Here is a 144,179-nt window from a genome sequence, read left to right as displayed (position 1 = left end):
TTCAGAAAAACATGGTCGCATCATTTCCACACGAACTAATATTGAAAGGTTTTATTCCGAACTTTCTGGCTGTTTTAGAGGGCCGCCTAGATGACAGCACTTGTTTGTGGTCCCTTTCAGGGAGGTCGTGTGTGGTGTTCAATTAATTTTCATAGCTCACTGTAACTGGAACATAGTTAACTGTGCCCTTGTCGGATCTGAGGTCAGTGCGTGAGCTAAGGAGGGAGACTAGGGTTTAACGTTCCGTCGACGACAATCCCATTAGAGTTGAAGCGCAAGCTAGGATTAAGGAATCTGCAACCAAGTCATCGATGTGGCAAGCGATGTTCATTACAAAAGTTCATGGTGGAGCCCCAATTGGTTGGTTGTTGGAAGATAAACCCCAGTTTCGTCTCCACGCTGTGAATTTTGACAGTCGCCGATATTCCAGCAGGTTCATGTTCACTCATCCTAAGACATTTCGCTCATGGAAAAGAAAATAGCCAACATAAAAGCCATTTGCAAACGACAGACATCACATTTATTTTAGGTTGTCCTGCATCGTTCCAGGTATTGCTATAAGGAAAAGAAATCCACTACTGTACAGTTACACTATTGATGACAAACTGCTGGAGACAGCGTCTGCCATAAAATATCCGGGCGTAACTATCCAGAGCGACCTTAAGTGGAATGAGCATATAAAACAGATAGTGGAAAAATTAGGCACAAGACTGAGATTCATAGGAAGACTCTTAAGGAAATGTAAATCATCTTATAAGGCGCTTGTTCGCCCTATTCTTTATTATTGTTCATCTGTCTGGGATCCCTATCAGTTAGGACTGATAGAGGAGATAGAGAAGATCCAACGAAGATCGGCGTGTTTCGTCACGGGATCGTTTAGCTGGCGACAGAGCGTTACGGAGATGCCAAACGAACTGCACTGGCAAACGTTACAAGAGAGACGTTGTGCATCACGGTGAGTTTTACTACTGAAATTTCGGGACAGCACTTTTCAGGAGGAGTCAGACTACAAATTACTTCCCCCACATACATCTCACGTATTGACCATGAGGAGAAAATTTGAGAAATTAGAGCCAATACAGAGGCTTACCGACAATCATTCGTCCCACGCACTATTCGCAAGTTGAACAGGGTTGGAGGCATCAGATGGTGGTACCGAAAGTACCTTCCCACACACACCAATAGGTGGATTGCGGAGTATGATGTAGATAACCGTGTATTATCCTTATAGGCTTTCACAGGTAACTGAAATCTAGTGAGCTCACTCGTTTCTGCAAACCTACATACTCTAAGTAGTGGCTATAAAAGTCTCACAAAACGAGTTTCTCTTCGCGGGAACATTACATTTAGGGTCACGGCTACATTTCATAGGTGTACAGTGTGACCCCTTCCACAAAATGTCCCCCTTTGTTAAGGTGCGATACTCCAGTTATTAGCTGGCTCTCTATACATATTCTTGCACTACAACAGCCGTGGTTATGTATAATATGGATCAGTGACCATATTCTTACATTATTCGTATTATACGTTTAACTGTTAAGCTAATTTCCTGTTTTATTCCATAAGGTCACTGTGTAATGGTCACAGGAATCTTAAGATGGATCTATTCGGACAAAACAGATCTTAAAAGATACAATAAATACTAGATTATGGTTGGTTTTTGCATATAATAATAATAATAATAATAACCGTCACTAATATCATCTTCATTTGTAAAGCTTCCTGCCGCTGGCAGTGTCTTTTTGCAGTACTAGCCACCTCTTTGTCGTTAATCTTCTACTGCTTTCAGCCACTTGTTCGTTGGCCCTTTGGTCTACTGCCGGACAGTTTCATTTCGTATCTTTCTGGACACAATCTTGTCATTCATTCTTTTATATGCCCATACCATTGCGCTCTTGTTTCTTTAATCTTCTTTCATAAGTGCCCCTCAAGTGCCACCCCCATAACACACCAATCTCTCATGTTTTCCGTATAAGGTATACATTTTAATTACAATAATGTTTTGGTGATCTGCTATTAAGAATCGCTTTACACCTCGCTTTCGCATAACGTTGATGCTTTGCCAGTCAACTAAATAAGGAGAAAATGAATGTTTAGAAAGACAAAATGCTCACTATAGCGATAATTTAGCTTTGGGTAAGGAAAGAAGGCTGTTACTTTTAGTGCGCTTTTCCTTTGTTAAAATAAGTTAATTTTTTGTATGAGACATTCTCAAACTAATGCCTCCAGTTTTTTTTTGTATTGCCTTTGCGTACCCAACCAGATTATGTAGTAGTACTAATTTTTTCAACCTCTTGCAGATGTCCTGTTGGTTTTGTTGTCCTATGACAAATAGCAGCAGCAGGTGGAGAGCTTTCCAAAATGGTTCGTATGAAACAGGAATTTAATATCTTACTGATAATTTGGGAGAGTCTGGGTGTGGGTGTTTTGGACGTCTTGAATTCTAAAGCGAGTGTCAGTTCAGAACGCTACACGACGACACTAGCTAGAGCTGAGAGTTCAAATTTTGATATAGGCCACAGTAGAAAAGTAACTTCCATAACATCTCGGAGATTTAAAATGTGTGCCGGACAGAGACTAGAAACCAGGAACTTTTCCTTTCGCGAGCTAGTGCTCTATTAACTTTCTGTTTTCTTTTTCTTTTTTTTTTTTTTTTTAAATCGAACCCTGATCGCAAACTGAGCTACCTCAGCACGACTCACGACCCGTCCCTCTGGTTTCAGGCTTCTCTCCTACAAGTAACTCGTATCGGGCCTTCCAAACTTCACGAGTCTGAGTCGTGTTGGTAGAGCACTTGCCACTGAAATGCAAAAGTCCTGAGTTCGGGTCTCAGTTTGGAACACAGTGTTAATCTGCCAGGAAGTTTCATATCAGCTGCAGAGTGAAAATTTTATTCTGAAGAACTAATTCCCGTTTACAACCTCGTAACGCCAACGCGCACAGGTTTGTGACCGTGGAACTTACCGCCACCGTCAGATATCTTCAACTCTTTGGACTTATGAAAGTTGGAGCATTTTATAGACTCAGTAGCTAAGTGAATTCCGTTATACAGCGGCTAGTCTCATGTGGATCAAAGTTTTACAAGCATGCCATGTAAGCTCGTCTTCATCGTCGGGAAAGGTGGATAACGAATAGTAATGACATGTAGAAGAATAACAGTATGTGGCTGAAATTTTTCTCTATTTATATATGTTACTGTGGATTCTGTGTTTGTTATAATTTCCACGAAAAGAAATGAGATACATTGGTTTCTGGATGACCCTCGGAGGTGTCTGCTTCCCTTCACTTCCCTTTACTCGCTGTCTCCCACTCTGTCTCCCTCTCTCTCACCCCCTCTCTCTCTTTCTTCCCGTGTAGGTGTCCCTCTCCCACATACGCAGTTTACTAAGTACAGTTTCATTAGCAGTGACTTCCCCTCGCGTCAAATCTCCTCCTGCCACGTTCCTAAGCCTGCACTAGCTTACGGCAATCATACCCCTATCTCGTCCGGCTTAGGACTCCCGAACCGCAGACGGCTCAGTAGACTAATTGTCTGCCTGCATTAGCGAGGGTGCAGTTCGTCGCGTAGGAATCTATCACGGGGGTGTACGTTAGAGGTTAGGGGAATGGGGAAGCCCCCTCAGAGGCTCATTTTAAAATGCGAGCGCCCATGGACCGAGCGTAGCCGCCTCCCACCCCTCCCCCGCCAATCCAGCCTCACAGGCGATGCACCCCACTGTAATCCCGCAAACCGCGAAGAGTCGTGCAGGGCTCCCGGCAACGTTAGGCAGGGCTCAGGCAACAGACTCCGGGAACGTAATCCACGGCCTGCGACCGCTCACTCTCTGCAGCCCAAGGCCGGAAGCCCGCCCCCTAAACGTACCACCGAAAACAGGCAAGTGGCCCATCACACGCCAGTTCGGCTTTTGAAAAATCTCATGATTACTGCCTCCAGATATTGATAAAATTCTTTATTTAATAACTAGTTTCGATCAACAGACAGTCACTTGGATCATCAAAGAGTTTACAGCATCATACTGGACGAATACACACTGAGATGGTACAAGTCATGGGATAGCGATATGCACATATACAGATGGCGGTAGTATCGCGTACACAACGTATAAAAGCACAAAGCATTGACGGAGCGGTCATTTGTACTCATGTGAGTAGTTTTCCTACGTGATTATGGCCGCACAACGGGCGTGATCAGGCTGTGAGCGCGGAATGATAGAGCTAGACGCATTGGACATTCCAGTTCGTAAATCTTTGGGGAGTTCAATATTCCGCGATCCGCAGTGTCAAGAGTGTTCCGAAATTACCAAATGAAACGTCCCCTTTGAACATTCATACAGGACTGTGCTTAAACTGACACACAATATTTTTAGCGCAACGCAATCTGACTTTCAGAAATCCCTTGATTGTTCCTGTTTTTTGAGTAAAAACTGTGGAATGTGCTTGTAAAATCTCAAAAAGATCCTGCCTATCAGTGTCATTACAATTTTCAGTTGTTTGAATTTTATTCTGAATTAACTCATTAGTTTCAAATATGCCGTCGATATCATACCTGTCAGTACTTGCAGAGTGATTGTTAGTGTCTAGTTACGTAGAAAATTCCAAACTGTTGTCTAACAGAAGGTAAAGCCGATTAATTTCCTCATCATGGTTTGAGAGCCAGTCTTCAAATTTCAAAGCTATTGACTTAACTTCTTTCTCTAAACTTATTTCAGCAGCGTGAACGCTCAAGATTGCGTTGTATTCATTCAAAAAGTCTACTCCCAGTATAATTTCCGTCGACAATAATGGAACAATAAGAAAGTTCATAGAGAAGCTGAGACTTTGGCAAAAGAATTCTAAATTGGTTTGTCGGCGTACATCTAACTTTTTCCAAAGATTGCACCTTGTAATTTAATCTTACGTAACGGAAGTGTGGGGCAATCGTTCGCTTTGTTGCATTTGCTAAAAGCTGTTTCACTAATTACTATGTAAGTAGGCTGTTTAGGTTCTTATATTGGTAACGCCGCCGCCACGTAGCGCTCTCTCTATGAAAATCACTGGCTGTGCTGTGTGCAGTCTGTGGCTAGTTTGCATTGTTGTCTGCCATTGTAGTGTTAGGCAGCGGCAGCTGGATGTGAACAGCGCGTAGCGTTACGCAGTTGGAGGTGAGTCGCCAGCAGTGGTGGATGTGGGGAGAGAGATGGCGGAGTTCTGAAATTTGTAACACTGGTTGTCATGAACTGCTGTATATATTATGACCTTTGAACACTAGTAAGGTAAATACACTCCTGGAAATTGAAATAAGAACACCGTGAATTCATTGTCCCAGGAAGGGGAATCTTTATTGACACATTCCTGGGGTCAGATACATCACATGATCACACTGACAGAACCACAGGCACATAGACACAGGCAACAGAGCATGCACAATGTCGGCACTAGTACAGTGTATATCCACCTTTCGCAGCAATGCAGGCTGCTATTCTCCCATGGAGACGATCGTGGAGATGCTGGATGTAGTCCTGTGGAACGGCTTGCCATGCCATTTCCACCTGGCGCCTCAGTTGGACCAGCGTTCGTGCTGGACGTGCAGACCGCGTGAGACGACGCTTCTTCATCCAGTCCCAAACATGCTCAATGGGGGACAGATCCGGAGATCTTGCTGGCCAGGGTAGTTGACTTACACCTTCTAGAGCACGTTGGGTGGCACGGGATACATGCAGACGTGCATTGTCCTGTTGGAACAGCAAGTTCCCTTGCCGGTCTAGGAATGGTAGAACGATGGGTTCGATGACGGTTTGGATGTACCGTGCACTATTCAGTGTCCCCTCGACGATCACCAGTGGTGTACGGCCAGTGTAGGAGCTCGCTCCCCACACCATGATGCCGGGTGTTGGCCCTGTGTGCCTCGGTCGTATGCAGTCCTGATTGTGGCGCTCACCTGCACGGCGCCAAACACGCATACGACCATCATTGGCACCAAGGCAGAAGCGACTCTCATCGCTGAAGACGACACGTCTCCATTCGTCCCTCCATTCACGCCTGTAGCGACACCACTGGAGGCGGGCTGCACGATGTTGGGGCGTGAGCGGAAGACGGCCTAACGGTGTGCGGGACCGTAGCCCAGCTTCATGGAGACGGTTGCGAATGGTCCTCGCCGATACCCCAGGAGCAATAGTGTCCCTAATTTGCTGGGAAGTGGCGGTGCGGTCCCCTACGGCACTGCATAGGATCCTACGGTCTTGGCGTGCATCCGTGCGTCGCTGCGGTCCGGTCCCAGGTCGACGGACACGTGCACCTTCCGCCGACCACTGGCGACAACATCGATGTACTGTGGAGACCTCACGCCCCACGTGTTGAGCAATTCGGCGGTACGTCCACCCGGCCTCCCGCATGCCCACTATCCGCCCTCGCTCAAAGTCCGTCAACTGCACATACGGTTCACGTCCACGCTGTCGCGGCATGCTACCAGTGTTAAAGACTGCGATGGAGCTCCGTATGCCACGGCAAACTGGCTGACACTGACGGCGGCGGTGCACAAATGCTGCGCAGCTAGCGCCATTCGACGGCCAACACCGCGGTTCCTGGTGTGTCCGCTGTGCCGTGCGTGTGATCATTGCTTGTACAGCCCTCTCGCAGTGTCCGGAGCAAGTATGGTGGGTCTGACACACCGGTGTCATTGTGTTCTTTTTTCCATTTCCAGGAGTGTACATTGTTTGTTCTCTATCAAAATCTTTCATTTGCTAACTATGCCTATCAGTAGTTAGTACCTTCCGTACTTTGAATCTTTTATTTACCTGGCAGTAGTGGCGCTCGCTGTATTGCAGTAGTTCGAGTAATGAAGATTTTTGTGAGGTAAGTGATTTGTGAAAGGTATAGGTTAATGTTTGTCAGGGCCATTCTTTTGTAGGGATTTTTGAAAGTCAGATTGCGTTGCGCTGAAAATATTGTGTGTTAGTTTAAGCACAGTCTTGTATAACTTTTCAGAGGGGACGTTTCACAAATTTCAGGCATCACCTCTCACCACGGATCCGCGTGGTCTGGGGCGCCTTGTCACGGTTCGCGCGGCTCCCTCGTCCGAGGTTCGAGTTCTTCCTCCGGCATGGGCGTGTGTGTTGTCCTTAGCGTAGGTTAGTTTAAGTTATATTTAGCAGTGTGTAAGCTTAGGGACCGATCACCTCAGTAGTTTGGTCCAATAGGATCTTACCACAAATATCCCAGTTTTCCTCACTATGGACAACGCATTTGCCGAGGATCTTTACTTAACGACCGAGAGCAGAGGCGTTTACGTAGAGTTGTAATTATGCGTTGTCACTGAGTGAAATAACGGCACAAATCAATGTGGGACGTACGTCGAACGTATCTGTTAGGACAGTGTGGCGAAATGTTGATTTAAGGGGCTATGACAGAGGTCGTCCGACGCGACTGCCTTTGCTGACAGCACTACATCGCCTACAGCGCCTCTGCTGGCTTTGTGACCATATCGGTTGGACGACTGGAAAGCTATGGCTTGGTCAGATGAGTTCCGTTTTCAGCTGGTAGGACCCCACGAAGCCATGAACAAAGTCCAGTTGTCGACAAGGCACTGTGCAAGCTGGTGGTGGCTACGTAATGGCGTGGGCTGGTCTCACAGAACCTATCATTGACTGGAAATCGTTATGTTCAGCTACTTGGACACAATTTGCAGGTATTCATGGACTTCATGTTTCGAAACAACGATGGATGACAATGCGGATGTCAGCAGGCCACAATTGTTCGCTGTTGGTTTACAGAACATTCTGGACAATTCGAGGGAACGATTTGGCCAACCCTCGAACATCTATGGCACTCAATCGAGAGGTCTGCTCGAGCACAAAATCCTGGAGTGGCAATACTTTCGCAGTTATGGAAGGCCATAGAGGCAGCATGAGTCAATATTTCTGCAGGGGACATACAGTGACTTGTTGAGTCCATACTACGTCGGAGTTGCTGCATTACACCAGGCAAAGAGAGACCCGTCACGGTATTATGAGGTATCCCATGAATCTAAGTGTAAAATCATTGACGATAGGAAATGGTGAAGATCTGCCGAGACGTAAACTGGTTGTAAAATAAGAAGTTCGTCAGCAGCTCGAGGTGCTAATAATGAGATTTTTCATATATTCGCGGGCTTTGAGGTACAACCTGCTGAAAACATATTTGTCGCCTTCTGTCACATAACAGCCCCATAGTTCTCCAACTAAACTTATCATCGTGTTATAAAAGCTATTTTATTTAAAATGAACAAACTGTGTGGCGTATTTTCCAGTTAGGCCCAAGGGACAAAATATTGGTCACACTCTTCAGAACAACAGACTGCTCTCTTTGGAGCTCTACAAATGCTGTACAGCTGACATCAGGCTGTCGTGTTACCCTGTACAGTTGCCGTAAATTATGTCAAAGAAGGGGTGTGAATGTGTCAGTCGGCTGTCTGAAGAGACGTAGCAACTTGACAGAGAGCAGTTACCGTCTTTTGACGTCCCTGTTACCACACCGTGACCGAAATAGACTGATTTTCCGATGTACACTCCTGGAAATTGAAATAAGAACACCGTGAATTCATTGTCCCAGGAAGGGGAAACTTTATTGACACATTCCTGGGGTCAGATACATCACATGATCACACTGACAGAACCACAGGCACATAGACACAGGCAACAGAGCATGCACAATGTCGGCACTAGTACAGTGTATATCCACCTTTCGCAGCAATGCAGGCTGCTATTCTCCCATGGAGACGATCGTAGAGATGCTGGATGTAGTCCTGTGGAACGGCTTGCCATGCCATTTCCACCTGGCGCCTCAGTTGGACCAGCGTTCGTGCTGGACGTGCAGACCGCGTGAGACGACGCTTCATCCAGTCCCAAACATGCTCAATGGGGGACAGATCCGGAGATCTTGCTGGCCAGGGTAGTTGACTTACACCTTCTAGAGCACGTTGGGTGGCACGGGATACATGCGGACGTGCATTGTCCTGTTGGAACAGCAAGTTCCCTTGCCGGTCTAGGAATGGTAGAACGATGGGTTCGATGACGGTTTGGATGTACCGTGCACTATTCAGTGTCCCCTCGACGATCACCAGTGGTGTATGGCCAGTGTAGGAGATCGCTCCCCACACCATGATGCCGGGTGTTGGCCCTGTGTGCCTCGGTCGTATGCAGTCCTGATTGTGGCGCTCACCTGCACGGCGCCAAACACGCATACGACCATCATTGGCACCAAGGCAGAAGCGACTCTCATCGCTGAAGACGACACGTCTCCATTCGTCCCTCCATTCACGCCTGTCGCGACACCACTGGAGGCGGGCTGCACGATGTTGGGGCGTGAGCGGAAGACGGCCTAACGGTGTGCGGGACCGTAGCCCAGCTTCATGGAGACGGTTGCGAATGGTCCTCGCCGATACCCCAGGAGCAACAGTGTCCCTAATTTGCTGGGAAGTGGCGGTGCGGTCCCCTACGGCACTGCGTAGGATTCTACGGTCTTGGCGTGCATCCGTGCGTCGCTGCGGTCCGGTCCCAGGTCGACGGGCACGTGCACCTTCCGCCGACCACTGGCGACAACATCGATGTACTGTGGAGACCTCACGCCCCACGTGTTGAGCAATTCGGCGGTACGTCCACCCGGCTTCCCGCATGCCCACTATACGTCCTCGCTCAAAGTCCGTCAACTGCACATACGGTTCACGTCCACGCTGTCGCGGCATGCTACCAGTGTTAAAGACTGCGATGGAGCACGTGCACCTTCCGCCGACCACTGGCGACAACATCGATGTACTGTGGAGACCTCACGCCTTACGTGTTGAGCAATTCGGCGGTACGTCCACCCGGCTTCCCGCATGCCCACTATACGTCCTCGCTCAAAGTCCGTCAACTGCACATACGGTTCACGTCCACGCTGTCGCGGCATGCTACCAGTGTTAAAGACTGCGATGGAGCTCCGTATGCCACGGCAAACTGGCTGACACTGACGGCGGCGGTGCACAAATGCTGCGCAGCTAGCGCCATTCGACGGCCAACACCGCGGTTCCTGGTGTGTCCGCTGTGCCGTGCGTGTGATCATTGCTTGTACAGCCCTCTCGCAGTGTCCGGAGCAAGTATGATGGGTCTGACACACCGGTGTCAATGTGTTCTTTTTTTCATTTCCAGGAGTGTATTAACGCGTACTCTCCAACCTGTCTACAAAGGATAGTGTGCCATTCGCAGCTAGGTAACAAGGCACAAGAAAACTTCTAAAAGACAATAACCGACAGAGACCGGAGACAAGAGTGTAAGATATGAGCCAAATTAAACGTATACATATATGCAAGAGCAGTACGTTTGGTCATGGATTTGTCGGAAATTAGGGAAAGCGTCACTGAGACACTAAAAACCCGGACTACAAGAACATTCAAAATAGCGCCAACTACTCTGAAAATTTCCCGAAGGAGTCCTAAGTGAGCAGTCTAGAAATATTCTATGATCCCATACGTTTTGCTCCCTTTACCATGCATTTAGTTGTTGTTTGAGGGTTATCTCTAATAGAAAATATTAACAATAGGAATATTTTGGATACGATGTTTTTTCCTCCGTCTATTGAACTGCATTTCCAATGGCTGTGTAAAATATAAAAACATACATATTGAGAGTTATCACAATACAGGGTATTCTACAATTCGTGTTACACACTTCTGTAGGCCCCGTGGGGAGTGGGGAGGGGGGGGAGGGGAGGCTTGGTAGATCAAATTTTACATAGCAACCCACGTCTGAAAACACCGTCCAACGACGCTACAGAGCGTCAATGTTATAAGCGCCGGTGCGTATACGAGGGTCATTGGGAACGTAGGGAACGATCGGTCGCGAAATGGAAACCACAGTGAAAATCCAATGAGGTTTTGCGCAGGTGTGTTGGGCAGAGTCTCTATTATTCTCGTCGACCGCGTTACGTCATTCTTTCTAGTTCTGAGCACACAGGGAGCACATAAAGACACCTAGAACAATAGTATCTCCAGCCAAGTACGTGGGCCTGGTGAGACATTTCGCCTGAAGCTATGCAGCCAACATTACACAGCTGTAGTGCGTTTTCTTCTTCAAGACAATTCTCAGCCGCATTCTGCAGGGGCAATGAAGATGCTCCTGCATCGTTTTCAATTGGAAATGTTTGATTACCCACAAAATAGGCCGTAATTGTCTCCCTCAGAGTTTCAACTCTGCTCAAATGAACCACTGGCTATGAAGACAACATTTTGGCACAGACAACGAACTATAGGCCAGCATTAAGAATTGGCGGAAAGCACTGGCGGCTGCCTTCTATACAACGCTACGACAAACGTCTAAGTCGGATCGGCGACTCTTGAGGTAAGTAGCTGGAAGTTGTAGATAACTGTTGCAAATAAAACAGTTTTGATTTTAAACAGGGTTGTCCTGTGATGATGTTACATATTTTGTACGTTGATAGGGAAGGATAAATGTATCAGCTTGAGGTAAGATTCCTTGTACCGTAAATAATCGAGTCGAATGTTATAAACGTAAACCGTTCCGATACGTCTGACAGCGGAATACATCTACTGGTATTGTTATTGCTAAGACTAATGGGTAGGAAACTTTCAGAGGTGGTAGTATGGATCAAAACAAGAAAGGAATGTCAAGTAAAATGGGCTCTAAAGTGTATACCTAAACTATTATGAGCAATTGTTCAAGGGAGGAGGTTTGTTTCACAGTAGCGTAGACGAACTAGAGCTCATAGCTCCTCTGGTGTGCGTTTTAGAGCACTTATTTACTGGATATTTTTTCCTTCTTTTCCTATCCCACAATCTCAGTAACAACAGTACCAGTACATGTATTCCACTATCAGATGTCTGAGAACTCTTTTTGCTTATAACTTTCGATTCTTTCGTTTCCGTTACAGGGACTCTTATCTCGAATTGATACATTTATATTCTCTATCATCTAAGAAAATTTGTAACATCATCACGGAGTCATCCTGTATACATCCATAAACTCATTTACAGGCGTCGGTTCCTATACCTTTGACGCTCTGTAGCATCGTTGGATGACCCTTTCGGATATGGGTTCCTATGTAAAACATGATCTGCTAAGTCTCCTCAACAACCTCTTGAAGTGATTATGTATTCTGAAATACCAGTATAAAGAGTTTCAGCAATTATTTAAGATTGTTTTACGGTAAGTATATACGCTCAATACTCATAGCTAAGGAAGCTCGATACGATGCCAGACGTAGATAAAATGAAAGAGAAAAAGGTTTTTCTTCGTTACTGCCATTTTTCAGAAACTGAGGTATATATTCGTGTATGTTCGCATCTCATTAGCTCAATTTCTAAAGTGTTCATAGTAATCAGTTTTGCTGGGCTTAGAAGGAACTGCAGGAAAATAGCAAGATGTTTAGAACTCCTCCTTTCTTCTTCAAGCAGTCACAGAAGCTTTTATCCTTCACGGTTACCCTATGTGTGTGGGAAGGTGTTTGAACCATGATTGATCTGCATCAGTACCAGGGCTGTTGTCAGCTACCCGCTCGCCCGAATCCATGAGAGTTCCTAATTACTGGCTGGATTGCAGCGCTGGTTGGACGTTTACGGCGGTTTGAAAAGCACCATACCTCTGCCAGTTCTTCTTTTCCCAGTTTCCCTATCCATAATAACTGTGATTATCATACTGCTTCCAGTATTTGGATGTTGATTTTACTGTCTCACTTCGGGTTTACTATAGATTGCAATACGATTTTAGTCTGATACTTCAGCAGGTTTTGTAGCTGCAAATGAGAACAAAATACCCACAGTAAAAGCTGAACAATGGGACGCAAATGAAATTACGTGTATTATTTCTGGTTGGTGACAAAAAACTCACATTCTCTTGCTGAAATCTTTTGATATCGAGAGCCATCAGCACGCATGTGAACAAAGTTCGGCCAATAATATCGACTTAAGCACTGAAACTTGAACTGCTCCGGTCTAACATAATTGAAGTAGTGAGCATTGAGGTTTTCCAATCAATATCTGAATGGATTCTTAATGAGACTACTGAACTCTCCGACTGAATCTAAAAATCTGAGTCTAATGCTGCTGCTACTAGAGGACAAAGATTTCACCTTTCCTTGTAGACCTTATGAGCGGGCGATTGTCCCTAATTTGTCGTAGCATGACGATTAATCTACTATTCAGAGTGATGAATCTTGTGGCAAATATACAAGGTGAATCGTGATGCTGTTACAAACTTTCAGGAATGGTGGAGACGGGTAAATGTATGAATTTTGAGGTCAAAGACCATGGCCCGAAAACATGTATATCGAAAGTCGAAAGCTATAACCGAAAATCTTCCTGATACCTCTGACAGTTGACTTCTTCTACTGCATTTTGAGATGAGATAAAGAGATAGTAACAACGGAAACAAGAAAAAGTTCAGTAAACTTGATTTCAAAGATGTGTATCTTAAGAGCTAGAAGCACTCGTTCATCTTTCCTATTGTGAAACACATTTCTTCTAATGAACAAGTACTCAAAGCTTTTAAGGTATGTATTTTAGAGACTATGTTTACTAGACATTTTTCTTGTGTATGTCCATACTTCCTCTTCCCGAAATATGGAAAGCAAACGGCTTGCAGGAGAAGAGATCCACTGTACGACTTTCGCTTAGAAATCTAGACTCGGTTGTTTCCGGACCATGGTCCCTTATCTCAGATTGACCCATTTACCTTATCCATTATCACTCCATAACGCTCGTAACGTCATCACGGAATCAACCTGCATGTTTTCGCCTTGTATCGACGTTCAACGTACAGTGGAACTTCATCCTCTTATACTTGTAAGACATACGTCTGAGTCTGTCACGTTGCTCCAAGGCATATCCGTGGGCATCGGCATTGTACCGTGTCAAGTTAATCAACTGCATGTTCAGCAGTGCTGTGATTTAAGAGGCATGCCTACTCTGTGATTCTCAGGACAAGGCCCTTGTACACGGTAAGGAGAATGTAAGGATCTTCACCTCACCAAATTTCAGCAACACTTCTGTTTTCATTAATACTGCCATTGGCCATTTGAAAACTTACAAAAACGCCAGGACTGCGTGGCCCTAAGTAAGGAGCAATGTTCAACGGTCCATTATTTCATTCCGATCTAGAGTATAAGATTAACAATCACAAAGAAAGATAAATAATCTTAAACGATTACTAATGGGAAAAAGGTCATGTGTGGGAAAAGTACTTTTTATGAATAGTTTGGGAAAAGTCTGTAGCATTATATTCTTTCTGGAGTGACATGTTTGTTGTTGTTTCTGGTCGGGGCTATTGAAGCTATCACCGATATTTTTAAAAACTATTAGGGAAAGTAATACTATGAGGCGATTCGCCTGTATTTCTGTTGGGAGAATACATTATGTTTCTAAATCATTGCCCGATTATTGGGGAAATGTACTCAAGTTAATTCCAAATAATTACATTGCACTTTTTAATCTGTGCGCTTGGGTACGTTTATTTATTTTGTTGATTAACGTTTTATGCTCATTTTTTAATTTTTAGTGGCGGCCGTCGCGGCGGAATCTTTCATTGCAGTCATATGCTAAATCTAGGGCCCCAGTTATGACTTTAAAACTGGTGATTCTCCCAAGCTATTTCTATTCGGACTCCTTGTTGCGGTGGTTCATCGGACCAAAATTGTAAAAACGAACATACGTTTAGGCTGGACTGCAGCTTAAATGTTCGGATAATAAGTTGCCGTCTCTTTATATAAGAATAGATGATGAATGCAGCTAGCCGCTATCTCTGTGTAATGTCTGTATAGACGCGTATCTGTTGCCTTTAAGATCCCTTCACGTTCACACATAAATCTATACAGTAAAGTAAGGCCCCCCCCCCCCCCCGTTCTTGGCTGATCCGTGATAAGACAGGCGAAAAATTAGACAAATGGAGGATTATTAGTATTATCTCTGTTTTCATTCGCTCCCTCTCTTTCTCTCCTTTATCTATGTACAGTTTTTAATATAATATCTCATTATGTGAAATCAGCCAAATAGGATCTTTGGCGGAGTCCTTCGTCTTGGTAATCAGCGGCTGGCTTGCTCTAAGAGATCTTTACATTTATTATTACTGTTAAACACTGCAGTCAGTCGGGAGAATCAATCGTTTGGACAATTTGTTCCTTTTACGAAAGATTGCGAATTCCAGATGTGTACGAAGCCTTTTTGGACGATTTAACACAGACTCAGTGATTGCAGGATCTCTTCGACACAGCTGAAACTTCCCCACTAATTACAGGGCCAACGTGATCATCAAATGATTCGGAAAAAACTCATTCGTTCATTCACTCCAGAACAAAAAAGTCACAAACCTTATTTATGGAGGAAATTGTGTATTAAATCCATCTCCATTACATATCCAGATCTCCGGAGATTCCACGCCTTAATTATTTTCCTTTTACAGTCTCTTTCTCCTCAAACAAACCGCTAGCGGCACAAATGTTAATTGGCTCGCTTTAGCGAGAAGAAAAGCAGAATATGTATCTCTCAGAAACACGTCAATCCCTCAACAGATACTCCAGAAGATGTCCTCGTTACCACTCTAACAACCATGGAGAATGCATATATGCATCTTTGTTATTTCAAAGAATAAACACACTAGAAAATATTTTGGCGTCGTCGAGTTGTCGCCGCATATATTACGAGAAAATCAGATCAGATAACTTTTCCAAACTGAATGAATGTGGATGGTTTGATTGAAAATGATTAATTGGTGCGTGGTAGAGGATATTTTCTGTGGGGACATTACAAGCTCTCGCGTCCACCTGCTTGGCTGAGCGTTTGCGGGCGAGGGTTCGATTCCCGGCAGGGGTGGAGATTTTCTCCTATCGTGAGCTTAATGTTATGCTGTCCTCGTCAGCATCTCATCATCACCGACATGCAAGTCGTCCAATGTAGTAAGACTTGCAACCCGGCGGTCGAACATTTCCAGATGGGGCTTTCCAGCCATCAATACCACACTTTCATTTCATTTTTAGCTCTAGGACCTTGAGACTATCAATTAGCCTACAAGCAATTTTTTTCCTTATTGTTATTTCATTTCCCACGGAGGGGTAGCCTGTTAGCAGACAGAACAGCGCTTCAGCAAAAGGTTTTACGCATCTAAGAAAAGTTTAAAAATACAGAGTTGTAGGAAATACTAGTTACAAACTTCTAGGATTTGTAGAGAGGAGTGGAAACGTAATGTTTTGAATACGAACCCATGTCCGGAAGCGTACCGTTGCTGTTCTACGACGATTTCAATTCAGGTGTATTACTTATCCACTTCTGCTTGAGGAATACAATAGGCGTGGCGGAGTCCAATTATTCGGTAACGATTCCAAAGGAAACACAATAAAACATTCGTTTATCACTTAAGCGTCTTTGTTTGTATTAACACTTAAACATTATGTTTCTTTAAAGTCAGTACAGTCATTAGACTGTTGTTTATTTACAGGGTTACATTTCCACTTACGCAATCATGATTTCGGCTTCAAAGTGCCATTATCAAGTGACAATAACAGTGAAATACATAAAAAGTGATATAACCTTATAATACGGTGATGTTGTTGTTGTGGTCTTCAGTCCTGAGACTGGTTTGATGCAGCTCTCCATGCTACTCTATCCTGTGCAAGCTTCTTCATTTCACAGCACCTACTGCAGGCTACATCCTTCTGAATCTGCTTAGTGTATTCATCTCTTGGTCTCCCTCTACGATTTTTACCCTCCACGCTGCCCTCCAGTACTAAATTGGTGATCCCTTGATGCCTCAGAACATGTCCTACCAACCGATCCCTTCTTCTAGTCAAGTTGAGCCACAAACTCCTCTTCTCCCCAATTCTATTCAATACCTCCTCATTAGTTATGTGATCTACCCATCTAATCTTCAGCATTCTTCTGTAGCACCACATTTCGAAAGCTTCTATTCTCTTCTTGTCCAAACTATTTATTGTCCATGTTTCACTTCCATACATGGCTACACTCCCTACAAATTCTTTCAGAAACGACTTCCTGACACTTAAATCTATACTCGATGTTAACAAATTTCTCTTCCTCAGAAACGCTTTCCTTGCCATTGTCAGTCTACATTTTATATCCTCTCTACTTCGACCATCATCAGTTACTTTGCTCCCCAAACAGCAAACCTCCTTTGCTACTTTAAGTGTCTCATTTCCTAATCTAATTCCCTCAGCATCACACGACTTAATTAGACTACATTCCATTATCGTCGGTTTGATTTTGTTGATGTTCATCTTATATCCTTTCCAGACACTATCCATTCCGTTCAACTGTTCTTCCAAGTCCTTTGCTGTCTCTGACAGAATTACAATGTCATCCGCGATCCGCAAAGTATTTATTTGTTCTACATGGACTTTAATACCTACTCCAAATTTTTCTTTTGTTTCCTTTACTGCTTGCTCAATATACAGATTGAATAACACCGGGGAGAGGCTACAACCCTGTCTCACTCCCTTCCCAACCACTGCTTCCCTTTCATGCCCGTCGACTCTTATAACTGCCTTATGGTTTCTGTACAAATTCTAAATAGCCTTTCGCTCCCTGTATTTTACCCTGCCACCTTCAGAATTTGAAAGAGTGTACGCCAGTTAACGTTGTCAAAAGCTTTCTCTAAGTCTACAAATGCTAGAAACGTAGGTTTGCCTTTCCTTAATCTAGCTTCTAAGATAAGTCGTAGGGTCAGTATTGCCTCACGTGTTCCAATATTTCTACGGAATCCAAACTGATCTTCCCCGAGGTCAGTTTCTACTAGTATTTCCATTCGTCTGTAAAGAATTCGCGTTAGTATTTTGCAGCCGTGACTTATTAAACTGATAGTTAGGTAATTTTCGCATCTGTCAACACCTGCTTTCTTTGGGATTGGGATTATTATATTCTTCTTGAAGTCTGAGGGTATTTCGCCTGTCTCATATATCTTGCTCACTAGATGGTAGAGTTTTGTCAGGATTGGTCCTCCCAAGGCTGTCAATAGTTCCAATGGAATGTTATCTACTCCCGGGGCCTTGTTTCGACCCAGGTCTTTCAGTGCCCTGTCAAACTCTTCACGCAGTATCATATCTCCCATTTCATCTTCATCTACATCCTCTTCCATTTCCATAATATTGTCCTCAAGTACATCGCCCTTGTATAGACCCTCTATACAGGGTGTTACAAAAAGGTATGGCCAAACTTTCAGGTAACATTCCTCACACACAAATAAAGAAAAGATGTTATGTGAACATGAGTCCGGAAACGCTTGATTTCCATGTTAGGGCTCATTTTAGTTTCGTCAGTATGTACCGTACTTCCTCGATTCACCGCCAGTTGGCCCAACTGAAGGAGGGTAATGTTGACTTCGGTGCTTGTGTAAACATGCGACTCATTGCTCTAAGTACTAGCATCAAGCACGTCAGTACGTAGCATCAACAGGTTGGTGCTCATGCAGTCAGTGCAGTGTTTACAAATGCTGAGTTGGCAGATGCCCATTTCATGTATGGATTAGCACGGGGCAATAGCCGTGGGAGCGGTACGTTTTTATCGAGACAGATTTTCTGAACGAAGGTGTCCCGACAGGAAGACGTTCGAAGCAATTGATCGGCGTCTTAGGGAGTACGGAACATTAGAGTCTATGACTCGCGACTGGGGAAGACCTAGAACGACGAGGACACCTGCAGTGGACGAGACAATTCTTCGTGCAGTTGACGATAACCCTAACGTCAGCGTCAGAGAAGTTGCTGCTGTACAAGGTAACGTTGACCACGTCACTGTATGGAGAGTGCTACGGGAGAACCAGTTTTTTCCGTACCATGTACAGCGTGTGCAGGCACTATCAGCAGCTGATTGGCCTCCACGGGTACACTTCTGCGAATGGTTCATCCAACAATGTGTCAATCCTTATTTCAGTGCAAATGTTCTCTTTACGGATGAGGCTTCATTCCGTGATCAAATTGTAAATTTTCACAATCAACATGTGTGGGCTGACGAGAATCCGCAAGCAATTGTGCAATCACGTCATCAACACAGATTTTCTGTGAACGTTTGGGCAGGCATTGTTGGTGATGTCTTGATTGGGCCCCATGTTCTTCCACCTACGCTCAATGGAGTACGTTATCATGATTTCATACGGGATACTCTATCTGTCGTGCTAGAACATGTGCCTTTGCAAGTACGACACAACATGTGGTTCATGCACGATGGAGCTCCTGCATATTTCAGTCGAAGTGTTTGTACGCTTCTCAACAACAGATTCGGTGACCGATGGATTGGTAGAGGCGGACCAATTCCATGGCCTCCACGCGCTCCTGACCTCAACCCTCTTGACTTCCATTTATGGGGGCATTTGAAAGCTCTTGTCTACGCAACCCCGGTACCAAATGTAGAGCCTCTTCGTGCTCTTATTGTGGACGGCTGTGATACAATACGCCATTCTCCAGGGCTGCATCAGCGCATGAGAGATTCCATGCGACGGAGGGTGGATGCATGTATGCTCGCAAACGGAGGACATTTTGAACATTTCCTGTAACAAAGTGTTTGAAGTCACGCTGGTACGTTCTGTTGCTGTGTGTTTCCATTTAATGATTAATGTGATTTGAAGAGAAGTAATAAAATGAACTCTAACATGGAAAGTAGGCGTTTTCGGACACATGTCCACATAACATATTTTCTTTCTTTTCCTGAAAGTTTGGCCGTACCTTTTTGTAACACCCTGTATACTCCTTCCAACTTTCTGCTTTCCCTTCTTTGCTTAGAACTGGGTTTCCATCTGAGCTCTTGATATTTATACAAGTGGTTCTCTTTTATCCAAAGGTCTCTTTAATTTTCCTGTAGGCAGTATCTATCTTATCCCTGGTGAGATAAGCCTCTACATCCTTACATTTGTCCTCTAGCCATCCCTTCTTAGCCATTTTGCATCTCCTGTCGATCTCATTTTTGAGACGTTTGTATTCCTTTTTGCCTGCTTCATTTACTGCATTTTTGTATTTTCTCCTTTCATGAATTAAGTTCAATATTTCTTCTGTTAACCAAGGATTTCCAGTAGCCCTCGTATTTTTACCTACTTTATCCTCTGCTGCCTTCACTACTTCATCCCTCAAAGCTACCCATTCTTCTTCTACTGTATTTCTTTCCCCCATTCCCGTCGATTGTTCCCTTATACTCTCCCTGAAACTCTGTACCTCTGGACTCATATGAATTGGAAAATATTACAAGACGCCGTTTTCTCTTTATTGAGATTTTTTGAACAGTTTTAGAATTAAATGACTATTAAAAGAATATCATTTTTATCATTAATGACATCGCCACAACAATGAGCCTACAATGGCCAGGGCAACATTTAATTATAAATCATAATCAGGAAAGGTACTGGCTACCCGCAAAAACACATTTCATAACAAAAATTATTTCATATTTATTCAAACAAATTCTAATATTGCTACAGACAACTACAGATAATTGTATGAATTACAGACCGTGAACAATAAGCGTCCGTCAGCTAGAACATCAGAGTCGACAAGACAATGAAACAAGAAACGCTCATTCTTTTTATACAAATGGACAAAGATCTTAATTATTTCTATTCGGAGAGCGCAGATCACGCTTCTTTATCGTTGCGTATCGATAACGTATTTATTCTCCTTTTTCATCGGAGGCTATGCTATACGTGAAGAGATGGTATGAGGTTGGACGGTTAGGTTTAGGTTTCGAAAGAAAGGTATATCTCGCGGCAAGTTTCATCATTGGGTAATGAGATTCGGTTGAAGTTTCGACAGGAGAAAATGTACAAAGCGTGAACGTGCATGGAAGAGGGGGGGGGGGGGGGGGGTATGATCGTTGTGGTGCAGTAGGGTATTTAGATTCGTGATTAGTGAGTAGGAGTAGGGTCTGGGGTTGGGTTTTGTGGTTGATATATTGGATCTGACCGGCTCCAACAACAGTAAAAAGTGTGGGATATGGATGAGTTGGTATACGATGAGAGCTGGTACAGGTAGGCGAATTTTAAACACCCTCAGTAATAAGAAATGGGGCAGCCAATAAATTCGTAGAAGAATAGGACGTATACAGCCACAGAGGATGTCCAATGAACGTTTCTAAGTACCTTTCACAGTCCAAAATTACTTTAAGAAAATAATATATTGATGTTACTGGTTTTGTTCGGCCAAGCCTCCGTGCGTGTTGGGCTAATACTGAGCGTTCCGCTCCTTTGGCAGCCCACGCAGAACGCGCTTTGGCGCCGACAGAGTTTTATGACGGACGGGAGGCCGGTTGGCCTTTCCTTTGCCGCGCCTTAATCCTGAAAATGCACGCGCCGCGCCGCAATGCGGCCGTAGGCTCTCTCGCTGATTGCGCGCGCGGACGCCGTTGCCCCTGAGAAAGCGGCAACCGGCAGTGCCAGCCCGAACAGAGCTCGCGCGCGTAATCTTGGTTGCGGAGCGCCGTCGCTAGCGGCTGTACTGCTGTAGCGGAACCAGAGAGCCAGCAACGGGGCGCTGCGTGCTGCCGGACGGCGTATCACGCCCCCTCCCACCCTCTGCAGGGATTATGCTAAAGCGCGGGCCGGGGCACACGCCTGCCTCCGCCCAGATAAGTCTGCCAGCCAACTCCTCCCTGGGGCGTCCCTTTTATAAACTGTTAGTGCGCGGCGGTAACAGATTCCGCGCTGCAAGTGCCGGGCTTGCGTTACTGCGCGGCGGAGTTCGTCTCTCAAGATGGCCCCGCCCATCACACAGGCGCAACGCCCAGCGCGACCCTGCAAAATGCGGCGAAGCGGGAGGTCGGAACTCAAGTTCCACCGCACTGTGGACTGCTGAGACGCTAGTGCGGTGCTGGAAATATTATTTCTAATACAGGACGGGTAATCTTTACTTAACAGTTTTATACGGAGTGAACCCGAGCACTACCGACGAAAGCTCGGATGTTGTTTAGGGATATTAAAATATGAATGTTTTTACTGGATTAAGCAGTTGAGTACTGTGAAGCGTATATAATAGTATTCAGCTTAAATTTTTGATTTTATTCTGGTGCTTATAGTCACGCGTAAATGATCTGCACTATAGTTGGGTATTACTGTACAAGGGTAGTCGAATGAAAACAAAAGGAAACATTTGATCAGGTACTATTAGGGTTCATGCTCTGAGGGTTACGTGAAAATTTAATTAAGTATATAGACAGCGTATACATTTCGGAAATAGAGAATCTCGGCCATTTTTGTCTTTTAGGGAGATTTATACTGTCGACATATCGGACCCAGCGTTTCCAAGACTTTCGAGAATGTATTAATTTCAAGCTTGAAGTGGGATAACACACTTAAAGAACAACATTTATTCGTATAATACAATTATAAATTAACAATTTTCTGATTTGTAACCTTACAGATACAGTGAAAGTTTGCTTCTAGCTAAATTTTATGATTGTAGGTCAACGCGAACTACCCTATGGATTTCAATGAATGAGTTCACGAGTAACAAAATAAATTACGTAAATAGCCGTATCTCATGATTACATGGACTTAGAAGCTTCTATTTTTTTACATCGTCAACGAACTTTAGACCGTAGTAAGTTACACGAATTTCAACGTAATACGTTTATCCGCTCCTGAGAAAAAGAGATTTTAGCAGCTGGACAGACAGACAGTGACATGGTCAACCAAGTGATCCTACAAGATATAGAACCCTAAAACGTAAGTAAATTGTTCATTACTTCAAGTGTAATTCACCGTAGCTATTAACACATTTATCCCACTGTGCGATAAGATGATCAGTGCTTCCACTGAACAGTATGTACAATCGCCTACGGAACCACGAATGTACCCAGATGTGCACCTCTTCATCTAACCGAAACCGACGGCCACGAATGTGTTTCTTCAGGGCTCCAAAAATATGGAAATCACATGGGAATTTCTGTAAAATGTGTGGGAGAGCCCCCACATCCGAAGGTTGTCTCAACTACAGTTCAGAACTTCCGCTGAGAAGCCCTTATACGTTCTCCATACAGTCCCGATCTCTCCCCCCATGCTATTTCCATGGTTTTGGAGCCTTGAAGAAAAGAATTTCTGGCTCTTAATTTGCTTTGGATGAAGAGGTGAACATTTGCGTTCAATAATTTTTCCATAAGCAACCTCCAACATTTGTTATGGCGACATTGGATGCTTTGTCTCCCAGTGCGATAAATGTTTTAACAGTTACGTCGATTACTTTTGAAATAATAATCAGTTTACAGCATTTTTTTCCGGCCTTCTCGTTTTCATTTAACCGCCCCATATATGTCTGGAGTACAAAACTGTCTTTTTTACTGTTCGTAGCCAAGTAATTGTCATTTAATCACACAAGTTTGGCGCCGGTGATGACACCTACAACGTGCTGACAAGAAGAAAGTTTCCAACCGATTTCTCATACACAAGCAGTAGCTGACTGGCATTGCCTGGCGAAACGGTGTTGTGATGCCTCGTGAAAGGAGGAGAAATGCGTACCATCACGTTTCCGACTTCGATAAATGTCAGATTGTAGCCTATCGCGATTGCGATTTATCGTATCGCGACACTGCTGCTCGCGTTGGTCGAGATCCAATGACTGTTAGCTGAATATGGAATCGGTAGGTTTAGGAGGGTAATACGGAACGCCGTGCTGGATCCCAACGGTCTCGTATCACTAGCAGTCGAGATGACAGGCATCTTATCCACATGGCTGTAACGGATTGTGCAGCCAAGTCTCGATCCCTAAGTCAACAGATGGGGACGTTTGCAAGACAGCAACCATCTGCACGAACAGTTCGACGACGTTTCCAGCAGCATGCACTATCAGCTCCGAGACCATGGCTGCGGTTACCCTTGACGCTGCATCACAGACAAGAACGCCTGCGATGGTGTACTCAACGAAGAACCTGCGTGCACGAATGACAAAAGGTCATTTTTTCGGACGAATCCAGGTTCTGTTTACAGCATCATGATGGTCGTATCCGTGTTTGGCGACATCGCGGTGAACGCACATTGGAAGCGAGTATTCGTCATTGCCATAGTGATGTAACACCCGGTGTGATCGTATGGGGTGCCATTGGTTACAAGTCTCGGTCACCTCTAGTTCTTATTGACGGCACTTTGAACAGTGGACGCTACATTTCAGATATGTTACGACCCGTGGCTCTACCCTTCATTCCATCCCTGCGAAACCCTACATTTCAGCAGGATAATGCACGACCGCATGTTGCAGGTCCTGTACGGGCCTTTCTGGAGACAGAAAATGTTCGACTGCTGCCCTGGCCAGCACATTCTCCAGATCTCTTACCAACTGAAAACTCTGGCCAATGGTGGCCGAGCAACTGGCTCGTCACAATACGCCAGTCACTACTCTTGATGAACTGTGGTATCGTGTTGAAACTACATGGGCAGCTGTACCTCTACACGCCATACAAGCTCTGTTTGACTCAATGCCTAGGCGTATCAAGGCCGTTATTGCGGCCAGAGGTGGTTGTTCTGGGTATTGATTTCTCCGGATCTATGCACCCAAATTGCGTGAAAATGTAATCACATGTCAGTTCTCGTATAATATATTTGTCCAATGAATACCCGATTATCATCTGCATTTTTTCTTGGTGTAGCAATTTTAATGGCCAGTAGTGTAAATGTGACATTCCGATTTACATTGCTGAAACCACAGAGGAAGTCCAATCTATGGATCCCATATAAGATTTGCATTCCATTTACCAACAGAACAGCAAGATTTGATGTTACTGACTTGCATATGTTGAAAGAATCGTTGTTTCAAGTGACATTGTTTGAAAGTACTTTCATGAAATAAAATAAGTATTGATCTCGTAAAATTAAAATTATGATGAACACACACAGGCGAAACAGAAGCGACCTATTGAATGAGTTGCGTAAGCATCACTGTGAATGAAGAAGCGGCGGCTGCAGGATTATGGCATGACGTCAAGATGAAACCCTTCTGCTCGCTGTCCTGGAAGTTATTACGTGCCGATGAAGGCACTATGCTGCGCAGGCGAAAATTCGTCTCTAAGGGAGAAGATAAAAAAAACAACTTTCAAAGATTTTTAATCAAGCTTCTTTGAGGAGCCTTAAAGAAGCCGCGGTGCTTCGGAGATTTCCGAAGAGAGGTGCCGCGGCAGAGAGCCTTGACCGGCAAAGTTGAAATATGTTCCCTAACAAGTTTTAAAACAGCACTTAGATTGCCTTATTATAATTTCAGGAGCTCAGACACAGTGTAGCAAGACGTCCTCTGCCTGCGGTGCTACTGGTCGTCCACTATGAGGGAAATTGCTTGATGAAGGCACTGACAATGTCTCACGAAAAGGGATTCATGGTAGTGACGTAATGACATAGCATTCTTTTTTTTTTTTCTTTGTGGTATCAGATATTCAATACTCGATTTCTTAAACATTAGTACTAGAGTTGCGCTATTTTGAAATTAAGGTTCGCTAGTTTTGATACACTATAGAAATGACATAGTAAATGGTAGGACTACAAGTAGAATTGATAGAATTCGCAGCAAAAGAAACTTAAATGTATGTCTAAGAGAGAAAATTGGGGCCGACGAGTTCCTTTTTACGTTTGTTTGGTTGTTTGATTTGCACATAATTACAGCCGCACATCATTCAGTGTTAGTCCATTGTGTGTTTATATCCCTACAGAATGTAAACTGAATTTTAGAAGTAATAAAAATTAGTTCATCGCGTAGCTTCTGCGCCCTTTTGTAAACAAATCGAACGTTCTTTATATGATCAAAGGCAAGAGTTTCCATTTATTACTGGTAAATCCGAAGGCTGTTTACGAATAACGAAGTGTTGAAGCGATTTTTGAGATATTTTTATTCTGCGTTTTTTTATTTTACCCTTTTGTTGAGGGAATTGCATTTTCTAGCGCTGTATGATAAATCTGTATTATCTTCTTTATGTTAACTACACATCCCTCTGTTCCACTTTACAAATCAATAATTTTCGAACTAAGCTTGAATCAAACATAAACAATTTCAGATTTCCCATTAACAATTTTTATTCTTATAACTGGAGGCTAAGAGTGTATAACAAAAGTATTTCGTAGCTTACCTGCGCCTTTTACTTTCTCACTGTTTCTAGAGAGTAACCTCAGAGTTGTCTCTGATGTTCTGGGTGTCCCAGGTCAACATTATAAAATGCTTTGTGGTGGCCTGCAAGTCATTTGACACCCTTCTGCTAAAATGTTCCTAGTATGGTGGCCATCTTTACTTCCTTGACAGCCCTGGTGCTTCTCTGCAACCCCAAATCTGCTTTCAACGTCCTCTCATTTCTATACGGCATGCAAATCGGAATGAAAGAGTAAATGAAGAGTAATACTAATTTACTCTACTACCGACAATCACTAGTACTGTTATCCGTCTCATTCCTTGCCGTCAATTACAGATTCTGATAAGATGGGTCATTCACTATGATTTTACATAAATTATTGGACTGGTATAAAAAAAGGCCGGTTTCATAACTGTTCCTTCAAAATAGACCTCAAAGTTATAATGGGATATTCCGCACATGATTATGTCGTACGCTACCATTTATTTCTCATTTCTTGCCTTCAGCTGTGATCTGTCCACTCAATACTTGTGCCGCGTCATCTTCTTGTCTTTCACCGATATCTTACTTACTAATATCATGATTTATTATGAAAATTATTCTTTGACTATGAACATTCTAGTACTGCTTATTATTTTAAAACAGTTTATGTGATACAGTCATACATAACAAAGATGGAGGTTCTTCGGATGATTGCTTAAACTGCTACCTTATTTACGTATGCTGGCAAGATGTGATGGGAAAACTTCTTGTACTGCCTGAATATGTTCACTACAGACTGAAACCTGATGTAAGATATTGTGATTCATAGCTGGAATAAACGCAAAATAATAGCTTACGGGTTATATAAGGGCCCATTCACGAAGCGACAGGTAATGCGCCCAACGCCTATGCAATCTTCGACAGTGAACGCGAGGTTGGGGTATTCAACACCCGTAGCCTGCGAGCCTACAGTACCCCATAGCTTAATTCACGATAGCGTGGATGTTGTTAGGAATGAGTATTTAGTACCTTCTGTTTATGTCACTAATTCGACTGCTTTTAGTGTTTTTACGTTTTCGTTTTGCTATAAGATGTTTCGTTGCAATGATAACAGTAATTACTTCGCAAGAGTCAGCATTGAGTGAGTGATCTACGTAACATTAATATCTATGTGATGTAAATGCTTGCATGCAAGCCATTCCAAGCTACCGTCTTTCGCAGCTCTCTCCTCGTTGCCGTGCATCTAAGCCTGTACTGCACTGAGGCATTGCTGTTGCCTATTTTTGTTTTGGTTTTTTTATTTGCAAGTCATAGAAATGCACTGTTTCGTTTGTCAGCATTGCGACCAAATGTTAATGTATCGGCGTATGTTTGCCTCTACTGGCGTGGGTGATGAGTGCCACCCGCAGGCAACGCTCCTGTAAGCTTATTGCAGCATCCAGAGACACATGATCCCACGCGAGCGAGAAAGGTAAGAACGAAACAAGAGGTACTGCGTTAAGTTCTTTAGGAAGCTGTGATCCTAGTATCTAAACTAGTGCTTGGAATTCTCACGAGATCCCCTAACTGTAATTCGCTCACACCAAGTAACCCATTGCTGTAAGTCGCTCATACCTATCCACTCCCATTTTCTAATTCTCACTCACTCATCCAGCCCAACTCATTGTTGTTATCCCTTTGTGTCTCTCCGTCGCTGTCTCCCGTCTCACAATCACACTGTCCTTCGTTCTGTCCAACTAGTATTGTCCCCTCTCACTGTCACTGTCTCTATCTTGATCTCTTTTACTGTTAATAGCTCATTCCTTCCTTTCTACTGCTGCTGTCTCTTCTCACTATTACGACATCTGTCTTCCCCGTTGTCATTATAACACAGTCTGTCTCTATCACTGGCTCTTACCGACTTCCAGTTTCTCCTTGTCTTTATTCCTCTCCCACTTTCACTATGTCCTTCACTGTTTTTCTAGCACAGGTCTGACACTGACATTTGTGTTACTCTACCACTGTGTCCCTCTATTTGTCTCACACTAGCATTGTATTCTTCTATCTTACTACACAACAACCTCTGTCGACTATCTTCCAATAATTATTGCTTTAGCGCCTATTCCCCATTGCTAGCGCCACCTTCTCCCTAAGCATAAAAAAGCGCAAATGCGTTTGAATGCCAAAATTTTTGGGAAATGTTTTAAAGGTGCTGAGGAAGATACACACATCCAAAAAAAGTTTTGCATCACCCTGGTTCCCAGACCTCCTGAAGATAGACTTTGACTGTTGATAGTGTATCACAGACACAATCCCTTTTACTGTTCAGAGATGTCACTAAACCCGTCCAAAGATGTAAACAACCATGCACGAGCAGCGCCTATTAGATGGAGGGTTTCCGACAGCCGATCAGTTCCAGTCATTCCACCGGGAAGGAGGTATGCAGCTCATGTTGTCTGTAGTTCAACCATGCCTAGACGGTCAATACCGCAGTTCGATGGCGTCCGCAGCGTTACTTTGGTCCAGGAAAGGCTCTCAACAAGGAAGGTGTCCAGGCGTCTCGGAGTGAACCAAAGTGATGTTGTTCTGACATGGAGGAGATACAGATAGACAGCCGGCCGGAGTGGCCTTGCGGTTCTAGGCGCTACAGTCTGGAACCGTGCGTCCCCTACGGTCGCGGTTCGAATCCTGCCTCGGGCATGGATGTGTGTGATGTCCTTAGGTTAGTTAGGTTTAATTAGTTCTAAGTTCGAGGCGACTGATGACCGCAGAAAGTTAAGTCGCATAGTGCTCAGAGCCATTTGAATCCACACAGAGAGACAGGAACTGTGGATGACATGCATCGATCAGGCCACCCAAAGGCTATTACTGCAGTGGATGACTGCTACCTACGGATTATGGCTCGGAGGAACCCTGACTGCAACGCCACCATGTTGAATAAGGCTTTTCGTGAACACATGACGTCGTGTTCAGACTCAAACTGTGTGCAGTAGGCTACATGATGCGCAACTTCACTCCCGACGTCCATGACAGCCACGACACCATGCAGCGCGATACAGATGGGCCCACCAACATGCCGAATGGACCGCTCAAGATTGGCATCACGTTCTCGTCGCCGATGAGTGTCGCATATACCTTCAACCAGACAATCGTCGGAGACGTGTTATGAGGCAACCCGGTCAGGCTGAATGCTTTAGACACTGTCCAGCGAATGCAGCAAGGTGAAGGTTCCCTGATGTTTTGGAGTGGCATTATGGGGGGGGGGGGGGTCATGGAAGGCACCATAACGGCTGTACGATACGTGAATGCCATCCTCCGACAAATAGTGCAACCATATCGGAAGTATATTGATGAAGCATTTCGACTTCACGGACGACAATTCGCGCCCCTATCGTGCACATCTTGTGAACGACTTTCTTCATGATAACATCGCTAGACTAGAGTGGCCAACATGTTCTTCAGACATGAACCCTATCGAACATGCCTGGGATAGACTGAAAAGGGCTGTTTATGGAAGACGTGACCCACCAACCACTCTGAGGGATCTACGCCGAATCGCCGTTGAGGAGTGGGAGACCAACAGTTCCTTGATGCATAATTTTTTTTTTGTGTCTGTAGATTGATGAAACATATTCGCTTCTTTTGTGCTCCGATAAAAGCATTTTTTCCGCTGTTTCTTTCTTTTCCCTGCCACACCACAGCGTTTCAATTATATTTAAAAAAAAGCTTTATGGGGCAGTAAAATTTTGATCATTTACTTAAGTGAATCTGAAATAACGCAAAAGTTTTCCACGTTCTTCACCATTACAGCATGGGGTTCCCAGAACTCCTCTTGATGATACCTCTGACACTTTGCAGCATAATTCAGTACTACGTCACTTTATGAATTACGTTTTTGCCTACGCCCGAATTTTACGTACGTATTTTACTTGTACAAATAGGGTAACTTGTATCTCTGGAACGGATAAAGATATCAAGAAAATTATCGGGGTTATTCGAGATCGGAATCTTAGGAACAAATCGTATGACTTACAGCGATTTGCTATGTTTAGCCTTCTTGAACCTGCGACTCAGTTTTGGTGCGAAGAAAAGGTAAGAAACTTTTTTGGGATTTTGTAATGAACCGCAGAAGAATTAATGGTGCCTCCGTAAACCCCTTAACGCTCACCTTATACCACATCAGATTACAAATAAAGCAACCGAATGTCTCCATTTGCCTAAGCAAATGTAATATTCATACATTGATCCTGTACTGTAGGATGGTGACAATAAGACGATCCTTCTGCTGCGTATAGAAAGGTCCCTAGCTCAAACGTTACACAAAACCACTTCACCCTACCTTTCTATTACCAACATAACCTGATAAATGAGCCACAGAAGAATCTGTTTGTATGCACGGCGTTTTGCAAGGTATTATGTAGAGCATCCTGCCTCATGCGTACCAGCTCTTCAAATCAAATGGTTCAAATGGCTCTGAGCACTATGGGACTTAACTTCTGAGGTCATCAGTTCCCTAGAACTAAGAACTACTTAAACCTAACAAACCTAAGGACATCACACACATCCATTCCCGTGGCAGGGTTCGAACCTGCGACCGTAGCGGTCGCGCGGTTCCAGACTGTAGCGCCTAGAACCGCTCGGCCACTCTGGCCGGCACCAGCTCTTCCCCACATGGTTGTTGTTAAAGCACTAATGATACGGAATAGATCTCGTGCTTTTCTGGAAACTCATTCAAGTGTGAAGTGTCACATATGTTAGGTTTTTATTGTCATTAATCTTTTTTCATAATTATATCATACGACCATTTCATTATTTATGGTTTAATGTTGACATTTGTCTTTAAACGTAGCTTAATATCATGCGTTACATTTTTGTGCCTGTTTATTTTCATGGTCACTATATTAGTATCTGTGTTTTATCCAGCCAATGAGGTGTTAAAGAATTTATTGAATCACTACTTTATTGGTTTTCCTTTTTATATACATCATTCATGTCTGTTTATGATGCTTTATCCAAATATGCACACAGTCTTGGTACCATTTGTTTTGAAATGTGTGGATTCTATTATTTAGATTTTCAAGTAATGGGCGTGACACAGTTTTGCGCACTAAACTGCTTGAATACACAATACACCTCCCAGTCCCTGTTATGCATACAAGACAGAGGGGCTTCGCCACCTTTCTGGGTTGGAAAAACCCCTTGTTTCATTGAATATGCACCTCCGTGGGGGGGGGCGACCAATATTCAAGCACGTGTGCGACAAATCCGAAACAGCTGAAGATCGCTTGAGAAGGTAAGCGACACATACCGGCCGTCACTCTGGTAGAGGAGACCGTTCATACGAAGGGTCATTCACAACAACTGGTCACAACTGAAATATTTTAGTGGGTTTTGGAGAAGAGGTTGGCACCACTGAACAAAGACTCGAGAGGAAAACTGCCCAGTAGTATTCGTCTGTTGTCTGGTACTGATATTTCGTCATGCAGTGTACTTGGTGGCCGCCTCTATAATTTGCTGCATGCAAAAACTCAATCCATTAGGAGAGCTGATCCCTGAACGGTGAACACACGCGCTCTATCTCCCGCGCCAGTGGTCACCGGCGCTTTCTTCTTGAACAATGTGGACAGACCATTCAGCTTCCAACAACTGTCAATCATCCGCAACGTAGTGCCTGTTCGCAAAGGTAAAGGACGAGACAAAAGCATCAGGCACACTCCGCCGCAGATTAACGCTCAGCGATGCCAACTCTGCGCTGCCAACTGACCCAGTGAACAGAGACAAAACAAGGTGGAATATGGGGAAAAATCGTGTAGTCGCAAATTTTTACACAGGGGTATGAGGTAGGGCCATGAGCAAAATGCTTAAACCCTCACTGACGGGGTGTGAGCATTGGGTCGGCAGGGGAGGGGTTCAAAGGTCCCTTCTTTAAGTCTGTCTTGATTAAGTCTGTCTTGAATAACTCACAAATTGTGTCTTCTAGTGAAAATATTTCTCAGTGTAAAAATAAACTACAATAAATCTCTTACAAAAAAGATCCCATCTATTCTTATGTTGGACTAATAGTTTTTGTGCTTCAGGAGATAAAAAAATCGCAATTATTAAAAATATTGTTTCAACGGTAAAAATTAACGTTTATCTTTAAATGAGGAGGATTAAGAACAAAAATATAGTATGTGTCTCTTATGTAAATGCAGTAGAGCAGTATTAAGGGATAAAATGTCTTCCGAGCAAGTAACACGGTGGAGGTGGCAAGTGATGTGTGGGGTAGAATCGCGAATAAAGACGGCTCGATACACCGTAGTCATGCACTTTCCTCGCTCATAGGTCTACAAATTCATGATCGCGAAGGTGATTCGCTACTCTCTCTACTTCACTACATCATGCGAAGAAACTACATACTGTGTGACAGAATTGTGCAAACCTTTCATTGCGTGCCTTATGAATCACTGGTGACACAGCGCGACATGCACGAGGGAATGAGTCGGTAAGGGAGGGGGGGGGGCGTGTTTATTTTCCACAATATGCCTTAACACAACATGCAGTGCAGCTATAGCGCTGACACAAGATACGGATAAGGACAGAATCTACGCAAATATCTGCACTCACTTCGACACTGCTAGAAGGGAAACTGATTCTTGGTCATCCTGTACGGCAGCTGTGCTATTCTTCCGGGACAAAATTAAACTACATTAAAAAGGGTCTAGTTAATTTCTTTCTTGGGACTAATAGCTCTTGCGTTGCAGGGATAGAAAAATCGCAGTTTGTTAGAAAGATTGACTGTATTTCCTCGAAAACAGACATTTTGAGAACCGTGGCAATTACACTGTAAGGTTAAAAGCTGAAACGGCAAAAGGCCACAAATGTTTTGTTATTTCTTATTACAAATCGCGCTTCAACGGCATAGTATTAATTTTTATCTTTAAACGAAGTGAGTTAAAAACAAATGCTGAAGTTGAGAACCACATATAAAGACGGCTGAGCTATGTTACGCGACAAACTGTGCTCCGTGGGTGAAACAAGGTGGAGTGGGGAGTGGGGGGGGGGGGGGGGGAGCGAGGGAAAGAAGTAGGTTTGTGTTTATGCTCTTCCCCCTTCATAGGTCAGTAAATTCAACACGTGATTCCCATTCTATCTACTCCACTACGCCACAAGAAGCACTAAAGGGTGTTTCACAAAGTTATAACAAGCTTCCACAACACGTCTCTGCACGTGTTATGAACCACTGGCGAGGCAGTGGGCTGACGTGCCTCTGAGTAACGTGGGGAAGGGGCGGGCTTATTTTCCACTAAGTGTGTTAAATAGGCATTTCAGCTATGAGATGTTAATAATACTGACACAAGTAACGCAGATGGGCGGAATATATGTATCCTGAGGCGACAAACGTCATGGGATACCTCTCAATATAGTACGAGACCTTCTTTTGCATTCTGATGTCGCGTAGACTCAACGAGTAGCTGGAAGTCTTTTGCAGAAATATTAACCTATGCTGCCTCTATAACCGTCCATACTCGTGACAGTGTTGCTAGTGCCGGATTTAGAGCATGGACCGACCTGTCTATTATGTCCCATAAATGTTCGATGACATTCATGTTGTTTGACCTGGGTGCCCCAATCATTCTCTCAAATTGTCTAGAATGTTCTTCAAACCAATAGCGAACAACTGTGGCCGTCTGACATACTGCGAAGTCACCCATAAAAAATTCCATCGTTATTTGGGTAGATGAAGTCCACGAATGACTGAAAATTGTTCCATATAGCCGAACATAACCATGTCCAGTAAATGTTGAATTCAATTTGAAGTGTTGGCAGAAGAGCCAACACCTTGTAGCTAGAGGAGGCCGAAAGGCACGCGTTAAAGCTCACGCTGACTGGTCTGAGGTCTGGAACAGTAAAGTAGTTGAGTCTAGTAAGAAAAGAACGTAGTTGCTGGAATACTTAACTTTAATCCATTATTGTTGTACATCTCTCGTTACTGTACAGACTTCACAATATTAATTATCAAATGCTATGGCGCCTTGCTAGGTCGTAGCAAATGACGTAGCTGAAGGCTATGCTAACTATCGTCTCGGCAAATGAGAGCGTATTTGTCAATGTAGCTTCGCTAGCAAGTCGGCTGTACAACTGGGGCGAGTGCTAGTACGTCTCTCTAGACCTGCCGTGTGGCGGCGCTCGGTCGGCAATCACTGACAGAGGCGACACGCGGGTCCGACGTATACTAACGGACCGCGGCCGATTTAAAAGCTACCACCTAGCAAGTGTGGTGTCTGGCGGTGACACCACACAATTTGTCTAGAGGATCTCGTCCATTCCATGTAAACACAGCCTAAATCATTATGGAGCCACCAACACGTAGCATAGTACCTTGCTGACAATTTGGGCCCATGTCTTCGTGGGGTCTGCGCCACAGTCGAAACCTACTAACATCTTTTACCAACCGAAATCAGGACTCATATGACCAGGCCGGGTCTTTCAAACGTCATGAGTCTCATCGAAAATTTATGGGACATAATACAGACGTTAGTCCATTCTTGATAACCTGCACTGGAAACTCTGTCACGATTATGGACAGCTGTAGAGGCAGCTTGGGTCAATATATCTGCAAGAGACTTTCAGCGACTCGTTGAGTCTATGCGACATCGAGTCGCAAAAGATCTGATTGGATATTGAGAGGTATACCATGACCTTTTTTCACCTCAGTGTACAAGCATCCTGTAGATATGTTGTACTTGTGTCAGTATTATTAACATCTCATACCTGAAATGCCTGTTTCTACATCTACATCTACATCTATACTCCGCGAGCCACCTTACGGTGTGTGGCGGAGGGTACTTATTGTACCACTATCTGATCCCCCCTTCCCTGTTCCATTCACGAATTGTGCGTGGGAAGAACGACTGCTTGTAAGTCTCCGTATTTGCTCTAATTTCTCGGATCTTTTCGTTGTGATCATTACGCGAGATATATGTGGGCGGTAGTAATATGTTGCCCATCTCTTCCCGGAATGTGCTCTCTCGTAATTTCGATAATAAACCTCTCCGTATTGCGTAACGCCTTTCTTGAAGTGTCCGCCACTGGAGCTTGTTCAGCATCTCCGTAACGCTCTCGCGCTGACTAAATGTCCCCATGACGAATCGCGCTGCTTTTCGCTGGATCATGTCTATCTCTTCTATTAATCCAACCTGGTAAGGGTCCCATACTGATGAGCAATACTCAAGAATCGGACGAACAAGCGTTTTGTAAGCTACTTCTTTCGTCGATGAGTCACATTTTCTTAGAATTCTTCCTATGAATCTCAACCTGGCGCCTGCTTTTCCCACTATTTGTTTTATGTGATCATTCCACTTCAGATCGCTCCGGATAGTAACTCCTAAGTATTTTACGGTCGTTACCGCTTCCAATGATTTACCACCTATGGCATAATCGTACTGGAATGGATTTCTGCCCCAATGTATGCGCATTATATTACATTTATCTACGTTTAGGGAAAGCTGCCAGCTGTCGCACCATGCATTAATCCTCTGCAGGTCTTCCTGGAGTACGTACGAGTCTTCTGATGTTGCTACTTTCTTGTAGACAACCGTGTCATCTGCAAATAGCCTCACGGAGCTACCGATGTTGTCAACTAAGTCATTTATGTATATTGTAAACAATAAAGGTCCTATCACGCTTCCTTGCGGTACTCCCGAAATTACCTCTACATCTGCAGATTTTGAACCGTTAAGAATGACATGTTGAGTTCTTTCTTCTAGGAAATCCTGAATCCAATCACAAACCTGGTCCGATATTCCGTAAGCTCGTATTTTTTTCATTAAACGTAAGTGCGGAACCGTATCAAATGCCTTCCTGAAGTCCAGGAATACGGCATCAATCTGCTCGCCAGTGTCTACGGCACTGTGAATTTCTTGGGCAAATAGGGCGAGCTGAGTTTCACATGATCTCTGTTTGCGGAATCCATGTTGGTTATGATGAAGGAGATTTGTATTATCTAAGAACGTCATAATACGAGAACACAAAACATGTTCCATTATTCTACAACAGATTGACGTAAGCGAAATAGGCCTATAATTATTCGCATCTGATTTATGACCCTTCTTGAAAATGGGAACGACCTGCGCTTTCTTCCAGTCGCTAGGTACTTTACGTTCTTCCAGCGATCTACGATAAATTGCTGATATAAAGGGGGCAAGTTCTTTAGCATAATCACTGTAGAATCTTAAGGGTATCTCGTCTGGTCCGGATGCTTTTCCGCTACTAAGTGATAGCAGTTGTTTTTCAATTCCGATATCGTTTATTTCAATATTTTCCATTTTGGCGTCCGTGCGACGGCTGAAGTCAGGGACCGTGTTACGATTTTCCGCAGTGAAACAGTTTCGGAACACTGAATTCAGTATTTCTGCCTTTCTTCGGTCGTCCTCTGTTTCGGTGCCATCGTGGTCAACGAGTGACTGAATAGGGGATTTAGATCCGCTTACCGATTTTACATATGACCAAAACTTTTTAGGGTTCTTGTTTAGATTGTTTGCCAATGTGTTATGTTCGAATTCGTTGAATGCTTCTCTCATTGCTCTCTTTACGCTCTTTTTCGCTTCGTTCAGCTTTTCCTTATCAGCTATGATTCGACTACTCTTAAACCTATGATGAAGCTTTCTTTGTTTCCGTAGTACCTTTCGTACATGATTGTTATACCACGGTGGATCTTTCCCCTCGCTTTGGACCTTAGTCGGTACGAACTTATCTAAGGCGTACTGGACGATGTTTCTGAATTTTTTCCATTTTTGTTCCACATCCTCTTCCTCAGAAATGAACGTTTGATGGTGGTCACTCAGATATTCTGCGATTTGTGCCCTATCACTCTTGTTAAGCAAATATATTTTCCTTCCTTTCTTGGCATTTCTTATTACACTTTTAGTCATTGATGCAACCACTGACTTATGATCACTGATACCCTCTTCTACATTCACGGAGTCGAAAAGTTCCGGTCTATTTGTTGCTATGAGGTCTAAAACGTTAGCTTCACGAGTTGGTTCTCTAACTATCTGCTCGAAGTAATTCTCGGATAAGGCAGTCAGGATAATGTCACAAGAGTCTCTGTCCCTGGCTCCAGTTCTGATTGTGTGACTATCCCATTCTATACCTGGTAGATTGAAGTCTCCCCCTATTACAATAGTATGATCACGAAACTTCTTCACGACGTTCTGCAGGTTCTCTCTGAGGCGCTCAACTACTACGGTTGCTGATGCAGGTGGTCTATAGAAGCATCCGACTATCATATCTGACCCACCTTTGATACTTAGCTTAACCCAGATTATTTCACATTCGCATTCGCTAATAACTTCACTGGATATTATTGAATTCTTTACTGCTATAAATACTCCTCCACCATTGGCGTTTATCCTATCCTTGCGGTATATATTCCATTCTGTGTCTAGGATTTCGTTACTGTTCACTTCCGGTTTTAACCAACTTTCCGTTCCTAATACTATATGCGCACTATTTCCTTCAATAAGAGATACTAATTCAGGAACCTTGCCCTGGATACTCCTGCAGTTTACCAACATTACGTTAACTTTTCCTGTTTTTGGTCTCTGAGGACGGACGTTCTTTATCAACGATGATAATGTCCTCTCTGGTAAGCCGTCAGGTATTTTATCGTTTCGCCCAAGGGGGGGTCCCTCTAACCTAAAAAACCCCCGTGTGCACGCCACACGTACTCTGCTACCCTAGTAGCTGCTTCCGGTGTGGAAAATAAGCCTCTCCCTCCCCCTCTCTCAGAGGCATGTAAGCCCACTGTGTCGCCAGTGATTCATAACACGTGCGGATACGTGCTGTGGAAGGTTGTTATAACTTTGTGATACACCCTTTAGTGCTTCTTGTGACTTAGTGGAGTGGACAGAGTGGAAATCACGAGCTCGACCTTCCATTTGCTGACCTGTGGAGGGAGGAGGAGCATGAGCACTAATATACACTTCCCTCGATCTTCTTACTACCTACCCCTCCAACTTGTCACATCCACGGTGCACAATTTGTCTCTTAACATGGCTTAACCGTGCTGAAACATAGTGGACAAATTTAGTATTTGCTTTTAATCCACTTCATTTAAAGATAAACATTACTATTAAAACAGAACTTTTACTAAGATTTACAACTGGAACAGCAAACAATTTGTGACTGGTTGCAGTTTCAATTATAAACCTTATAATAATAAGCCCATCGTTCTTAAATTTCGGTTTTCGACGAATTACCGTTAATCCTGCGATTTTTCTATCCCCTCCAACACGGAAATCACTAGTCATGGAAAAAAAATTAACTAAACTCTTTTCGTGGGAAATTTACTGTAGTTTAATTTTGCAGCAGAAAACATTTTCGCTGGAGATTGTGGTCTTCGAGATATTCACTAATAAGAAAAAAGCGATCTTTAAACGCCCCATGGCCCAAACGCTCATAATCCATTGGTCAGCATTTAAGGATTGTTCATGGCACTCCCTCGCACCATTGCTCAAAAATGTGCACGTACACGAATATTTTGCCACATTCTAGCATCCAATGCGGGCTTGGCACGACACGAGTTTCCACAATTAAGTACAGGTTTAACGTTAGGAAGCTTAGAGAGGAATTACTGTAATTTACAAGAGTAAATATAAATGTCCCGTCAGGCAGACCGTTCGCCGGGTGCAAGTCTTCCGATTTGACGCCACTTCGGTGACTTGCGCGGCGATGGGGATGAAATGATGATGATTAGCACAATACAAAACCCAGTCCCTGAGCGGAGGAAATCGCCGACCCAGCCGGGGATCGAAACCGGGCCCTTAGGATTGACATTCTGTCGAGCTGACCACTCAGCTACCGGTGGCGGACATTAGTAAAGTAGAACACGTTCGCCACCTTTGCTCACGTTTCGGAACTGATGCTAGGTTTCCAGGCTATCACGGCGCGCAATTCAGACGTATGACGCAGTACCGGTACTTTACAAAATTAGAAGTCAACATGAACATGTCTGGTATTATCACCAGTATGATGTCCGCTCTCGGTAGCTGATTGGTCAGCGTGACGGATTGTGAAACCTCTGGGTCCGGGTTCGATTCCCGACTCGGTAGGGGAATTTTCTCCGCCCAGGGACTGGGTGTTGTGCTGTCCTCATCATCATCCTTTCATCCTCATCGACTGCAGGTCGCCGAAGGCGTCAGATTGAAAGACCGGCACCCGGCGAACGGTCTGCCGACCGGGGGTCGTAGCCATACGATTAAAACAACCTGTATGGTAAATAGCACCCAATAACGCAAACAATGACCTGACATACTAGTTGAGTACATTGTTACAGTCCAGGTCATTACAAAAAGATAGGCAAACAGAGAAAATTTTAAAGAACTGCAGGAAAATGTGCAAAACATCCACGTATTGTATGGATATATATACAGTCTAAGTTCAGTATAAATAAATGTAACATATAGTCTCATAAGTAGGCGGGAAAGTATGTCATTACATGATTACACGATTGCTGAAAATGGGCTGGAAGCAGCATCATCCAATAAATATCTGGCAGTATGTTTAAGTGAAACGACCACTTAAGTCTAACTGCAGGGAAAGAAGATGCTAGACGGTGGTTCTTTAAAAGAATCCTGAGGAATGTAGTCCTTCCATGAAGATTACAAAACCCCTGTGGGGTCAATACTTGGATACTGCTGGTCAATCTGAGAACCATACCAGAAATGAGTGATAGAGGAAACAGAGCAGATGGGAAAAAAAATTATCTCAGGTTCGTTCAGTAAGCTCGAAAACACGAGGGAAGTGCACATCCTTTTCCACTGGGAGGGGCTACAAGGGACGCGTTTTGCATCGCAGTGTGGTTACAGTTGTAATTCTGAGAGCGTCCTTTCCTGAAAGAGTCAGCCAGTATTTTGCTAATCCTGTGTATATTCCGTAAAAAGACACGATGGTAAAGGGATCTAATCTCACACCGTGGCTTACCAAAAATAGTTCTTCCCCTGCACCATTCAGGACGGGAGCAGGTAATAATGAAGTAACTGAGCTACACAAAGCATCTACTGTCACGATATATAAAGCGAGTTTTCGAAGAATAGGGGTAGAAGTAGTCTTCCTTCCTTCATCTGTGACCCTATCTGGCATTACTGAATATTAGAATGATTTCTCCAGCAAAACTGAGGCTAATTATTGCTTCGTCCCTTTATGTAGGACCTAGTAACATATCTCTGGAGGACGATATCCCAAACTCTGGCTAGTCCCCTCTATTTGGTACACGAGGTACGAGCATTTCAGCTCTTCTTCTTTGTCTCTGGAACCGGAGCCTTACGCCTTATATCGAACGTCTTTCGTCGGCAGAGGAAGGGCGGAATGTGGCAGGAAATGAGGGAGGGGAGTAAATGAAGGCTGCTGCCAGATGATACGGGGGAGCGGCGCACTCCTGAGGGAGGTGGTTTTATAGCCGTGCTAGGTGGCGCCCGACACCGGCCATCAGCGAGGCTACGCAGGCGATTGTCTTCAGCACCGGCCGAGGAGCCGGCAGCGGTGTCTGGCCGAGAGGGGCTGCGCCCCCCTCCTGTACGTGACCGCGCCGACCTGTGCTGCCCTCGCCGATCGACAGCCTCCCGTTACAGCCTGCTTCCGGCCCTCAATCTTGAGCGGATCTTAACAGCTGTGCGACACAGTCTAAAATAGCGTTGTTGATATTCTTTTTTTTTTTTTCAAAATGGAAAACGTATCGCCCGCCGCTGTGGCCGAGCTGTTCTAGGCGCTTCAGTCCGGAACCGCGCTGCTGCTACGGTCGCAGGTTCGAGTCCTGCCTTGGGCATGGATGTGTGTGATGTCCTTAGGTTAGTTAGCTTTAAGTAGCTCTAAGTCTAGGGCACTGATGACCTCAGATGTTAAGTCCCATAGTGCTTAGAGCCATTTGAACCATCTGAAAACGTATCGTCAGAGTCGATATCTGCATGGCCTTGGGTACCTTATATTACTACAAGTAATTCCCTGTCGTGTTCCACTCGCAAACAGAGCGATGGAATATCGACTTTTTATACCCCTCCTTACGAAACCTGTAACGTTCCAAATGAAACGTTCTTGAAAACATGAATGAGAATAATGACTGTTACGTTGAATGACGTCTGATCTGAGGAATGGATACAGAACTCGAACCGTCACGTTGCGTGTTGTAAGTGCAAGTGGTGTGCTTACTCTTTGTTATTGTTCGCAAAACTTAACGAATCGATTGGGCAATGCAGCTCCCCATACCAATAAAGAAATACAGTCACTGCACAACACATTCAGCCCCTTAAGCACTGAATCCTAAGGCCCTGTTCACATAACAAGTAAATTAAATAAGAAATTAAAGCAGAAACGGAGTAACGCGATATGTTCTGGTCTCTCATTAAAAAATTGTAAATGCTAACTACGGGCTCAGCAGAGTGCAATGCTGGCCATAGTACTTGAAATCCACTTGAAAATCTTTTGGCTGATGAACGAGAACATATAAGAAAATTCAACTTCTTCAACAACAAAAAATTGACCTAGACTGGTAAGCGGTACTGATTAATGGTGAATTACTAATACTGAGTGTTCTTAGCAAAATTATACTGCTAGTTAAGTTTGTCTTTTCAAAAACATCTTACAATTGAAGTTACATTACTAACAATTGCTTCACAAGCAATGAGATTTAAATAGCAAGTATTATCTAAATTTATTAATCCAACATAAACATAAATCATCAAATTACATACAGCTCAGTTAACAAATCTTAAAAGCATTACAAATATGACATATCTAACTAGTCTTTTTCTCAAAACAGTTAACGTACATTCTGGGGTTACTCTACAATTACAAACTATCAGCCAACTCATCCGTACTAACGCACTAGAAAAAACATAAATAATAATAATTTAATATCTTTACAGTGGTTGAATGAAGATTTGTGCTTGCAAGTTCAACAATATTGACATACCTACATGAATCTAACACCTGGTGGCTTCACACAGCACACCAAAAATACTGCCTACTGCATCTTCTTTCCCTCACAGACATCTGCCTACAACTGAGCGCCAAGCGCTCTATTACTCCAACAAAGCAGTACAGTATCTTTGGCTCTGCGGTCGCGCATATTCAGCGATCCGCATTTCGAGCCTATCTGAGGCATTCACTGTTTATAGTACACTAGTTTCATTTTATTTTATTAATATTCTTATCTTATTGTAGTGCCACATACAAGTGTGCCGAAGTACACTCCTGGAAATTGAAATAAGAACACCGTGAATTCATTGTCCCAGGAAGGGGAAACTTTATTGACACATTCCTGGGGTCAGATACATCACATGATCACACTGACAGAACCACAGGCACATAGACACAGGCAACAGAGCATGCACAATGTCGGCACTAGTACAGTGTATATCCACCTTTCGCTGCAATGCAGACTGCTATTCTCCCATGGAGACGATCGTAGAGATGCTGGATGTAGTCCTGTGGAACGGCTTGCCATGCCATTTCCACCTGGCGCCTCAGTTGGACCAGCGTTCGTGCTGGACGTGCAGACCGCGTGAGACGACGCTTCATCCAGTCCCAAACATGCTCAATGGGGGACAGATCCGGAGATCTTGCTGGCCAGGGTAGTTGACTTACACCTTCTAGAGCACGTTGGGTGGCAAGGGATACATGCGGACGTGCATTGTCCTGTTGGAACAGCAAGTTCCCTTGCCGGTCTAGGAATGGTAGAACGATGGGTTCGATGACGGTTTGGATGTACCGTGCACTATTCAGTGTCCCCTCGACGATCACCAGTGGTGTACGGCCAGTGTAGGAGATCGCTCCCCACACCATGATGCCGGGTGTTGGCCCTGTGTGCCTCGGTCGTATACAGTCCTGATTGTGGCGCTCACCTGCACGGCGCCAAACACGCATACGACCATCATTGGCACCAAGGCAGAAGCGACTCTCATCGCTGAAGACGACACGTCTCCATTCGTCCCTCCATTCACGCCTGTCGCGACACCACTGGAGGCGGGCTGCTCGATGTTGGGACGTGAGCGGAAGACGGCCTAACGGTGTGCGGGACCGTAGCCCAGCTTCATGGAGACGGTTGCGAATGGTCCTCGCCGATACCCCAGGAGCAACAGTGTCCCTAATTTGCTGGGAAGTGGCGGTGCGGTCCCCTACGGCACTGCGTAGGATCCTACGGTCTTGGCGTGCATCCGTGCGTCGCTGCGGTCCGGTCCCAGGTCGACGGGCACGTGCACCTTCCGCCGACCACTGGCGACAACGTCGATGTACTGTGGAGACCTCACGCCCCACGTGTTGAGCAATTCGGCGGTACGTCCACCCGGCCTCCCGCATGCCCACTATACGCCCTCGCTCAAAGTCCGTCAACTGCACATAAGGTTCACGTCCACGCTGTCGCGGCATGCTACCAGTGTTAAAGACTGCGATGGAGCTCCGTATGCCACGGCAAACTGGCTGACACTGACGGCGGCGGTGCACAAATGCTGCACAGCTAGCGCCATTCGACGGCCAACACCGCGGTTTCTGGTGTGTCCGCAGTGCCGTGCGTGTGATCATTGCTTGTACAGCCCTCTCGCAGTGTCCGGAGCAAGTATGGTGGGTCTGACACACCGGTGTCAATGTGTTCTTTTTTCCATTTCCAGGAGTGTATACTCCTTTCAAACACAATTCTATGTATGTGTCTGAGTGGTGTCTGTTCTATCTGACATGTCCAAGAGAACATATTGAAGCGCCAAAGAAACTGGTGCAGGTGTGGGTATTCAAATACAGAGAAATGTAAACAGGCAGAATACGGTGCTGCGGTTCGCAACGCCTATATAGGACAACAGGTCTCCGGCGCAGTTGTTAGATCCGTTACTGCTGCTACAACGGCAGGTTATGGAAATTTAAGTGAGTTTGAACATGGTGTTATAGTCGGCGCGCGAGCGATGGGACACAGCGTCTCCGGGGTAGTGATGAAGTGAGGGTTTTCCTGTACAACCATTTCAAGAGTGTACCGTGATTTCAGGAATCCGGTAGAACATCAAATCTCCGACGTCACTGCGGCCGGAAAAAGATTCTGCAGGAACGGGACCAACGACGACTGAAGAGAATCGTTAAACGTGGCACAAGTGCAAAACGTCCGCAAATTGCTGCAGATATCAGTGTTGGGCCATTAACAAGTATCAGCGTGCGAACCATTCAACGAAACATCTTAAATATGGGCTTTCAGAGCCGAAGACCCACGCGTGTACCCTTGATGACTGCACGACACAAAGCTTTACGTCTCACCTTTGCCCGTCAACGCAGACACTAGACTGTTGGTGACTGGAAACATATTGCCTGGTCGGACAAGTCTCGTTTCAAATTGTATCGAGCGGATGGACATGTACGGGTATGGAGACAACATCAGGAATCCAAAGACCTTGCATGTCAGCAGGTGACTGCTCAAGCTTGTGGAGGCTCTGTAAAAGACGTGTGGCGTGCACAGTTGGTGTGATGTGGGACCCCTGGTACGTCTAGATACGACTCAGACAGGTGACATGTACGTAAGCGTCCTGTCTGATCAGCTGTATCCATTCATATCCACTATGCATTCCAACGGACTTGGGCAATTACAGCAGGACAATGGGACAACCCACACGTCCAGAATTTCTATAGAGTGATTCTAAGAACTCTCTTCTGATTTTAAACACTTTCGCTGGCCACAAAAGTCCCCAGACATGATCATTATTGCGCATATCTGGGATGCCTTGCAACGTGCTGTTCATAAGAGACCTCCACCCCCGTGTACTCTTACGGATTTATGGAAGACCTGCAGGATTCATGATGTCCGTTCCATCCAGAACTACTTTAGACATTAGTCGAGTCCATGCCACATCGTGTTGCGGCACTTCTGCTTGCTCGCGAGGGCCCTACACTATATTAGGCAGGTGTGCCAGTTTTTTTCGCTTTTCAGTATTTTGTTAGAGCGCGAGGGAAATCAATAACTTGCGAGTAGAGGTTTAATTAGGTTTGTGGACTAGGGCCGCATTGTGGTGTGTGCTAAGTTGAGACTCTGGGTCGAGTGGAAAGCATGTCCAAATGGTTAAGGAAGTTAGGGCGACTGTTCTAGAGAAGCTGAACATCCGATTTCGATTTCCGACCTGACAAATCTTCAACGTTTACCACTGCTTTACCACAATGCCCTATGCGACTGGAAGTCACGAGTTTCTCCTTTCTCTTTTCTTCCCCATCCTCTATTTGAAATAAACCTATTTCTCTTAACTTCGTCGTCTTAACGCGAAACGTACGTAAGCGGCGGTAGAATCGTTCTGCAGTCAGCTTCATATGTCGGTTCTCTAAATTATCTTAGTGTTGTTTCTCTATAAGAATTTCGCCTACTCTCCACGAATTTAATTTCTGTTTCCGAAGCGTCTCCGTAATACTCGCGTTTTGATGGAACCTACGGTAACGAATCTAGTATCATTTCTTTGAATTGCTTCGATGTCTTCCTTCAATCGGCCCTGGCTGGGATTCCAGACACTCGAATACTACTCAAGAGTGAGTCGTACTAGTGTCTTACATGCAATCTTCGTTAAAGAAAATTGCAACATGGTTCAAATGGCTCTGAACACCATGGGACTTAACATCTGAGGTCATCAGTCCCCTAGAACTTATAACTACTTAAACCTAACTAAACTGAGTTTTAATACGTGCCCTAGTTTATTGGGCTCTTGTCACTGTGCATTCAAGACTCTTGAGTTTTGAATGAACAGTGACAGGAGTACAAACAACACGGGATTGACGTACTAGGGTATGTATTAAAACGCTGAAATACTGCATTGATAATGGCTAGTTGTTAGCAGAAATCTAGATTTGCTTTAATAAAGCCTGAAAGGAAAACACGGTTGATTGTTGACATCCATCATTTTGAAAGGGATATCACAGTCGTTTAGCCTATTCAACATTCCTAATGGAAGTTAATTTCATGTTTTTCACATCTATTAGTAGATTTTGGATTCAGATGCAACAGCTTCAAAGAAGAATGCTACTGGAAGTAACTGTCATACCTGGCGACACACATCGTGAGTCACATCTCTGGCAGGGGCGTTGTCAGGAAATGTAGGCTAATATAATAAAGACCAACACGAGGAAAAAATAACAATTTACTTTAGATTGGCTTGGTGAAATACACCAAATTCTGAACGCACCATGTGAGATAACGGTATTTCAAATTTCTACTTTGAATTTTTATAAAATATACAGTGCCCATCGCACCTTGTGTACTGAAACATGATGTTTCGAAAACTTTCATCCGATTTCACAAGACTGTATCTTTACTTATGAAACTAAAAGTTGTCTTATAAAATTGCATGGTACTTTTGAAAACAGAACCATGTCATCTTATTCCTAAGTTATAATTCACCTCAACTTTGTATCTTCGTTCATGTGGAAGATGCAGTTTCGTGAAATTAGATGAAGCTTTATGAAACACCGTATACCTTCCGTTACAGAACAAACCGGGTATCTAACCAAAAATCCACGTGTTGTCGAATTACTGGAAACTGAATAAACGACTCAAACTTGTGTGGCGTTTCCCACAGAATTAATAAAACGATGAAGTGAAATTTAGAATGTTAATTGTTCGGTAGGTGGAACACATCACACTGATCGTAACAGAACGTTTGTGACACAGATAAGTAGAATTTTCAGGTGGAATGGAACTAAAACTCCAATCCTAATACTTGTATACTGAAACTCTTGTAACTATGGGCACAGAAGTCGTCCTTGAACAGCGCGGAAGCTTAGTGATGCCAGATATAAAATTCAAAGTAATAAATGATTTCACATGACAACAGCAATAGTAGCCGCACTTCGAAAAATAAATCTAGACTGCAGGTTCGACTTACGAGAATGAAAGTCTCCACTCGACAGCGCGCTGTTGGTAAACGGTCGTCACGTCACCAAATCAATCGCTTCCAATGTATTTAAATGGATTAAACATTAATACATGCTTTATGCATTATAAGGAAACGTTATTAACCACATCCTTAACAAATGAAAACGTATTAAGTTGAGATAACACTATTATTTGTAACCAGACAGAATTTACTTTCTGGAAGAAGATACCATTTCCGACTCTGATTCAGTTATTTTTCACACATTGAATTAAATGAAACTCTTCAATACCAATGCTGTATCGAATTCTTGCGTATATTCTGCAAAACACAGATACATTAAATGTGCCGTATTTCTCTAACTATTCTTTAAGGCCGGCCGTGGTGACCGTGCGGTTCTAGGCGCTTCAGTCCGGAACCGCGCGACTGCTACAGTCACAGGTTGGAATCCTGCCTCGGGCATGGATGTGTGTGGTGTCCTTAGGTCAGTTAGGTTTAAGTAGTACTAAGTTCTAGAGGACTGATAACCTCAGACGTTAAGTCCCATAGTGCTCAGAACCATTTGAGCCATATTTTTTAAGTAATTCAAATAATTCAAATCCAATTTCTATTGAATAAAGGACAGGCCTGCCTCAAAATATAGTATACATCAATCGATTATGAATACACGAGCAAGACTGGCTTGTAACAAAACTGAATCTAAAAATGCAAGCTTTCGTGGACATTGCCTCTGGAGACAAGGTCTTTGGGGTAGCAATGGCGCGTCATATTTCTTCTGTGTGATCGACATTTCGACCTGTCTGCTGGCATCTTCTTCAGAATATTGTGGTGTCCAGTGACAACTGAACACTGTTCAGGTAACTTAACACTATTTCCCGTGAACGTCACAAGGTAACTGAACACCGTACAGTTAATCGTAGACAACTGAATACTTTTCAGTTAACTGTGGTCACCACAAGACGCTGAAGCAGATCCAGAGAAGGTGTAGTATAGAACACTGTTCAGTTAACCGTGGCTGGCACAAGATGACAGAATACTGTTCAGTTAAACGTGGACACCTCAAGATCACGAATAAGATCTCATCAGAAGCGCCGAGACGTCGAGAGTATAGAACACTGGTGTGTTAACTATAGACGCCACAAGACAACTAAACACTGTTCAGTTGTCTGTGGACATCACAAGATACTGTAGAATATCCCAACAGATGGATGGAACCATCGGCCGTATAGAAAAAATAAGACGTGGCTTAGCAACCCAAATGATTTTGCCTTCAGCATTAATATCATTTTCCTGTTCTGCAGCATCGGCGTCGAGACGATCTATGGCTGCCAGTGTCTTATCGAAGAGGTGTCGTTGCTCACGCAGCCAGGTGTCAGGTAATTTCATCTCCCCCCCCCCCCCCCCATCTGTGGATATTGCGTGACTCGTTACAATGAGAGGTTTCTGCAACACATTTTCACCCAGATTAGCCCAAATAAATACCCCACCTGTAGTTTTGCTTGTCCACTCAGGAATATCGGTCGTTAAAATCTCGTATCTTTATGATTTCCGCAAGGATTAAGTTTACGAATTGATGATCATTATAGACGAACAGGCACAAATTGGCATTAATTCTTTCTGCAGTTGCTCTGGTGCACTTGCACACTTACACAAAATACGCAATGGACAAGGCATTGAAGTCTTCAGAATCCTTCTCGTGACATCCCTCCAAGAAATTCAGCTTTATTCTTTCAAAACGGAGAGAAACGAAATTTATCATACGAGGTTCGACGGTGTAAGCCGGTATCGGCTCAGAGCGTCAGATGCAATCTTCGTTCCACACAACAAAACTGAATCTTACAGCATCGCACGCGTCCTCTTCCAGACGTTCCTGCGTGTCAGTTCTCCTACTGTGTTGACGGAATCTTGTAAGAGAGAGGAAGGTGAAGGAAGAGCGAGTAGAGTGAGAGAGGGAGGGAGGGGCGCAGACTTCGTCAGCGACGGAGGCTGAGACGGGCCCGGCCCGAGTGTTCGCAATCGGAAATTGGCGAAGAAATCGGAAGGGGAGACATTAGGGGAAATTGAATCGTAAATATACGGAGGACCCCTCGACGGCATGCGGCGCTCGTGAGCGATTGCCCGCAGAGCGGCAGCTGGGGAGAGCTGCAGGAACTCCACACTCTATTCGGCAGGTGCAGCCGCCCGCCGTGCTCTGCCCGTCTGATTCGGAGCTCGCGTGACAAATCGGCAGTTAGGGGCGGGGGAGGACAGCACGGAAGTAGCCGCAGTCCGTTCGCCCGCCTCCTGGTGATGGGAGCGGACAATCGAGGGACCTTTTTCTTCGCACCTTTCGTCCAGAGGAAGAACTTTCTTCGAACCTGTGAACCTGAGAATCAAAAGTGAATCATCCAGTGACACTACTTAATTGGATATCTCGCCCTGCCTACAATTTAACGAGTGGTGCGTTACTCCTTCCCTATGATTACAAGCCGGTAAGGAATGTTTATTGTGGTTAGGCGTATCGGTCTGTTCAGTAAATGATTTAGAGAGTTAGGGGATACATTGACTAATTTATTTTCGTGACGAGGTATCCACCTGTTCTGTTTGTGGTATTCCAAGTCTCAGACATTAGGTCATTTATAATATTTGAAAGGAGTAGTCCGTATTTGATAAATGTGTGTCTATTTGTGTCATAAAAGTCAGTCTCGTACATATAGCGTGTACAGATATTCTGGTCGTTGGTACCATAATATGTACCCATTAAAATGTGTGAGTTGTTTTCTTTTTCTCCCTGCGTCCAACAGTGGTGCCACAAAGACGTCACACGATTTAGTACCTTATGTTTTTTGCACGGTCGTCACTGTACCACCAAGTAGACTACGCATATCAGTATAGACTAACCATTTTGCGTCCACGCAAACACACTGCCCATGGGAAAATCAGTATCAATGGTCTGATCTTGACACGTGTACTTGGAGGTAATAACCAACTTAAAAACCTATGATTAGTAACAGCTACAATTATTAGTATGCAAGTGCCTTAAATAGTGATGTAATGCTGTGCAGCATACTATCCTCATTCATCAACAGAAACATCTGCACTGCTACCCGTTGCACCTTGCGTATATGCGAGGGTTGTCCAGAAAGTAAGTTCCGATTGGTCGCGAAACGGACACCACAGTGAAAACCGGACACCACAGTGAAAACCCGATGAAGCTTTGCACAGATATGTTGGGTAGTGTCTCTAGTATGACCGTCGATCGCATCAAGGCGCTCTTTTCAGCTGTGAGCGCACTGTGAGTGAGTAAAGGAGCCTACCACAACGATGGCTCCCGCGAAGTAGGGGGGCCCATTGAGAGGCTTCGCTTTAATGAATGCAGCCCACCTAACACAACTGCCACGCACTTCCTTCTCCGTGGCAATTCTCAGCCGCACTCTGCAGGGGCAGCGAAAACGCTCCTGCAGCCTTTTCGATGGGAAATGTTCGATCACCCACAAGACAGTCCTCATTGGCTCGTCCTGAGTATCATCTCTGTTCACATGAAACGCTGGATACGAAGACAACACTTGGGCGCAGGCTACGCGCTATAGACCAGAATAGAGAATCATCGGAAAGCACAGGTGGCTGTCTTCTATGACGATGGTGTTGGAAATATGGTATAACGCTCCGACAAATGTCTCAGTTGGAGCAGCGACCACGTAGAGAAGTATCTGGGAAGTGTGGTTAGCTCTTGCAAATGAAATGTTTATGATTTTCACTGTGGTTTCCATTTAGAGACCGATCGGAACTTACTTTCAACCCTCGTACAATCGCGATCTTGGATGACTGTTTGTGTACCAGTATCGTGAGCAAAATTGTTGAAGGTGGAGCCACACGCATGCAACAAGGTGTTCGCACCTCATCACAGAAACTGGAAATTGGAGGCTTCTCTGCTCCGTAAAGCAGGAGCCGTCCCAATCTGTGGCATATAGGACGACGAAGTACAATATTTGTCCAGACATTAGTATTTCTTAGCACGCTGTTTAGAGCAGATTGTTGAACATGGGACTCTACAGCAGACGACTCCAACATTCAAATAACGTACACGAGTGCAATCGGGTACCGTCGCCGACAATCACTGATATTTCGACAGGAGCACAGTTTGCTGCAGTCTTGCCTCAACATTGAGAAGGGGTGGTCCTTTAGATTTATGAGCGGTTGTCAAAGACATCAACTGGCGGGATTCGTGTGAATTATTTGAACGTTGTATGTTCCGGGATAAACTCACAACCCCAACATATTCCCATGTTGACTCCTCCAATGTCATTTACGATTTCAGTGGGAATTGTCAGGAAGTACAATGGAACACTGGAAACTCGTCACTTGGTCGCACATACATTTTTTTGTTACACGAGGTATAGTTCGTGTCCAGATCATCAAGGTAACGGCAGTTTAAAACGTGAACCAAGCCATGAATGGTGGAGGCAATTGCTTGCCTTGGGGGACATGCACCTGGACTTCCAAGAGCTGTGCGGTAGTAATCGAAGACACTGAGACAGTTGTGGACTACGTGAGTATAATTACGGGACACCTGCATCCGTTCAGTGTTAATGTCGTTCCCGACGCTGAAAGCATCTACGATCAGGACAACTGCTTGTCTCACAAGACCAGACTCGTTCTACAGTTGCTCGAGACTCACGTTGATGTCGTGGCCACCTGATCTGAGCCAGGTAGAACACTTCTGAAATGCCTATGGACATCAGCCCCACGTCCGCTAACCACCGACCCGTAATTTATAGGAATTGCGTGACCCGTGCTTAGACACGTGGTTTAACGTGCATCCGGACCTGCTAATGACTTGCTGAATCCGTATAACGCAGAGTCGCTTTTATAGTTAGTTGCGTAGTTGGACCAACCCGCTATTACGCAGGTGGTCAAAATGTTCATCATTGCATATATTTAAGCCACATCGTAACGTTTCTACAATTATATGAAGTATTTCGATTTGTGACAAAATATTTAACTCAAACTTGTGCAAGAGCCATATTTAAGAAAGGAAGAAAAAAAAAGAAAAAAGGAAAAGAGACGCACCACCATGAATTAATAGACATTGCGTCGCGAATTGATACAGGTATCACGGAAAATGCAAAACTATAAACTTTGATGACCTATAGATGAATGTGTGATACCGCTGCCCAATTTCTCCGCGCAGCAGGCAAGGATAATAAACAGGGGACATTTCGATACCAGGGTATAAAGCCTTGCGAATTTCATTTCGTTTACTCAGTTATACAGTAACTATGCCCCGCAGAGGGGCGCGAGAACAATATACCCAGATCGCATTATTGGAGAGAGGACCTGTAGTTGGGCTCAAAGAAGCCGGTCGGAGTAATCGGCGAATAGCTCGACATTCGGATAGGAGCGGAGCCACTTGCTGTGTCGCGCCCTCTGTAGAGCGCCGACAGCCGACCATCCGGGAGCCATAAGAGTCGCGGTAGTTGAACTCCCGCGACTCCGCACTACCAGCAGCCGACATTCGGCCGGGGGACTTGAGGGCGATAGTAGTGGAGACACCGAGCCAGCAATCTACGCGCTCATCAACCAGTGGCGCGCGTCGATTGGACTACATTATCGATCCACCAACAAGGGACCCAGACAATACGAATGTTGTGGTCATCCGCGAGGCTAGGATTTAAGACAGCGCTCTGGCGGCAACCGGCAGTTCATCCACTCCTCAAGACTGATGTTCCATCTCCATCCTTGCCGCCGCTGCTGCCGCCCCGCATGGTCACGGCTCATCGCCGTCGCCATCCGCTTTCGACGTCGCGCTTCTGGGGAGCGGTCCTGCTCAGCACGACACTTTCAGCCTTGGCGAAGCTTTCAGTAGCGACTATCGATCTTACACAAACTTTGGTATGCCGTGCTGGACACGGACTTCAGCTCAGAACCAAGGCAGGACATTTTACGTGTCAAAGTAATGACTTATCCAGATTTTTTTATTCCAAGTGTATTTGAATTTCCTGTTGGGAAGTGATCAAAAAAATGGCTCAAATGGCTCTGAGCACTATGGGACTTAACATCTGTGGCCATCAGTCCCCTAGAACTTAGAACTACTTAAACCTAACTAACCTAAGGACATCACACACATCCATGCCCGAGGCAGGATTCGAACCTGCGACCGTAGCGGTCACGCGGTTCCAGACTGAAGCGCCTAGAACCGCACTGCCACACCGGCCGGCTGGAAGTGATCAGTTTCGTTCTTTGGACCTGGAAATTTCAAGAAGTTAACCTTTTGTTGACTGTTCAGAAGAATTTTGTTTCCTTTCTCAATTCAAGCATGAGATCAGTTTTGTTCAAACTTCTTTCAATGACTGTGCTAACAAATTCGTTAAGTGACAGTGCTTCCTGTTCTCAATTTTCGGGAGACTTTCATCACTATTTGATGATGTTGGGAGGAATGGATGAACCATGGCTGAACACAGCGCCAAGAAGGTAGCGGTCGACTTAAAGACGGCCGTGAGGGATTAGCCGAGCGGTCTAAGGCGCTGCAGTGGTCTAAGGCGCTGCAGTCATCGACTGTGCGCCTGGTCCCGGCGGAGGTTCGAGTCCTCTCTAGGGCATGGTGTGTGTGTTCGTACTTAGGATAATTTAGGTTAAGTAGTGTGTAAGCTTAGGGACTGATGACCTTAGCAGTTAAGTCCCACAAGATTTCATACACATTTGAACATTTGACTTAAAGACGCGACAGAAAGTGAGGACCAAACAATCGCCAAGGAGGCACTCAGAAGCCCAGATTCATAATTATCATCCAACGTGCAAAAAGTGTTTCAGTAACTTTAAGGACCATTAATAGGCTGCTCACAGAAAGGGGACTGTGCTCACGGAGACCCTTGCGCTTACTCCCTTTAACCTTTCTATACCAACAAGCACGTTTACAATGATGTCAGGCACATTCGGCCTGAAACCTGATTGAGTGGAGTAAAATTGCTCCCAGTGATAAGTCCCGCTTCGAAGTGAGCCGCGATGACCAGCTAAGACCTGTCTGGAAACGTACAGGACATCGGAGGGATAGAAACCTAACTGTCGTTCTCCATTAGACCCGACGTCTAGGAGTGATGGTCAGGGATGCCACTTCATTTGATAGCAGGACCCCCTTGGTTATCATCCACGGCACCCTTGCCGCACAGCAGTAAGTTGACAATATTCTACGCTCCGTTTTGTTGTCCTACACGGAACACCATCCTGGATTTAGATTTCTGCAAGATAATGCCGGTCCGCACACGCGAGAGTTTCTTCTGCTTGTCTTCGTACTTGCAGAACTATCTTTTGGAAAGGAAGGTCGCCGGATCTATACCCAGTTGAGAACTTTTAGCGCGTTATGGGGAAGGCTCTCGAACCAGTTTCGGATTTTGAAAGTGTAACGCAACAATTGGACAGAATTTGGCACGATATCCTCAGGTGGACATCCGGAAACTCTGTCAATAGATGCTAAGTAAAATGATGCTTGCACAAGGGCCCGAGGTGGCACAACGTGTTATTGAGTTGATCAGTTTATGAAGCTCTTCTCTTGAATAAATCATCCAAATTTTCTGAAACTGTACTAATTTGTTTGTGTGTGTGCAGTGACATCTCATATACCGATTTACGGCCTATTAGGATAATACCGTCGGTTTTTATGTCTTAGAGGGTTCACAGGCATTCGAAATGACATTGTTAGGCGATAACAAATTAGAAATGGACTTCTAAACCTAAATATTTAATCATCGTTGTTATCACGTATTGCACGTGCAAAGCTGGACAAGGGCATTTCTTAACCTTTCTTAGCCAGTCTGTGTATTACAACCTTCAGTGAAATGCATCTATACTGTTGCAACCTGATTTACAATACCTGCCCCCATCGTTCTAGTTGAAATGGTCACTAAATCAAGACCTTAAGCTGCCGACAGCCGTTGACATACATAACGGGGACAGTTGAAAATTTATGACCCGACCAGGACTCGAATCCGGGATCTCCGGCTTACATGTCGGACGCTCTATCCATCTTTTTTCATCCCATTTTGTTCTGTTTTATTCATTGTGTATGTTCGGGGCAGTCATCTCATGACACCTGTTCAGATTGTTCGTTCATAAGTTCTCTCAGTTTTTTTTTATTACAAAGGGTAGATAAACCTCTGACCGAACACGCTGAGTTACCGTGCCGGCTATCCATCTGAACCACCGCGGGCACAGAGGATAGCGCGACTGCAGGGATTTATCCCTTGCACGCTCCCAGTGACACCCACATTCCCAATTTAATGTCCATCTCTACATTGGTAGTGCCCCTGCACATTACACTCATTACTCGCGGTAGACAATCATACCGAGTCCCCTAAGAGTTCGGGCAATCGGTATGAATCTGTACAGAAGAAGGTCAATGGCCAGTTAGCCTTAACTATATGAAGATGTATCTGTTCTTTCGGACACATCCGAAAGAACAGATGGCATCGGTGACCGTGCAGCTCTCTAAAATGAAATGATATATAAATCAAGACCTTAAGCTGCCGACATGTCTGAAAGACCAGATACCATTTTCGTATAGTTAAGGCTAACCGGTCATTGACCTTCGTCTGTGCTGATGCACACGCATTGCCGGAACTCTTACGGGATTCTATAAGATTGTCTGCCGCGAGTAATGAGTGTAATGGGTAGGGGCACTACGAGTGTAGTGTGTGGACATTAAGTTTGGAATATGGGCTCACGGGGAGCGTTCAAGGGATAAATCCCTGCAGTCGCACTATCCTCTGTGTCCTCGGTGGCTCAGATAGATAGAGTGTCTGCCATGTAAGCAGGAGACCACGGTTTCGATTCCCGGTAGGGTCGCACATTTTCAGCTGTCCCCGTTGATGTATGTCAACGCCTGTCGGCAGTTTAAGGTCTTGATTTAGCTATCGCTTCATTCTATAGAGCTGCATGGTCACCGGGGGCATGTGTTCTACTTTTCTTATGTAGACTTTTGGTTTAACAAATCCCCACACGAAAAAGGCTGATGGAGTAAGGTCCGAGGACTTTGCTCCATGGTCTACAGCCTCCTAGTTCTATCCACCGACTGGGAAACGCTTCATTGAGGTGGTCCTTGACCACTGTCGCATAGTGGCATGGGACAGCATCATGTTGGTAAACAACAGTGTCTAAGATACCGTCTTGTTTCAATTGCAGCTGCAGAAATTCCGTCAGCACATCCAAGTAACAAGCACCATCAATGGCTTGCTCTCTGAAATATAATGGTCCACAGATTTTTGTCCGCGTTATTCCCAACCACACGTTGATCTATGGACTGCCCCTGATATCCTCAGTAAACTCAGTTGCAGTTGTGTCTGCCCAAATGCGACAGTTACGACAGTTTCATGTCCTCTTACATAGAAGGCTGGCTTGTCACTTAACACCACGTGTGACATTAAATCATCAGTCTCCACACACTACAAGAAACCTGTGCACATCTTCATGCCTCCCCATAAGTTTTCGTTATGGAGCTGATGTAACACTTGCAAATGATGCACTCGCTCCTTCAGTGTGAATTTCAGCACTTTGAACACTGTTGATTTCGGAATTTGAAACTGACGTGAAAGACACAATACAGATTTACGACTCCATTCAGCTGACTTCCGCATGGTGTCAGTGTCAACTGAACTTGTGGAAGGCCGACCTGGTCGAGGCTCGTCGGCAACAGTGCCTGTTCGTTGGAACTTATTCAGCTTCTACTCGTTGGTGCACACTCCCAAAACTTCCGTTGAAACCGTCGTCGCAGTTCATCGTAGACCCCACGTGAGAATGGCAGTACGTTCAGGAATCGTCGACACACTGTTCAGTGACCAACCTGTAACAAAAAGTCATTTCTAAGTTACCGCAAACACGAAATAGTTAGTTACTTTATGGACATCGTGTATTTTTTTAATGTTTTACTCTACTCTCTCCATCACGAGTCCGTTACAGTGGTACAGAAATAAAGTGCAGTTTATCGCACAGAATGATTTCATCAAATGTACACTGTGAACCTGAAGATGGCAGCTTAATCTAGTATACATACAAGCGTCAAAGCAATGAAAACTTCTTATCCAAAGTATTTTTCACATTGATAAAAACGGCACGTGTGCGGCCCGGGCGCCGTCCCTCAATGTTAGTATTGGCTCTTGAGCGAAAAGGTTTGACGACCATTTCTTCAGACAGGTTGAGATATTCTCAGAGGTGCTGGTCTGCCTAGCGTGGCGCACCGCAGCGACTCGATGAGCGGCTGGCCAGCGGTGGCATGAATTCTCCTAACCCACTCAGCGAGGGTCACACAATAAGAGCGAGCCAGCACGCTCAGCGCTCTAAAAGCGAGTTGGCGGGGTACACTGCACACTCTGTTGGGACGTCACAGTACGAGTTGCTAGGTTACACAGTCAACGATACGACAGAGGGAAAGCCTCTGTCCATACGAGCCGCCAAACGGCTCTCTTGCTAGATGTCCCACCCACCATCGTTTAATTTTCTACTCCATGACTAGTCTGATTCTTTTTCTCCAATGCTCTGAGATCTAGCTCTCACCCTACCGCCAAAATTAAATCTGGTGAGAAAAAATAATTATAAAGTTTCGATTTGATGCTTCAGAGTCTTATTTTAGAAAGTATAGTTAACAAAATGCACTGGTGGCTATTTTTACTCTTTATTTCTTTTTGCTACCGATCCAGATGTTTACTGTCTTGAGTACAAAAACGCTGCAGTTGGCTACAAAACTGCAATGTGAATGTGCACTGTTCTCTTTTTAATGAGTTAATTACATGTTATTGGCAACGGCCTTGCCGCAGTGGGTACACCGGTTCCCGTGAGATCACCGAAGTTAAGCGCTGTTGGGCGTGATCGGCAATTGGATGGGTGACCATCCAGGCCGCCATGCGATGTTGTCATTTTACTGGGTTACTCGTGATGCAAATTGATGAGCTAATCGACCGAATAGTAGCGGATTCGGTCAAGAATAGCATCATAACGGCTCGGAGAGCGGTTTGCTCACCCCATGCCCCTCCTATGCGCATCCTCCACTGAGGATGACACGGCGGTCGGATGGTCCCGGTAGGCTACTCGTGGCCTGAAGACGGAGTGCTAATTATATGTTATTGTTGTTTAGTTATAAATGACTTTCACGTCTACTATGTAAATAGCTCTTACGTTCTTACTTTTGTTCATGAAATTTGACTGCGTCGGAGGTAAATATCGCAGTGTCATCACCATCTCCAAGTTTATTCTCATACGTTCCGTTAACTTATTTTCCGTATTCTTTGTCGCTGTTTGAACGTAAGGGAATATACTTGATGATATGTTACTTCCTTGTCTGACTTTTGTATCACTCGTCAGTTTCCTCTTATCCTCACGATTTCTTATGAAATCTGTTGCAGGAACGTATGTGTTCTTCAGTATTGTAACATATGTTAAAACTTGGGTTGCTAATCAAGATTTTGCTTAATGTTCCAGTTGAAATGATGATCATGCTCATTGTTCCGCTCTGTAATTTCGTTTACGGTTTGTGTGTGGTTCATTGCGCTACAGTACTTCTAAAGCTAGCATGTTTCGTTACGTGACTAAAATCAAATGCTTTGTCTGTACCTTTGGGGGCAGTATTAATGAAAATCTTGTAAGTAGCTGATAGGTGTGTAGTTTTTCGTGTCTTGTCCTTCTCCTTTCTTTCAAAGTCCAATACCGACGACGTTATCCAGGCGATTTACTTCCTTCATTTAATTATTGCTTCTCAAACCTGGAAATACGCGAAAAACATCAGTAAAACGAAATTAGGCCCTTAGCTAGGGAGCTGAGAGCAATATCACCTGGTATTAGCTCCGTGAAACAAATTATGTTAAAATGTAAGTAGATATGTGATAAGATCTAATTATTACAGATCGATCGTGATTTACCCCCCGAGAATAATGCGTCGATATAACAGAGATCCGTAAAACATTGCCTCACACGGACCTTACAATGGCGTACACAATACTTTTATGTCGTAGTGTGCTTTCATTTGTGCACGTGGACACATTTTCTGTCACTGTGGACCTGCCTTGTAGAGATCTTCGTAGGTATTAACTCAGTTCACACGAAAAAAAAAAAACAAATTATTAGACTTCACCATCGAACATAATTAGGTAGCTCATTAATAGTGCTGTATTGTACGGTGAAAATCTCACGAACTTCGCCAAGTGGTGACGTATTCATTTGTGTGTGTGTGTGTGTGTGTGTGTGTGTGTATGTGTATGTGTATGTGTGGGTTCGAATGTTTAAAATCTCAAGATTCTCGCAATTAAAACTAATTCTTTCTTGTATTACGCTATGAACAATTTAATTACCATTTCTTGCCTCACTTGATAATCTGCAATTTTTTTTTTTTCGTTTGCCACATCTAAAAAGCTTTCAGAGGGAGAAGTGATGGATCTAACTTTAACTCGATGAAACTATAAAATATGGTGCAGGTTTAAAGTTCTCCTTTTATAAACTATAATCGAATTGTCAATTAGAAAGCGGATTAGAAAGCGGTTTCTTCGAGAGACTTTGTGCTATGTTTCTCGTAAGCGTATTACTTTTGATGAAGCTAATGAAAGCGGAAGTATAAAACTTCTTGAGAAATACTGTTACCGTCGGTAATAGCTACCCTCATATGTCAGGTTTCCCTTTTCGGGTGTATAGTTAACGGCGTTCTAGACAGTGCTACCAGTTACCCACATGTTAGTTTTCGCATACCCAAAATTATGAACTCTGTACACCCGTCTGTGTGGACGGCCACATGCGATCATTAATTCGATTACGTGTTAGTAATTTGGCTCGACTTTTCTAGTAAATGCACTCTTAAAAAGTCCTGTTCAGAGACAAAATTGGGTACATTCTTAACAGTCCATTTCACGATTACATGGTTCAAATGCTTCAAATGACTCCAAGCACTATGGGACTTAACATCTGAGGTCATCAGTCCCCTAAACTTTGAACTACTTAAACCTAACTAACCTAAGGACATCATACACATCCATGCCCGAGGCAGGATTCGAACCTGCGACCGTAGTAGCAGCGCGGTTCCGGACTGAAGCGCCTAGAAACCCTCGGCCACAGCGGCCGGCGATTACAAGGCAAATGATGTAGTACAGTCCATACGGACACAACTACGAGGTCGTATTTCCAGTAAAAACTGTAAATAATGCAAACCTGAACTTCTCTCTGATTTTCTTAATAAGTTATAGGATTTTTCGGTACTTAACTAGTTACGGCTCTCAGATTCAGTTGAAATGTGAGCACGTCGCCTGTCAGAATTAATAAGCAGGCTTTTTGCTAAGAACAGGGTTGACGATTTTGCTCAGTATTGCCATTCTTTCTGCTCCCAACTGCACAGTTTTTATTATGTGATACGGTACAACACAGTATCACCGGTCTTTCGTGGTGTAACTGTGTTGGAGCGGCAGTAAATTTAACCAAAGGTCAGTGACGCTGCGTCACTATAAAACACTTTGGAGGTGTGGCGGTTGGACTTTGAGTCTCGTACCACCCGCCAACGGTGACAGTACTCATCAGTCAGGCACGAAAACTTTGTCCGACATGGGCAGGTAAGGAGGGAAATTATTAGACGTAGAAATGGGGGGCTAGCCCCTCGACCTGCGCAGTATTGCTGTCGACTAAAATAACCGACCAGAAACTAAAATATGGGGAGAACGTAACTTTTATTGAGGACATAAAATTTAATTATAGGTCCGAAAGTTTTACAGCGCGAATTTAAAAGTTAAATTGCGCAGAGCCTTCACTGACAACGACAGTGTGGCTAAGTATAAATATAATTGACGTTTATTGTCCCACTCCGGTTGTCGTTAACAGGTTTCGCTTTCGGAGCTACTGCTAGCGTGCACCTTTCGCCTTCGATTCAAGCTGCTGCTTAACTGAAAAGTCTCTGTCAAAGACAGTCACCAACGGAGCGAGAAACACGCATAGGGAAATATCGTAGAAACACTTTACAAAATCCTTATATTGCTTTGGTTTTTATGTTTGTAGTTAGAAAGCGTTAGATATGTTACGAAGACTTTTTTGAAGCTATTTGACTGAAGTGTATCCTTGTATGGAAGTGGAACATGGACGATGGACGGATTAGACAAAAAGAGAATAGAGGCTTTTGAAATGTGGTGCTACATAACAATACTGAAGATCAGAAGGGTGGATCGCGTAAGTAATGAAATAGTGAACAACAAGTGGGACAGAATCAATTTGTGGCAAAGCTTGACTAAAAGAAGGAATTAATCAGTTCGTAGGACCCTTTCTGAGGCATCAAGGGCTCACCAATTTAATACGGAAGACAACTTTTGGTGCTATAAATGGTAGAGGGAGACTAAGAGATGAATACAGTAAGCGGATTCAGAAGGATGTGAGTTGCAGTAGCTATTCGGCGATGAAGAGGCTTGCATAGGATACGGTACCATGCAGAGCTGCATCAAACCAACCTTCGGACTGAAGACCACAAGAACAGTATATGTTCAGTATATGTTCTGTTAGATATATGTTCACTTTCCATTCAGGAATGTGTACGTAGTTTTCTCTGCGGCCTTTGTGTCCTGAACCATTAATATCCACTATTCTATCACAAGAAATGGAACAAGAATGCCAAAATGAGTATTTAACCTTGCAGCGGAATGTTTGGACAGTTCCTGGGAAATTAAAATTTTCTGCCGGACTCTGAAACGAAACCGATACCTTGCTTTTCACGGAAAGCACTCTTTCCAACCAGGGTATGGAATTTCCAGTTTCGTGTCCCGGTCGAGTAGAGTGGGTCAGTCTGTCAGTAATTTTCGAAGCAGTACACGTTTTGAACACACTTACAGAACAGATAGACGACTATTTTGACACATCAAGATGTGATATTTTGCAGTAAAATCGCAGGAGAGCAACATTTAAAACAATTCAGTAACCTATTCTAATTTAACCGTTAATCCATCTATGCACGTACTAATAATGGTACGTTATTTAATAGTTCACTTCAAGAAACTTAATGACAAGTTTTTTTTTTTTTTTTTTTTTTTTTTTTTTTTTTTTTTTTTTTTTTGCTGTGGTTCTGTTTGTGCATTTGTAACTCAATACGTACATTGGCGAGTACCGTTTAAGGATATTGAAAATGCTAACAGAAATCATAAGGCTGACATCAGTAATTGCTGTATGTTGTTTTACTTTTATGTAATTGCACAAGTAATTATATGAGGAAAATTTTAACATTAGACAGTGTTGCATACGGTTGCGACCTATCAAATTGGAGGAAACGCACAGCTACAATCTAACAATATAATACTACAGTTGGATGAAATTTGAAGCTGTGTTAATCAACAAGTTTGTAATTTGCAGTAAAATTAAAAATCATTGCTAGACAGACGTGAAAATAAATATGCAAAGTTAGCTAATTATAAGGGTTGTAATGCACATAAGTTGCTTGTTCTGTAGGGTTCTAAAGTGCAAAATGAATTCATCCTTTAGGGTTTTAATAATGTAGGAGAACTAATAAGTAGACGAAAAAAGTGTATAATTTTATTAGAGATGATGTTATGTAGGGAAGGGATGAGAAGTTATGTTAAAAAGCGGGAGTACTGAGAAGTTTTTTCAAAAAATAACACGAGGAAATTAAAAATTCTCTGAGATAATTCTTGTAGTAAGTATATTATGGTTTTTATTAGTCTCATTGAGTTCATATTTAAGATAAGAGCGACTTACATAATGTTTAACATATTTACTGAGAGATGAGAAGTTACTGGACTGTTTCATAACGCCAAGACTTGCAGAACATAGTAGCGTTGCCGACCTGTCACAGCTGGTGTGTGATTGTGTATGTTAATTGGTCTTTCAACGTGGGAACCTCCATTCTATCATGATGAATTTTTTTTATTTATTTGTATATTTATTTAGTAGCTTTGGATGTACGTATCAGATTCAACAACATATTTCGACTGTGAGTTTAACACCGTAGTAATCATATATACGGCTTAATTACCAAGTTTGATCACTTTAAATGCAGTAGTTTCACACACAATTACACGTTTTGTATCTACTGTACAGTCTACCTACACACATCTTATTTCTATTTTACTATATATGAGAAAATATCTTGAATTTACTACGTATTTATCTATGCACATTTTAGTTTCATTGCACTATATGCGTATTTCCAATTCATTGATTGAATAAAGAAAACTTTCTGTAACGGATACTTTCAATGTTTGTTTATGTTTCCACTTCAAGCTGATGTTTGAAATATGAAATGGTTAACAGTTCTACAAGTTTGTCGCCATATAAGCAGTTCTTCTTTCTAGTTTTGCAGCTTTTTGTTGTGGAATTCTTAAACTTTATACTTTTTCTGGTCACATGGTTATGAATATATTCATTTTTATTCAACCTTTTTTTGTGTTCCCATGCAAAGAGTAGTATTTATGTATATACATACAGTAAAAGGTTAAAAAGTTTTTTGAATAGCGACCTATGATTATCTATTCGTCTTGCGCTAGCCATCATGGCGGTGGTTACTTTCTGCAGCTTGAAAATTATTTTCACATCACTCGACCGGCTCCATATTTTTATTGCATAGGTTCTCGTAGCATTAAAAGATGAGGAATTCACGTCTCACATGTCATCATCTGCTACTAGTGGTTTAATGTTTCTGATATCCAAATATAGCTGAACGTAATTTCCTTGTTAGGGTAGCAATGTGGTCTTTCCACAGTAAAACGTTATCTACGGTGAACCCTTAGAACTTTCTGGTTTGAAATACTTTCATACCCAGTTCTTCTGATGGTGGCAGTTCCTCTATTCTTATTCTGTTGTTATCCCTAAATAGTACTGTTTTCGATTTCTCTGTATTGAGAATTAGCTTACTGGTTCTGGGCCACTGAGCGATTGTGAACATGTAGTGATTGAATACACTACTGGCCATTAAACGTGCTACACCACGAAGATGACGTGCTACAGACCCGAAATTTAACCAACAGGAAGAAGATTATGCAAATGATTAGCTTTTCAGAGCATTCACACAAGGTTGGCGCCGATGGTGACATCTACAACGCACTGATATGAGGAAAGTTTCCAACCGATTTCTCATACACAAACAGCAGTTGACCGGCGTTGCCTGGTGAAACGTTGTTGTGATGGCTCGTGTAAAGAGGAGAAATGCGTACCATAACGTTTCCGGCTTTGATAAAGGTCGGATTGTAGCCCATCGCGATTGCCGTTTATCGTACTGCGACATTCCTGATCGCATTGGTCGAGATCCAATGACTATCAGCAGGATATGGAGTCGGTGGGTTCAGGAGGGTAATACGGAACGCCGTGCTGGATCTCAACGGCCTCGTATCACTAGCAGTCGATATGACAGGCATCTTATCCGCATGGCTGTAACGGATCATGCAGCCACATCTCGATCCCTAGGTCAACAGGTGGAGATGTTTGCAAGACAACAACCATCTGCACGAACAGTTCGACGACGTTTGCAGCAGCATGCACTATCAGCTCCGAGACCATGGCTGCAGTTACCCTTATCAAAGACAGGAGCGCCTGCGATGGTGTACTCAACGACGAACCTGGGTGCACGAATGGCAACACGTCATTTTTTCGGATGAATCTAGGTTCTGTCTACAGCATCATGATGGTCGCATCCGTGTTTGGCGACATCGCGGTGAATGCACATTGGACGCGTGTATTCGTCATCGCCATACTGGCACATCACCCGGCGTGATGGTATGGGGTGCATTGGTTACACGTCTCGGTCACCTCTTGTGCGCATTGACGACACTTTGAACAGTGGACGTCACATTTCAGATGTCTTACGACACGTGGCTCTACCCTTCATTCGATCCCTGCGAAATTCTACATTTCAGCAGGATAATGCACGACCGCATGTTGAAGGTCCTGTCCGGGCCTTTCTGGATACAGAAAATGTTCGACTGCTGCCCTGGTCAGCACATTCTCCAGATCTCTCACCAACCGAAAACGTCTGGTCAATGGTGGCCGAGCAACTGGCTCGTCACACTACGCCAGTCACTACTCTTGATGAACTGTGGTGTCGTGTTGAAGCTGCATGTGCAGCTGTACCTGTACACGCCATCCAAGCTATGTTTGACTCAATGCCCAGGCATATCAAGGCTGTTATTACGTCCAGAGGTGGTCGTTCTGGGTACTGATTTCTCAGGATCTGTGCACCCAAATTGCGTGAAAATATAATCACATGTCAGTTCGAGTATAATGTATTTGTCCAATGAATACCCGATTATCATCTGCATTTTTTCTTGGTGTAGCAATTTTAATGGCCAGTAGTGTAATTTGTAATCACTCTGTACGTATGTATCACTGTTCTGACGAGACGCGTGCATATAGAAAGCAGGAACGCAGTAGAAACCCCATACCGCATCAGAGGCCGGCGTTTCGCCCCGCCTATCAGGGTGGCCGCACGCGCCTACCTACGCACTTGGCTCGCACGGCGGACACATTGTGACGCTTCCTCCCCATCTCGTCCTCTCGACTCCGCAGCCGCGGTGGCGCGTCCACATTCACTGAAGCGGGAGTGGCGGTGTACTTTTTTATTCCTTTTTTTTAAAAAAAAAAAGGCCGCCCGCAGCCATTCTCCTCGTATCATTAACAGCGAGCGTGGCTGGCAGCGGCGGGGGCCGGTGGCATTCGTATGTTAACGAGGTGTGTGCCACGCACACACACACACACACGCACACACACACACACACACACACACACACACGAAACGAGGCCGATCCCAGGAGCCACGACAACGCAGCTGGTGCCATCACCATTCTCTCGGTGCTGGGCGGGGTGGCTCGGTCGTAATTTATGAATATTCCCTCTAAAAGCCGCCTCTTTACACCCCACCAGAGTAGTTCTTGGAAAGAAAGGAGAAGGAGAGGCGACAGTCTGTGTGTGTGTGTGTGTGTGTGTGTGTGTGTAGGGTGTCTCGCTGAGCGAAGCGGGAGATCCACCCCAGCGCAGCAGGGGGTGGGCGGACCCGGTAGACGGGCGCTCGTGTGACGCGGCGCTTGCCGCGATGGCCACGTGCCGCTTTTAATCCCCTTAGGCGGGCAGTTGAATTTTTTTCCCTCCTTGCCGCGTCGTGGCGCTGGGGAGTAAAACTGTGAAATGGAGCAAAGTACTCGCGCCGCAAATGGGCTCGAAACGACCTTTCTCCGCCGGCAGCTTATTTTCATGACGTCGTTCGCCAATCCCGCTGACTTGTGGCTTTCCGTTCCACCGGGCTCGAGGGTGCCGTATGCGACTAGCTTTGCCACTTACACTGTCCTTACGTCATGTCTGTGACTCATGTCGCACTGTCTAAGAACATATTTACATGAGAACTGAGCAGTTCCGTAGTTAACCATGTGACTCACGCAGGCATGAACGAGTTCAGTCGTCCGACTGCGCTGATGCGGCCAGCTACGAATTCCTATCCTGCGTTAACGTCTTAATTTCCGAGTAGCGCTTACACCCTACGTTCATAATTACTTGTTGCATGTATTTCAATCTCGTTTTCCCCTAGAGATCTTACCTTCTAAAGTTCCCTCTAGTACGAACACAATGGACGTTTTCCATAGTGCCTCAACACGTATGCCATCATCCTACCCATTCTCCTGGTCGGTGTTTGACATACATTACTTTTTCGTCGATTCTGCGGAGAAGTTCCTCATTCAGTCCACCTCATTTTCAACACATCGAACACTTCGATTTTCTTCTTTTTCCAGTTTTCCAACAACCTGTGATTTACTAGCATGCAATGCTGTATTCAAAACGTATATTCTCAGAAGTTTTTTCCTGAAATTAAGGTCTACGTTTAATCACAGTGTAACTGTTTTGGCCATGAATGCTCTCTGCTATTAGTTTGCTTTTTATATCCTCCTTACATCGTCCGTTACGGCTTATTTTTGCTTCCAAGGTAGCATAAATCTTTAACTAGGTCTACTTCGTGGTCCCCTATTTTGATCTTAAAGTTTAACACTAATCTGAACTCTATTACTCATTCATTTCGTATTCCTTCTGTTTACTCTTAATCAGTATTGTGTTCTCATTAAACTCTATATTTCATTCAACAGGCACTGTAGTTACTCGTCGCATTCCCTGGGAATAGCAATGTCATCACCCAATCTTATCACTGATTCCTTTTACCCTGAATTTTAATTCCAATTTCGAACTTTTTATTTCCGTCAATACTGCATCGATGTATACAGTAGAACAGTAGGGGCGGAAAGCTACGTCCCTACCTTATACCCTTTGTAAGGGGCACTGCGTCCCTTACCTTCGATTCTTATTTCTCCCTCTTCATTTTTGTACATACTGTGCATCTACTGCCTTTCCTTTTCGCTTACGCCTATTTCTCTCTGAATTTCTAAAATTTTGCAGTCTTACCTTTTCTAGTGTTTTTTATAGGTCATTCCATGTAAAAGAGTAGCAGATATTCTCTCGGAGGACTGGAAGTGGTATCCGGGGAAGAAAGTTGACATGGTTTTAAGGAAACCGTTTAGGGAAGATTGTACGACAATTCTGTTGCCACTCTTTGTATTTCACGAATAGAGGTCATTAGATTAACCACAGAGAGATTAGATGGTTGGCGGGAGGGGTGGGGGCTACAAAGGTAAATAGGAAGTAGGCTCTCATTTTACTCTCGCCGATTACCTGGGTGGAATAGGAAAGAAAATCCTTATTATTGGTACATATTACTCGCCACCATGTTCTCTAAGTTCGCTTGTGGAGTGTATGTATAGATGTAGAATGTTTCACATTTGTGGCCTTGCTGAAGGATTATTTTTGTGGCCGAATGTGAATGATATGGTACATGTTAATCAGCAAACATTATATGCTCAGTATCATTTATTTTGCAATATTCTGAATACTTATAGTAATGCTTTTAGGTAAGCACAAACTGTATGCTACAGAATATGGGCACTATTTGATATTTCGGATGCGTCTGGCTTCAATTTTTAAGGCAGTATTAGTGTCCTGAAATAAATATTCATTTCCATTTGCGCGCATCACATTCAACTTTCATATTCTGATATTGTACTAGTAAGCTACAATCAGTTCTGACCTAGGTACCTTTTGCGCAATATTGTTTTTATTACGCACTACGTTTGTTATTATTCTTTACGTGTGCTGTATCTGTACTACTGATGAAGCTGCTTGTATTAGTAGCACAAAGAACAATTCCCAGCGCAGGACACAAACTGCACACGCACACACACACACACACACACACACACACACACACACACACACACACTCGTTTTGGGTTATGTAGTGTTGACTACTGTGGCATATACTTTGTGATGTGTTTTTGATTACAGACATCATAAATTCAACTCACAGTTGTCAACACTACATAATATAAACCAGTCAACAAAGTGTGTGCAGTTTCCATTCTCGGCTGAAAACTGTTTTTAGTGCTACAGGCAGAACAGTCTGGGCAACAGTACAACAAAGCACATGTAGAAGACGGCCGGAGTGGCCGTGCGGTTCTAGGCGCTACAGTCTGGAACCGAGCGACCGCTACGGTCGCAGGTTCGAATCCTGCCCCGGGCATGGATGTGTGTGATGTCCTTAGGTTAGTTAGGTTTAATTAGTTCTGAGTTCTAGGCGACTGATGACCTCAGAAGTTAAGTCGCATAGTGCTCAGAGCCATTTGAACCATCTTAACACATGTAGAACTGTACTAACACACGTCGTAAGCATGCTCATAGTCGTCACCGCAGGTTTTATAAAAATTAATTAGAATGAAATCGTTGTTCCACTAGGCAATGTTTTAAAAATGTGCTTTATTAAGCACTGCTTGTATTGATCATTCGTGGTTCTCAAGTGCATTTACAACAGATGTAGGTACATCATTCACGTTAAGCACACTCTACTGATGCACGGCCGCAAAGCACACCTACGCACAGCTGTTTACAGTACCGCCAGATATGTACACGTAGGTGAAGAATTTCACCTGCTTTTAAGTTCGAAGATTAGGTTGGCCTTTCTGTTCTGAATCTGATCGCCGGTGGACGTTTGTCATTCCAGTGACGCAATATTTACCAAAGGCTTTCGTTGTATGCAGACACGTTCTATATTTCCAGAGAACTCTAAATTCCAGAAACTCTAACTATTCTTCGTTTTACGGTTGCCTGGTTGATTTTGTAGGAGTGCGAGAAAATCGGGTCTAGAAATCCACAACGACTTACTTCTGCTTAGACAGAACACTTTGGGTTTCCCGTGAAACACGGTCTTTTTGGAACGAACGCCTTTCAAGTCTAGCAGAAATGCTCAGAGATATTCAGTCACCTTCGCCTCTTTCTGACAGAACGGGCTATCTTTGCCTATCTCGCCTAAGTCTACAATATAGTACAACCCAGGATACATTACCGTTTTTTTTTTTTTTTTTTTTTTTGGGGCACAACCCAGGGCATATTTTACTGAGACATTGAACCTCATTTATCCACTAGTATTTTTCACGAGCCATGACTTTTTGAGAACTTGTTTGCTTTAAGCACATAATAAAATTCAATACAAGAATGTACTGAATTAATTTTAACATTTCGCAGACGTTAAGCAGTGAAAATCTACCGCTTTCCGCAGACCAAATGTTAACTACAATTTAAAAACTGGAGTACATGTCCCGGTCAAAGACATTGTAAACTCAACCATTTTAGGAATATTATAGGGTGATATATTAGTTTTTGAAACAACCTAAAATTGCTTTCCGTTTCTCTGCAGTAATATCTGGTATTTTTCAGAGCTTGAACCACAATTTGTATTTTTTGTATTATCTGGTCCAACAATACACGTTCGTCAAAGAGATAATCACTATTTCCTGAATATCTTAATTTTTTTTCAACTTACACTCTCTCTTCTAAATTAGGCCAGAAAATTCAGTACTTAAATTTATCCACGGAAACTTATTAACCTTATCAAAACTGTTATTTTCAACTTTGGTTTTTAATAAGTCTCTTACGTTTCGTGAAATAGCAGCTTTGTTTAGCTGATTTCACCTGCTCCGTTACCTCTATGTGCAGCAGAAAATTCTCCAGTGCATGGGGTGCAATAAACACGTTCATTGTTACTGTCATTATACTATTTCAAAAAATTTTAATCCTGTTGCTTCTTAAATCGAGTATTTAGTACACACTTTTTCTCACTACATAAGTGTGAGACAAAAAGTGAATAGAGATGAAACGGTCAAAAACGTATAGATTAGTTACTTCACACACGGAATCAACACAGGCAACTGTCCCTGTCATGTTTCCATATGGCGAAGTGAAAAGGTGTGGCGGAATCTGTATCCACGGTTTCCCATAGACGTCAGCGCAAGGTCGTCTGAGGAAGGCAGGGCCGTAGAATTTGGTTTCGTTCGATGGCGCTTTGCCAAACAAACCGCTACATTTTCATTTGGGTTCATGTTGTAACAAGCAGTTTCTGAGATGTCTGTCTAGTGTGAATACGAACTCATTCGACAGGCAACGATCGCTGCTACGGTGAGACAGTAGCCTGCCGCTAGCATTGCCTTTGCCTTCATGTGACTGAACGATGGTAGAAGTCAGGTTAGGTAAGTAAAGTCGTACCACCTTCGCGCGTTTCTTGTGTGCAGATTTCACGTGATGAATATCTGGTCTTAGTTCACGTTATTCTTCATTTGAACGTATAGTGATCTGATTCTGTACCAGTGTTAGTCATATGTAAACTCAGATAACCTACTAGTACCTTCTTCCACTAAGGACGATGTTTCCGGAGATTTCTGTACTACTATGTCTTTGTGAATTTCGCATTTTTTCATCGATTCTTTCTCGATGTTCGTTTGTCGCCATCATAGCAAGGTTGCAGAACTAATGTACTGTGTACCACTGGAGTGAAAAATGCGCAGAATAGTCGTTTGACACATATATTGATTAAAAACATAAATATGATCCTGTATTGAATATCAACATTGGAAAAAAACTTAAAGGAAGAGATGTTAGGCTGCAGTACGTTGGTTTTAGTGTCATCAAAAGACTTTTGACCAAGAAGGCAGCAGTCAGCACAGTCTTGGGCATAAAAACGACTTTCACTGGCGATCAAGCAGATAGTCATTGGTTTAAGTAGAATATCTAGAGTCACCCGGACGTTGCTCTTAGGAAGGATGAAAATTTAAGTTATGACAGGTTTATGCGCTTCAGTATGCAGACAGTGAAGCGCTTTTTTGATATTTTGGCTCTCATATATGACCAAACTGAACTGTTGCCACATAATGTGGATGAAATTGGTCTTCAGTTAATTTTTAGTGGTGCCGACAAAGTTCTAGATCGAAAGAGTGCTTGTGACAACAAGGAGAACAAAAAAAAATTAAAGTTATTGCATTTTTTAAATTCTTGTGGTATGTAGATTTCTCCCATGGTCCTCTACAAAGGCGCCTATTCAAAGAAGGAATTCGGAAACGACTTCGAAACTGGCAGCACATTTCCTATGACGCCAAAGAGCTACGTCTCTACAGAGGTTTTCTGAGACATTTCAAACAATACCGGTCACCTGGAAACTGCATCATCATCTTGGATGGCTATAGAAGTCACATAGATATCAGTGTACTGGATAGCAGAAGAACAAGGTATCAAGATACTCTACCTTCCTGCTCACTGCTGTCATGAACTCTATCTTGGAATTAGCCTGTTAACAGTTCTTGTCTTCAGAAAATTCGGAAATTTGTGGTAAGGTCTTATGGGATCACCGGGTTCCCGGGTTCGATTCCCGGCGGGGTCAGGGACTTTCTCTGCCTCGTGATGGCTGGGTGTTGTGTGATGTCCTTAGGTTAGTTATGTTTAAGTAGTTCTAAGTTCTAGGGGACTGATGACCATAGATGTTAAGTCCCATAGTGCTCAGAGCCATTTGAACCATTTTATTATGGGATCAAACTGCGGAGGTCATCGGTCATTGAGCTTACACACTACTTAATCTAACTTAAACTAACTTGCGCTATGGACAACACAAAGACCCATGCGCGTGGGAGGACTCGAACCTCCGACGGGGAAAGCCGCATGGACCGTGACAAGGCGCCTTAGACCACGCGGCTACCCCACACGGCTTCTGTCTCGAGAATTCAGGACGATCGACTGGGAAACTACAATTTCCAAAAACTGTTTCCTGAAGCATGGTACCGAGCCGCAACTCCTGTTGATGCTGGTTCTGGGTGAGGGCAACTGGAATTTTTCTTTACAATCCAAACGTTTTCTCGGAAACGTCATCTACCGGGTTCCCTGTCTGAGAGACCTATTGCGGAAGTCAGCTTGACGGCACAAAGCGAGAAGATTGTTCAGAAATCACCTGTTTGTACAGATAAATTCAACTGCAAGGGTAGAAAGGAAAGCTGCCAACAGAAGGTCACTTAGTGCGAAAGCGACAGTTCTCAACAGAAAAAGGTTCAGTACTGTTTCATTAGCAACATCACCATCAGGTCTTATAAATGCTGCCAAGGAAACCTCAAATAACACTCCAAGTCCTGTAATAAGGATATGTACTGTGATGAGTGTGATGGCTACTTCTACAGAAAAAAGAGCGAGAAGGATTGGATTCAGTGCACACAATGTAAAACGTGGTATCATAAAACATGTGATGAAGGATCTGTAAAAATACTGAGGGCTGTGTACAATGTGCGAAGGTAGTTCTGATGAACGTGAAAATGACTGAATAACAAGTTCATTGTATACTTAAATTTTGCGTCTTTTCCATGGTTGTTGAGCATTCCATTATTGGTTATAATTATGCATTTTCTTCTTTTTCGAGCAATACGTGGTACATTGGCTGTCATAAATGTGAGAGAATTTATAGGTGGCGTTATTACCTTCACTACTCCTCACAAACGCTAGTTTTCCATTACCTGCGTAAACGATTATATCTAAAGAAGCTAAACATAGGCCCATTATTTTTAAAGGAATTAATAAGGAGGTGTTAAGGCACGACTCTTTAAAAATGAGACATTTTGCATATTTGCATACAATATTAAAAACAATTGATGAAATGCATTTCTTTATTACCGTAAGTTATTCAGATTATCCTGTATGCAAACCATCACCTACAAAATGAACGTCATGTTAAGCTCAGGCCAGCGAATGGCGGTTGTAATCCACAGACTGTGTATAAGAAGAACGCCTATCGATGTTATTCAATTTTTCTATAAAAACAAAAGTCTCCGAAGCGAAGTCTTTCGTTTTTCTCTCACTTCTGATGTCTCAGTAGAAACGATCATACTTATGTGGTGAGCCGTCTGAGAAATTTGAAATTATTATTGAATAATGTCTGTTACTTTTCTGTTAAAGCTGCCTGCAATTACTTCTACAATTCCTTAGAAGGAATACCATAATTTTGTTGCATGAGTTTCACGTTGAGGTCAGTGTATCATGATTGTGCACCTATTGTTCAAGACCAAAACAGCTGACTGCTTATCGCGTCTTGTCCTTTTAGTATTTCATACATGGAAAATAGAACCTTGGCATTCTTTACTACGAAGTCCGATTGTACACTTATTATCACTTTGTGTGTGGAAGTCATTATAATATTTTTTGCGGTCAATGCTTTCAAACAATGATGGTGTACTGTAGCCACCAGGGCCTGATAACGTCGAGAAGAAAAGAAACGAGCGATGGCATACGTAAATCACTATAGACGATGAAAAAGGTAAATGGAGGTTTTTTGACTCATGTTGAAGTAGTAACCGTATCGTGCCATCGCATTTGTGTCGTATCTTCCCCCGAGCCAAACTTACTTTCATGCACTGCATATCTTTTACCAGATTTAAATATCTCTTTCACTTTTTATGCTGCTAGTAAGGAAGGAATACCTACACACTACGTCGTATATGCCTTCAAACTCGTTGTTGAAGTTTTCGATGCCTGTGCTCGGATTTTATTCAAGATTCCACAGGTGTTGCAGGATAGCTGAAGACTGTAGGAAGACCGAGTTGTGGGCGCTTATAGAAAGCTATTTTCCCTTTGTTCTTTTGGAGAGGTGATGTTACATCATCATCTGGGTTCTTTTGATGACTTTCGTCATTGAGAAAATAGTGCAGTCGCCGCTGCCTATCCTGCCACACAGAAACTTCGAGCTCCGAAACTCACGTTCTGTGATGTGGCAGTAAAGTCCACCGCCTTGTCGGTTGCTCGTGTTTTCAGCGCCCTTCAATACGTGTCGATAGAGTGTGACGATGGCTCCACGCGTCAGCCAACTAGTTCGCCGTTGCCGAGTTGCTTGCTGTTCGGCGCCTGGCCATAATAAGAATCTGCCCTTTGTCGGAGTCTCTTATGTCACAGGATTTCACCATTAGCGGCCCGCATCGCCGCTAGAACGACTGCCTATTCGTCTCAGCTCCACTTATACTCTTTCTTTCCTTACGTTGTCAAGTGCCCTCAATGCCACCAGGTGATATTCGATTCGCGGAGGGCATTGGCCAGAACGTTTTGACTCTTCGGTGCCCTTACACTCTTTTATACTATTAAATGTGTTCAATACCTTAAATCACCATTTCTGGCAACAGGTGTTTAAATATTTTCTGTACAAACTTTAATTTTCTTGTGAGATTTTAACAATATCATCACTGAACACTGTAAGGCTGTGCAATTGGCGATATACTTCACATTACTGATTTCTCTCTTTGTGGTAATGGCTGCTCCTATATATTAAATTAGGTTCAGTTTTCTTTCCACAGACCCAAAAATGATGCTAGTGGGTGTGAAGCAAATCAGAAAGTGTAACATAAGAAACATAAAACGTCTGTGTATAATACTCGCTTCCCAGATCATTTAACAGGAAGTTATCAAAATATGTGAATACATTACAGTAAACTGGAACTGCTAATACTTAATACACTGTCAAAATGAAGCATGGTTACGCATTTGTAATAAATTTATAATACACAAAATATCTAATCTTCACTGTTGTGACCAATTGCTGTGAATACTGAAATCTAAGAGACATTTTTACTTCGGCTGATCTAACAGTCCCTGTTAAGAAATTAATATATGGAGTAAAGGGGCTGCCTATCAAAAGATCTTCCAAACCCTGTTTAAGTTGTGTTTTATCTGAAATCAAGTTTTTAATGGTTGCTGGCAATTTATTGCAAATGTGTCCCTGTATACTGAACTCCCTTTTTGGACCAAGTTCTCCAATATTCAGGAATATACATTTTCAATTAATTTTCAGCTACCGTAAAAAACTTGGTTTCAGATGAAGCACAGTTTAAATGGAATTTGGAAGTCCTTTTGATAGGTAGCTCCTTCTACTTTATGGAGGAATATCTTAACAGGAGCTGTTAGAGCATCGTAAGTAAAAGTGTCTGTTAGATTTCAGTTTTGATTGTACTTGATCACTACAGTCTAGGTTAGGTCTTTTGTGTATGATAAATGTATTTAACACATACACGTTCACCGTGAGCTACCATAAATTCAATGACAGTTACTTTGGTATTGTACTTATATCACTACGTTGTAATTTATTTGCGTACATTTACTCATTATTGAATTTTTGGTCTTGTACTTGATGCTTATTACACCTAAGTTAGATCTCGTGCACCATGTTACATTAGCACCTATGCTTTATGTTGTACTGTTGTTGGTCTATAACACTTATTTGTGTATTGTACTTTACGAATGCTCTGTTTTAGTTGTTCGTTTCTGTGACCTATATAAATTACGGCATGTACTTCTTTCATTCCTTCTGGCTTCTTATCATCTAGAGCTCGAGTGATCTTCTGTGAGCTTATACAGTGGCGACAGATTTCAATATTGTACTTGCCTTTTGACTATACTATTTCAGTAGTCTAGTACAAGGGACATACAATACTTTCTCTTACTGTTATAAGTGTTTCACTTTCAACATTAAAAGAAAAATTAAAATTTTTGCATAAGAGATATTTTTTATTCCAGTATACTCGGATTTGGATTACTTGTTTCATATAATCACATACAAAACCGTATGTAATGTGTTGTTCATTCTATTGTTTTGATGTACTCGTAACCTCTTCCTAATGCTTTATATGTTACACTTGTATTTCTGTATGTTGACCGCTAGAGTGCCACCTGCTGGTAGTTAGTAACATCGCTGCTTGTGACTTGTGATTTCCAGTCCACTTTCATCTGTTGTGTGAATATGAGCTTGTGCGGATGTGATTCTCAGTCTTATTTCATCTGTTGTCTGAATATGAACTCGTGGAGTCGGTGAAAAATGCATGATTTTTATGTACATTTTGTTTATTACTGAAATGTCAATGTATGACTGTCTTCATACTCCTGGAATGACTTGTTACTACATGATACTATGTATTGTACATACGATACAGATATATTGAACGATATTTGCTTAAGGTATGTTGCGTATATCCATTTCGTGTAACTATGTACCCCACCCTATTATGCTTGTAATTTCGATCTGCATGCTGTACGGATCCGATGAAGGCAAAATAGATATTACGCAAACGGGCATCATAAATGAGGCTATAATTTGCGATCTTGGCTGCTTTGTGACACACAGTGTCTGTTGATGTCTGGCGAAAGTGTTCTGGTATATCTGCACGATGTTTTTCCCTGATCAGGAATGTTCATTTTACGTTACTTTCACCTAGCCGTATTTGACACCACACTTCCGAGCCCTAAAATGGTTGTATTTTCTCCTCGCATACAGGTCGTGTGAGCAAGTCAGAATAACCAAACGTCTGTACGATGATCGTCGCTACGTAAAATACTCTACTCCCTGTGGTATATCCTTTGACGTTAGTCTGTTGAGCGATAGGGAGCGATGTGGAGCCGTGGTTATTGCACTGTACACACGTACACCTCTAAATAGATTATCTATGATTCTTGTTCCAGACAAACCAGATCCAATTCCATCGCAGTCGACCGTCTTTAATTTACTTCAATGAGAGGTCGTAAAATTTCACTCAGTGTTCCTTCCACGTCATTTTGATGATGAATAACGTACCTTGATAATGCGGAGTTTCTGCAGGAGTTTAGAGAAAAGAATACAGATCGTCGCTTGTGGCGCTGCAGACGGCGGAGAGTCGCGAGGCCTACCCAAGCGGCTAAGATTGCCGAAAGGGCCCGACGGGCGAAACGCTGGAAATCGAATCATGGCCCCTGCGGAGCAGGCCACCCGCTCAATCTGCAAGGCCGCCGGCGCGGTCTGCCCAGGGGACGCCCAGGCCAGGCCAGGCCCGGGCCAGACGAGGTCCCCACGAAAGCTCTGCTGCAGTGTTCGTCTCCTCTCGTTTCGTCTTCCCCGCTTGTTATTCGCCGGCGGCCAGCTTCCTTAACAACCCACAGGGGTGCGCAGGGGCGGTCCCCTCACCAAGGTTAGCTCTCAGTACCGTCCCAGCACGTAAAAACTGGCAGGAGGCGCTCATGTCATGTCGAAATCTTAGCCCCGGTACGGAGCATCGTTTTGTAGCACCCTTGTAACGTTTTTGTGTTATTTGCTAGCCAGACATCGGGAATGTTTCAATTTAGCAGTGGCTAATTATCTGTATCAGTCTCTCTGTATCTACTTATTTATCTGTCTCTCTCATTCCCGAGATAGAGAAGCTCAAATCAGAAGGCAGTTTTAGTAACACACCTTGAATATTAGCGCGAAATGATACCAGAGTGTTCAACAAGTAGCAGTTTCTGAGTGGCTACAGTAATTGGAGGGAAAAGTATAGAATTGAAAAGAAAACTAAGGTCACTTTGAGTGCTATAAATAGACGTAGATATGGGGATAGACTGTAACAGTTCTGGCTGTCCCTTGAAGCCACGATTACGTTATTGTCAGTTAAAGGCATCTTACATCTGATTGCTTGCAGTTGACATCGCAAGAATGTATTTGTCGGTGTGTGAGAGAAAGGAAAGCTGCTATATGCAGTTTTTCACACGGCACTACAGATGGATCCTACATTTATAACGAGGAACCGGCGGACAATTCTGCCCCATAATTAGCGACTGGGATACAGCACGAGCGCCGAAACTTGCAGGAATTTGCATAAAGGAACAAAATCTCTCTCCAGTTTACTTGATACAATGTGCTTACAAAATTGTGTAGCTGTAATACTTGAAAAAGAAGGGAAGTATTTAACAACCCAAATCGCAACATGCATTGTCGGGTTAATACGAACAACAGTGATCTTTGTTGACGCAGTGAAAGTCTTCCCGGCCAGAGACGTTACTTTTGGTGGGACTGTGTCTAAGGGAGATCAGTTAGGTATTAGGAAAGTTCTTTGTACTTCATTTGTGCATGGAGAGCATATTTGTGATGTATGTGGATTATTTTCCGTGGGGATAGCAGATCGTTTATCGATGTAAAAACACAACTTTGTGACGATGGTGGTTTTGTTATTTTTGCTAACGGCAGTGTCGTGAATAAACAAAACGACACCTGTCGGGAAATATCGACTACGTAACTTAATTACCTGCGTATGTCTGAATATCCGAGTCACGTATAGTAGCAATTCAAAACAAAAGTGCCTGATAAATATCCGATGCCTACACATCCACTGCGATGGCACAAATCCACTGAGTGAGAACACCAGCTCGCAACAATTTAGAGAACTTTGTTTTCTTTTCACATACGTTAAGCTCCATCTGCAAACCGGATATTGACTACAGTAAGCGTACAATTAAGGCCAGTACGCTGGACACGTTGGCAGCATTTGTAGGGGAATGTTTTTGTAATCTAAAAATGTATGCGTTTTATAAAACCTATTGGCAGTCTTTATGTTTTATTTATCGTTTCATAGTAATAGAGTAACATGTTTAGCTTTTTGTTTGAGCACATTTATGCAGTCTCGGTATACCCTGAAATTCCGCGTCATAATATTAAAAAAAAAAGCACGCGACTACAGGTGTCAACATAATGCAACAGGTTGATAAAGAGAAAATGGGTTGTACCACTTTGTTCTTGCTTATCTAGCGGCGTGTTACAGTACTGTTAGGCGGGGATTCCAAAGTGTACCAGGACTGCAGACATGTACTCCAAACAAGCAAAAAAGTTTATGAAGTGATACATTGTCATGAGAGAGGCCACAACAATACGTTCTTTGAAAATATTTATTTTAACTATCTCATTTACAGACTGTCACAAATGAATTTAGTCTCGTTTATTAAAATATCAGATTTGGTTAACCAAAAGTTTGGAAACTCAAATATTTTACAAAACGAAGTGATTAATCAGATGAAAACGATCGATAACAGATTGTAACTAGTAATCATTTGTGACAATTTGCAAGTGATACTTTAACGGTGTGTGTGTGTGTGTGTGTGTGTGTGTGTGTGTGAGTGTGTGTGTGTGTGTGTGTGTGTGTGTGTGTGTTTTTCCAAGAGCTTAGACCACTCTCATAGATAATGATACACTGATAGATTAACCCCAACTAATGTAGTGATATGCTGAATAAAATACGTAAAACTCAAAGAAAAAGTTTCAAACGCTTTCGGAATCTAAAATAGTCTATAGGGGATAACCGTACAGTGCATTCTAACGCAGTCGATATATGTGGTTTTGGTGATATTTGTTTTGTGCACACCAGATCATGTAACGAGGTAAAGTTGGTTTTTGTTCCACCAAGTTTACACAGAATTGCCATGACGCGGTAGGAAGGTGGGAGCGGCGGGCCGTGAACAATGCACCCTGAAGTTACGCTGTCAGAGAGACGCGGGACGGTCGTGCTAGGAATGGATCAAGAAATTTTCGTCACAATCGCAAGGCGATAGTGATGCACTGGATCTTCTGCAACTCTTAATTGTTCATAAGCGAAGGAGATATTGGGTACATACGGTTGCAAAAAGGGGAGATGCAAGGGACGATCAATAATTTTCCCTTCGGGGGTGTTGCTGCAGTATATATGCAACGTAGGGCGAACCCGATGCGGGTCTCAAAGCACCAACAAGTAGGTGACGGATTAGTGTGGCAATTCGTGTCTTTCCAGTGTGCGTGACGTAAATCTGGACACGTGAACTCTGTCTCGATTATTACCAAATGCGTCAAAACTGGACCATGGTGCTGTTATCCTCTTCTTGGCTGCCGAAGCACAAACACAGGCAGACATGCATTGAGGATAGGAGAATGTGTAGGGGGCACAATTTCTATCGAAAATCAAGACGAAACATTCGGGAAAACTGCAGGAATGGGTACTGCTGCTTCGTGATAACCCACGTCCCCATATCGCGAAGGTCGTAACGGGGAAGCTACACCAAATGGTTCAAATGGCTCTGAGCACTATGGGACTTAACATCTGAGATCATCAGTCCCCTAGATCTTAGAACTACTTAAACCTAACTAACCTAAGGACATCACACACATCCATGGCCGAGGCAGGATTCGAACCTGCGTACACCAACATAAGTGGGAGACACTCGAGCACCCGCCCTATATTCCTGATCTATTCCCGTGCGGTTATCACGTGTACATAGGGAGAAATGATCACGATAAAATAAGAGAAATCAGGGCTCGCACAGAAAAATTTAAGTGCTCGTTTTTCCCTCGCGCCATTCGAGAGTGGAACGGTAGAGAGACAGCTTGAAGGTGGTTCATTGAACCCTTTGTGAGGCACTTTATTGTAATTGGCACAGTAATCGCGAAGATGTAGATATAGATATAGATCTGTTTCTTAGTAACTGGTACACGATACTTCTGCTCGCTTATAAAATACTCATAACTTCATAACTGCAGTACAATATCGGATACGTCCAACATCTTCACTGTGCCTGTACATTATCTTAAACCTTTCTCCATCCCCGTCTGTGTTTCAGCTATATGACTGTGAAATAAAATGCCTTGTAACCTTTGCCTTATCCAAAGCCATTCTGAAATTATAACGAGCTAAAAGCTTTATTCGTTGTAGTTTCAAGACAGCAGCTGGATGAAGTCGACCTCTTGCCACGTTATTTCCTCTGACAACCATTTTCGGCTGAATGTTTTGCACTGCTGACTGTTAGTTCACATCCATAACCTGGCGCAGACACGCATGCTACATGAGCGACATCTGTCGAGTTTCACAGCCCTTTCGAATATTGCTCTATTTACGGTATGCAGGCGCGCGGTAATGACGTTACTACATGCGCGCTTTCTGTCGGAATGTAAGCTGCGGAGCTAAAATTAAGATGTCAAATTAATGAGCTTGCTGAGCGAACCTGAGTACCGGCAGAATGATAAATACCCACAGGGAGGGTGGAAAGAGAAACATCAGCGTTGTTGAATTCTTCTTCCTGGCCGCAATAAATTGCAAAAATATTGTGACCTCACAGCTGTGTTCCACGAAGATTATATGGTTTTCCATAGATTCACAAAAAAATGTTTTCCATTACGTCCTACTTGAGCAATATCTGCGTGCCGACGTATGAGACCTTTTGTGAGGAAGTGCTCGCATCATATTCGCACCTCCGGTGACTTTATTAATAGACTGAAGTTACCTTAACTCCCTGAGTTGGACTTATTAGTAAGCTACGACGTCGTTTCGCTCTTCACTCGTGACCCTGTCATAAATTAATTAACACCCAACATCAGTAACTTCAAAGCCGTTAGAACAGCGCAATTTCATCACGCCTTTTCCTCAACCTACTTTTTATTCAACAGTGAATATTTTGAGGAATTTTGTCATGGGTAGGCTTCTCTCCTCTCTGGTAGCAAAGCCTTTTGTGGAACGCTTTGAGGAGAGGGTATTTGATTCGGCAGAAGTTAAATCAAAAGCCTTTGGCGATATGTAGATGATAATTTTGTAGTATGGCCCCACGGTGAAGAAAAACTGTCGCTATTTTTGCAGCATTTGAATTCTATCCACGAGAATATCAAATTTACGGTGGAAGTGTAGAATGGCGGCTTTATACCGTTTATGGACGTCGTCATCAGTCGGAAATAGCACGGATCATTGGGGAATTCCGTTTACGTAAGCCCACACATACAGACCTCTATTTGCAGGCATCTAGCTGCCATCATCCATCTAAAACTATGGGCATCCTTCGAACGTTGCAGCACCGGTCGCGTCGAAGCAATGTTGCGAAGGAGCTGAAGAACCTACAGTCCGTGTTCGAAGACAATGGATACATCAGATCAGCACAGCTTTAAGGAAGGCCACCCACAGATTAAGAAGAGAAAGAACACTTCCAGTCCAGGGCGTTACCCCCGTATGTTACCAATAATTCGCCGGCCGTTGTGGCCGAGCCGTTCTAGGCGCTTCAGTCCGGAACCGCGCTGCTGCTGCGGTCGGAGGTTCGAATCCTACCTCGGGCATGGATGTGTGTGATGTCGTAAGGTTTAAGTAGTTCTACGTCTAGGGCACTGATGACCTCAGATGTTTAGCCCCATAGTGCTCAGAGCCAATTTTTTACCAATATTTCGTTGAAATTAGGCATAATCTTAAGGAAACAGTATGTCAAAGCAATCTGCAGCCAACCTACAGAGACTTGTGATCTTCTCGGCTCAGCAAATCACGATCTGTGATTGCATGGTGCTGGAATCAATAGACTACCTTGCCAGTGTGGTATAATCTACGTTGGTCAAAAAACACGACCGCCACACTCGCCTTTTGCAGCCCAGTTGACCATAGCAGAGCATTTAACATCCACGGGGCATTCCATGGATTATTCTGCCACGAATATGTTGGGGCTGACAATACTCTTCTGGGATTCAATCATTAAGGCATCAGTGGAAACACGTTTGCCGGAAGATTTTATTAATCGTGATCGCGGCCTTCAACCTGGTGAGGGGTGGGCCCCGGTAATTTCTTTACTACCTTCAGAAAGAAAACATTTTATGGATAATGATACATGATGTTAGGAAGAACACTGCTAAAAGCTGGTAAAATTGTTGTTAAATAAACATAAACGGTTCTGCGGCTTGAAGCCACATCTTCAGTGCAACGACGTCAAAAGATCATAGGCCTACCCATTGCTCCTATGATACATCTAGCGACAGCTGATTTTGTTAATCTCAAATCAGAATTTAGATGGAGCAATATTCTTCTTTCGCGAAACTCTGGCAGTAGTCACTCATATAGCGGCTGTATGTGGGAAGTGTCTCCTTGCCAATTTTTGGTATAAATTTGGCGATGTAATCTAGTAATCTCCAGAGTTCCGTCAGGCTAGAGTCCTAACAGTGTTTACCTGCTAGTGCGGGCGCGTAGTTCGTAACAGTCAAGAGTTCTGCTCAGTGTAGCTAGCCGTACTGTCTGTGTTGTTATTTTTTCGTTTACCTTCTAATGTCCCGGACTACCTGGGATATATAGGCGACAGGAGTTAAGATATTTGTCGGCTGGGGCCCTGGCTGCGTCATTCGAACCGAGGCTGAACATAAGTAAGGCTAAGGACAGGAACTCGCGGCGGATCTTCCACCACCCCACCAAGCGGCAGTGTGACACCGGCCGATCGCCGTCCAGCTCGGAATGATGCTGGAGACGCCGATATCTATACCATCCGACGGGCTAAGGACAGAGCGCACCACGCCTCCCACCACAAGTTGCCTGTCACCACTAACAGCGATACTAGTTGATGGCAGCCTTGTCCACAATCCCGTGTAATGACCAATCTTCCACCCCGTTATCTGGTGACTCCCTTGGCCAACTGGTAACAGGTCTCTCAACCACTGACTGTCATCCCATTTCGGCAGAAATCACTGATGCAACCAACCACCAGGTGGACGCACCATCGGGTGATGTTTCGTTTACACCATCTCAATGGCTCATCAGGTCTTTAGGCGGCTCAGCCCCTATCGGTATTCCCCCCCCCCTCCCCCATGGCCGAATATTCAAACGGTCATCCACTCGCACCAATCGCAGCGGCCATGGATCGGATTCGGATACCTCCATACCAGAGGAAGCCACACCTGTTGGTGCCATGGACCAGGACATGAGTCCCCTCTCGAATGCATTTCTCAGAATCTAACCATTAACACCACCGAAGAAAGAGAAGATACCTCCTATCGTAGTTACAATCCCATGAATTACATTAAACTGGATACTGAACTACAACGCCTTATTACACGCCCAATGCAGGAAGATTACCAGAAAGAGCACATCATGTACCTGCTTGATGCAAAGGACTACCACCTCACAGTCCTCAACTTTGTGAATTCAAGGGCCATGAATTACTAGATGCATCAGGCATCTGGCGACAGAAGCATGAAGATCGTAATCAAAGACATTCACTCTGGCGTTACAAAATCAGATGCCAGGGCTGAAATACTCTGGCCTTTGGTCCACCAATACAATAAGAGGGACCTGAGAACCAGAAATTAATCTCTTCAGCAACTCATGTTGTCTCCCATTTTAGGAAATAAGTCATATATATATCTACCAAATCAGGTACCTCCTGTGCACCAAGGTGCATATTGAGTCATATGAAAGGCGCAAATGATAGTTCATCTGTCCTAGGTGTCAACAATTGCGACGCACCAGTAATTATTGCTCCATGCATTTGCTGTGTGTCACGTGTGCTGGCCCGCATGTTTGACAAAACTGCAAAATCCCAGTCTCAGAAAAACTCACATGCACCCGATGCTTGGGTACATCTCACGATCCACACGATCTGGCCTCCTGGAAGGTTTGTCCTACACTCCTGGAAATTGAAATAAGAACACCGTGAATTCATTGTCCCAGGAAGGGGAAACTTTATTGACACATTCCTGGGGTCAGATACATCACATGATCACACTGACAGAACCACAGGCACATAGACACAGGCAACAGAGCATACACAATGTCGGCACTAGTACAGTGTATATCCACCTTTCGCAGCAATCCAGGTTGCTATTCTCCCATGGAGACGGTCGTAGAGATGCTGAATGTAGTCCTGTGGAACGGCTTGCCATGCCATTTCCACCTGGCGCCTCAGTTGGACCAGCGTTCGTGCTGGACGTGCAGACCGCGTGAGACGACGCTTCATCCAGTCCCAAACATGCTCAATGGGGGACAGATCCGGAGATCTTGCTGGCCAGGGTAGTTGACTTACACCTTCTAGAGCACGTTGGGTGGCACGGGATACATGCGGACGTGCATTGTCCTGTTGGAACAGCAAGTTCCCTTGCCGGTCTAGGAATGGTAGAACGATGGGTTCGATGACGGTTTGGATGTACCGTGCACTATTCAGTGTCCCCTCGACGATCACCAGTGGTGTACGGCCAGTGTAGGAGATCGCTCCCCACACCATGATGCCGGGTGTTGGCCCTGTGTGCCTCGGTCGTATGCAGTCCTGATTGTGGCGCCCACCTGCACGGCGCCAAACACGCATACGACCATCATTGGCACCAAGGCAGAAGCGACACTCATCGCTGAAGACGACACGTCTCCATTCGTCCCTCCATTCACGCCTGTCGCGACACCACTGGAGGCGGGCTGCACGATGTTGGGGCGTGAGCGGAAGACGGCCTAACGGTGTGCGGGACCGTAGCCCAGCTTCACGGAGACGGTTGCGAATGGTCCTTGCCGATACCCCAGGAGCAACAGTGTCCCTAATTTGCTGGGAAGTGGCGGTGCGGTCCCCTACGGCACTGCGTAGGATCCTACGGTCTTGGCGTGCATCCGTGCGTCGCTGCGGTCCGGTCCCAGGTCGACGGGCACGTGCACCTTCCGCCGACCACTGGCGACAACATCGATGTACTGTGGAGACCTCACGCCCCACGTGTTGAGCAATTCGGCGGTACGTCCACCCGGCCTCCCGCATGCCCACTATACGCCCTCGCTCAAAGTCCGTCAACTGCATATACGGTTCACGTCCACGCTGTCGCGGCATGCTACCAGTGTTAAAGACTGCGATGGAGCTCCGTATGCCACGGCAAACTGGCTGACACTGACGGCGGCGGTGCACAAATGCTGCGCAGCTAGCGCCATTCGACGGCCAACACCGCGGTTCCTGGTGTGTCCGCTGTGCCGTGCGTGTGATCATTGCTTGTACAGCCCTCTCGCAGTGTCCGGAGCAAGTATGGTGGGTCTGACACACCGGTGTCAATGTGTTCTTTTTTCCATTTCCAGGAGTGTATTTTCTGTGTTTTTTTTTTAAACAGATAAATTTTAAATACTATGGGACTTCCACTTTGCCTTTCTCTGGCCTTAGTATTGACAATATTCTCAGAACAGTAAATTATTGACTAAGAGCGATGGACACGCCTATGATCATGATCTTTTAACGTTGTGAGTATATTTTAGACATTCCTTTACTAATTTTAATATCCGCAAAATGTGGTGACACTGTACTTTGCTTTTTACCACGTAGGTTCACCTGATGGTGCGGCTCAGAGCCGCGAAATTGGTCGTGTTTTAATAAACTACAGTTATGTAAGCGGAGTTCTTCCTAACATCCTGACTTTCACCAGCAGCGGTTGCCCGGAATATAAAATAGTTTGTGGGAATAAGGTGACTCGATGGACCCTGCACGCACCTCTGTTCACGAGTACTGTTGCTCTGCACGAGGAGACAAACATGTCCCTTCAAAGATGTCCATTCAAGAGAAGGCAAGGCGTCTCTACGACAAAGTGGACGCCCGCCGCAACACGATCAATGACTGCCAACACACTGGCAACGCGACACCCTGACACATTGCCACCGTGTTCCTCTTACCTCTTCGAGGACTCGAATTCACACCATGGTCAACGACAGGCCTGGAACGCTCATTACTAAAGTGTCAGTTTTCCTACAGCCACTCCTTAAGTGAAATACTTGGTACCTACATCACTATGTAGTAGGTACTCCACTATGTAGTTGTTTCTCTGACATAGTGAAACAACTACAACCTTGAACTTCCATCGTCAAAGGATGATGTCAAGTCGCACCGCCACACCTTCAGTGTGCAATACAATGAAGTTATTGCAATTGTGTCATTGTAAGGGAGGAAAATTTTGCTCCTGCACCGAGACAGTTACACCGCTCTGCAACCTAAACAGCAAAAAAGAAAATTCGACATACTAATGTTAAATCCGTAAAAGAATGGTTCAAATGGCTCTGAGCACTATGGGACTCAACTGCCGTGGTCATAAGTCCTCTAGAACTTAGAACTACTTAAACCTAACTAACCTAAGAACATCACACACATCCATGCCCGAGGCAGGATTCGAACCTGCGACCGTAGCGGTCGTGCGGTTCCAGACTGTAGCGCCTTTAACCTCTCGGCCACTCCGGCCGGCCTAAATCCGTAAAAAAGTAACGTGAATCATCTGAGAACCGATAAAGCTACCTCCGTGGGATACATCTAAAAATTCATTACTAAGATACGAACAAACGTTATATGTACATATACATGTACATACGTACATGAAGCCATGTGAACCGTAATAACGTCCAGGAACAACTGGAAGAACAACTACGGTCATTCATGTCTTTAGGGAGCTGCAGTACATCAGCTTTTAGAAAAAAACCTACGACTGTTTCTTAAAAAGTATCAAATAAAAGGTTTCTGTACCACACGCCAAGATGGAATGGAATAGTTTTTATTTTAGAAAGTAGACTTGTTTCCACCATCGTCTATCTGTCACATTTAAACTGCTCAAGCCGTCCGACCAGAGCCTAGACTTTTAATGCCGAGGTCACGCAAATGTCATGAAATACAACACAAAGGTACGTTGATTTTACCAACAGGCCCCAATTTACTAAAACACGCACACATGTTGGAGTACATCTCCCAAAAGTACGCAGGGATACACACATTAACAAATAAGAGCAAAAAATGGAACAAATCAGAAAAATTACGTAGTTGTTCTTCTGTAGTGCTCAGTCCAGGGATTGGATGGTAGGTGTAAAGTTGGAAGTAGATCTCCACTCTTCACATATTGCCAATTTTCTCTTCAGGTCTTCGCAGGTCTAGCATCCAACATCATTCATTATTGTATGCCCCAGTTCTATAGTCATGGTCTCTGTCCGTTAACACACCCCTTTATGAGAAACGCAATGCGGTAATCCTGCGCGCCTGACAGAAACAGGCATAGCAGCACACTCCCCCACCCACCCCACTAAACTTCTTTTCTCTAATGTTTTCTGCGTAGTTGCTTTAAGAAAGATGAAGAATTATTGAGAAACATTCCTTAAACAGACTGTATTTTGTTTATGGCAGGTACTGTACGTTGATTTTGGCGTCAAGTGTAATTTGTTCCTCATAAAATAATAGTAATGCATCTCTACTGCTAAACGGCTAAAACTGTGCGCAATTCTAGTAGCCGGTTGCCTGTCTAACTGCATACAATATAATTTCATTTTCAATTTTCAATACGCATGGTGTCCCACTCAAACCTCCCTGATTTCAAGGACCCAGGAGAGAAAAACCACAGTAGACTCGACAATATACACTCCTGGAAATTGAAATAAGAACACCGTGAATTCATTGTCCCAGGAAGGGGAAACTTTATTGACACATTCCTGGGGTCAGATACATCACATGATCACACTGACAGAACCACAGGCACATAGACACAGGCAACAGAGCATGCACAATGTCGGCACTAGTATAGTGTATATCCACCTTTCGCAGCAATGCAGGCTGCTATTCTCCCATGGAGACGATCGTAGAGATGCTGGATGTAGTCCTGTGGAACGGCTTGCCATGCCATTTCCACCTGGCGCCTCAGTTGGACCAGCGTTCGTGCTGGACGTGCAGACCGCGTGAGATGTCGCTTCATCCAGTCCCAAACATGCTCAATGGGGGACAGATCCGGAGATCTTGCTGGCCAGGATAGTTGACTTACACCTTCTAGAGCACGTTGGGTGGCACGGGATACATGCGGACGTGCATTGTCCTGTTGGAACAGCAAGTTCCCTTGCCGGTCTAGGAATGGTAGAACGATGGGTTCGATGACGGTTTGGATGTACCATGCACTATTCAGTGTCCCCTCGACGATCACCAGTGGTGTACGGCCAGTGTAGGAGATCGCTCCCCACACCATGATGCCGGGTGTTGGCCCTGTGTGCCTCGGTCGTATGCAGTCCTGATTGTGGCGCTCACCTGCACGTCGCCAAACACGCATACGACCATCATTGGCACCAAGGCAGAAGCGACTCTCATCGCTGAAGACGATACGTCTCCATTCGTCCCTCCATTCACGCCTGTCGCAACACCACTGGAGGTGGGCTGCACGATGTTGGGGCGTGAGCGGAAGACGGCCTAACGGTGTGCGGGACCGTAGCCCAGCTTCATGGAGACGGTTGCGAATGGTCCTCGCCGATACCCCAGGAGCAACAGTGTCCCTAATTTGCTGGGAAGTGGCGTTGCGGTCCCCTACGGCACTGCGTAGGATCCTACGGTCTTGGCGTGCATCCGTGCGTCGCTGCGGTCCGGTCCCAGGTCGACGGGCACGTGCACCTTCCGCCGACCACTGGCGACAACATCGATGTACTGTGGAGACCTCACGCCCCACGTGTTGAGCAATTCGGCGGTACGTCCACCCGGCCTCCCGCATGCCCACTATACGCCCTCGCTCAAAGTCCGTCAACTGCACATACGGTTCACGTCCACGCTGTCGCGGCATGCTACCAGTGTTAAAGACTGCGATGGAGCTCCGTATGCCACGGCAAACTGGCTGACACTGACGGCGGCGATGCACAAATGCTGCGCAGCTAGCGCCATTCGACGGCCAACACCGCGGTTCCTGGTGTGTCCGCTGTGCCGTGCGTGTGATCATTGCTTGTACAGCCCTCTCGCAGTGTCCGGAGCAAGTATGGTGGGTCTGACACACCGGTGTCAATGTGTTCTTTTTTCCATTTCCAGGAGTGTATATATATATATATATATATATATATATATATATATATATATGTGTGTGTGTGTGTGTGTGTGTGTGTGTGTGGTTATCTCTTTTCGAATATGTTCGAAAAGACGGACCCCATTTTGATCGTGCAGCCATTATGAATTAACACACAAAGGAATTACAGACATTGCCTGCGAGTGGGTTTGATTTAAATGACAAATTTTTGAACTCCCCCATTGATTTTAATCAATGTCCTCTCGCAGCCAATGTTTGAAATTACTTTGCGTCTTTAGAGCAATAATTTTATGTCAAAATTTTAACCCAGTAACTGAAGTATTAAAGTTAGACTGTGTGCAACTGTAGCTCACAGCACGCAAATTGCCTAGACCATGTTCTTCCTGTATTTGAGAAGGAGAACAGTTAGCGACTTCCAACAAACTCCAGACATGCTGCTTTACACATGGAATATCCTTTCTTTAAACACCCGTAGGTTGGCGGGGAGGCGGGAGAAAACTAGTAACTTACTAATTAGAAATGAAAGAAAAAATAATGTAATTAAAGGTTGAGAAAATGTCGGTTTCCTGGAAATTTTTTTATTAATATAATTTTTTTCTTTTGTATTTCGTTGCTTTGAGCGAAGTAAACACTTGGATAATCTCACTGCAGCTGTGTCGCAATCTGTAGACAATGTTTGACAGTCTGCTTTTACACATACACGACTTCCAGTAACTTTTTATCATCTGCAATGTTATGCTGTAGTCACTGGAAAAGCTTTAAATATCCTTGAAGCTATTCCGATGATATGAGAAGTGTATCTTAACCCACACTTGGAAAAGAAACTTCAGAATATGCGTATAGAACGGCATATAAATACTCTCCATCCACTTTTCACCTGGAACTTGAAATTATGTATTTCGTTAACTAATCATGCTTGACCAATTTGGCTGCAATATTTAAGATCAAAAGCAGCTGCACATTTTTCACTATTAGATATGGCTTTCATTTAAGGTGTTTTCTGCCAGAATGAAATAGTGTGCTAAGTGTGACATGTGTTTCTCATATCACTAATCTATTAAATGCCTTGAAGCACTCTAGATCACACAGTCTCACTCGTACTTGGTCGGTAAAAATCGGCAAAATTCGAAAGCCCTCCATCAAACAGAATATATGCTGCAGCAGCCGCTTGCTGAACTGTTAGATCCTCCACTACCGTAGCACAGAGGTTCCACAGTTGAGTATGAGCTACCTGTTTAGCTGGCAGCAGTGTGAAGCATGTGCAGTGTTGCCACATGAACAACATTAGCGACAGACGTCTGTTCCGTAGTAAACGTTTCCATTTGATGCTGTCTGGGCAAAATTACTTTTTTGAAATGACAAAAGTGCGCGATTACAGTTGCGGACCAAGAAAAAGGCTTCTTCTCGTAAGCAGAAGATAGGAGCACAAGGTTTGGGAGATTCAGATTAGTCTCCAAATTAATTCTTAATCTGTCTCTCTTTCTTGTTTTTGTTTTAAGTCAGTTTTTTGCTCTCCCTCTTGGGTTACGTCCTTGGATGGTTTGGGGGGAGGGGGGGGGGTTCTATCTCCCCAAACACACGGTACTGCCTTGTCCCTGTGCCACCAATTTTGTCCTACTGCAAATACCACATGCACGCTAATGACGTACATTTGTATCTAAGTGCAAAGCCAATACACATGAACAGTTATATAGAATAACACCACCAACCAATGACGACTAGCAAAATGGGCACAAGATATAGGGTTTGGTAAATCCTTTAAAACAGAAATAAACTGAAAAGAAACTAAATTTCGTTGAGGGAGACTACTCTGATAGAAGTTTTTAATCACTTAAGTGTACAAGTTGAACGATATCTTTTATCGTCTGCATCACGATACTGGTGGCAGTGGTGAAAAATGCGTAGAACTGCACAAAAATTCTAGTAATGTGAGTAATTAGTTTGCCAACTTTAGACTTCTCATTCCGTTCATCTCGCACTTGCAAGGTACGTTATTCCCACAATGTGGAAGTGTTACTCTATTAGTTCTCACACTTTCTGTTCATGTACAGTCACATTAACCTGCAGGATATTGTACAGAAGTCAGTTTATTCAAATGGCTCAAATGGCTCTGAGCACTATGCGATTTCACTTCTGAGGTCATCAGTCGCCTAGAACTTAGAACTAATTAAACCGAACTAACCTAAGGACATTACACACATCCATGCCCGAGGCAGGATTCGAACCTGCGACCGTAGCGGTCGCTCGGCTCCAGACTGTAGCTCCCAGAACCGCACGGCCACTCTGGCCAGCCTCAGTTTATTTCTTCATGTTCATCACGTCGGCGATCTGATCCTAGCAACAACAATCACGTCTTCCTCAGCTCATTCTCTGTCACAGTATCTACTGTCCGATCGTCGACTGTTGATATTTTGCTGCTCGCTCTTCTTACTATGACAAATTTACGTACATATTGAAATAATTGTGATAACTAGAAAGATTTATATAAGTAGAAAAGGCCGTACAGCGCAGAATAAATATGTCAGCAGTAAATATGTAGCGCAGCTTACAGAACCATTAACCTTGCCGAGGTGTGGCGGCTGGCGTATGTCAACGATACAGACAGCTGCGCCGTGAGTGGAACCACAACGGATGGTTATCTACTGTGATAACAGACAAACTTGTGCTTCCTGAAGAGGCGCAGCAGCTTCTTCAGTAGTTGCAGGGCAACAATCTGAATGATGGACTGATCTTCACTTACAACAGTAGCCAGCTTGGTCTTGCTTTGCTGGTACTGCGAACGGCTGGACGCAAGGGGAAACCACAGACCTTATAATTATTTTCCCTGAGAGCGTGGAGCAGTACTGTACTGTACTGATTAGTGATGAAGGTATCCTCTTTGTTTAGAATTGCAAGGATTAAATATTTCTCCATTCGGAACCCTGGACGGGGACTGCTCAGGTGGATGCCCCAAGCCAAAACAAAACTGCCACACCGCGGGCCGGAGCGTGGAATATTAGAGCCCTCAATCAAATACGTTGAATAGAGAATTTAAAATAGAAAGTTGATAGATTGGAGTTATCTTATTTGTTATTAGTGAAATGCGGTTGCGTTAAAATAAAACTTCTGGACAAGTTTGTAAGAAGTTATAAACACAAACGCAAAAGGGGGAAATCCTGGCGTAGGCTTAATAATGAATAAGAAAATATGTATAGGAGTAAACTACTATGAACAGAATGGAGAAAGCGCAATCGTAGCTAGTGTAGACACGAAGCTGACTCACGGTACGACAAGTTTTTAGGCCATTTAGCTCCGTACACTTAGAGATTGAAGAATTTATGAAGAAATAAAGGAAATTATTCAGATAGATAAGGGAGAAGAAAATTTAAAGGATGGGGCACTGGAATTTGATTGTGGGAACAGAAAGCGAAGGGAGATTGTAGGATATACGGGCTGGGGAGAAAGGAACGGAAGGAGAAGCTGTCTGGTATAATTTTTTTATAGAACATAATTTAATCATTGCTGAAATTTAGTTTAATAAGCGTGAAAGAAGGCTGCATGCATGGAAGAGACGTGGGGACACTGTACACTTTAGATTTATTATATAATGAGACTACACAGATTTCGAAACAAGATTTTAAACTGTAAAATATCTATAGCGGGAGACGTGGATCTTGACAATGTATTCTTTTTTTTTTTTTTTTTGTTTATGAACTAGTATGGTGCCTGTCAAATATATATACTGTAATTGAAAATCCTGGGCTAGTAGCAGAGAGCAGATGCGATTATATTCGTGGAATGGAGCCAAAATGAGTTACTGTCAGCTGCGTTCAACATGTAACGAAAGAAAAGCATATCCTCCTATTTCCATCTATTGTACTATAAATTTTTTCCTTATTTTGTTACCTGAAGATATGACATTTCTGAGTCTTTATATATTGTAATTTTTCTACTATATATATATATATACATACATGTCGATGTATAATTGGTTTGTTTTGTAAATATTATTTGTGTTTTTACGCTGGGTCTTGCCTAGGGAAAACTATGCTATTGAACGACTACATCGATAGGTCGTGTGGAGAACCAAAGTGTTTAGGATATCTCTGGTAGTGTTAACTCTGCCGCGTGGAGCGCGGGCAGAGAGTCTGGCTGGGGTAGGGCGGTGGAGCAGGTGTGTTGTGTGACGCTCCCGCAAGTTGCCGCGCTTTCGGGGTTTGGCAGCATGTAATTGCGCTCGACTTGCTATGATAGTTTCTGACACGGTGTCGCGGACGGGGAGCATTAGCTGGCGCACATCAAGAGCCCGTTTCCCCTGGTGACCGTGTAAGTAGGCTGTTTATGTTTTCTTATTGGCAACGTTACGTAGCGCTCTGTGTGCTAGTTTGCATTGTTGTCTGCCATTGTAGTGTTGGGCAGCGGCAGCTGGATGTTAACAGCGCATAGCGTTGCGTAGTTGGAGGTGAGCCTTATAGTCGTTACGTAATCGTGCAACTAACAAGCAAGAATGCACACACACAATAACATTGTGTCGTCTGTTAGCAATAATAATGCATTCGTAATTTCTGTTTAAAAATGTTCCCTAGGTTCTTGACTGGATAGTTAACTTTAAAACATAGTTGCATGTTAACAGTTTCTAAGATTGAAAAAGAGTACTAGTAACGTGAAGTGAAAAATTTTATAGCAAAGACGAAGTTAAAAAGCAGATTATCTCCCAATAAATGGTTTTACATGTGAAATGTGGTGTAGCCCTTTGCTCTTCCTAGTATGCAGAGTTTCAACTTTAACGCAACTATCATGTGGTATACGTCGGTAAGGTTAGCGTCTATGTTATTTTTCCCTGAGCCAGCGGGCACAAGTGGCTGCCTGCGGTGCGAGTCATTGTCTGTTTCTTTGTTGGCACGCGTCGTTCCTGGGATTAGGAGACCTAACTTCTACAAATTCGCTTTGACGAGCCGGCTCTTCCCTGTTTGAATCTCGCCAGTTCTGATGAAATTCAGGTCTGTCGTTATGTCGGTAGTTGACATAGTTTCTTGTTTGTCGGTCATGTGGTGGAGAATTTCTCCCTGAATCGTAACTGCGCGCTGGACCGTTGCGTCTGAAGTTATTCTGTCTCCCGTGATAATAATAGTTCTGGTTGCCAAATTGTCTGTTTCTATGATTGTCTCTGTCATATTCATTACTATGGAAATGCGATCTTTCTCTGTAACTATTATTACTGTGCCAGTGGTTGTCATATGGGTGGTGTTTGTTTTGGTCACGATTTGCGTTGTAAGAATAGACTTGTCGTGTCCAGTTATTGTTTCTGTCGTCACGGAATTGTGACGGATGTGACCTGTAGTGATTGTTTTCCTGTTTTCGCATCCTGCGACTGTCTGTGTCAATTTCTAATTCTTGTAAGAGTCCCTGAAAAACTTCAATGTCGTCTTTGCAACGTCCTGCCAAAATAATATGTCGTAAATGTTCAGGTAATTTGATTAAGCAAATGCGTATGAGTTCTGAGGGGCAGTATGGGTCTGACAGGTACTGATTCTTGTGCAACATGTCTTCAAAATATTTCACAAGACTGGAAAATTCAGATTGTTCGAAATGTTTCATCATTATGATGCTATGTTTTACTCGGTCTTGCGTAGCTTGAGACCAATATGCTGAGAGGAACGCATGGTAAAATTCTCCTTCACTGTGACAATCGTGAATGACCGATCGCATTATTACAGCTGGTTCATTCTCCAAGTAGCCACACATAAATTCTAATCTGTGTTCTAATGTCCAGTTGGGAGGAAAACAATGAGAGAAATGATGGAGCCACGCTTGTGGATGAATGTCATTGGCAGAATTCTTAAACGTTTTGAATTTACGTGTAGTAATGAACAGCTTATAGTCAAAATCATCATGTCGGCGAGTCGCATGTCGGTCATTGTTACGTCGTTTCGGCGGTTCCATCTCAAAATTCGGTGTACCTTGCCAGTTTCTTTCATAATTTCCGAAGTGTCCTGTGTTATTATTTTGTGGCTGTTCCGTATTTCTATGTCCCTCTTCCCGTATTGGAGAGCGAGTGTCCTCTGAAATACGTAATTCTTGTATCACCTGTGTCAGCTGATCTTGTACTTCCCGGATTTCTCTTTGGTGTTGCGTATCAATTTGATTCAGATTTTGTTTCAGTTTCCTAATTTGTTCGCTCTCTTCTGTGTCATTAAAGACTACCGGTTTTGTGTCATTCAGATTATCATCTACCTTCGTAGATAAATTATTTAGCTGATCCGAAAGTTCAACTACTTTCTCTGATAATGAACTAATTTCCTCCATGTATCTTTCTACTGTGTCCTTTAAGTTTTCCTGAGTTTTTGCAAGTTGCGTAACCGAATCGGTAGACGCAACTGAGTCAATTTTAGCTTGCAAGGTCTCATGATTTTCATGAACAATAGTTTGCAGTTCTTTTATGGCTGCTTCGTGACTCTGTAATGCATTTTCATGACGCGAAAAAATAGGTTGGAAATGCTCACAAATTTGTGTTTTTACGTCATTACAGGCTTTTTGACATTTCGATTCTATTTTATGTAACTCATTAGTTAAATCTTCACGTGTTTGTTCAAACGTGGTATGAAGATTTTGTTCCATTGCGTCTAACTGTTGCTGTGTTTGTCTCGGATGTTGTTCCATTGTGTCTAACTTTTGAAGATTTTGTTCCATTGTGTCTAACTGTTGCTGTGTTTGTTTCTGATTTTGTTCCATTTTTTGCATTAATTGCAATAATAATGTATTAGTGTCTGGAATCTGTTTCTCTATGCTTTTCGGCAGTGCATTTGCACCAGCAACATTCACATTTTGACAAGCAGAAAATGTGTCTTGACTCATTTGAGGAAACGGTGAGAACCCAAAACCTGAGTCTACAGTATTTGCAATATTGTGTTCTGTCATTCCCAATTCCTGAGGCGAGCTGTTGCCGACCGATCGATCGATAATGCTTCCCTGTTTACTACCTGTTTCACTGTCTACACCATTATTTGACGCCCGCTCCATTTCGCTATGCACAGTTACCAAATTACTACTTTGAATATTAGTTAATTCATTACATGGTGGCGTTAACACACTGCTTTCGTCTTCACTGTCATTTCTCAGTTTACTTTGGAGCCTAGTGTTACGTTTTTCACACGCCATTATTGTCACGATATTTCACACGACAACGCAGAAAAACACAATTTGAAGAGCAAAAATAGGGGAACACATTAACATAGCACTGAAAATAATATCTAGTTAATTGCAAGCGTAACTTCGAAATACTTAGTGCAAATCTACATGCATGCCACAACTGTTTTACTGTACAACAATGAAAGGCTGCAACTACAAAGGAGATTCTCTCTACAATTACGCACTAGCAATAAACAAAATCTACACTAAATACAGAAACTACAAGAAAAAATCAGAAGATTCCAGTGGGGTATCCTGGCAGGGTCGCCATATGAAACGTCTCCTTAGAAAAATTATACATGACTGTGCTTAAACTGACATACAATATTATTTAGCGCAACGCAATCTGACTTTCAAAAATCCCTACAAAAGAATGGCCTTGACTAACATTAACCTATACCTTTCACAAATCACTTACCTCACAAAAATCTTCATTACTCGAACTACTGCAATACAGCGAGTGCCACTACTGCCAGCTAAATAAAAGATTCAAACTACTGAAGGCACTAACTACTGATAGGGATAGTTAGCAAATGAAAGATATTAATAGAGAACAAACAATGTATTTACCTTAATAGTCATAATATATATAGCAGTTCATGACAAATTACAAAACTCCGCCATCTCTCTCCCCACATCCACCACTGCCGGCGGCTCACCTCCAACTGCGCAACGCTATGCGCTGTTAACATCCAGCTGCCGCTGCCCAACACTACAATGGCAGACAACAATGCAAACTAGCACACAGAGCGCTACGTAACGTTGCCAATAAGAAAACATAAACAGCCTACTTACAATACGTGTAAGAGACTTAGAGCCACAGGAAGGCTTCTGATTGATTAAATAACTGTTAAACAGAGATTTAAGAACCAGTTTTTAAACTATAAGACATTTGCAGTGGCAGATTTGGACTCTGACCACAATTTATTGGTTATGGACTGTAGATTAAAATTGAAGAAATTGCGTAAACTCAGGAAGTTAGAAAGATGGGGCCTCTGCAAGTTGAAAGAACCACAGATTGTTGAGCGTTTCTGAGGAAGCATTAGGCAACAGTTAACTAGAACAGGGAAAAGGAATACAGTAGAAGATGAACGGCTAGCTTTAAGAGATGAATTAGTGAACGCAGCAGAGGATCAAATTGGTAAAGACGAAGATTACTAGAAATCCTTGAATAACACAAGATATAGTGAATTTAATTGGTGAAAGGAGAAAATTTAAAAATGCAGAAAATGGAGGAGGCTAAAGGAAATACAAATGTTTAAAAAATGAGATTGGCAGGAAGTGCAAAATGGCTAAACAGGAAGGGCTAATGGACAAATGTGAGGATTTACAAGGATATTTCTCTAGGGGAAAAATAGGTACCGCCTACAGGAACATTAAACAGGTCTTAGGGGGAGAGAGAAGCAGTTGTACGTATGTCAAGAGTTAATTGGAAAACCAGTCCTAAGCAAAGAATGGAAAGCTGAAAAGTAGACAGAGTATACAGAGGGTGTATACAAGGGAGGCGAACTAGAAGGCAATATTATAGGAAAGGAGGTGGCCGTAGCTGAAGATGAGATGGTAGATATGATAATGCTAAATGAATTTGACAGTGCTCTGAAAGATCTAAGTCGAAACAAGGCCCCACGGGGAGGAGATATTCCGTCAGAACTACTGATAGCCTTGGGAAAGCCAGTCATGACAGAACTCTTCTGTCTGGTGTGCGAGATGTGTGAGAGAAGCGAAATACCCTCTGAAATCAAGAAGAATGTAGTAATTCCAATTCAAAACAAAGCAATGGCTGGCAGGTCTCAAAATTACTGAACTATCAGTTTAAAAAGTCATGGTTGCATTGTATTAATACTAATTCTTTACAGAAGAATGTAAAAAAACTTGTAGACGCCGACCTCGGGGAAGATCAGTTTGAATTCCGGAGAAATGTAGGAACACACGAAGCAATACTGCCCCAACGACTTACGAGAAAGATTAAGGAAAGACTAACCTATAGCTTTTGCATCCGTAGATTTAGAGATAGCTTTTGACGGTGTTGACTGGAATACTCTCTTCGTAATACTGAAGCTAGCAGGATTAAAATCCAGGGAGCGAAAGGCTATTTACAACTTGTACGGAAACAAGAGGGCAATAATAAGAGTAATTGGGCATGAAAGGGAATCAGTGGCTCAGAATGGAGTGAGGGTTGTAACCTATCCCTCATGTTACTATAAAGGAAACGACAGAAAAATTTAGAGTAGGAATTAAAGTTCAGGGAGTAGAAATGAAAATTCTGTCAGAGACACCAAAGGACTCGGAGGGGCAGTTGAACGGAATGGACAGTTTTATCAGAGGACAATACAGGATTAAAATCAACAAAAGCAAAAGAAGGATAAAGGGATGTAATCGAATTAAATCAGTTTATGTTAAGGGAATTAGATTAGAAAACGAGACACTTACAGCAGTAGATGAGTTTGGCTATTTGAGCAGTAAAATAACGGATGATGGCCGAATTAGAGAGAATATAAAATGTAGAGTGGAAATGGCAAGAAAAGAATTTCTGAAGAAGAGAAACTTATTACTATTGAATAGCGATTTAAGAGTTTGGAAGTCTTTTCTGAAGGTATTTGTCTGGAGTGTAGGGATGTATGGAAGTGAAATATGGCCGATAAACTGTCGGTACAAATAGAGAATAGAAGCTTTCGAAAAGTGGTGCTGCAGAAGAATCTTGAAGATTAGATTGGTCGATCACGTAACTGATGAGTAGGGACTGAACATCAACGAAAGCAAAACGAGGATAATGGAATGTAGTTGAATTAAGTTGGGTGACGCTGAGGGAATTAGATTAGGAAATGAGACACTTAAAGTATTAAAGGAGTTTTGCTATTTGGGGAGCAAAATAACTGATGATGGTCGAAGTAGAGAGGATATAAAATGTAGAGTGGCAACGGCAAGGAAAGCGTTTCTGAAGAAGAGACATTTGTTAATATCGAGTATAGATTTAAGTGTCAGGAAGTCGTTTCTGAAAGTATTTGTATGGAGTGTAGCCATGTAAGGATGTGAAACGTGGGCGATAAATAGTTTGGACAAGAAGAGAATAGACGCTTTCTAAATGTGATGCTACAGAAGAATGCTGAAGGTTAGATGGGTAGATCACATAACTGATGAGGAGGTATTGAATAGAATTAGGGAGTAGAGGAGTTTGTGGCACAACTTGATTAAAAGGAGGGATCGTTTGATAGGACACGTTCGGATACTTCTAGGGATCACCAATTTAGTATTGGGGGGATATTTGTGGAGTAAAATTCGTAGAGGGAGACCAAGAGGTGAATATAGTAAGCAGATTCAGATGGATGTAGATTGCAGTAGTTATTCGGAGGCGAAGAAGCTTGCACAGGATAGGTTAGCATGGAGAGCTGCATCAAAGCAGACTTTGGACTGAAGGACTACAACAACAACAACTCCTAATTTAACAGGCTGTGCTCGACCACGACTGATAATTTAGAACTTTTTATCCTTGGATTCAGTCCCGAAAGACTTCGTAGCCAAGTTGGTTTCCATTAGGAGGAGAATATAACGGACAGCGCCGCTCAGGTGGATATCTCCGCTTGAAACTCAGCTATTGATGAATCTGGCTTTTAGACATTGTCACAATAAGGGGGTCTTGTCGAAGTTCACATTGGCCAAACACCACATAAGAAATGGTGCAGTGATCAGAATGTTGTGGAAGACAATTTGTGCTATCGTCAAAACGTCAAGAGAGGTATGAACTGGATGTCATCGTTCGCTACTTATTTAGTTTACATCTATTTCTGTCAACCTATTTCTCACCATGGGACTGGGAATAGGTAGACACAACTTTAGATGTATATCAGTGCTAATTTAAGCAAGAAATCCGCGAAACATTTCGAAATATGAGCGCCTTAACCGTGAACAAGGAAGTACTGGGACCAACGGCGATCACCGCACTGTCATTAACTTCTCATAGATGGAACTCGACGAAGCCATCACTTCGTTACTGAGGACAGAATTTTGCTCCACTTCCACGAACGCTGCAGGTTCCGGAGAATGTCATCGGAGCGGAAGAAGTAATGCATCATCCTCCTCAGGAAGTGGAAGCGGCGGTGAAGTAAGGTTTGCTAGTAACCGGTTTTTCGCCATAGCCAAACATCCAAAGTAGAATATTAGCAGGATGCAGAAACAGTGACTGAAATCTGAGTGGGAGGATGAAGAGATAGTTGTTCTATCGGCGGGAAAAGGAGGAGCTACCGTTGTGCTCAATGTAGTAGTTTATCATAAGACAGCGGATAACGAATTCTTCAACGAGATCCCACGCACGCACTTAGCCGGAAGACAGGGCAGATAACATAGAACCCAAGCTTTTCTGGTGATCTTATGAAAAATTTTAGGTCAAGAGCACCTAGACACCTCAAGGTGCATGCTCTGCCTAAAATACCACTTACTAGTGACGTAAACTTTCAAGGCTCCAGCAAAATAATGACACTTATGGTCGGTCACTGTATATAACACATCAGGAACTCACAAACGTTTGGATGTATCGTTAAGCACATGAGGATAGGCTCAAGTGAAGTCATGGTACGCATAGAACTGGCGTCAGTTTTTACAAAGGTACCAGTAAAAGATACATCAGAACAATTCGCCAGCATGATGAGCTTGTGATTCTTCAATTCTCCCAGTGTAATTCATGACGAAATAGTTAACGGGTGTCGACCGTATATCCGTGTCCTAAGGGCGCAGTAATTCGGCAAACAACCACGTTATCATCACCGGTGTGCTGACGAAGTAATTGTCTAGGAGTTGGCGCAGGGACTATTTCTCCTCCTCCCCCCTCCCCCCTCCACCACCTCTCACCACACAACAGCTCCGTTATAAGATGACACTCTGTACTCAGTGCGCGGTCAGACTCGGGAGTGTGTCCAGCATCCCGTCACTCACAGCCCCCGCCATTAAGTCGCTCCATCAGAAGATCGCGTCCAGAGACCCGCGACGCCGACGTCTCTGCTGGTGGTACCTGGCTTCGAAGTTCGTTCGTCGCGGGATATCTCCTTCCTCTTATTAATCAGACTCAGTGGTGGATTCCTTGGCCATCCTAAGGGTGCAGCCATTGTCACACTAGATCAGCGGTTCCGTTACTCGACGATGGGTTCTTAGTGACAAGAGAAGTGAGTACCGGTCGTGAGTCGTGCTTCGGTAGCTCAGTTGGTAGAGCACTTGCCCGCGAAAGGCAAAGGTCCCGAGTTCGAGTCTCGCTCGGGCACACAGTTTTAATCTGCCAGGAAGTTTCATATCAGCGCACACTCCGCTGCAGAGTGAAAATCTCATTCTGGAAACATCCCCCAGGCTGTGGCTAAGCCATGTCTCCGCAATATCCTTTCTTTCAGGAGTGCTAGTTCTGCAGGGTTCGCAGGAGAGCTTCTGTAAAGTTTGGAAGGTAGGAGACGAGGTACTGGCAGAAGTAAAGCTGTGAGTACCGGTCGTGAGTCGTGCTTCGGTAGCTCAGTTGGTAGAGCACTTTCCCGCGAAAGGCAAAGGTCCCGAGTTCGAGTCTCGGTCGGGCACACAGTTTTAATCTGCCAGGAAGTTTCATATCAGCGCACACTCCGCTGCAGAGTGAAAATCTCATTCTGGATTCAAGAGAAGTGTTGCATATTCGAGAGCATACGCTCGAGAAAGAAACGCGAAGAGTATTACTTTCTCCCACACATGTCTGGCAAAATGAACAGGAAGATAAAACGATAAAAATTAGAGGCCATACGTAAGTTTATCGACAGTCTGTCTTCAGAGACAGCTTTTGCGAATGGAATAGGGAAAGGGAGGACCGCTTGCGGAGTTTGTATGTGCGTTTAGGTATTAAATGTTATCCTCCTAAGTTTTATGGTATTTCCACGTTACAAATCTTTAACATAATGCGGCGCTTCAGCAACGGTGAATTGTTCAAACAATAAGAAAGGTAAAATTTTTTTAGTTTACCTAGGTTTCCATGCCGATAACTGTATCTTCTTCAGAACCTATAAATTAACCCATACGGACATATATTAAACATTAAAATACACTCCTGGAAATGGAAAAAAGAACACATTGACACCGGTGTGTCAGACCCACCATACTTGCTCCGGACACTGCGAGAGGGCTGTACAAGCAATGATCACACGCACGGCACAGCGGACATACCAGGAACCGCGGTGTTGGCCGTCGAATGGCGCTAGCTGCGCAGCATTTGTGCACCGCCGCCGTCAGTGTCAGCCAGTTTGCCGTGGCATACGGAGCTCCGTCGCAGTCTTTAACACTGGTAGCATGCCGCGACAGCGTGGACGTGAACCGTATGTGCAGTTGACGGACTTTGAGCGAGGGCGTATAGTGGGCATGCGGGAGGCCGGGTGGACGTACCGCCGAATTGCTCAACACGTGGGGCGTGAGGTCTCCACAGTACATCGATGTTGTCGCCAGTGGTCGGCGGAAGGTGCACGTGCCCGTCGACCTGGGACCGGACCGCTGCGACGCACGGATGCACGCCAAGACCGTAGGATCCTACGCAGTGCCGTAGGGGACCGCACCGCCACTTCCCAGCAAATTAGGGACACTGTTGCTCCTGGGGTATCGGCGAGGACCATTCGCAACCGTCTCCATGAAGCTGGGCTACGGTCTCGCACACCATTAGGCCGTCTTCCGCTCACGCCCCAACATCGTGCAGCCCGCCTCCAGTGGTGTCGCGACAGGCGTGAATGAAGGGACGAATGGAGACGTGTCGTCTTCAGCGATGAGAGTCGCTTCTGCCTTGGTGCCAATGATGGTCGTATGCGTGTTTGGCGCCGTGCAGGTGAGCGCCACAATCAGGACTGCATACGACCGAGGCACACAGGGCCAACACCCGGCATCATGGTGTGGGGAGCGATCTCCTACACTGGCCGTACACCACTGGTGATCGTCGAGGGGACACTGAATAGTGCACGGTACATCCAAACCGTCATCGAACCCATCGTTCTACCATTCCTAGACCGGCAAGGGAACTTGCTGTTCCAACAGGACAATGCACGTCCGCATGTATCCCGTGCCACCCAACGTGCTCTAGAAGGTGTAAGTCAACTACCGTGGCCAGCAAGATCTCCGGATCTTGGGACTGGATGAAGCGTCGTCTCACGCGGTCTGCACGTCCAGCACGAACGCTGGTCCAACTGAGGCGCCAGGTGGAAATGGCATGGCAAGCCGTTCCACAGGACTACATCCAGCATCTCTACGATCGTCTCCATGGGAGAATAGCAGCCTGCATTGCTGCGAAAGGTGGATATACACTGTACTAGTGCCGACATTGTGCATGCTCTGTTGCCTGTGTCTATGTGCCTGTGGTTCTGTCAGTGTGATCATGTGATGTACCTGACCCCAGGAATGTGTCAATAAAGTTTCCCCTTCCTGGGACAATGAATTCACGGTGTTCTTATTTCAATTTCCAGGAGTGTACATCATCAATCTAATGATTTCATATTAAGGAAAATCGTGACACTTACAAAAATTAAATTATTTCGAGGGCCAAACGTTGGCCATGTCACAGAATAAAACTAATACAGAAAGATTATGTCTGTCAATACGAAAAACATTAAGAAAAACGTAGACAGAGCTACGCCGGGCGAGGAGTAAGGGTCACACATGAGAAACGAGGAAACTAGACGTCGCGAGCAATTCTGCGGCGAGGCTCGGCCAGCGGCCAAGCGGATGAGCGAGCGCATGCGCAAGCGCCAAAGACAAGACGTCTCAAAATTACTCAGCGCAACGTAAATTATAAAGAAAATGTGACAGGAAACAGTCCTGAAAATGGACAATTGCCTACCTATGGTACAGTTCATGAAACAAATTTCCTAAGGACTAGTTACTAAGTCAGAGCAAGACAATATACATTCAAATATTATAATCGAAGGGCGAAACCCCAATACAGAAACTAATAATACACGTTAATATTTATCATGTTGTTCTCTCAATAGGTATTTCTTAAAAATGACGAATGGTAGCTGCTATGTAGTAATAAACAGAAGAGCAGTATTCGTTCCAACGACGAACGCTGAGTAATTCTCTAATGTTTGTGACTTCAGGTACCCCACTGTGTTTTTATTGGTAGCTAACGTAGACAAAACTGTATGTGAATGATTTGCACCTAATAGTAGGCGTCTGTGAACTCGCAGTAAAATGCTACTCAGACAGAAACTTCATTAACAAATTGCTACTTCCTTTCGTTTTAATCAGCCTATTCAAAGAATAATAAGAACTAATTACTATTCCTGCACAACCTCAGGTTAATAACGTAATACTCTTATGTTTCTCAGGATATGTATGGGGAAAGAACATACTGCTATAAGAATCATTTTGCAACGCACAGTCGCTGTGAAACGCTTTTATCATATTAATTGTGATGAACTGTGTAATAAAGTTGTGATTTTGTCTTACAATGTTTCGTATTTGTTTGGTATTTTATCTGACGAAGGAGTAAAATATTGCACTAAAGAACTCCGACAGGCGTTCTCGAAATTTATAGAAGTTTTCTCGAAGTTTCGTAACAATGTAGATGGTAGGGTATTAACACAATACAGGTTTTACCGATGTGGATATACCACTGAATACTCTTTATGACCTTAAGCGCGTCAGCAAAGACCGAGGACTGTACAGGGCAACTGAGGAAGCGACGGTGTATTTAGTACACGACGTGACAACCAAAAATACAGATTTCTCTAGCTGTCAATTTCAGATGAAGAACTGAAAGCCAGATGATGGTTTTTCTATGAAAGAATAGACAATGGACGCTACTTTATGATATTCGGGATTCATACAGAGTGCAAGAACTCAAGAAGTAGGCTAATGGGAAACGCGATTGCAAACGTTCATTACTCGACGTGGAGTGGAAGACGTAGACGCCAGTGACTGTGCGTCGTATTGTTGCGGTGTTGCACAGCTCCCAATAATTTTACACCCCATACATGGCCCTGTGTTAGATATATTTTGGTTCAGTAAGCCTAATATATTCCACGAAATATAATCAGCTACCTTTGTTCTTCCAGCATCCTATTGCCCCGTAACGGAACCAAACACAGTGTCAGGTCCGAAACAAATCCACGACTTTGCACTCATATGGCAACTGCCCGGCAGACAGCTCGAACCATTGTACTTCGAGAGTCAAGGCCTTACCGTAGCACTAGGTAGAGTGCTTGCGAGGCCCACGACAAAGGCAGTCCGCGGCGCTTGCTTCACATCAGGTGGCACTGCAGTCGGTCTGCAGACAGCATGAATAGAAACAGTTCCAGAGGCCCTGTTAGGTAGCACCACATACCGGGGCGACTTCTCCCAGCTTTCTCCACTCCAGCAGCGTTAATTTGGCATCCAAGCTGCTAGGGTACGCTATTCCACCAACCAGAACATTACGAATGTTGATATTTTAGCACCTATCATAGTAATTTTGGTTCATTCACAAATTTGTTTTGAAGGTGGAAATTCGGAGGAAGTGTTTTCTTTTTGTTTTTTTAAATTTTTCGTCATTTTAAATACAGCTTAGATTTAATGCTAACAGTGTAACACTTGGGAGAGTGTCTAGAATACTGCGATTGATTGTGATACTGCATGTTTACGTTCATCAAGTGTATGAATATTATTTTTAGGCAACTTGTGTATATTGTGGTGTTTCAAGGTAAATGAGTGTTTGCTTTTTGATACCGCAGTTTTATGTGCGTTGCTGTATCTGATTACTTCTGGATAGCGAGAACATAGTTTCCATTTGTGTAGTGCGAGTGAAAACGAAAAGCATAAATACTTTTCTTATTTTTCTGGTGTGGAGAAGCTTCTTATTATGAGAGTAGGACAACCGCTAGCTGCTTTAAATTTTGTAGAAAATAATAATACGGGTAACTGAGAGTCTAAGAGACCATTTAAAATGGATTTTTATAACGACAGTTGAGACTACCTCTTTAATTATTTTTATTAAACACTGACATACAGAATTCAAACTTCACCTATTCATTATTATCCACAACATACAAATCCAACGCAATCTGACTGCTATACATTGACAACATGACTTCCAGTAATTAAAGCAAAAGAATGGCCCTGAATTGCAAAAAATCCTAACAATAAAACAAATCAAAAAAATACGAAATTAAAGAAAAATGAAATTACCTCCAACATTGTTAATTGCTTAAACTCATTTCAGTCACGAATCCCATCAGTACAAACAACATTCTTTTTCATAAGTCACTTACCTCACATAAAATCTTCATAACACGAACTACAGCAATAACAGCAAGTAGCAACCACAGCCAGCTAAATAAAAGATGATTGTCTGTTACAGTTAGTCTAGAGGAGTTTATAATAACCAGCAATCTAGGAAAGACGTCCACAGAGTACTCGAAACTGCTGAAGCTAATTCTCATAATTCATATGACGCCGGTATTATCAGACATGTGGTTTTCAACTTTTAAGAGAATAAAATCATTTATAGGCGATTGTGTGAGCCAGAAAAAATTGTCGGCTCTAAAGATCTCCTAATGCAGATCATAAATAGCAGTCAGTGGGGTAAGCGACAAAACTGCGTTAATAAAAACCAGGAGGGCAAGTTTTCTGTACAAGTGACGTAGGAATAAGTGTACGTAGACTTGCGCTTTACCGAAACTATGTTTCGGTAGTTTGCCCACATCTCGTGGTCGTGCGGTAGCGTTCTCGCTTCCCACTCCCGGGTTCCCGGGTTCGATTCCCGGCGGGGTCAGGGATTTTCTCTGTCTCGTGATGGCTGGGTGTTGTGTGATGTCCTTATGTTAGTTAGGTTTACGTAGTTCTAAGTTCTAGGGGGCTGATGACCGTAGATGTTAAGTCCCATAGTGCTCAGAGCCATATGAACAATTTTTTTCGGTAGTTTTGGTACACTACGTAAATGATGTAGTAAACATTAGAATTACCGGTAGTACTGTTAACATTGGTAGGGCAAAAAAAAAAAAAAAAATGAATGGGTAAGAGAGAAAGTGGGAACCGACGACTTCTCTTCTTTTTTTTTTTTGTTTCTTTGGTTGTTTATTTTGCACATAATTACAAGCGGACAATATTCAATGCTAGTGCATTGCGTATTTTACATCATTCCAGCATATAAACTGCATTATATAAGCGATAAAATTAATTAATCGCATATCTTCTGTGCTTTAATGTTACCAAAGCAATTTTCTTACGCAAGCATAGTGTTGTACAGAGTTTAACAGAACATTCCTCCTCATGATCAACAGCAAGAGTTTTCTATTATTGCTGATTAATGCGAAAAATGTTTATGAATAACGGGAAGATGTTTTATATAAGTCCGATAAAGTACTGAAGCGATATTTGATATATTTTTGTTTTACAGTTTTTTTTATCTTTTTGTTGAGAAAATTGCGATTTCTAGCGATACAAGATACACTGAAGAGCCAAAGAAACTGGTACACTTGCCTAATATCGTGTACGGACCTCGCGAGCACGTACAATTGCAGTAACACGACGTGGCATGGACTCGACTGAAGTCTGAAGTAGTGCTGGAGGGAACTGACACCATGAATCCGGCCGTAGCGGCCACTTATCAGTGACAGGGCCCACACAGCAGAAAAGCAAGGTGGGCTGCCGACCTCCTCTCAAGAGATCAGATCATGACATCACCAGTGGATGTAAACATCAACAGTCTAACCGCTTAAACACGGCACTACTACGTGAAAAGCCAAGTGACAGAGATTCAACAGTTGGAACTAATGTGACCACGTGTAGCACGCCACCATATCGGGGTTATAAGCACGCCAGCAGAGTGAGATCGGCAGTGTGTACCTACAGGCAGGCCAGATCCGGCCAATACCTATGCCGGCTCTAGCGTAGTAGACACTCGCCGTAACCTCCAGTAAAGAGTTGTACTTCGTTGGGCATAACGCCACTTTGTAATTGTGAACAACAGTATTTTGGTTATTATTTCTCTTCATCGTACTGTACTCTTATCTGGCTTTTGCCACCACAACAATTGTTATGTTTTCTTGTTGTTTCTGCGTTTGGACATTAGTGCACGCCAAGAAGGAAACTTAGTTAAATAAAGTGTGTCCAAACTTCATCGTTAGTTGTTTCCTGCCGACCTCAGGGCACTACAAATCCTACAAGACTGTCCATAAATCTGTAAGGGTTGAGATCTCTTCTGAACAGCACGTTTCAAGGCGTCAAAGATATGCCCAAAAAGGTTATGTGTGGGGAGTTGGGTGGCTAGCGGGACTGTTTAAACGCAGAAGGCCTTTCCTGGAGCCACCCTGCGGCAATTCTGGATGTGTGAGGTGTGTCGCATTGTCCTGCTGAGATTGCTCAAGACCTATGGATGCAGGTGAGCAAACAGGATGCTTACGTACGTGTCACCTGTCACAGTCGTATCTAGACGTCCGAACCGGCAACATGTTTCCATGTTCTTGATAACCTGCCATTGTATCAGCAGTAACCGATGTAACAACAGTGCCAGACACTTGTTGTCTTATATAGGCGTTTCCGACCGCAGCTTCACATCTGTATTTGAACACGCTTGCCTATACCAGTTTCTTTGGCGCTTCATTGTAGGTCTGTATTTTTTTCCTTATTTTTAATACAACATCCCGCTGGTTCACAAAAAAAAATCAATACCTTTCGAATAAAATGTGAATTATAAATTGAAAATTGCACTATCGCTATAAATACTGTTTATTTTTAAGTAACAGATACGATGGTAGCCAAATAGGACAAAATTTTCCGTAGGTTACCTGGTCCTTTATACGTGAAAAGCCAGTATGTACTGTATTTCCTCGATTCACCGCCATGATTTCATACGGGATACTCTACCTGTGCTGCTAGAACATGTGCCTTTACAAGTACGACACAACATGTGGTTCATGCACGATGGAGCTCCTGCACATTTCAATCGTACGCTTCTCAACAACAGATTCGGTGACCGATGGATTGGTAGAGGCGGACCAATTCCATGGCTTCCACGCTCTCCTGACCTCAACCCTCAGGGATTCCATGCGACGGAGGGTGGATGCATGTATCCTCGCTAACGGAGGACATTTTGAACATTTCCTGTAACAAAGTGTTTGAAGTCACGCTGTTACGTTCTGTTTCTGTGTGTTTCCATTCCATGATTAATGTGATTTGAAGAGAAGTAATAAAATGAGCTCTAACATGGAAAGTAAGCGTTTCCGGACATATGTCCACATAACATATTTTCTTTCTTTGTGTGTGAGGAATGTTTCCTGAAAGTTTGGCCGTACCTTTTTGTAACACCCTGTATATCCTCACTCAGTTTGTAGGCGTTTAATCCACCTATGCTTATTGGGGCAATATAGGAAGACACAGATCGCATACGTAAAAGAAAGTAATCGTTATGAGTTAACGCCTAATTGGTATGCAACGTACCTAACGTACAGTTTATGCATGTGGGATCTTAACTGACGAAGCTACAGGTATACTGCCGTAGCCTACGCGTACTTATAGTAGTCCACAGTAGCCTGTAGTAGTTCTCCAACTCTAAGTGTACATATACTGTATGATTTGCTTCTTATTTTCAGCGCTTTAAATTACGAATGTACACTCCTGGAAATGGAAAAAAGAACACATTGACACCGGTGTGTCAGACCCACCATACTTGCTCCGGACACTGCGAGAGGGCTGTACAAGCAATGATCACACGCACGGCACAGCGGACACACCAGGAACCGCGGTGTTGGCCGTCGAATGGCGCTAGCTGCGCAGCATTTGTGCACCGCCGCCGTCAGTGTCAGCCAGTTTGCCGTGGCATACGGAGCTCCATCGCAGTCTTTAACACTGGTAGCATGCCGCGACAGCGTGGACGTGAACCCTATGTGCAGTTGACGGACTTTGAGCGAGGGCGTATAGTGGGCATGCGGGAGGCCGGGTGGACATACCGCCGAATTGCTCAACACGTGGTGCGTGAGGTCTCCACAGTACATCGATGTTGTCGCCAGTGGTCGGCGGAATGTGCACGTGCCCGTCGACCTGGGACCGGACCGCAGCGACGCACGGATGCACGCCAAGACCGTAGGATCCTACGCAGTGCCGTAGGGGACCGCACCGCCACTTCCCAGCAAATTAGGGACACTGTTGCTCCTGGGGTATCGGCGAGGACCATTCGCAACCGTCTCCATGAAGCTGGGCTACGGTCCCGCACACCGTTAGGCCGTCTTCCGCTCACGCCCCAACATCGTGCAGCCCGCCTCCAGTGGTGTCGCGACATGCGTGAATGGAGGGACGAATGGAGACGTGTCGTCTTCAGCGATGAGAGTCGCTTCTGCCTTGGTGCCAATGATGGTCGTATGCGTGTTTGGCGCCGTGCAGGTGAGCGCCACAATCAGGACTGCATACGACCGAGGCACACAGGGCCAACACCCGGCATCATGGTGTGGGGAGCGATCTCCTACACTGGCCGTACACCACTGGTGATCGTCGAGGGGACACTGAATAGTGCACGGTACATCCAAACCGTCATCGAACCCATCGTTCTACCATTCCTAGACCGGCAAGGGAACTTGCTGTTCCAACAGGACAATGCACGTCCGCATGTATCCCGTGCCACCCAACGTGCTCTAGAAGGTGTAAGTCAACTACCCTGGCCAGCAAGATCTCCGGATCTGTCCCCCATTGAGCATGTTTGGGACTGGATGAAGCGTCGTCTCACGCGGTCTGCACGTCCAGCACGAACGCTGGTCCAACTGAGGCGCCAGGTGGAAATGGCATGGCAAGCCGTTCCACAGGACTACATCCAGCATCTCTACGATCGTCTCCATGGGAGAATAGCAGCCTGCATTGCTGCGAAAGGTGGATATACACTGTACTAGTGCCGACATTGTGCATGCTCTGTTGCCTGTGTTTATGTGCCTGTGGTTCTGTCAGTGTGATCATGTGATGTATCTGACCCCAGGAATGTGTCAATAAAGTTTCCCCTTCCTGGGACAATGAATTCACGGTGTTCTTATTTCAATTTCCAGGAGTGTATTTCAGTTCTACCAGGAAAGTAGCTCATTAAATAACGGTAATAGTTTTTCTAGATAGTTGATAAATTGTAGCATCTCCGTGCCACAGATATTTTTCTGTCGCTGATATATCTCTAATTTTTCGCAGGACAGTAAAATAGTTTTTTAAAAAAAGGTTTTGTGGCTTTCATCCACCACGAAGGGACGTTTACAACATAACGAAGAAAACGGCTCACTTCAAATAAAATTAAATTCAAAGAACATAGACATCTACATAATCTAACCACATGATTGTGGAAGGGCTGAACGTACATTCCAATTTAAACGTTAACTGCTGTTGAATAATTCCTGCTTTTCTGTGTGACGCGTGTATCAAGAGTGAAACTCAGAAGCAGTTACTTTACGCAGCGGCAGCACACTGAATCCGCCTTCACAGCATGAGGTGGAAGTGGTTGCTAGTTCGAGTTCGAGTGATAGTGGTGGAAGACGTTTTTGAAACCCACGTCTTGCTGACAGGAAGGGTGGAGTTGCTGGCGAACGGTTCCATATCATCAAATTGTGTGACAATGACCTGCCTTCATTCTCAAACCTTCCCACGTTGTTCTACAGCGTAATAATATAATTTATGAAGATCCACTCGGATCAGAACTGTGAGCTAGACATCCCCCTGTGGCAATATTCCGGAAGTAATTATCTAAGGCCACAACCTACTTCACATCTGCTCTTTCTCTCTCTGTCTCTCTCTGTCTTTCTCTGTCCTAAAAAAAAAAAGGAAAAGCACATTGCTACTCCCACATCTTGGAAGTTTATATTTCATTGTTGTTAATGTCGTACCATCAACATCGTAAACACGTAAATCACCTACCCAACAATGCCTTACTGTCGGCAGCGTTATAACCTTTGTTTCTTATAACATGTATTGCTGAGCACGTCGAGGTTTCCGAAATAGGGCACCGTGAATTGCGTGCCTGTTTTCTTCAGTGTACTGCAAAAGGTACTTGCAGAAATGCGTCAATTTAACGGTAATAAATTTGATGAAACTGTTATTCGGTGAGTGCAAGAAGACCTCAGCGCTAAAGATCAAGAACTAGTCGAGAAAGACGATGATTATGCTATAGCCGATGACGATAATTCTGTTAGCGAAAAAGAGAATCAGTCAGAACAAGAACTTCAGGGCCTTGGCGATTGACACCATCGTGCCTCTCCCAAAATCCTCAAGTGTTAATAACAATCAAATGTGTTCTGAATGGTAGTAAACCTAAGTGTTAATCCGAGAATAGAATGTCAATTTTGCTAACACTCTTTTTGTAACTATTTAATGAAATTTTTTGTCCAAATTTAAAACCTAGATTGTAATTTTGTGTGAAGGTTTACTTGCTACAGAGGTACCATTAACTTCAGTTTTCCAACAGTTCGTTTATGTTTACTGTTTAAAAAATCACGCAGTAAATGATTTTGTAAGATAAAAAGTCAAATACAATAGACCTTATTTACTGGAATAAAATCAACAAGGAGTATTTAGAAACACTTAAATAAATGTAAAAATAAATATCGTGCAACTGAAGTTAAAATTTACAAAGGATAGTTTCACTTCTAACGCTACGACTCTCTGGAATTGTTCGCTCATTTTTGCTTCGGATTCATGGAGCTGTAAAGGTACAGTCATAGTATCATAGAATTTAAGTATAGTCTCTTTCCTGGTTTTGTTCAGGAGCGTTCTCTTAATGTGTACGTATCTCTACAGTTTCTTACCCGACCTTTGTCATAGGCGTAAGAGATACCTCTGCCCAGGTAGCTGAACATATAAACTTCGTCCAATATGTCATTCTCAGTTACAATTTTAATTCTAAGATGTTCTTTGCAAAAAGCCATAATTTTAGGTTTTTTGTGGATATAGCCAAATTATTTTCTTCTGTCATTATGCGTAAGGACCATACAGCTCGTTGCCTGATTGTCTCCCACATCCGCCAGTATAAATTTAATTATCTGTCTCGCTATCATGCTATCCTGCAATCACCTGAGTGTACACGAATCATCTTCGATCAGGGCGACGTACTTCAATGTTCCGCAACCGTAGATGCATGCGGAACAAATACACCTACTATAATTATAATTCCCTGTTTGAATTGTTTATTTAAAACTAACATGATGCAAATGTCTTTCAAATTATTTAGTTTCGTTAGTAAGTGCCTACTCGGGGTGGCGGTATTTAACTCTTCGGCATAAGTTAAAAAAAAAAAGTAAACCGCGGCGGCTACACAGCCACGAGTTTGGTTTCCAACGAGCAAATCGGTCCAGTATTTCAGGGCCGTTTCCGGAGCAATAAATAACTTAGTTTCCATACGGTCCAGCGATTTCGTTCCGTTATAGCTACATGGGTTCCGTAATGAAAAACCATGAATTCTGATTTCGGCAGGATTGAGCATTTGTAATCTTACTCGCAATAACAGGGGGGCCGTACTGATGTGGGACAAAAAAAAAAGCTATGATTGCGTAATTCTCTACCGCGCGTGAAAAAAAATTTACAGACCAGTACAGTAATTACTCGGGCTGCGGAAAGAGATCTACTGCATTGTTCAGTTTGTACTGTGCATCATAAGCCAACAATAATTTTGTCATTGCGAATCGCCACGCGGACATTTATTAGTGTGAAGCAGCAGAATTGTGTAATTAATATAATTTAGGTTGTGAAACTACGAAGGGAACTTCGATTTCCTTAGTCGCAATAACTGTCACAGTAGCCAATGTTATTTTCTACGGCAAGGTCTTTGTATCAACTATGCGAGCTGGCACAGCGATGAACAATGGGAAATCCATGAACCCCCTTTGCACTGAAATCACATCATACCATGTAAAATCTCCTTCTATCACTGACCCTGAATATTAATTTGCAGTTTCCGCGCGATGTGTCACTAACAAGTGACACAGTTCGGTGAAGCATGGACCATACACAGATGCAACTGCTACAGGATAGCAACGAAGCTGCCTGAAAGAAATAAGCAATGAGATGAAAATAAATGACACTGTTATTGAAAAACAATAATTATACTATAATCACAGGTTTTCATGCTAATAAAACCAAATATTGTCCTTAAGAAGGTGTGTCCACCGCAGACGGATTATAATAGCTCATATTCAGTCCTCAAATTATTTAAGAACGGAGTCACCGCAATATGAAGGTTCATAGTCGTTCCATTCACAGATGAAGTGTGGGAAAAGTTATTGAACATCTAGTTATTGAACATACGTAACTGCTTTTGTGCGGGTATCGCCGCCTCTTTTTGAATGACAGTACTTTTATCTTTAACAGTACTTTATTTAAGTACTAGTATTAAATGTTTTTCGCGTATTATGGACAACAGCCGACAATGTGAACATATTTTAAGAAGATAATTTCACCTTATTTTTCGTACTGGTAATAGAGCTGATTTCGGCAAGAGTGACCGAAACTAACGCCAGTTTAATAGTTTTAATCGTGTTGGCAAATAATCATAACACAATTACATTTCAAATCTTCCTTATTGCCAAATTTTTCTCTCATTCGACTGCTTTGATGCTTTCCTTCATTTGTTCCTATTTTGAGCTAATCTTCTCTTTTCAACTTTACTAGTAAACAGGCATCTTCTGTTTTACTTATCCTAATCTACATTTGTTCCCTTTGCTTTCTCTTCTACAGTATCGGTCCAGGGCCATTTTAACTGTCGTAAGAGATGTCGTATTAACCAGAGCGTTTTCTAATAAAGGTCTTCCTTAGTCCTTCTTTCCTCACCTAAGCTTTATAGTATTTTTTCGTTTTATAATTTATCTTCCTATTTGATTCTTTGTTTCCTTCGAAAGCAACACTTCTAAAACACATCCAGTTTTCTCCTCTCCGTACTGTCGATGATCCGTATTTCTCAGCGCCGTGTTTCAGTGCAAGGTTTCAGGAACTTCTTCCTACGTTACATACTTACCAATTACTGAAATCTTCAGTTCTCTTTACTCAAGTATATTTTGTTGACTACTTCTTTAGTTTCTACCTTACTTGTAATACCTCCCTTGTCCATCCACTGTAATCTTACGTCATAGATGAGAAACTCTTTCACGTATAGTACTAATGTGTCCTTTCATATCTGACGTTACGTAAATTGCTAGTCTCCTTTGTATGCGGAGATTTCAAAATGTGATACTTTATTATGGCAAGCCATGTAATTTTACTTAACGCTGCACTAGACTTCAATGTGACACACAAACATGTCACTATTTTTCAACATAGTTACCAACGGTCGGAACGTTCTAGCAATCGTTCCGTTCGCCGGCCACAGAAATCCTCTCCATGATCACAGAGCCACTGGAGAACTGCTGTGCGAACGACGTTATCGTCGGCAAACTTAAAAAGGAAGAAGGAGAGAAGGAGGATTTTTAACATTCCGTCGACATCGAGGTCATTAGAGACGGAACACAAGCTCGGTTTGTGTCAAGGATGGGAAAAGAAATCGGCTGTGCCCTTTCAAAGAAACCATCCCGGGATTTTCCTGGAGCGATTTGGGGAAACAAGTAATTTCTAAAGATGGAGGGTCGGACGCGGATTTGAATCGTTATCCTTCCGAATGCAGGTCCAGTGTGCTAACCACTGCGCCACCTGCTCCGAAACAGTTCTTCAGCGCCATTAACTGAATTTCATATTATTTAAATTTCTGACGAACTGGCGTTATAGATACGTGGAAAAAGGAGAGGGAAGAAATTTTTCTACAGCTGCTGGGTTATTCATTCTCTGTTATGTCATACCTAATCACGAGACAAATAGTCACATTCTCAAACGCTCAAACTCGGACATTCTACAATGTACATGCAAAATACAGAACAAATAACGAACGTCATTTTAAAACATTTAATTTTGGCGTCTAATTCTGCCTTCCAACTATCAACAAAGATGCCCAGTTGTCATAAGCAGAGCTGTTTAAGGGAGACCTTGATGTGAAGAGAATGGAAGTCACATGCTCTACTTACCCAACGTAACTGGTGCTTTCACTGTAATTCCTATTGTTGTCACTTCCGCTGTGCCACGGCTTAAACATGTGGAGCAGGGCCCGTATTTCAAAGCAGTAATAAAATACACCGCATTGTCCGAGAATTGTTCATCGTTCGTGTAGTGTCTTCCAGCTCGACGTTTTAGCGTGTGTAGTCAAGGGTTACAGAAATTTAAGCCAGTGAAACTCATTCCACTTGAATAATTAGATCTTAAGCTACAGAAACGTCAAGCAATTTAAATTCATTATGGGATTTATTTGAATCCCATTGTCACCGACAGTACTAACTCGACACAGCAAAAACGGGCTGCTCGCCTTACCATGAAACCTTTTACCATGGTATATTAGAAGGAAACATTTTTCTACCTCGACTGTGGGATAATTTTCATCACAATTCATCAGTACACTGGCAGTGAAAGATTAGTTTACTGCAAATGAGTTCTTGCGTTCCGCTGTAACGCAGATTCGTTATGGCGAATGAGCAGTTGCAGTACGAACGAACAACTTTCTGGCACTAAGTAGCATTTGGTATATTTTCTTATTTTCCTTTTTCCTTCTTTTACCTTTCGACATTGCAGTGACACGACATGTACATTTGTCAGTTTATGTATTGTTTAGTATTAACAGTCTTCTACATGTTGTTGTTGTTATTGTTATTGTAGATGACGTGTTCTGTAGTCCTAAGGCTGATATGATGCAGCTCTCCATGCTAGCCTACCCTGAACAAGCCTCTTAATCTCTGGACAACTGCCGGCCGCTGTGGCCTAGGGGTTCTAGGCGCTTCAGTGTGAAACCGCGCGACCGCTAAGTTCGCAGGTTCGAATCCTGCCCCGCGCATGTATGTGTGTGATATCTTTACGTTAGTTAGGTTTAAGTAGCTCTACGTTCTAGGCGGACTGATGACCTCAGATGTTAAGTCCCATAGAGCTCAGAGGCATTTGAACCATTCTCTGGACAACTACCGATTACATTTCTACTTCCTTACTGTACTGAAGCCTTTGTCTCTCACTACAATTTTTACCACTCAAACCTCCTTCAGCTACTAAACTGACTGTTACTTGATGCCTCATGATGTGTCTTAGCTACCGACCCGGTCTATGTCTGTTCAGTAACTCCTTATTTGTCATTCGATTTACCTCTTTAAAATTCAGCGTTCTTCTGTGGCATCACATTTCAAAATATTTTTCTTCTTGCCTGCCTGTAGTCTACGTTTCACTTCCAAGCAAGGCTGCACTCCGGTGAAATACCTTCAAAAAAGACTTTACTTAAATTTATATTAGATGTTAACAAGTTCCTCTTTTCTACAAATTTTTTTCTTGGTATTGCCAGTCTTTATTTAATACTTTCTCTACTTCTGTCGCCATTATAAGTTTTACTGCCCAAACAGCAAAGCTCATCCACGGTTCCTATTGTCTCAGTTTAGTGACCTAATTCCCTCTGCCTTACATACTTTAATTCCACTACATTCCAGTATCGTTGTTTTATTCTTGTTAATGTTCAACTTATAATCTCTTTCCAGCTCACTACTCATTCAATCCAGCTGTTCTTAAAACTCCTTTGCCGTCACCGACTGATGTACAATGTCACTGGCAAACCTTAAGGATTTTACGTCTTCTTCCTGAACGTTAATTCAATTTAAAAAATCTCCTGGGTCTCCTTCAAAAGTTGCTCAATGTACAAACTGAATAGGCTACAACCAAGTCTCACACCCTTCTCAACTACGACTTGCTTTTCATGACCTTCGGCACTTCTGAGGGCACTATGGTTTCAGGACAAGTTGTACATAGCCTTTCGCTCTCTGATTTTACCTCTGCTATCTTCAGAATTTCAAAGAATGAAAGAATGTAGTCCAGTCAACTCTGTCAAAACCGTTGTCTAAATCTCCAATCGATACAAAAGAAAGTTTGCTGTTCTTCAACCAACCTTGGGTTTCTGAATTTTACCGGGACCCAATCTTTGGAGAGGCTGGCTTCTAACAGAGTGATCCACCTTCTGTTAGTAACTCGTGTCAGTATTTGGTAACCATGACTTATCAAACTGACGATTTGGTAGTATTGTCACCTGTCAGTATCTGCCTCCTTTGGAACTTAATTTTTTAATTATTCCTGACTTCTGATCGTATTTCGCCAGTCTCACATAATCTTGCATATCAGGTAAAATAAATTTGTCATTGTTAGCTTTCCCAGGGATCTCAATGATTTTGACGGAATATTGTCTATTGCAGGGCCTTTTTTTCACTGTTGTCTTTCAGGATTCTTTCAGGTTCTTCTCTTAGTATCATAACTCCCAACTAATCTTCACTGAGATCTCGATATTTATTCAAACGCTTCTCTTCTCTCCAAAGAGCTTTTAAATTTTCCTATACACTACGACCATATTTTCCCTAGTTTTACTTGCTACTACAGCCTTGCCTTTGTCCTCTAGCCAACTCTGTCAGATGTCTGTATTGCCTTTTGTCTGCTTCATACGCCGCTTTTTTTTTTTTAAATATTTTTCATTTGGTCAGTTAAATTCAGCATCTCCTATGTTATCTAGGAATTTATACAGGATCTTCGGCTGCCTTTCGTATTTCATCTCACAAAGCTACCCGTGCATCATCTATTATATTCATTTTCCCTCTTGTAGTCCATCATTGTCCAACGCTCCTCCAGAAACTCTCTACAACTTCTGGATCCTACAGATTATCCAGGTCCCGTTTCGCTGTTTCACCGGTTTTAATATGCAGTTTGAGAGTCGACTGTTATGATTTGCCAACTTCCGCCCCTTACGGGCTTAGGTTTCAACTCTTTGTTTTCATATTTGCGCCCACTAATCGATTTTCCGTATATGCAATTCTGTGTCTGCTATACGAGTTTATCTTGCCCAAGATCTTTGAAGTAGGAGCGGCCTCTGTCAACGAGAACTGAGGGCGCCTGGACACACGATATGGCTTGTAAGTTAGATGGATAACAAAGCCGTCCTCTTCAAGCTATTCCTTTTGAACAGTTCTGAAGCGATGGCGTGCTTGTGTGTCATATGTTGCTCTTTTTGAGCTTGGCCGCATAGAATTATACTGAGAAAGATGGAAAGCGATATCTGAAAGCAGCTTGCAGTTGGTACTCATGAAGTGGAACTGAGAATTATACGCAATATTTCTATGTACGTCTACCCAGGAATACAAGGTAAAATTTTTCTTTATTTATGAAGTGGGGAGCCATACTGGAAAGTTAATCGCCCATGGGTACTAATGCAGAATTAATAGCAGGGCGGAATTCTTGATTACTATTAATGTGAGCAGTTTCCGTTTTCTTTGTGCGTTGTAGTTGACTCTCGAACGAATTTAGCAGATCGTTTATCACTCACCAAAAAGTATCTCTCATTTCGCATATTTTCACGTCCACCTTTTGGAGTAAGTCTTTGTATAATGGTGCTGACAACACCACATGAATCCATGTAGTGTTAAAGTAATTGTTACGTGAGACATTCTTTGGAACCCAGTAATTACGAATCAAAAGAAAATCTCATATCCTTAAAGCATAATTAAATGAAATATACTTTCCCATAACAGTGGCAGTGAACATTCATGAGGCTTTGCACCAAAGCCTTGAGCAGAAAACAGTAAGGGAAATGGTCACGTGCCTACAACTCAGTCATTAGTTTGACGAGAATGGCTTGTGTTGTAGCAGGAATTATACAAACAGTAGTGATGTCCTTTATTTTAATAAAATATTTCCAGACCGCAAAAATTAAGCCTGGCTTGATAATTCCAGGATTGTAGTTGCTTCATCGTTTTAATACAACGCTGTGTGTGAATATCATTGTAGCAAATCATGGGGGCCAAGTGCTATAAATTATAACTGAAACCATAATCACGGTACATATCCTACAAATCAGTCATATTCTCGATGTTGCTTATGGGATCCATTGTTAGGTACAGAGCTGAAAAAGTTGATCAGTAAACAGTAGTACATCGTTTCAGATGCTAAAGAATATCTGTTGTGCTAAGTATGTGTGTCTGTATTGAATCATACCTGCAGGACAAACAGATACCGTAAAAATATTTTTTGGCTTTATTCACTAAGTATAGAGGGCATCTCTAAATAAGGGGAATTTCATGTGGAACTTTAATGAATATTACTGAGTCGTGGCTGGCTCGTGTCTTGCCTTGTTTTTTTATCATTGGTTGCTGTCCAATGGTGTCATTTCTTTTTCGGTTACCGGTACCGCCAAAATGTTGCTGTCTTCTTTCCGTAAGTGGCAACAGCAGAGTGTATCGATACTAGTACTGCTGTATTGTCTTTGGTGTGGCGGATATATTTTCCGGGTGTGCTGTGTGAGGCAGTCGGTCAGTTGGGGCTGAGCAGCGAAAAGTCTCCGTGGCACGTAGTCAGAGCGGAGCCACTGGCGATTTGCACGCGCATTTGTAGTTGTGAGGCGTTCCTTGCGGGGATTACGAAGTTCGTCGCCCAACGATCCTGGACACAAAGTTGTGTACTGTCAAGCCTCAACTGCTATCACATGTCTTCGTTTGATCCTGGTTGTCGTTTTCTGGGAGATTCCTGCTAGCAACAACTTGTGTGCATTGACGTCGGCAAGAATTGCAACGGTCTTCCTGTGTGGTGTTAAACTTAATTTAATTCATTCCTTCATTAATGAAGTCTACCTGCGGTATCTTCTGCCTTGTGGCCGTTGACATTCCGGTGACCTGCCCTGGTCGTTGACGTAGTTTTGGCAGTGTATTTTCCTCGTCATGTTGATGCTGGCCAGCACAGCGTGTAGTCCAAGAGCTGAGGTGTTATTGGTAGTTTTGGGCATTTATTCTGACTTGGCTGGATTGGGCACCAGTATCCAGAACGTTGTGCTATTGACTTCTTGTTGTCTTTATGCTGGTCGAGTGGAGCAGAACTGATCTTATTGGTTGGTTCGTCGGCTGGCTTACGGTTGGGTTGTCTTCCTGTTAAGAAGTTGTCGATCTGGCTGCCTGTCTCTCCTAAACGTGCGTTAGTGTTACCTTCACAGGCCGATCCTTGGAGCTGTCTGAGCGTCGCTCCTTGGGTTTTAGATAGTGATTTTCTTTTCAGCCTTAAGTACTCTGTGTGCCCTTCGGCTGAGTTTTAGGTTATTAAAATTGCAAGGCTTTTATTCTTAGGACTTAAGCCGTAAAAAATTCTTTCTTCTCTGGTATCTGGCCTTCAGCCGAGTTTCAGCCTTTCAAAATTAAAATAGAGAATCCCTTGTGCCTAGGCCTTAAGCCATAAATTGGTTTCAAGTTGGTATGTGGCCTTCAGCCAAGTTTTCAGCCTTTTCTAATCAAAATTTGAAAAATTTTGTCTAAGCCTTCAGCTGTAAAAATGTTTTCTAGTTTTTATGTGATCTTCAGCCGAGTTTTCCAGCTTAAATTAAAATTTGGAAGTTTACTTCTCTGGACATTAAGCCGTGAGATTGTTTGCGTTTCTTATGTGTCCTTCAGTTTGACACGAAATATTTTAAGATAAGGCCTTCAGCCTTTTCAAATTGAAAGTTCGTCTTTCTAGGCATGTGTGATTGTGTGTTTTAAGAAATAAAGTTTATTTGTTTGTAACCTCCCCCTCACTTATCGGCCTCAATGACAGTGAAAATTTAAACCACATGTACCTAATGGAAATTTGGGAAAAGCAACCGTCACCGAAGTTAATCTGTCGGTAAAGAGGGAGGAAAGGGTTACATCTAAATGAAAGGAGAAATGCAAATGAAATTGGTGGAAATTAATTTTGAGAAAAGGGTGAAATTAATAAAGAAAGTAAATGTGTGGTCGTCACGTTAACAATTAATTGGTGTTAATTAGATATTTGAGATTTGGGGCAAATTACGGTCGCCAGTCCTATGGACAACTACTATAATAACTGAAAAAGAAAGGTTATTTCACATATAATTAGCACTAAAAGCGTGACAACTGAAGGTTGACACGTGTTGTGTGAAAACTGAAAGTTTGTCAGAAGTAATAAATTTCGCTACACTCTGACTTAATTTAGCAAAAGAATTAATAAAACCGGAAAATTAAAAGTTAATTTAGTGACTGAAACTAATAGTGAGATTTGTTTCTGAAGCACTACGAAATTCAGTAAAATAAGGTTAGTCTTGGGCTACCTCAACAATCATTTCAAAAGCTACATGAATCTACGCAATTTAGAAATAAGAGATTTAACTTTGAACTTGAATTAGATGATTCTGGACAATTAACAATAGTAACATTTAGTACGTACCAAGCTGAGCTGCAGTCACAGGTAGGCTAAAATGTGCTAACAAAACTCGCACTCTTAATTTTTGCTTGTGTAATCTAAATATTGTAGCCAGCTATGAATACTTTAACTGAACTTTGAAATCAAAGCAGTGAAATGGAATGATATTACTTTAATGCTGGCGTTTGAATTTCAACGACACTCGGGTTCATTCCAGAAAAGGGAGGGACCCTGCTTGGTAATGCAATTGGGACAATGAGCAACAAAGGTTCATGCTAAGTTGCTGTATTTTTGTGATGCAACAGTTTGAAAAGCTGAGGTCTCCCATATAGTTCTAAAACTTTACGTGCTTCCAGTCTTCCTTGTTGGTTGATTGAAGGTTTGAAGCTGTCGATCGAGGAGGTGGGGACAGTCACTCATTGTCGGCCGTTGCTGTTGCAGAAGCTGGATGTTGGCGCGCCTTCTTCTCGACACGGTCACCAGGCAAAACGGGCTCTTGATGTGCGCCAGCTAATGCTTCCCATCCGCGACACCGTGTCAGAAACTATTATAGCAAGTCGAGCGCAATTACATGCTGCCAAACCCCGAAAGCGCGGCAACTCGCGGGAGCGTCACACAACACACCTGCTCCACCGCCCTACCCCAGCCAGACTCTCTGCCCGCGCTCCACGCGGCAGAGTTAACACTGCCAGAGATATCCTAAACACTTTGGTTCTCCACACGACCTATCGATGTAGTCGTTCGATAGCATAGTTTTCCCTAGGCAAGACCCAGCGTAAATATACAAATAATATTTACAAAACAAACCAATTATACATCGACATGAATGTGTACATATATATATATACACAAATAGTAGAAAAATTGCAATATATAAAGACTCAGAAATGTCATATCTTCAGGTAACAAAATAAGGAAAAAATTTATAGTACAATAGATGGAAATAGGAGGATATGCATTTCCGGCGCTACACGTGCCCCACATTGTCTGAGGATGTTCGTGTAACCTAAACAGACTCAGAAAATGTCCCAAAAAGGTAAAAAAAAAACAGCGGAAATGCATACGCTCAAAACATCAAGAAAATTTAGCATTAGGCTAATTAACCATAAACCAATTTTTAGACCATAATAATTAAGCGGAGACATTCCTAATATTATTCCACTCTGTCATCTTACACAAAAGAAAAAAGGTTGGCAACATATTAAAATTCATAGAAAATATAGAAAATGGTTTAGCTATTCTAAAATCGTCAAAATTCCTAACAGTATCAAGAAATGGAATTCTTTTTACAGAATTAACAAGAGTACATGGTCATAAAAAACAGGTATATCAAAATACGCAAATTAATAATTAATTACATAGAATACACTTTGTATATAACCTTTTCATAATTGATATTCTCGTCATGAGAGTCCACTTAACGCTAAACAAGAAAATAATATACAGTAGATAGACAAAAACATAAATATTGACAGCAGAATTCTTTCACATCAGCTGTCCAGGAAGAAAAACAACTCCGCCTTCCGTAACCGCAAGTACAAAGAATGCCGACCGCCACAAGAGTCGACAGCGGCTCCGCCTCGCCAGTACTGTTGCACCCGCCTGTGCGGCACGCTTGATCTCTCTCGCCTGTGTAAAGGCATTTCCAGAACGTCCGTTTCACTGAATTCTTTCGGAAAAACTCACTCACGAGTAATCTCAAGGAGTCCATTAACACTATCACAGTGGATAACTCAACACTGTCCATCATCACACGCATGCACTAGCCTGAAACTTAAAACAGCGTCTAAGTACATCGGCAATGACTATTAAACACATATTCATGAAATCTTACAGCTAGTTACAAAATCATATTTACATTCCTTAATCTACTGTGACTCAGCTGAAAACTTAAACTAGCAGCTTCGATTTTTCAATTGATTAATAATCAGTTACTCTTAAATCATTTAATCAAAATTATTTACTTATTAATTACATCTTCTTTAATGACCTCTTGGTCCGGCAAAAGCATGGCAACATGGCAAATCCTTAAATCTTACGCTCTATATATACATACTGTACAAATAACCCATTCTGTGGTATTAATCCATCCTTGGTTGGTACAGTTTCAAGTCTGCAATGTTCCGTATACCTAATAGTTTTCCAGAGCTTGGATACTCTAAGCAATAAACATTTGTGTGAGGTATACCAATGACTTTATATGGTCCATTATAAAAAAACTTAAATTTAGAGATTTCATTGTCTATCTCGCTCGATTTCTCATGAGCTTTTACAAGTACTAAGTCTCCGATTGCAAACTTATCAAAACGCGCTTTAGCGTCATGACGTCGTATGCGAGCATCGGCTTTTAGCTTCATTATTTCTCGCAAACGATCTTTCTTCACACCAATACTAATGTCAATCCATGGAGAGAATTTGATTATCTCTTCCACTAAACTTTTACTTCTGTCATCTAACAGGATTTCCTCTGGAGAAAATCCGGTAGATCATGTCTCAAGGTGTTCATAATTCTCTCAAATTCTGCTACATATTTACCCCATGCCCTATGGTTGTGGTGGCAATAGGTACGGCAAAGTCGGCCTAGCTCGCGCATATACCTCTCAGCGGGATTTCCAGCCGGACAGTAAGCTGAAATAGGGATCACTTCGACCCCATTACTTGCCATGCCTTCATTCCACAACTTAGAAGTAAACTGTGCCCCATTGTCTGATAGAATCGCCTTGGGCTTACCAATATGAACAAAATAATCGTTCACAAGCTTGTTATAGACCGCTTTGGTTGTAGGTTTCCTAATCAGGCATAGTTTGATGAACTTGGAAAAAGCTTCTAGCACTACTAAAATGTAGGCAAAGTTTCCTGATGACTTGGGCTAAGGTCCGTACAAGTCCACGCACAGTAATTATACTTCGCATAAGACCACGACTCGTACAGTTGGTAACCTTCACCTTCTGACATAAATCGCAAGTTTTCACTCTGTCAGTAACGCGTTTTAACATGTTGTTAAAATGCACTACTTCACTCAGCTTTTCCATACATTTCTTTGGTACACAGTAACCATACGCCAAATGGTAGTAGTCTATTATTTCTGTGACGTATTTGGTGAGCCAGCATACCCGCCAAATATTACTATCTTCACCCTTACGTATGTACAAGATATGATCGTATACCTTGTAATACTTCCATAATTTCTCTCCTTCTGGACTCCTTTCGTCATATCGGGTTTTCACCAGATTTAAACAACCGTCCTGGTGCTGATGACGACGTAGATTCTTACAGATGTTCACTATTAATTTCCGTCCCTCAACTTCTTTAAAATAGTATAATTTGACCACTCCATCTGACTCATCTTTCAATACATCTTGATTAGACTCGGGCAACCGCGACAGCGCATCCGCTACGCAATTGTCGGTCCCTTTTACGTAACAGATGTTATAGTTAAATTGTTGTAAATACAGCGACCACCTACTCAGTCTTTCGTGAAGTAGTTTACAATCCTTCAAATAAGTGAGCGCCTTATGGTCCGTATAATAACCACCTTACGGTCCCATACGTAACCCTTGAACTTCTTGAATCCCCACACGATAGCGAGACACTCTTTCTCAGAAATCGTGTAGTTTCGCTCACTTTTTGATAAAGATAGACTCGCGAACGCTATCGTCCGGTGTTCCTTATCCTCTCCTTTACCAACTTCTTGGAACACTTGTACCCCCACCCCGTAATTCGACGAATCTGTCCCCAGATGGAAGGGTAGCGATAAATCATGATGAAATAGTATGTTAGATCTTAACAACTCGTCTTTTAATCTCTCTGACACCCGTCAGTCCACACAAACGGAACATTTTTGCGTAAGAGGTTATTCAAATTTTCATCATTTAACACCTGTCCTTTTACGAATTTACGGTAAAATCCTGTGAGCCCTAGAAAACTTTTTAACTGTTTCCTAGACTTGGGTGGAGGACAATTCCTTATTGCCTCGAGTTTCTCTGGGTCTTTCGTAATACCAGCAGTGGTAATTACATGCCCTAAAAATTTCAGTTCCTGCTTCACAAATTCGCATTTATTTAGCTTTATAGTCATTCCGCCACGGCGCAACGCTCGAAAAACGTCATCTAACAGGTCGCAATGGTCATGCCAAGTGGCTCTGGCCAACAATAGGTCGTCAACATATATAGTTAATCTTGAACTCAAAACCGGGCCGAGCACTTTATCTAGGGCCCTGATGAATATGGACACAGACATATTAAGTCCAAACGGCAGTACTCTATACTGATAACACCTGCCCGCAAACAAGAAAGCGGTATATGGCCTAGACTCTTCTTCGAGTTCTATTTGCCAGTAACTAGCCGTCAGATCGAGGCTAGTCATGAACTTAACGTCATGAAAACGTTGCAAAATCTCCTCCATACTCTCTGGTCTGTCTGTTTCACGTTGAACGACCCTATTCAACATGCGTGCGTCAATCACAATACGCACACTACCATCCCGTTTTGCTACAATGACCAAACCGTTATTGTATGGACTCGTACTTCTTTCAATCCCTCCCCATTCGATCATCTTATCTATCTCCCGTTGCAATGCTTCCTTTTTGGACAGCGGTATAGCATACGGTCTCACGAAGAATGGTTCGTGCGGAATTACATGCAACTTGCATTTATATCCTTCCACAAGTCCCGGTTTGTCTGAAAACACACACTTATTCCTCATTATTACTTCATACAGGCCTCGTCTTTGTTCGTGTGTTACGTTTGACACACCGTATACAATACTTTCCAATTCACTTTCTACACTATTGTCAATTCCGAGATTCCTCACATTACAGTAGTTCAAATTCATACCTACGTCAATAGCATCCGGCCAGTTAACAATGTGTATAGGCTGGTATTGCCTATGCACACCGTCTCCTGCCTCGTCAAAAGTAACTACTGTTGTTTTATCTTGTGACGTACATGTCAAAGTTTTGCTTTCGCAATTAATCGCTGCACGGTACTTTAATAGCCAATCTAACCCGATAATTACGTCCGTAGTTAAGTCTGGCACGACGACAAACTCTTGTTCAAATCGTGCCCCACATATCTCGAAGTGACCAAAAATCTGTTTTGTGACCGGTTTACTGGCCTTCCCAGTAGCACCGATAATTTTCACTCCTGTTACTGGCATAACTACGATGCCAGGTCTGTCTTTCAGTAACGGAAATATTTTTCCAGATACAGCACTCAATTCTGCACCGGTGTCAATCAACACGTTTAGTTGTAGGCCGTGCATATTAACAGACACTGCTATCTGTCTACACTTATCCTCGACTGTTTCTTTATTTTTCCACAATAAATCCTCGTCTATATCCAGGTCATTCCAGAAAAAACCATCCGTCTTTGATCCTAAATCCGGCTTATCTAGCGGCTTTTTCATTCTCTGTTCACATACAGTTTTAATTTCAACACGTTTGTCCTGGGGCTTAGTCTGTAGCTTCGCCTCCAATATCGAAACCTTTTCCTGTAACTCGTCAACTAGTGAGTGTTGCTTTGCTATGACTTCACTAATTGTCACCTTCGTTGATTCCTCTTTGGCCAGATTGATCTCATCTGCCATTCTACCAGGAGGAATGTGCCCAGTAGTATCTGCAATTACTTCCTCTGGATCTGCGCAACCCACACTGCTACCGTCTGACCGTATAACGTCCGCTCTAACCTCATACACGCTGTGATCTACGTGCTTTTCTACCAATCGTGTCCGGCTATCACTAAAATTTTCGTAATATTTCTCCTTAATACTCTCGCAATGTTTAAACTGGAGGTTTGCGTCGGATGGGTCGGCTACTTCTACAACTATAACTTTCGGTAAGGTCTGCCGGTCAGGGCGAGAACTTTCCGTTACTACTTCAACATCTAACTCCTGCGGGACGAAACACGACGAATCTTGCTCGTGCTCCCCATTAACATCAACTGTTTCTGGTAAAGTCTGCCGGTTAGGGCCAGAACTTCCTATCACTTCACAAACACTACCTTCCTGCGGGACGAGACGCGGAAATCCTGCCCGCGCTCCCCATAAACACTTCTCCCGTACAGGCCCCTATAATCTCTTAGTTCGCCGTATAAGCGACCGAACTGCCTTAACCAGACCTCATCCCTCTCTGCATCTCCTCGCTCGATGACGGACGTGTTATCCGACATCTGATCTTCTCTCAACACTTGCGAATCATTCTTAAACTCAATCTCCAGTTCCGCTGCCACTTTATAATCGATTTCCGGAACACTACTTAAATTGTTCTCACTGACTGTGAATGTATTTTCTACTTCTGTGTCTACAGCTGGTCTACTACTTGTAGGCGCACTCCTTTCTCTTAACACTGGCACACTCTCCCGCCGTTGAATATTCCATACGGAATTTTCATAACGACGACACCTGGGTTTTCTCCTGTTCCTGGGCCTCCAAAATTTCCCCACGTCCGGTCGGCCCCTCACCGGCGCGTCTAATGGTTTCCCTGTCTCGTCCCAGCAGATACGCTCCTCGGATGCTGCTGAGGCGGCTTATCACAATCTCTGGCGTTATTACTATTCTGTGAAGCCCGTATCACGTTAGTATGATACTGGTTTCCATCATTCCTGTTCTTATATGCATTGTACCGATTGTTATTACGGTCCAAACCATTATTGTTATTGCTGCCATTGTTGCGGTATGCATTATGCCCATGGTTATCGTTGTTGCGGTTCCCGCTGTTGTTACCACGGCCTCTAACACTGTCGCGATTATTGCGCCAATTGTCTTCGTCCTCAACTCTTTCCAGGAAATCATTGATTGTCTTGTAATTGCTTCCTACTTAGCCTTTTGTATCATCTGGTAGCTTCTTGTAGAGTTCCCAGACTATTTCGGATTCCGTGCGGCGACCACGCAAATATTCCAACTTGCGGATCCAGCCCTCACAAAACTCCTTCGTCGAGCCACGCGAATTCGCATCGAAAGGCCTCGATACGACAAATTCGCGCCAGACACTTTGTTGTTTTTGCTCTGACCAGTATTCAGCCAGAAACAAATTTTTAAACTCGTCAAAAGTCAGTTTCGTAATGTTGAGGTTTCAGCCCCAACGCTTGGTATCACCAGCCAACACGTCAATAACCGCATTAATTTTTCCCTCATTAGTCCATGATCTGGTAAAACTCTTACACAATTTTTAATGAAATCTGTGGCGTGTATACCGCCTTTCTTTCATGGGGTCGAACCGCTCCTCTTTCGTCAACAATTCCGAACTATGGGCACAGTTTGGCACATAGCTCTGTTTTTCATCAAGTTTCTTTTCTAATTCCGACACTCTCGTAATTACTTAGCAAGTGGTTGTCGCAAGCGTTTCCACTTCCCTCTTTTTCTCTTCGCTGGTATTAGCCTTTTTCCTCACTTTAGTATCTACTTCAGACACTAAAGCCTTTAACGTTTCCACCTTCTGTTGATCCTCTTTTTTCACTAATTGAATTTGTTCTGTCGCCTTATTCTCGATGATCGGAGCAACTGCTTCTCCTGCACTTTTCTAGATTCAGCTAATTTCGGAATAAAAACGAATATTATGCTCACAATTTCCGCCTGAACGCCTAGCATTTCCTGTTTAAGATTGCCGATTTCGGTATTAATCACAACATTATCTTCTTTGGTTTTATCATCTTTTGTGTTAACAACTCCAACATTGTTGTTAACAACATTAATATCTTTGTTCTGATCGTCTAGCTTCCGTTCAATGTTTTCAGACTGAGCTTCTTGCTTGGCAGACTGAGCTTCTTGCTTGGCAGCCTGAGCTTTAATTTCTGCCGATTGAGTTTCTATCTTGTTCGACTGAGCCTTGATTTCGTTAAACAAAACATTCAATAAATCAGCTAAATTCCCGGAAACCAGCGGTTTTACTACCGAAGCGGGTGCCTCTTTAATTGTCCCTCCGTGTTCGTCATCAAGGGGTTTAGATCTGATTATCACTTCCGATTCCGAAACATTTTCTAAAGTTGGGAATTCCATTTCTGCTCTTTGTTGCGTTTCGGCGCCCTGCCCCTGAACAATGGGTACCGTGGTGCGCGTTTCCCACTGTTCGACCGAGTGTTCCGTATCCAAGTCTAACAAATTTTGGTAATTGTTGCATTCACTCATTTTAATAATTTTCAATATAAATGCCAAATCTCAAATATAATTAGGATTACTCCCACTACTTATTCTCGCTGACGTAACGACCTGTTCGTAACCAGTACTTTGTTACGAGATTTGCACAATGCAAAATTCGTGTCCACAACAACCTCAAATCCGAAGATCGTTCTGTCATCAGGTCGCCACGTGTAACCTCCCCCTCACTTATCGACCTCAAAGACAGTGAAAAATTAAACCGCGTGTGCCTAATGAAAATTTGGGAAAAGCAATGGTCACCGAAGTTAATGTGTCGGTAAAGAGGGAGGAAAGGGTTATATCTAAATGAAGGGAAAAATACAAATGAAATTGGTGGAAATTAATTTTGAGAAAAGGGTGAAATTAATAAAGAAAGTAACTGTGCGTCGTCACGTTAACAATTAATTAGCGTTAATTAGATATTTGAGATTTGGGGAAAATTACGGTCGCCAGTCCTATGGACAACTACTATAATAACTGAAAAAGAAAGGTTATTTCACATATAATTAGCACTAAAAGCGTGACAACTGAAGGTGGCACGTGTTGTGTGAAAACTGAAAGTTTGTCAGAAGTAATAAATTTCGCTACACTCTGACTTAATTTAGCAAAAGAATTAATAAAACCGGAAAATTAAAAGTTAATTTAATGACTGAAACTAATAGTGAGATTTGTTTCTGAAGCACTACGAAATTCAGTAAAATAAGGTTAGTCTTGGGCTACCTCAACAATCATTTCAAAAGCTACATGAATCTACGCAATTTAGAAATAAGAGATTTAACTTTGAACTTGAATTAGATGATTCTGGACAATTAACAATAGTAACATTTAGTACGTACCAAGCTGAGCTGCAGTCACAGGTAGGCTAAAATGTGCTAACAAAACTCGCACTCTTAATTTGTGCTTGTGTAATCTAAATATTGTAGCCAGCTATGAATACTTTAACTGAACTTTGAAATCAAAGCAGTGAAATGGAATGATATTACTTTAATGCTGGCGTTTGAATTTCAACGACACTCGGGTTCATTCTAGAAAAGGAAGGGACCCTGCTTGGTAATGCAATTGGGACAATGAGCAACAAAGGTTCATGCTAAGTTGCTGTAATTTTTGTGATGCAGCAGTTTGAAAAGCTGAGGTCTGCCATACAGTTCTAAAACTTTACGTGCTTCCAGTCTTCCTTGTTGGTTGATTGAAGGTTAGAAAGCCGTCGATCGAGGAGGTGGCGACAGTCACTCATTGTCGGCCGTCGCTGTTGCAGAAGCTGGATGTTGGCACGCCTTCTTCTCGACACGGTTGTAAGTAGGCTGTTTATGTTTTCTTATTGGCAACGTTACGTAGAGCTCTGTGTGCTAGTTTCCATTGTTGTCTGCCATTGTAGTGTTGGGCAGCGGCTGCTGGATGTTAACAGCGCATAGCGTTGCGCAGTTGGAGGTGAGCCGGCGGCAGTGGTGGATGTGGGGAGAGAGATGGCGGAGTTTTGTAATTTGTCATGAACTTCTATATATATTATGACTATTAAGGTAAATACATTGTTTGTTCTCTATTAATATCTTTCATTTGCTAACTATCCCTATCAGTAGTTAGTGCCTTCAGTAGTTTGAATCTTTTATTTAGCTGGCAGTAGTGGCGCTCGCTGTATTCCAGTAGTTCGAGTAAAGAAGATTTTTGTGAGGTAAGTGATTTGTGAAAGGTATAGGTTAATGTTAGTCAGGGCCATTCTTTTGTAGGGATTTTTGAAAGTCAGATTGTGTTGCGCTAAATAATATTGTATATCAGTTTAAGCACAGTCATGTATAATTTTCTAAGGGGACGTTTCAGTATATAACCTTCTTTTATTCTTATACTAAGTGTTAGCAAAGTCTAAATTATGCAATGCGCAAAATTCTACCAAACGACTTCCTATTTTTATTCCTTTACCCCAGCCCATATTAACCTACAATTTTTCCTTCTCTTCCTTTTCGTGCTATCCAATTCCAGTCCTTATCACAATTAAATTTGCGTCTCATTTAACTATCTGAATAATTTCTTTTATCGCTCTTACTTTCCTCCAATCTATTATCTCTGCGGATCTAGTTGAAATATAAACTTTCACCACTGTGGTGGGCGTGGACTTCTTGCCTGTCTTGGCTACGATAATGCGTTCACTATGCTGTTCATAGTAGCTTGCTCATGTACCTATTTTCTTAGTCATTATTAAGCCCACTCCTGCATTACCCTGTTTCACAGTGTATTTATCACCGTGTGTTCACCTGGCCAGAAGTCCTTCTTCTGCTGTCACCAAACTTCACTAATTCCCACTGCTACTAACTTCAACATATCCATTTCCATTTTTAAATTTTCTAACCTATCTGCCCGCTTAAGGGATCTAACACTGGACGCCCCGATCCGTAGAATGCCATTTTTTTTCTGATAACGACATCCTCCCGAGTAGTTCCCGCCTGGAGATCCGAATGGGAAACTCTTTTACTTCCGGAACATTTTAACCAAGAGGATGCCATCATCATTTAACCATATAGTATAGCTGAATGCACTGGGAAAAATTATGGCTATAATTTCCCCACGCTTTCAGTCGATCGCAGTACCAGCACAACAAGACCGTTTTGTTTGATGTTACATGGCCAGATCAGTCAAACATCCAGTCTGCTGCTCCTAGAACTACTGAAAAGGCTGCTGCCCCTCTTCAGAAAATACACGTTTGTCTGGCCGCTCAACAGATACCCCTCCATTGTGGTTGCACCTACGGTGCGGCCGTCTGCATCACCGAGGCACACAAGCCACCCTACCGACGGCAAGATCCATGGTTCGTGGGTGCCGGGGGGGGGGGAGGGTGGGGGAGGAGAATTAGGAGGGGTCCACCTTTCCCTACCAGCTGCCCACTTCCGTAGCTCTCTTAGCAGTAAAGTTTTCCATCCTTCCACCGGTTCAATAGTGTTGGTGATTCGTGAAGTAGAGAGAAACATTACTCATAAAACAGAGTTTCTGCCACGTAAAGCATGTAATAATAATTAGTTGCAAATATTTTGTGGCAAAGTTATATGAAAACCAAATAAAAGGTTTATGAAATCATTACTGCTCACCGTCCACCATGAAAGCTGGAATGCCCACTAGGGGCTGTAGCTACCAAGTTGACTGCAGTTGTGTTAAATAAACAAAGTTTATGCTTGAAGAAGCGAGGATTCGGGCTCACGCATCGAACTACTGGGACTCTGCGATTGGGGAAACTATGGAAATAAGGCTACGCGTTTGCACTGTGAATATCTCACTCTCCTACTGATGACAAAGGAACATGTCTTTCATTACGTCACGGGCAGCGACGAATCTCTTCTCATCCAAGTTGCTGATCTGTATCGTACGTTCTAGAACGTTTCTCCATAGGCTAAGTTCCAGTTAATTGTTGCGTAAGCTGTTGCAACGTTCCGTCGCGCGCGACGCGCACAGATCTTGTCACTTTATTTGAGCGTCAATGACTGCTGCTACTCGGAAGTAGAAACTAGCAAAGCCGGCGTCTGTGTCTGCGTGTTGCTATACAACCAACGTAAAGGAAACAAAAGAAAAGTTTGGAGTAGGCATTAAAATCCACGGAGAAGAAATAAAAACTCTGAGGTTCGCCGATGACATTGTAATTCTGTCAGAGACAGCAAAGGACTTGGAAGAGCAGTTAAACGGAATGGACAGTGTCTTGAAAGGAGGGTGTAAGATGAACATCAACAAAAGCAAAACGAGAATAATGAAATGTAGTCGAATTAAGTCGGGTGATGCTGAGGGAATTAGATTAGGAAATGAGACACTTAAAGTAGTAAAGGAGGTTTGCTATTTGGGGAGCAAAATAACTGATGATGGTCGAAGTAGAGAGGAAATAAAATGTAGACTGGCAATGGCAAGGAAAGCGTTTCTGAAGAAGAGAAGTTTGTTAACATCGAGTATTGATTTTAGTGTCAGGAAGTCGTTTCTTAAAGTATTCGTATGGAGTGTAACCATGTATGGAAGTGAAACATGGACGATAAATAGTTAAGACAAGAAAAGAATAGAAGCTTTCGAAATGTGGTGCTTCAGAAAAATGCTGAAGATTAGATGGGTAGATCACATAACTAATGAGGAGACATTGAACAGAATTGGGGAGAAGAGGAGTTTGTGGCACAACTTGACTAGAAGAAGGGATCGGTTGGTAGGACATGTTCTGAGGCATCAAGGGATCACCAATTTAATACTGGAGGGCAGCGTGGAGGGTAAAAATCGTAGAGGGAGACCAAGAGATGAATACACTAAACAGATTCAGAAGGATGTATGTTGCAGTAAGTACTGGGAGATGAAGAGGCTTGCACAGGATAGAGTAGCATGGAGAGCTGCATCAAACCAGTCTCAGGACTGAAGACCACAACAACAAAGAACAGCAACATACAACCAACCTCGCACTTGCTCAGTTACTCAGTCCAGATGCCACCTCGACGTCTTCATCGCGTGTACAGGTGGCGTCCTACCGTCTATAAACAACTTTACGTTGTCGGGATTATGTGCCATATTGCTACAGTTGTCGCCATCTACTAGGAACTATATCGTAATTTTGCAGTAATGCGTGTTAATAAATATTGTTCTGCCATGACGAATATTGATGTGCATGGCGAACTAAATTGTTTTACTGTGGCTGTTGTGTGTCTGGAGAAGAATAATATTATTGAAATTACTGCACTGAAAAACTTCCTACTTTGAGATTACGTCGTCTGCAAGGCTTTAATTTTGTTCGAGAATATGTGTTCATACCGGGCCTCTGTTGTTATTGACAAATAGTCACGTATTCGTTCTACGCGTAGTTCTAAGCTGACTATTGATGTGATAGAAACACCAATTATGCACTTAGCAATGAATGGAAGCGTGAACTAGAAAAAAGAAAGAGCACAGTTTATCACCCTGATGTAAGTGGTAGTGTTGCAAGCGTTGCTGGACAGCGAGTTCAAACGTAATCCATGGACACAGAGGGCGCCACATGAGCATGCGCTTTCTCCATGACGTAATCTGGGAATAAAAGTAGGGAGCCCTGTCAGTTTCACGACACTCACCGCCCCAGAAGATGGGAAGAACTGGCTGCGTTATTTCACGAAAAGGCGCCCGCGACTATCGTCACTACAGACCACAGATGGAATATCCTACAATTGACAGGTCCCTTCAAATGCCCCATTCAGCTTGCTGCTGCAGACGAAGATGTCCAACAACTACCAGCGTGGCGACCCCACAGGAAGCCCACTCAGTTATCAAACTATTGCCCTACAAGAAAGGTCATGGTCAGGAGATATTTCACCCAAAATGCTCAAGGAGCTGTCTCAGTGGATGGGCATGGCCATAGAATACCACTTCGAGGCAATTTCCACGATCTTGGAAGAAATCAGTCGTTGTGGCAGTGCCAAAGGTGGGAAGGAACCTCGAAGAGACCAGGGGCTACAGGCCAAAAACCTTCTCCCGATCCTTTGAGAGAAAAATCCTCAAGAGACTACGGCGACTTCTCTGGAAAAATAACATCGTTCTTGACCCACAATTTGGGCTTAGAGAAAGCAACTCTACAACGCAAAAACGTCTACTCGTTGTAGAAGTATTAACTCTGGCCTTCAATAATAGGAAGTTCTGTGAGGCAATTTTCCTCGAAGTATCACGTTGCTTCTGGAGTGTCTGACACGAAAGATCATTTATAAAGTCTTCGCGTTGGGAGTCTCCACATCATACTTTAGGGTACTGAAAACCGAGCTCGAGAAGCGAACTTTCGTATTTCGAGTCGGCGATCCAGCCTCAGCCCAGCGAACGATAAAAGCCGGGTTTGGTCCCATCATTCCGCTGTGCACGCCTTGGACTTATTCAAGGAGCTACGAGTGGTGCAAACAGTCTGCGCATATTACACAGCAGTTATCACAAAAAGCAGACGACTCAAAGGAATTCAAGATACAGGTCAAGTGGCAGAAGCCAAAGCATCGCAATGCTACCAAGAGCCACGTTGTGATCATCACAAAAGTCACCGACCTGCCGTCTCAGAAGTCCAGCTTCTCTGAGAACCTATCAGATGGACTAAAAGAGTCTCAGAACCACTCAAGTGTCAGAAAAATATCCAAGAAGTTAGAGGCAGGGAACCCCTGTGGTTTGAGGCCCTGTACGTTTATTTTTGACAATCATAAAACTTTAATCAATTTTGTACATAGATGAAAATAGCACATATCATTAGGAACTATTACATTATATGTCGTTTCAGTTTCTCCTTTTATAACTTCCCCTTTTATTATAATTTCGTCGAATATCCTTCTGATGTTGACAGTTTGTTATGCTTTTGGGATGCATCCAGTCTTTTTTTCCTTTCTTGAGGTTTTCGAGTAAGGTTTGTTGACTTCTCTTGTCACTATGTATGAGTCTTTATTTGGAGGAACTTATGTTATGTGGGGAAGGTGAAATCGACATTTATCATTATCAGTGCAAATAAAAACACGTTATGAATATAATATGGCTCAGATTTTAACATTACTAAGAATTGGTAGGAAGATTATGATGCATAGTAATAGGTAAATAAAGGGAATGTGGGGAAACACATATTGAGGAGTAGTTTAAATCAATCACTTCATGTTCCCAGACCGCAGCTTCCTCTCAACTGTTAACTATGTGCAGGACTTTCCTTCGACCGTTATGGACGATGCCAGCTTTGTTTGTGACAACGCGGCTCATACCCACATACAGAGGCTAGAGACTCTACGAAGTAAAGTGGTGCGGAGGATATTCCACTTGTCAGGCAGCTTCTCAGGACACTAATCACACGAACAGACCGAAGTGATGAAAGTTCTAGAGACATTTAAGAAGACTGCTATAAAGTTGCACAAGCAGGCAAGTGAGACGACAAATGCAATTATCCGGCAACTAAGAAAGACGAATGAAAACCTGGACCTCTGGAAGGGCCCTAATGAGCAAGTAGTAGTGTTACGCCTGAAGTAAACTATCAGTTAACAGCTCCCCCTAACGCAATGCAAATCAAATGTAGAGATGTTCCCGAAACCTCTACTCAAATGGAGCAAGCGGTAAATGTCAAAAGGTAACATTCTTTTCGTGACTGTCACTGTGGCATAATCATAGACCGCTAGCATCACTCGTAGTATCTTGGGTAAGCCCGAGATGTGCACAGAGTACAGTATGGGACCAGGCACTGAACCTTTTTAATGAAACAAGAAAGCTACAGTTTTTCAAGACATACTTAGTCTCTGACAACGGTAAGGGACAATCATAAGCTTTCGATTTTACCCCAAAGTCTACCTACTTGCCCTAAAAATGTATCTATTTGTCATCGACTTGCCCTGAAAAATGTGTCAGCTCACGCCGAAAAGGGATAAACTTACCCCCAAAAAGTATCATCTTGTCCTAAACATTTATCAACTTACCCCAAAAGTTTTGTCACAGGTAGTTTTACAATGACGGCAGAAAATAACTGTGAGACTCAGTGGTAAGTTTCAAATGAGAATATTAAGTCTTACCTATATAATTATAGATAGACAATACCAGTCTAAGCAAAGAAGGGAAGGCAGAAAGGTGGAAGGAGTATATAGAGGGTTTATACAAGGGCGATGTACTTGAGGACAATATTATGGAAATGGAAGAGGATGTAGATGAAGACGAAATGGGAGATAAGATACTGCGTGAAGAGTTTGACAGAGCACTGAAAGACCTGAGTCGAAACAAGGCCCCGGGAGTAGACAACATTCCATTTGAACTACTGATGGCCTCGGGAGAGCCAGTCATGAAAAAACTCTACCATCTGGTGAGCACGATGTATGAGACAGGCGAAATACCCTCAGACTTCAAGAAGAATATAATAATTCCAATCCCAAAGAAAGCAGGTGTTGACAGATGTGAAAATTACCGAACTATCAGTTTAATAAGTCACAGCTGCAAAATACTAACGCGAATTCTTTACAGACGAATGGAAAAACTGGTAGAAGCCGACCTTGGGGAAGATCAGTTTGGATTCCGTAGAAATGTTGGAACACGTGAGGCAATACTGACCTTACGACTTATCTTAGAAGAAAGATTAAGAAAAGGCAAACCTACATTTCTAGCATTTGTAGACTTAGAGAAAGCTTTTGACAATGTTAACTGGAATACTCTCTTTCAAATTCTGAAGGTGGCAGGGGTAAAATACAGGGAGCGAAAGGCTATTTACAGTTTGTACAGAAACCAGACGGCACTTATAAGAGTCGAGGGGCATGAAAGGGAAGCAGTGGTTGGGAAAGGAGTAAGACAGGGTTGTAGCCTCTCCCCGATGTTATTCAATCTGTATATTGAGCAAGCAGTAAAGGAAACAAAAGAAAAATTCGGAGTAGGTATTAAAGTTCATGGAGAAGAAGTAAAAACTTTGAGGTTCGCCGATGACATTGTAATTCTGTCAGAGACAGCAAAGAACTTGGAAGAGCAGTTGAACGGAATGGACAGTGTCTTGAAAGGAGGATATAAGATGAACATCAACAAAAGCAAAACGAGGATAATGGAATGTAGTCAAATTAAGTCGGGTGATGCTGAGGGAATTAGATTAGGAAATGAGACACTTAAAGTAGTAAAGGAGTTTTGCTATTTAGGGAGTAAAATAACCGATGATGGTCGAAGTAGAGAGGATATAAAATGTAGACTGGCAATAGCAAGGAAAGCGTTTCTCAAGAAGAGGAATTTGTTAACATCGAGTATAGATTTAAGTGTCAGGAAGTCGTTTCTGAAAGTATTTGTATGGAGTGTAGCCATGTATGGAAGTGAAACATGGACGATAACTAGTTTGGACAAGAAGAGAATAGAAGCTTTCGAAATGTGGTGCTACAGAAGAATGCTGAAGATAAGGTGGGTAGATCACGTAACTAATGAGGAGGTATTGAATAGGATTGGGGAGAAGAGAAGTTTGTGGCACAACTTGACTAGAAGAAGGGATCGGTTGGTAGGACATGTTTTGAGGCATCAAGGGATCACAAATTTAGCATTGGAGGGCAGTGTGGAGGGTAAAAATCGTAGAGGGAGACCAAGAGATGAATACACTAAGCAGATTCAGAAGGATGTAGGTTGCAGTAGATACTGGGAGATGAAGAAGCTTGCACAGGATAGAGTAGCATGGAGAGCTGCATCAAACCAGTCTCAGGACTGAAGACCACAACAACAACAGATAGACAATAGTATGGGAGGTGCCTCCCATGGGATGTCGTCTTTTCGTGTTAGAAAACACCTTGCTGCCTCCCGTGCTATACCCTTGCAACCACCACAGTGTATGCATAGTTTTTCGGTCAACGTTATTTCAAGTCATCTTAGTCCTTTACTATCTTATTGTCTTACATTTATGTCATGGTTGGGTATCCTTTCGCTTGATATAGTCTTCCTGACAAAAAAAATTTCAACGTGTCACTGTTACGTCGGTATTGCCCTGTTTCATTTTAGTGTTCTCCATTTCATAGATTCGACACTGATACACTTATCGGCTTCTTACTCAATCAGTCTTATGTCTTGACATTTATTCATAACGGTGTGACGGTGAATGAAGGGCGGAAGGTGTGAGAAAGCGTTCGGTGGTAGTCTTTCGTTTTCACTCATTGCTCATTGTGCTTGTATATGGCTTTTTCTCGTTGTGCACCATCGTCCTATTCGCCCCGAAGTCTTATTTATTTTATCGACTACGCCTCTTAAGGGATTTCATCTTTGATTAGTTTAATGTTGGTTTTTTTCTGCCACTTTAAATACTTTTCATGAGATCTATAAAAATATTAAACAATTTTTTTCTTAAAATTTCTCGGTGAAGTTTAAAATAAAAAAATCTTTAAAAGATTATTGTACTATTTCGATCATATATATTAAATCCTTTGCTTCTTATGTAGTTCATCTGGGAATGGTGTTTCAATGCAGCGAAAGGGGTTGTGACAATAAAGAAATCATCTATTACGACTGTCCTACAGATCATTATACTTCCATTCATTTTGAATATTAGGTATTTTGTATATAGAGTATTTTGAACTGTTTGCCTGCTACTGTTGAAATTTTTGATACCAATTGTATTTTGACCTGTCCTCAAATCTCCAGCAAATATGAGGAATGCGTATAATAACTATGTCTGTTTTTCATTTTATTTATAAAACAACGTGAGGCGGAGAAGTTGTGTGTATAATTGTCACGACTAAGTCCTGAGGTATCATATATGATACCATTTATAAAAAGAATTCACTATGGTTTAAAAACGCTTTTGAGGACTATTCATTGCTAATTAAAATTTACTCAAAGCAGTTAACACAATAGCAGCCCACTTGCACTTTTAATATGTGCCCGGGCCTCAAGAGGTTAAATGTATTGTAAACATAAATGAGCACATAACACTTCCTTTGAGTATTCGAGAAATTACACTCACATCTACCTGCCTCTGTAGTCGAGAATGCTAAAACGCGCCTGTCTGATGGTGCTTGACTCAGAGGTAAACCGGTTCTTATCCTGGTGGGGAATGGCAGAGAGGTGGTGGCATAAGGTGCCTCATCACTAGCCTTTGGGCATATCCTGAATGAAATTCAAAATCTCTCCTGAGTGTCGTACGAAATAAGGCTATGTGACACTGCTGACTGTGATCCGTCCGTCGGACGGGAAATTTGAGGTCGGAGGCTCCCTTGGGGTTTCTCGAGTGGAGTGGGTTTTGTAAATCCTCGTTGCCAGTTTCGTAAAGGCCTCGTCGCTGTTGCTGTGGAGACCGAGTTGCCACTGTTGTTACGGTAGGACGAATTTCTGAGTTCGAGAAGCGATTTCTGGTGCAGTACACCGCTAAGGCAATTTCTCTGTGCCACTGTTACACAGCTATGCACCAGGTGTCGGCTAACAGGACTGTAGAACCAAGGTTCTATAACACTCCAAGAAATCAGTGACAAGTCACACAGATAAGTTAAAAAGGTTTATTTATCTTTGTGACTAGTTGAATAAGGAAGTCTGCAACACAGCTTGTAATATAACACAGAAAAGGCCCTCATTGGCTAAGTGCAAAAAATCGTAGGTAAACACAGCACATTACCTGTTCAATTCTAGTTCACTAAACGACGTTACCTGTTTAAGTCATCCCTGGACGATGATCTACAACCACATGGGTGGGAGCTGCTCTTCTCTTCCGATTAGGCTCCACCCTCAGCGCTGCCCATGGGCGTTGGTGGACTTGGCGCAAGTGGCGAATCTCTATGGCACCGGCACCAGCTCGCATCTTTGCACCTGCGGTTTTTTGGCCCTGGCTGTGTCTTGTTTGAACGACACAGCACTGAGCCACGTGTTAACAACAGTTTTCACCCTCCATCTTCTCTCATCGTCGTCATACGACCAAATAAATAACACTTCACTACACCGGCATTCATTACATTTTACAGATAGACATACGACAAAAGTCTCAAATATCCACAAGGGAAGGGCCAACGTGCGCGCAGGACGAACAACCTTTAAAGACAGGCGGTTGATCTCACCCCGTGGGACGTCCCAGCCAACAACGTCATGTTTGCTTTTTACCATGTCGATTTCGTCCGTTTAAGAACAACAAATTGAAATATATCTTCTATAAGACGCCAACACGAGTAACAAATCTGATCAAATATTGGGTAAGCTCCCTTTGTATTCATTAAAAGATAGTGTGAAAGTGTACTGAATGATTCCTGGAAGCCAAGGAACACAAAATATAGTATCTATGTTCAACGATATTACGTATTAGGTTGCGTAACTTTATTACAAAGAACTTCGTATTTTACTGCCTTGCTTGGTCTTCGGGGCTATGTAGTTGCTGGCACTCGGCAGAGAATCAGCTTGTACGTACTAATCGCTGTTTAATATGGCTCTGAGCACTATGGGAAGTCGTCAGTCCCCTAGAACTTAGAACTACTTAAACCTAACTAACCTAAGGAAATCACACACATCCATGCGCGATGCAGGATTCGAACCTGCGACCGTAGCGCCTAGAACCGCTTGGTCACAGCGGCCGGCCCTCTGTTCACTACCTGCAAAGGGGCAGTCCCCACGCAGTCCACCCTCCCGACCAACTGCAATAACAAAGCAATGCGTGAGACTAATGAGACTTCCACCGTAGGGGTGAGCAGCATTTATCAGATTGCTCCATTATGCAGATCCCATCACGCGAACTACATCAGTGTAGCGTGCTGCACTAACGCAGAGGGAAAAGGAAACCTGCGCGCAGAGTACACAGCTTGTGCGCTTTCAGGGCTGCTGATAGTTGCATACGCACAGCATGTGAGATGCGCATCGTGCCGTATGAATCCAGTTGTGAAGGGAAGGCGTAGGAACTCGCATACGTTTCCTGTATGCGTGCATGTGCGCGTGTGTGTGTCTATGTGTGTGTGTGTGTGCGTGTGTGTGTGCGTGTGTGTGTGTATGTGTGTGTGTGTATGTGTGTTGACACCTCGCTAGCAGTACAGCAATAACGCGAAGAATAATTCAATTTCGGGCGAATTTTTACACGTTTTGTGGCCTTGGAGGCGCACGTCTCCTATTGTTGGTTTAGCTGAGAATCGTCAGGTCCTCGGTACGGAAGAGAGAGGGCTGCAAAGAGCAGAGAGGGAGAAAAAAAGTGGAACAGTAACTGTGGCAAGGGGTGAGCGGAGAATAGCTGGGGGGATGGGGGAACGGAATAGGGAGAGCGGAATATAATCTCTGCACAGTGGCCATCCGGTAATGCAGTTAACTGGTGTAATTTCCGCCTCTCTCTGCTAACTGCCGCGTGTAACGGAAAAAAGGGACGAATCTTTATTCCGAATAAATATTTAGTCGCGCGTTGATAGCTGCTGGATGAAATTAGACTCATTTTCCCTCGGATGCCGGTTTTCTTCTATTTTTCTCCTTTCCTCCTTTTTTCTCTCCTTTCCTCCCATTTGCCCGGCTGTTTATTTTCGCCTGCAGCGCTGGCCGTTCTGTGACGTTTGTGCCTCGTGTTGTTAGCTCTAGCGGCACAGAACGCTTCGCAGCAAATGGAATGTGGCCCAGATATCGCTTAAAGATCTGGGCCTGCGCTGCAAAGAGTTCGCAGTTCACCTCGGGTCACGTGCCCCTGAGCCAGAGTTTACTAGCGCCCGTAATTCATCCGGCGTGTAAACAGACCTTCGTAATGGGCCGCTCCAATAGACCTGGTGCCACCTCGGCTTCGCGTCTGCAGTAACGGCCTTAATTATCGCCGCGTAATTTCGTCGCTCGTACTTTAAAGTGCCGTTGTAAATTATTCGAAAATGCGA

Source organism: Schistocerca cancellata, chromosome 9 (assembly GCF_023864275.1).
Source record: "Schistocerca cancellata isolate TAMUIC-IGC-003103 chromosome 9, iqSchCanc2.1, whole genome shotgun sequence".
Lineage (NCBI taxonomy): Eukaryota > Metazoa > Arthropoda > Insecta > Orthoptera > Acrididae > Schistocerca > Schistocerca cancellata.
This window is presented reverse-complemented; position numbering follows the sequence as displayed.